This window comes from Trachurus japonicus, chromosome 7, assembly GCF_045865225.1.
Source record: "Trachurus japonicus isolate A0001 chromosome 7, Traja_1.0".
Taxonomy (NCBI): domain Eukaryota; kingdom Metazoa; phylum Chordata; class Actinopteri; order Carangiformes; family Carangidae; genus Trachurus; species Trachurus japonicus.
The window spans coordinates 19,838,690-19,967,821 of record NC_140913.1 but is presented as its reverse complement, the minus strand read 5'-3'; the positions used below and the strand labels follow the sequence as shown (position 1 = coordinate 19,967,821).

Genomic DNA, 129,132 nt, shown 5'->3' with positions numbered 1-129,132 from the left:
TAACAGGGCTTTCAGTTGTGCTGGGTCGTTTGCTGGCAGTAACAGTAGGCCTAATTTGGATCCACCGTGGTTCAGAGCGATTGATATAACAGGGAGTGTCGCCACTCTGTTACTGTATCAGTCGCTCTGCCGCGGTTGCCCTCTTCATGTCTCCGTTCCATTGATCCATTCGAAGGCAGTCGTGGACGCGCTGACGTCAGGTCCGCCGGCCAGCGCGCGAAATTCACCCCCTGAATTGCAGCGCATTTTGCAGCACAGACCCCGTTCAGGGCAATGGAGAGATACGCGGATGGGCTCGTTCTTTTTGGTTTTGAACGCTTCCTCACCCATTATTATTTAAAAAACGTAAAACGCATGGGTATTTTCCGGTATTTTCTCACAAATCCTGCCCTATGATCCTTTAATAGACATCTTCTCAGAATTGTGTACATTAGCTCACCTTTATGATTCTTATCACTGTTGACTCACATGTACTGGTACAAACTATGTACCAACTGTATTTTATACATCATGTACTATACTGCATGGCAGTGGATTTTGCACTTATATGTAAAATCACGCAGGTTTGAACTGATTTTACTGAGCTGCTACTCATCAGGGTGAATTTTTGTGGACCACAGCATCATCCCAAATCAAATGCTACGCAAGTATGCATACCCACTTTTTAAAGTATTCATAATTATCACTTTCCTACTATCAACACACTGCATACTCATACAACTTATCTGGAAAATGTAACTGGTACACAGCTGGCTTTTTTGTGGCAGACATGTATAAATGCCACTGGCAAACCACAGGTGCAGTCAATAACAATAATTTCAGGACCTCAGTGTCGGGCATCCTACTTGGACACTTAACAGAATATGCATCATTAATAATGATAGCCAGTTTTAATGTGAGTCATTCCCCCTCCATGAAAAGACAAAATTGCTGCCAGTCTATTCTGTGTCCAACTTCAGCCTGAACAGAGAAGCACTCATCCAGAATAACTGAAAACATCTGGGAAGAATAAAATGTAAAGGAGCTAAGAGAGGGCGTCTGTGATTCCACTATAATTGATACAAATCACTGAAAGTAAAAACCTTTTACTGTATAGGTAGAATTTTTAATCTTATATTTTCATGTTTAAAACACTGAGTATAATAGTAATAGCTACATCTGGCGTCGCCATTTCCGCATTTTAGACACCTCACCTCACAGTTTGTCAGTTTATCAATTAAGATATTTAGAGTGATTTTTGTTTACAGCAATGTGTGAAAGTGAGATACTGCTTTAGACCTAAGGAAAGCAAAACACAGGGATTAGGGGACAGAGAGATAATTAGTGAGTGGCTGTCACAACAGGATACTGTTCGGTGACAGCATTATTTGTTTCCTTCCGTCAGTAACCCATCATCTAATTAAAGGTGACACACTATCTTTCACATTATATCCAGTGTCTCACCATCAAGCTTCAGTGTCACTGTTTCCCCCCCGTCTCCCACTCATCTACCCATTTTTTTCATCGCCATCATTTCCTGAAATGCTCCGGGGTTTACACTGAATGTATTGTGGGAGATTTAAATAGCACATTCTTGGGAGGACATCTGTGTCTCACTGTGCCTTTTGGGTAATCATATCAGCAAGGATCTGTACAGTATGGACAGTATCAGCTGGGCAGGAGCTTGAATACAAGAGGGTCACAGTGTGCAAAAGTGAACTAGAAAACACTGAACTAGATTCATCTGCACTCTGCTGTTTTTTTGTTTTGCCTATAATTTGTTTAATTTGCATTTGGTTTGAAAGCTGCCATTCAAATCACCCAGACTGTAGATATTAATCACTCAGTCATAGCCTCAGCACTTGTTTGCGTTGGTTTCAGAGTCATTGGTGTTTCATTTTAGCCCAGGAATTTGTTTGCTTTGTCTGACTGACTTAAGTTTGTCGACTTCAGCTCCTCCGAGACATTCTGAGATGTCAAAGTAGGAAAAGAGAAACAAGCGTGAAGTATGAAATTAGTGATGGTTAAGTTCAATTATGTGCTATAATTTCTAGTGTTGTGCCCTCTGGCTCACTACAACACTGTACTGTAGCAATTCTGTCTCACTTGAGTCAGTCAAATCCATCCTTATTAGTGACACCTGTACAAGTTAAAATCTTTGCTGCAGGTAAGTTTCTGACAAAGCAGAACATCATACATGAAGGCAATTTAGTATTAACTTCTTTTTTTTTTAATTAGCCTAAGTTAATTTCAGTAAAGGAGAATAAGTGATAGGTATAAAGATCAGTAAAACAAGAAAATTCCTGATTATGTATGAGGGGAAGTTTTCCCCAAACTCATGAATAAACAACTGTAAATGGCTATGCTGCCAATAGTCTGTAAATAAACATACACATTTATAGTGCGTTCAATTCCTTTTCCATAATCAGGTTCTTGTTCGAGGACAAAAATCAATGTGAGCGTAAATTTTCCTTTCATTGAGAGGTCTCTATTCACAGCAGTTAATTAGATTCACTCCCCGCCATGGGCTGTACTGCATCAGTGCAAAAGGGCAATTTGTCTTGGCCACCTACTCTGGTATGATGGACTGCAGACCATTCTCTCATGGCTTTTGTCTTGAGTTGCCGCCGTGCCTACACAAGTGAGCTGCTGTCAGCTCAGCCCTTACTGGGGAAGCTTTGCGAGAGCAACAGCCATCACTTCAGAGCTCTTAATGACAAGAATACGAAGCTCAAGGTTCACTTTTGTGCACCTAATTGTGTGTTGTGCGACACTGTCCACTTGTATCCAGGCATTACCTGAGGGAGTGTGGCTATTATGTTTGACCCTGAGTGGGAGTTTGCTTATTGCATGTATTGCAGACAGTTGACTTAATTTCCCTGAAGAGGACCAGATATTAGTCAGAGGACTGATCTCATTTTATGTCTTCCTTAGATGCCACTGAGGTTTCCTCAGAAATACCCCAGTCAAGCAGGAAGCTGCCTGTAGTCTGGGGAGAGTGGTTGACAAATAAAAAGCAAAGAAGCCAAAGGAAGCTGAGGTAAACTCAACAGACATAGTTCAGCTGGATAAACAACAGAAGTGAAATCTTCAAGTCTAAATAAAAAGTAAGAATTTTCCTCTGAGATGATGAACATATACTGCTGTGTAATTCTGGAGTAACCTCACAAACACTGATAACAACATGCAGCATCTAAAAAAAGACGACAAGCCAAAATTAAAAGAGAAGCTCTACAGTTGGTCTCAACACAATTTTGTGACTAGTTAAGGAAATGAGATTACAGACTCTTTTGCTCCGCTGTGTCCTCTTCCTCTCCTCCCAGACTGTCTGTGGAGCCGGAACTAATTATCTCGTCACTGATGCACCTGAACCTGCCAGCTCCTGTTCGTGGAGACAGACAGGAGGGCACGCGTCTAGATTAACCTTAACTATAACACTGAGAGATATATAATCCTGCTGATGATTTACTATTCCGTGCCACTCTGCATTTATCTTTGTACCAGTTTTGGGACTTGACAATTTGCATTACGGTCACTTATGTTTATTCCCTCTGTAGCTGAAATGCAGCACGGTGTGTACACACTCAGTCAGTCGGAAGTATTGGCAGAGAAGACATGACTTTGTTCTTTCTAGTTTGTGGATGCTTTTAAAAGCTTGTTTGCTACTATTTATGTGGCCTAATATCCTGCAAATGATTCACTCCTCTTGCAGACTAGATATTGTATTTCCACTGCAGTCTTTCAAAAGAAGTTCATAGTGTCCTCCTATTCAAAATTTCAATTCCAAAAGTTCAGTTCGAACCTTGACTCATATTTTTTTTACATCAGATATTGTACTAAATGTACTGCTTCTCAATTTCTACAGTGTACTGTTCAAAAGCAAATGCCTCAGATTTCTTAATTTCTGTGCATATCCAACGCTTGAAATAGGCTACTATAGATTGTGAAATGTATTAACACATCTTTGCCATTCACTAATTTGATCCAGGTTCTTTCATATCACTCACTAAAAACACCATTACTGCATTATCAAAGCTGGGTCTGACATTGTTCTTTTGCACAGAACATGTATGATGCAGAACTCTTTAAAGAGAGAAGGAGGAGGAAAAAGAGAGGCTGAATAACACGCCGCCTCTCTCAGGTGCAGACTTCCATTTAGAGAAAAGTGCAGGTACATGTCTCCACCTCTTGAGATTCCATTTGAAGATCGCTGCCACAGTCTGCCAGAGTCTGCCACTCACATGCATGGTATTACGCTCTTAGGAATTGTGACTTATAGAAATAGGGGGGGGGGGGGGTAAACATTACAGTATGATGATGCTTCTTATTTTCTTTCTGTGTAGTTCTGAATCTAAAGTAATCAGTTTTTATAAAAACCAGGCAAAATAACATGTCTTGGTTCAAAAATGAAGATTTTTGTGATTTAGCAGACGAATATTATATAAAAATGGTGATTGTAAGCTTATCTGTTAACCACACATGTGAAGTTAACTTGGCTGCCAGCCTTTTAGATTTATTTTTCTATAAAATACAACTTTAAATCCATTTGATCCTTTTGTTATTAATTGATTGATTGACTGTTGTGTGTGTGTGCCGGTAGTATTTATCTATCTATTTTTATATTGTGTATTTGTTTTTATTGTTGTGTGCTGCTGGGACAAACTAATTTCCCTCTTTCGGGATTAATAAAGTGAATTGAATTGAATTGAATTGAATTGAATTGAATTGAATTGAATTGAATTGAATTGAATTGATTTCTTCTGTACATAAATCAAATTAGCAATTATAAAAATGTTATTTCCCCACATTTCCATGAGAAAATATGCAAATGTGTAAGACTTGTCTGCATATAGAGGATGTTTCAGCAGTATTTACCAAAGTATCCAATACCTGCAGATCCATCTTTGAGTATTGACATTTGATTTTTTTTTCTTTATGCTGTACAATCCAATTATATGGATCATTTAGCATTGTGATGTCTTTGATGAGCGTGGCAATAAAGAAAGTATAGCATAGCAACCATCTGTCCAATCTGCTCTTGGCCTTTTCTCTTCATGGCTACTCTCCTTTCGTCTTTATCGTCACAGAGCTGAACAGACAGCTCTATAATGTACTGTACGAATTCAGAACATTTTCAGCACCATACATACCAGTACTGAACGTCCTTGATCATCACTTTTCATTATTGCATCTGAAGCACTGCAGTGTTGCACAGTGTTGATGTGGAAATCATTTTGACTGCTCATGCAATGCAGAATAAACAGGTCTTTTCAATCTGTGTAGCTACTGCATTGTTTCAAGTGCACCTGACTCCCAGTCATAACAGGAGGACCATCTAGTGGCCGAGCTGTGTATTGTTACCAGATGTAGAGAGCTGCTGTCACTGTGGTTTGGAGTCACTGGAAAAATGATGGGAATGATATGAGGGCCGTCTATTACAGGAAACCAGCATTGCTATCCAGAGAGTACAATGCTGCTCTTCATCAGACGGTACAATGCAACATCTATAGTTGCCCCTCGGGCTTGATGCTGCTCACACAGGAGATTTAGCCATGTCTGAAAGCTGCCAAGTTTAACTGCGCACTTAAAAGTTACAGTGTTTATGTTTATATTATATATTATATATGGATTGTGAATTGCATTAAATGTGTGAGACGTTGTTTGTGTGTTTCAGTTTGGCCAAACTAAAGATAAACTAATGAATAAAAGAAAGCACCAGATGACGCGCTCTTTACAAAAGGCTCCTTGGCGGTGGTTGTTGGCCTCCTAATGAACTCCAGCCCCCTTTACAGAGACGTTTAGGTCCCTCTGCTCCAAGAAATAATTAGTAGCCCAAGTCATTTGACCTAGCAGTGATTTATTTGTTACACAATAGATCAATTTTAGAGGTTAACAGTAAAAAAAAAACTCCCATTCTCCTAGATCACACGCCTCTTAACGTTTATTGAAAATTTATGGGAAAACTCTGCAGTACATTAAACGTGAACATTTCACATTAAAGTGATGTTACATTCATGAGTTTGGACTTTTATTTATTTATTTATTTTTTAAATCTGAACAAGTGTTTCCTTTGTTTGAAAGGAACAAATGTGGCTCTGTCTTGGGACAAATCCTGCAGCTTCTCCATGGAGACTAAAGGACATACAGTAGAAACTTGAAGAACTTTTGCATTTTGTGACAGCTAGAGGCCCTTAAAGCAGAAGTAAGCGGAATGTTTGTGTTAATATAAGTCTTAAGTAGTTATATCTTCCGACAGCAATCACTTATATAGAGTGTTTGGTCTGAAACATGGGTCTGTCAGTCACTCTGCTCTGCTGTAAGCCGAGGAGAAAACTTTCCTTGTATCCTATAACATTTATCCAATGAGGAGAGAGAACGGCATAAAGGGGCGGTCCTCTCTGTGTGTGCAGCCAAGGGATGCACGAGCATGTGGTGACGTAGGGACAAGGACCAATAGATCCATGACAAGGGCGGGGACTGCTAACTCCATCGGCCGGATCGCTTACTTCTGCTTTAATTTACACTATTTAACACATTTTGTGTATATACAAGAGATTTACTGATTCCTTGTCATCAGACTTGGTTTCATTTTTATATGTATAGATAGATAGATAGATAGATAGATAGATAGATAGATAGATAGATAGATAGATAGATAGATAGATAGATGGATGGATGGATGGATAGATAGATAGATAGATAGATAGATAGATAGATAGATAGATAGATAGATAGATAGATAGATAGATAGATAGATAGATAGATAGATAGATAGATAGATAGATATACTTCTGACATTTTAGTGTCGGTCCACACTGATTCATAAAAACTCAGCAAACAAGTTTCATTTAATGATTTATTGACATTTACTTTTTTTCCACCATGGTTTCTCTTGATACCAATAGTATTTACCATAAAGTTTCTTTTTCATTTAAATTACATTTATAATGTTTTACTCACATACACATTTATTGTTTAATTTTCTTATTGCAATAAACAAGAGTAGCCAGAATGAGTCAGGTATTGCTACAATTCGCCATACAAACTCTTTGTCCCCTCTGACAATGAAATTCAAAAATAACTTTATTGGCAAGACAAAATTACACCATAGCCTCCATCTCTCTCTCTCTCTCTCTGCGTGAGGCTGAGGGCAGAATAAGGCTAAGGCTAGTAGCCTAAACACAGCTAACATGAAATACCTGCCCAGAAAATAGGAATCTAACATTTATTTCCCATATGTGAATAATGAGGATGAGTCAATGGAAATTACCACAGAAAGAACATATCAAGTACAATATGAACAATCTGTGGTGATGCTACTTGACTGACCAAACAGGGACATGGGTGCAGTGCTCTGATTAGGCTTTTTTTATTTTAATTTTAAATCTCCATCACTGTATTAGGCCACTTTTTAATTCCAGGTGCTTCTGTATCTCATTGGTGGGAAGTGGGGAGAGAGCGGGTCCCAACACACACTAGTATACATATGGTACAAACACCAATAGGAAAGCGAGCACAGATCCTGGAATAGTATCTCACTCACAAAATGAACTCTGCAAAGGAGGTTTCGTTCAGCAACAAAAAGAGCACAACGGTGGAAGCTGACACCAAGCCAGCTTCTTCTTTAAGTAATGGCATTTGATAATGTTCCTCAGGATTTTCACTTAAGCACATTTTGCACACACAGAAAAAATAACAATAATGCAATTCAGTAAGTCCAACTAAAAAAAAAAAAAAAAAAAAAAAGCCTGTTGAACACATCTATCTTTAATCCCTTGATACCTGGCGCTGTACCCTGTTCCCCAAGCAGAGATTACCATAGTAAAAAGGCCCTTTAATATGAAGGGTCGGTACCTAAGCCCAGCTACACCTCTGTCTCTCTCTCTGTCTCTCTCTAAATCCCTTCGAGGGCTTGAACTCCTCACGGAAGAACAGAAAAGTCTGTCAGCTGGCGTGCTCCTAGTTTTTACACACAACTCCAGACAACATGTCACAACATGTCACAATGATAACAAGTCACTCTGATAAAAATTGCTCATTGCATTGCAATATTCAGACAAAGGTAAGACATTAGAGCTCATTGCTTCTCAATGAAAGGGCACAGTGTACATCTTGTTCAGAAAAGGGTGATAGCTTCAAGCTGTCGAGCAAGATAGGTCTGCTGCTGCTTAGCCAGTTTTTGTGGCTCCCTGCTGAGTCACTCGTTCTGCCTGTGTGTGTGTCAGTCTGTTTGAATCAACACTTGTATAATCCACTATCAAATAATTCCACCGCTTTCTTCTTTTGACTTCATGGATGCATTTATTAACATTTCCTACCTACAAAAATATTTTTACTGTGTTTTCTATTTTGCTCTTTTTTTTTTACGTGTGATATAAACACAAACAGTCCAAACCAAACAAAAGAAAGTGCTCACCAGTCTTTGTAAAAGAAAAACAAATCATGGTGCATTTCATGGCTTTCAGTTGTAAGACAGGAAGTATTGATAGATGCCTTGGGCTGGACGTCTTGGCTCCCTCTCCGGGGCGGCCTCGCTGGGCTTCTGGCTCGGTTGTCACACCGGCTCAGGATCATTTCTCCAAGAATGTATTTGACTTTCATCTTCCTCCCTTTAATTTGTTCCCTTTCAGCATTATGGCTGCCAGTGTTATGATGTGCCCTCTACCACAGACTCACATGAACCTTTGGATATGGGGGAGGTGAGGAGGATAGGGCAGGATAGAAGAGGTCAACCCAATGATGCAGAAGCCTGAACCTGCAGGACCTTATTGCAAGGCTGCATGCAGAAACAACATAAACACATCAGTACACAGGGTCACACCTGAAGTCATACCTTCCTGCCTACACAGTGAATGAAAGACCAGGGTGATGTTGAGGATGTCAATAAAATTATTTTTGATGGCTCTATGTAAACAGAAGTCGTAACAAGTACATATGACCTATGACCTCTGCTGTATAGTACTTATCATTACTGTAAAATGAATCACCAAGTGTTGCCATCCACAGCGGTACAGTATGTACCAATGTGTGACTTTTGCTGGTTCTCCCATCATCTCTCCCCTTTGGTGAGGCTCGTCTCTGACTAATACGAAGGTTGGCAGATGTGCCCTGCAGTGATTTTTGTTGGTAGAGTCTATTTTAAAACACAGATTCATTGGTGCCTGTGTGTGTGTGTGTGTGTGTGTGTGTCTCTGCATGCTGCCTGGGGTCAATCCATCCACTGACCCATGCCAGCCCTCCTCTCACCTCGCCCTCTCTAGAAATGACAAGGGGAGTGCAATCCCCCACAGTCACTTCTCTGCTCTCTTGACCCACCCAACCATCAGACATGTTCAGATGCGGCTACCACCTGCCTGTCAGCCGAAGTCATGTTGTATCTAGCGAGGACCTATTGTCAGAAACTGAAGAGTTGCTGGCCTCCGGCGCAGAAGGGGACATGTACAGTACCGTGGAGGCCGCCACAGCTACATGTGACGCATACAGCAAAGACCGATGGAAGCAGCTACCCTACTGACATAACATTATTGTCTTGGTTTTTGAGGTGCATAGGATGAGAAGAACACGTTGAGCCGTGATGACAGAGGAAAACCAACCTGGCCCAGAATAATTATGTAACACTACATGTGGTTTAATGTTTCTAGAAACGTCTGCGCGTGTTTCTTCTGTAGCTATCGAGGCGGCTGTGACGGGGCCACAGCGCAAGGAAGAGGGACCAGGGAAGGTGAGAGATGTACAAGGGAGTTCAATGCATAATGAGTATCTCTCCTCTGCTCATTCCATCATTGGATCACTCAGAAGTCTTTGAAATGGAGGGAGAGTTTCAGGTAAAGGGAAGAAAGAGAGACGTATATTTCTACTCCTTTCCGCTGCTCCATTCCCTTGCTTTCCTCAGTTCAATACTTAAATGATTGGATTTTTTTCCCCCTATCGATTGCTGTTTGTTGATCATGTTTGTTTCTTCACAGTGTGCTTTTGGAGTGGCTGTTCCTTACTGGCCGAAGTCAGAGGGTGATGTGTCAGTAAGGGGAGAAGAGGATTGGCCCGTGGGTGGTGCGGATGGGCCCCGGGGCCGGTCTTAGGATGGCGTGGCTGAGAGGGGGGCCTTGCAGTAGGTGATGGTGTGGGTGCCCAGGAGCTGCTGCGCGGAGGGCCAACTGGTTTGAGGAAGCTGCAGCGGCCATTGCTGCGGCAACAGCCAAGGGGTTGGGCAACAGCCCTGCACCCAAAGCTTTGGTGAGATCCTTGGAGAAGGTCAAAGAAGACTAAAAACAGAAGGGGGCGAAGAAAGAGACACAAGACAGGAGAGGGGGGAGAGAGAGGGATGAAATTATTACTCCCAGAAGGTCAACATATGTAGGGAAAACAGATTTCCTTCTCAGACTCTTTTGATCTGTCATAATGCAGAGATTCCAGTTCAGCTGAGTTAGTATTTTCAGGACACGGCCCAAAATAGAACAACTGGCAGGCTTTTGACGGTATCAGATCAACACGCTCTAAATACACCATTCAGACGATATGTTCTTGGTTATCACTATCTATTTGCTCTGAGGAGCTCAGGTTTGCTGACTATGTCACATGAGGAGTCAGACTTAAACAGTGAAACTTTAAAAACTTTACCGTCAGATCAGCCCCCCTGTGCTTCTTGTGTCGGCTGAGGAGTGGGTTAGGCTTGCCCGCCATGCCGTCCCGGTGCCTTCGACTTGATATGTGCTGAAAGGAGAGAACATGGAAACATAACTTAGCCCTACTATCCTAAAAGGAAAAATATTATCTATATTAGACATCATGACACTGATGTACAGTTGTGGCATTGATTATATCTTATCTGGTGGGAAATCTTTTTGCTCTTACCTGTTTGAGTTGCAGTTCAGAGTTGACCCGCACATTGCAGATCTCACAGTGGAAGGTTCGTTCCTGAGTGTTGGGGTCCACTGGCCCCCCTCCCTGCTCTCCACTGGGTTTGGGGCCTAAGCGAGGATACGCCTTGATGGGGCCCAGCCCGCTCCGTGCCTCTAGAATAGTTTTGTGTTTGGTACCTGCAGGCAGAAACACACACACAAAATCAAACACACAGCAATGTCATTGACCAATATGAGATCATATTTAGACACTAACAGAGTGAAATGAGGTAATGCACTAGAGATGTATCACTATTTATAACATATACGTCATGCTGCCTCCACCTGTCTGAAGTTAAATGAAGCCATTTCTCTGCATCTCTCTGTAATGTGAAAATAAACCATATGTGCACGTGTCTTTATTTTCCATTCCATGTTAACGACACATACAGGACACGCTGCAATATAAAGTTGCAGTGCTATGTTTGTACCACTAGAGGGCTGCAGTCAGACAGCCAAGCATCTGCTGATCTGGAAGATGAACTCAAAGGTCTCTCTAGTGTTAATTGTAATAACTTTCTATGTTTGATTCAGTGGAAAAGGCTGACAAAAGGTCATGCAGCATGCACACTATTAAATTATATCCACCTCATGTGCCAATATCAATGACAGTGCTGCACCACTGGACCTTCACTTTTAAAATCAATACTTTTGACAGTAAATGTCAGAAGTTTGGAAATTCAAGGGCAGGTTATTCTGTCAAAAAGGTTTGACTGGTCTTGGGATGGGTTTTGCAGTCCAAGCATTTGCTGTGCAACAAGGTCATTACACCTGTGCTTCATACTGTTTCACTGCATACTGATGTGACAGAATAACACAGTTTTAACAAACTATCAAGACCTGTCACTGTTTTGTATAACTGTGAACACATAAAGATAACTAAACTCTGAATGAAGTTATGGTCATGTTTCTGACTGAACAGACAGTGTTTCTGTCAATAATTAACATAACTGTAGGATCAAATCACTGACTTGTTTCATTATATGAAATACTAGACACAACACAATTAATAAACATGTGACAGATGTGTTTCCTGGACATAAATCAACACACTCAATAGTCTCCACAAACCCTGCTATTAACCCAATCGTTATTCCAGCAAGAATTAAACCCTAAATATTGAGTGAATCAGAGAAAAGTATTCTGTCCAAAGAGAATTTAAATTGTAGGAATTTATACTTTCTCTATGTGCAGTTAGTATATATTCTCAATGCGGTCTGCAGAACAGCACACCAGAGAGCGTGCATGAACAGTATCTCATTAAATAATCATGTTTTGTTCATGGCTAAAATATTTTAGTTACACCACCCACCGCCTACACCCACCCCACCCCAAACTTGACCCTGTGGTTTCCTATTCCCCCCTTACTGCTAAGCCTCTCTCAGAGTAAATCACCCCACTATCATTGGCTCTGACTTTGAATTTGAGTCGCTCTCTGACATCCCTTTGAACAGCTAAGTTACAAAAGGGAGAACAATTGTCATGGTTGTGAGGCTGATGGGGAACATGGAGGTTTTGGGCTGCACTGGAGAGGAAGGGGCTGGATTGACGGATTTTCGTGGCCAGGAATGTGCTCTTGGGGTGTCTGTTTTTGCCTTTGTTCTATTTTGGTCTGACAATAGACAGCTCAGTGGATTTTTTTGTCTTTGTAAGGTTGACTCACGGTGTAAGCCAACGCACAAGGACACAAAGCATATTTGAAAACACAAAAACAGGCAATGGTTTGGCAGGAAACGGTTGAGTAATTATTAAAAACAACATTACATACACCATCCTTTCTCCTTTCTTTTTTCGTCCTTTCTGCTGTTTGGTCTGTGCCACGCACGCTGTTCATGTCTTTGTGTCTGCACGACATATGCTTTTATTTTCCGACCCTGCTAACATGCGCTGTTTTGATTTTGAGAATGAGTAAGGGTGATTGCTTCCAGATCATTTCCCTCATAGAGTTTCAACAGCTTCAACTCTTGCCCATCCTGGGATTGAACTTTGGAGCCGATTAGCTGACAGCATGCTGTGACCTGAGATCATGTTTAGAGGCTGATGTCTTGTTTTACTTCCATGTGCATTTGCATCGTTAATGTGTTTGTGAGCAGACGTAAAGCAAATTTATTGCTGTGTTGATAAAGAATTAATTAGAGGATGATAAAACATGAATTCCAAAAGCCTTCCACAAGTTAATCTGACCATAATGGCAACAGTGATTGCACTTCTATTGATTAATACTTTTTCCAGCATTAAGAGGTATTTGCTGGCTGCTCTCAGGTCTGGCTGAGCTGGCTGGGTCTAACATTACTCAAGGCAAGTGGGATAGTAACACTGTCTGCTGTGTCTCTGAAGATTTTTTTCACGTGCAGTAGATGTAGGCTATGTGTAGGGAAGAACAACTCCCAAAAGAAAGAGTGGAAATCCATCAGATAGAAACTGTCCTCAGAGGGAAACAAGGTCACAGGCAGCACTAAGTTGGGTCGGGCATAAAGGATTAAAGCAGGCAGCAAGAACCTCAGGGGTATTTGGGGCCCTGAGAAAGTGTCGTCATGTGTGAAAGCTGTCTGACTGGATGTCGACGCTGGTATTGCAGTGAGCTCACCCACATAACAACTTATTTTTCTTTTATTTTCCTACTATATCCCCGTGCAGTGGTTCCCCGCCTCAGCCATCCTCCTCTGCTATTTTTTCAGAAGACATCCTTCAGGCTAAGTGGAATGCTTTTTATACTGCGTGCTGCAAATGACAAGATACATCGTGAAATCCTTGAGTGGGGGAGAGTTTTCTTTTTAGTAATTATACCTTGCACGAGTAAAGAAACTGTGGCGGGGTGTAAGTAGGTGAGGCAGTAAAAGGCGACTTGGTTACAGAGGTTGTTATCTGCTGCTCAGTGTTTGTCTCAGTGCTTAACCTGAAACACCAGAGGGAGTTTTGCCAAATTTGTGAACCTGGACAGGTGCTTGTGCTACATTTTGCAGCAGTGTGGGTTTAGTGAACAAAGAATCCAGGCGTAGCTGAGTAAATAAAACTCAGCACAAGATCAGAGGAGAAAAACATGACAGTTAATCCCAGGTGGTTTGATTGCCGGCTAATGTCTGGAAAGTGCACAAATACAACAGCAGAAGCACCGTGGTGTACAGTATCAGAGCTGGCAGATTAACCCACCTTTGTTATGGGCCTCCAGCTGTGACAAGGAATTGACCGCCACCTTGCACAGTGAGCAGTACAGCAGCTTCTTTGCCTTGTCTTCCTCTGACTCTGGGTTGGACGGGCTGCTGGAGGCCGAGGCGCCGGCTGCTCCTGAACCTGGGGGTCCGGATCCGGGCTGCTCTGAGTTGGTGCTACCGCCACTGCCACAGCCTGGGGAGGATGAGGAAGGGGGGATCAAGGGAGGAGTTGGGGTGGGTAGGAGGGGGCACACTGAGGGCACGGGGGAGTCCATGGGTGGGGTGGGTGGAGTGGGAAGAGTGGGAAGCGGTCCGGGGGCCAGCAGGGGCCCATTTAACTGTGACAGAGGCCGTGTTTCATCTACAGGAACAAGGAGAGAAACAAAGAAAGAAACAAAATAAAAGTCAAAAACAGTATGGAGAAAAATCAAAGCACTGATTTTATAGTCAAAAGGGTTCATAACTCTAACAATAAAATGTTTTACTATTGACTTTAGTGTCTTTAAACTTTGTGGTGAAGCATAGTCCCCCTGAAAAATAAAACTATGTCAAACCACATCACTAACCACACCCAACTGCATGTGGAAGGCACAGTCTGGTCCACAGATCAGACAAACCAACACAAAGTGTCTGCAGGCGGAAGTGCTTTTTTATTTCCGATGGTATAGGTTGTAACTGGTTTTTAATTCAAGTTATACACAGAGGGGATCAGGAGGAAAATGTATGTCTCAAGTGTGTAAGGAGGTGGTCATGTGTTTGAAGTTTTCAAGCCAATCTTTTATTGAAAAGGTCTCATTTTTATTTAGAAACCTGTGAGTAATAGAAAACAGACACTTCAGCCTGCTGTGCACTTTCCACACTTTCCAACACACCTGTTGTTTTTGTTGGCTGGAGTTGAAGCAACATGGCACTTGCTTTGTCACAGGGCAATACACAGTCCAAAGAAAATACCATTAAATGAGCTCTACTCATACTCTGTGCTCACTTTCCCCTCCCTCTCTCTCTCTCTCTCTCTCCCTCTCCTTCTCTCCCTCTCTCTCTCTCTCTCTCTCTCTCTCCCTGTTTTAATCTCAACATACAGTACTGGTATGATGGTAACTTTCTCCTCATCACAGAGCATGTTTATGCATACATTTCCAAACACATGTTTCTGGTCAGTCACTCCCTTACACAATGCCTTCGGTATTCACAAAGTAATGGGTGTTGGCTGAAAAAAAAGACCCCCTAAATTTGGGTGGGGTATTCAGAAATCCCCCCCTTCCATCAACCAGGACCAGCAGGCCCCTTTTTAAAACTCCACAGGATGTAGCGCCAAAGGCAGGCAATGGAAAAGCCCCACTGGATTATGGTATTAAAGGGATAACATGGAGTATTTCTGGGAAGAAAACAAATATTGACTTTAACTGTCCAATTTCCTTTTTAAGAATCTCCACATGCTTTGTCATGTTGTCACATGACGGAGCCCATGGGGGCCATGATATTTTTATGTTTTTGTTCCACTCAGAAATTCTTTTGTGACTACGATAGTTTGTATATTGTGTAACTACAGAGTTGCTCCGGCGATTCTATTGCATCATCTCTGATGAAGATGCCATTCTGAGTGCTTTCCATTCCATTGCTTTCCAGATCGAAATTCTCTCTCTTTCCATACTGGAAGTTTCCAACTGCAGAGCTGCTGCTGGCTGCACTGCGCGTTTGTCAAACAGATGTTTAGTTAAAAAGAAAAAAAAAAAGAATATCTCTCTCCCTGACTCTCTGTGGCATTGAGGAGTCCATAAACCAGGCCGGGATCAAAGTGCTGAGTGAGGGCGAGTGCTCTTTGAAGAGCTTTGTGATCATAATGTGCCTACTTTGCCACACAGTGGAACCGAGCTGGTTGAGATGCTTGCAGAGGTTGTACCTGCAAGTGCAGCAGAGCAGAATGACAGACAAGCCGTAGCAGTTCTTTGCAGTGTTGTTGTTGTTGTTAAGGTTTGCCCACACACAGCACAAACACATGTAGCTGATTTCATCACAAATGCCAAGAAACAAACCCAGAATCCACAGCGTCTGTAACATGTGGTCTGAGTTAAAGTCAAGTGGAGGAGGGCAGAGGTGGACGGCTCAATGGTAGCGAGGGATTTTGTGATCCATGATACTGTAGTCTGGATCTCTGCCACACTGAACCGTCACTTCCAGTCACTATTTCACCTCATATTACAGTGAATGTCTCCTACACTCGTCACCCAAGGTCAGTTGGAGGTTAACCCTATAGTGTCACGTAGCCAAAGCTATTCACTGTCCGTCTCAACAACCAAAGATCACTACTCACACCGAGCAGCAAAGTGTGTGTTTTTGTCATAATTTAAAACTAAAATGTAAAGTGTAGAGTTGGCAAATTGCTGTATATTTTATTGCCCCAGAACTCCACTTTCAGAGTTATTTGATTCTTCAGGAAAAAAGGGGATATGCAAGTCTAATTAAACATTGATAAGACAGTTAACTGACCTTCGCTTCTTGCTGGCCTCAAACAGAGGAGTGCATTATTCACTGGGAGAGGTCAGCAGAGGGAGATAACTTAGTCCAGATGCTTTACACTACAGCCTGGTGTGTCTGCGTCGCCTTAATCCACTTCAGGAAATTAAAGCTATGTATACAGTAAGAAGTCCATGGGGAGAGGTTTTGTTGATAAAGCCAAGGGATTTAATACAGACCAATTCAAATTCAGAGCTAAAGAACTTCTGCTTTTCCATTGTGAATCTGATGTTCATCTTGAGTCCTGAAGTGTGAAATTTTCTCCAGTCTGCATTGCAATAGCTTCTTGAAAATATAAAATATATAGTTATTGTGTGTATATTGTAGAATTGGTGTGGAAGGCAGTATATTAATGAGTGCCTGTGTAAGCAAATGTTCCCTATTCTATGCAGTGTAAATGATCCCATAGGGTTAGAAACCAAACAACAACGAGGAAGCTTTTTGTTGTTATATAGAATGTTATTGCCGTAATCAATCTGTGTGTAGGTGCAACATTATGCAGCGATGCATACGCTTTGTTTATTTTAAGCGTTAAATGAAACCAGTGCAATTAAAACCAAGGTAAACAGATCACAGAGGTATTTTGAGATACCAGGAGGCTGACTATGTATGGGTATGCCAGTTTGTGGGCAGTGTCTGTCTGTGTGTGTGTGTGTGTGTGTGTGTGTGTGTGTGTGTGTGTGTGTGTGTGTGCAGGGGTGAGGGTTACTCAAGCTGGATGACTCCGTCTGCCACCAGTGCCGCCCCCAATGCCCGTTCTTAATGATTAACGAGCTACGAAACATAATGCTGGCCCTACAAGACCCATGCCTCATTCATAATGCAGTTGGGTGCCTTTTTCCCAGTCTGGCCTACATCCGAACTCTGAGTCTCTCTCTCCCTCCCTCCCTCCCTCCCTCACACACACCCACATGACACACACATGACACACACAGGCAATCAAATTATGTTTATCACTTACTCACGTTATTGCAACACAGGAATTTTCTGGTGAATTTTCTGAAAACTCACTTCCAAGACCAACACATGAGACATGAAGCATAAAAAGCATACAGTATACTGTAAGCTCTATGTAACTCAATAGTACAGTCTCCTCACAGCCATGTAACCCTAGCCCTCACATGAAAGTCATCTGTTTAATTGACCTTGGGTGTGTGTGCGCCTGTGTGTGTGTGTGTTTGTGTGCACTAAAGAGCGCTATAATATCAGGTGGTTTTAACAGGGCCCTTCATTAGTGTGGGAGTGTCAGACAGCAGAGGGATAGAGCAGAGGGGAAGGAGAGAGGGAAGAGGAGAGTTTCTCTCCAAGTAAACAGCTGCCTCTCTCCTGCCCACAGGCACAGCCAAACCCTCAGTTCTCTAGGCCAAATCCCCCAAAGCCAAGAGCCTCCTCTTTGGGGGTAACACCACAAACTCTTAAAGGGCTACAAAACTCATGACCTGCACTGACAGCCATAAGGCTGAAACAGAAACAGCATTCGAACCATTAGCCTTTAGCAAGGTCTTTCTGTGCACTGCTCATGGGCATCGCTGCCATCGGGGCTTCATGACCGTGTTAAACATGTTGATGAGAAATGATGTGGTGTCAAAGAGAAGGGCATCATAGCGATATTAAATGTGAATGTCTCAGAGTACGGTCATATTGCATAAAATCCAACATCAACAAACAGACCACGAACAGGAAACAACACTCAACATCAGCAAAGAAGGCTGCGCTGGGTTGTAAGGGATTTGCACTGTGGGAAATCTCCTCCTCGTCCTTCTGAATGTGTTTGCACAGGCCTACCCATATTCGTTTTTGTGTATTTATGTGCAAACCTTAGTGTATAGCCCGATGTATCTTTGTCAATTTCAGAGTAACCCGTCAGTGACCCGTGTTTGACTCCACTGCCTGAACTACAGTGTCCATTCTCCAGATGCTGCATTCCAAGTTAAGGTCATGTACAGCAGTCTGCTCCCAGAGGTCTGTTCCCCAACCATGAAGCAGTGGGACAGGATGACACTGAGGACACACATACATACAAATACACATACAAATACACATCCACATCCACATCCACATCCACATCCACATCCACAACCACATACACATACACATACATATACACATCAGTTGTCCCTTTACATTACACTGACGACAGACCTTAACTCTTGCATTGACCCTTTTTTTTCAAATTGGAGAAATTTTTGTCCACAGTTGGACGATCCACCCCCAATTAAATGGTCTCTGTTGTACAATCGGCCCCCAAAGATTGCCTAAGACTGACATGCACATACAGTACAATAACACACAAACCCACAAGTAAGCACACATGCAGGGAGAGCAGGGAGAGACAGGGTTCCAGGGTCACGAGAAAGAGGCTTGGATGGAAAAAGGCATTCTTTCACATGTTGCTACTTTCAGATCCCAATCATGGCTTCTTTTGGCTCCCCATGTTGTTGGAGTTCGCCCCGGGAAGTCTCACTAATGGCGATTGGCCTGGAACTGATCTGAGATCCCCCTTGAGGGAGGGTGAATGAGAAAAAAGACGTGGTTTTTACTATGTTGGGATCAACTAGAAAAGGATTGTGTTATTTTTATGGATAGTAAGAGTCAAAGACGGTGAAATGCTACGACCTTAGCTCTGGCATGTTGCAGCATATTGGCCTCTATTGAATCTGAGTGTCATCTTTTCATTCATCGTGTTTGCTCTATGGCCTCCCGTCAATAAGGCGGAAATGTCTGGTAAACAGTCAGCTACAGAAACCTTTGTAAATGTCACCAAAACATGACCGGTCTATTCATTGCCTCATGTTTGATCCAAGGACAGAGTGGTGACACTGAGAGAATGGAAAATTCTGGGTGGAGAAAGAAGAAGGACACATACATGCAGCATCCAGTCTAGGAATTATAGCTCGAAATAGGAAGATGAGTAACACAGACAAAGGTTAAGTAATACTAAGACAACGGGGTCAGAGCTTAAGACATACGGCTAAAGAAAGCGCGTGCAATGCCTTAATCGTGCTCAGTATACTGACCAACGAATAATGAATCTGCCAACAGTGAATCACTTTTCATATCAGTCATATCAGCTGCCATCTCTGTCCTTTCTGTGGCTCTTCCACAGTGGTGTCATCTTTATTTTTCTCAATCAGTCTCTGCACTCATTACCACCCACCCTGGACTCGGGCAACATATTCTATTTTGACTCTGTGGTTTTGCACTTCCCAGTAACTCACTCAGAAACACACACACACATGCACAAACATATGCACGCCACAGTGGGGTTCCTTGAAAAGACGCCAGGAATCTGCCATGTTGCCGTGCTCCACGCCAACTCGTCTACTCATAGCCTTAATGGATAGACACCAAGCCACTTTTGCTTTGCCCCGCTGAACAAAGCAATGATGTGGTTAGAGTGGACTAATAGGATTGTCTGTGGTACATTGATGAGGCTTCTACTTTGATCAACCTATCACTCAGAGAGCAAAACACCTGACGTCTGGCTTTCATGTTGGTTCATCTGCTCTCATCTGTGCTATTCAGCTGTTGGCCCGACAAGATCAATAAGAGATCATCCCCTGGCATCAGTTCATTGTCCCAGATTAAGACAAAAAGGGTCTGTAACATACACTGATAAAGTACATCTCCTGACAATAAACATTTTTCATTTGTTAGTGCTACAGTCTCCTTTCTACTATTTTCACCTCTGCCAGAGGACGCAAATATAATGAACTGAATGACTCCTTACTATGTGGAACGCATATTAAATTCTTGGTTAGGGTTGTACAGTAGTAGAATTTCACTTTTGGCTCTGACTTTTTAACACTGTTGGAAAAGTGAGTCAGATTCCCCTTGATTTTAGTTTAACTTTCCTATCAACCTGATTCATGTTTTCATCAAGCATATGCCCGTGCTTATGGAACTGGAGTCGCATTCAGACCAACTTGGACACACTCCTTTGAAGTTAAAGCTCTATTTAAAATCTTAATGAAATTTAATGCGTTCAGTGTCACAGAGGAAACTCGTTCCTTCAAGTGTGTCCCACTTTTTATGTAACTTCCTCAGGACTGAGTTTATTTTTAACTATCATTGAAAATGATTTTTCTTGGTAGTCTTGGCAACTGAGGGTTTTGTTCAGACACCAATCTCCCATGAAACAACCAACACTAAATTAAAATTTTTACTTTTCCGCATAAACACTACCATCAGTGCAGACTCTTTGTGATGTTTGTGGGACTGTGTTGTTGGCCGTAAGATGCTGCAGCCAAATCAGACCACACACGAAGCTTGCAAGAAAAACAATACACAGCAAAAGCCACTGTGATTAGATGTCTTTGTTATTCTTGCAAATTTTCCATTTCATTTTCCAGCAAAACGATAAGCCTCTGAACATCCTGCATGGATTGAAATGATTATTTCTACAACAAAACTCACACAAGCGCTTTCGCAGCTCGTAATTTATTTTTTTTCTTTCTGCTCTCTCACCCGCTTTGCTGGGCTCGCTGTCTGAGACAGTGCCTGATGCTCCGGGCGGAGACGGGGAGGAGGTGGGGGGCACAGTATGAGGCTTGTCCCCCTCCTGAGGACGACTCTTAGAGGTTTCGATGCCTTTGACTCTCCTGGCATGGCGGTTTCCTTTGTAATGTGCTTCTGCCTGGCTCTATGGGAGAAGACGGAAAAAATGACATGTTTGTTGTTAGTGAACACTGATGCCAACAGGTGAATAAAACATTGCACGTCGGATTAGACACCTGCGCACACATGCATGTCATTATGATGGCATGGTATTTAATATACTCTGGGGACTTGAGCCACAGACAGCGGGCAGGTTTACAGTGGCTAAATAGATGGATTACAAGCGAGGAGAACAAAGACAATGCAATGACACAGTGAAGGAGACACCTGAGACCTACATCTTTCTGCCCCACTCGTATCATCTTCTAGGCAGGTTTCTAATGAACAATACATTTTCATGTAGTATACTCAGACTGCCTGTATATCTATTTTGGGGTAATCTGTTTATCTACATTGGACATAACTACTCAGCTCTAAGTGACATACGTCCTCTGTAGTCTAAACCTTTATATTCACCCTGAGTACTTGGCTCCAGCCTTCATTACTGCAGTCCTGCTGACAGATATGCCGAGGGGAGTTGAGTTAGGGGTCATTGGGATGCCATGTTATCTGCCTGGATGACCCATAAGCCCCAAACTGACTTTACCCTGCCTCCTACATCACACAAACATTATAACAGTACATACTGTATTATCAGTGGGCATATGTGAGTTCCTACAACATAAATACTGTGATCGCCCTCAGCTGCTGGCTCGACAGGGTCAGGCTCTCACTCAGTCCTGGATTCAAATGCCTGCCTAAATATACATGCTACCAGACGGCAGAGACCCCGTCTGTAATATCTCACAGTAAAGATAAAATGTAATCCACATTTTGAGTCTGGAGGTTTTCAAAGACTGACAGTCATCACACATTCCAGACAAGAAAGAAAGAAAAAAAAACACAGGCAGAGAAATGTTACAGAAGCTACTGTGGCTAATCTCCTAAGCTAACTACTAGCTGGTGTGTATAATTCAGAGGGTAAACAGCAGCGGATGAGTTATTTGTTGGGAGACTACCAGGACATCAGGGTAGTCTCTACTCTGTGTGTGTATGTTTGTGTGTCTGCACAGAGGTATGTGAGTCGTGGCCAGCATGGTGGATGAAATGCTTTGGTTGCTATACTGAGCTGTCTCCAGTGGGCTAACTTCACAGTATGGTGACTGTGAAACAAAAACGCAGACAAATACACTGACATACACACACACACACACACACACAGTAGGTGGACAGGGGGTGGTCATGTAACCCCATTTGCCATCTGTTCACCCGTTCTTTATTTCCCCTCTATCAAGTGTAGCGCAATTAAAAACACAAACAGGCTGCTTGAGTCAGATAGCTCCCTGCTATCTCCACAAATATTCGGAGTGAGCAGATGTGTCACGCCATGTGCCGTGTCGGCCAAATAATTCTTGCATCAAGGGGCCGGTGAGGAAGATCATCATTAAATGGCTGGATTACAGTAAGGTGCCAGCGAGAGTGAGATTCAAGGTCTCCAAGAGCAGCTGACAGCTGCAATAGTTGCTGAAAGGCCTGTACAGTTTGACTGACACTTAGACATCAGGCTGATACAGGCTTCGGAGAGGGGATAGGAGAGTGGACTGTGTTGGTAAGGGAGGTGGGGGTACTGATGAGTAATGTTTGTATGAACCCAGGATGTGAGTTGGCAAGGTAAACCAGGGGCATTGGCTGCAGTGATTCCGAAGATCACATGTTTATTGTAAATCATGATGACAAACTGGGCTGTAACAGTATCCTGTCAGAGGGGTCTTAAGGAGCTGCTCCAGCAAAGCCTGCAGATCAAGGTGGAGAGAGGGGGAGGAGTTGGGTGGGTCAAGGGGTTTTTGTTTTGGAAGAGGAGTGATCTCTCAGATGAAGAAGGGAATGCGGGGAGATAGGCAGGTACTGTAGGTGCTGCATGGCAAAGCAGCCACAGAGGCTTTCTTAACCTCTCCCACCAAGCCAGAGGGATAAACTGCCAAGCTGCTAAATGTCAGTGTGAGGTCCTGGATGGAGAGAGGGGAAAGAGGATGATGGGAAGATGAAGGAGAGGTGGTTCATAGCCAGGGAACTACAAGACAAGGAAGGTGATATAAAGAGCTGGACTGAGAATGGGAATGATGTAAAAGAGACAAAAAAAAATCCCAGAGAAAAGCTGCACCACATCAGCCTGTGTTTCATTATGCAGAGGCTTCAAACTGAACAAGTGCTTTCCAGTATGAATGTGGGGAGAGCTGTGATGTTACAGCGTAGCCACAGCTGCAGCTCAAGATGAGACAGAGGGGGAGAAAAAAGGAGGAAGAAGTTAAAAGTGAGAGAAAATAGCAGATAGACTGGGACAACAATACACAAGCAGGACACAGACTGAGGGGGAGAGAAAATAGAGGGGGACAGCAGAGGAGACGCAGGAGAGAGGAGGGAAATAAGGGATGCATATCAGCCAAGTCTTGCTGCAGCAGCTGTGACGTTGGTCAATGCAGCGCGACGGAGCCTGTGATGTCACTAATGCAGCACACCACCAAGGTTATTCTGCATAAAACCACCATTTAGCACCTCACACCACCACGAGATGCAGGGACAGAGGGGGCACAACCCCGCACCCCTCCCACACACACGCACACCCACACCAGTTCTAATGCCCTTCCCATCCAAGTCTCCTCTCCCTGACTTTCCCAAGATGCACTGGGGCTGTCAGAACCAGACATTAATCCTTGCCCTTGACAAATGCATCTTATAATAAGTAGTGGCAGGCAATTTTAGGCATTTCCACACAGTAAATAATGCAGCATGAGAGGGGGAGACAGATAGAAAGAGGGGAAGAGGGTTGCTGGAAGAGAGACAGGCAGAGAAAGAGAGAGGCACAGCGGAGAAAGATCAAATGCAGCCAGTGAATGATGGCAAAATGATGCATGAAATGAGCGGTGGGTGAGTGGATTCTTTGAAGACAAACGCATTGAATATGACATTACATGGTAAGCCCCCATTGCTGTATTTGACCTTAGCAACCCAATCAACTCACAGATGGCTGATAAAGTCAGAGAAATGTCAACATCAAGGCCGGAGCCCGAACTGGGGAAATAAGGCTGAGAATGCAGCAGAGGATTATTCGCAAGTATTCTGTGCTGTGTTATTTTCATCCATGAAATATTCATCCCTATTTCACATTATGTAAAAGAGAACAGTTGCAGGACACTACAGACTAAACACAGCCTGCTGCAGGTTTGACATTGCTGACACAGTATGTTGCAGCGTGTGCTTTTTTTGAGGACACTGGCAGTGAAAGGGACAATGACATTCGAGAGGAAGTGTAGTCCTCCTGTATATCACATTCCTGAGGCTTCACATGCATGTGGATTTGTGTTTGTGTGAGTCTTTCATCTAAGCCAAGGCAAAGAGTAACCTACAGTTGAGTACGTGTCACCTATTGTTAGATTAAATTAGTCACTAGTGATACCAAACCCTTTTGAAACCTACTGTAAGGCAAGACTTTTAAATTTTCATTACCTGTTTGCATCTTAAATGCCTTTTGTTTATATGCTTCTATTGCATCCGATTGACATTACTGATTATTGTATAATTTTCTATGTTTTCCTGTTGGCCAAGTCTCTCTTTTTAAAAAAAGGAGTGGATTTCTGCTATATAAACATTATTCCTTGCCCCACTGCACATCCTTTCTTTTTTTTTTTTTTAAAGTATATTTTTTCGGCTTTTTGCCTTTATTTGATAGTGATGACAGTAGAGATAGACAGGAAATGGGGAGGCAGAGAGAGGGGGAATGACACGCAGGAAAGGTCTGCCCGACGCGGGATTCGAACCGGGGACGCCTGCGGCGAGGACTGTAGCCTCTACATGGGGCGGCCGCTCTACCCACTGCGCCACGCACCACCCCACTGCACATCCTTTCTGGTCAGAAATGCTTTCTTTTGCATTGCCAACATGCAGTATTGCTCTTACCTTTGTTTATATAAGATACTGTAAGAATATCCTGTTCTGTAAGTATCCTGACACATTAACAGTTTCTCTTGTAACCTTGCTCTTACCTTTTTTTCTTAGCTGTCATCATTACAGCATTATTTTATCATAGAGGAAAATATTTAAATTCTTTAAATTTTACAGGGATCCTTCTAACTTTATCCAACAGGACACGTCTTGACGAAAGAAGCCATTATTTGATTGCTAGCTGAGGTCTCAGAGTATTTCATTGTATAAACATCTCTGTCTAACGGTTTCCTGTGCTTGTGAAGAAATCCAGCAGACAACTGTGCAAAGACTAAGCTCAAGATTACAGCTCTGCAGTTCCCTGACCACATGGAAACCATGATTGTAGACGTGGTGAGTATATATAGCACTGGTCCACTCCTTAATGTTGTGTGTTGTGGATGGATGTACGCCCTAGACCTGAAGTCTGCACCACTGAATATGGACAATCACAGCCAAATTATACACTACACACATTTGGCGCTGAGGTTGTCATGTGTCTATCTCCAGCAAGAAGAAAAATCTGTGAGTCAGTTAGCTTCACTATACATAAAATACTTCCATATGATTTTTGTTTTCATTAATTTGTCTTCACTCATGTGTGCAAGTTGCCTGTGGGTATAACGTACCATTAACTACGCCATATGGACAAACCTATTAAAATGCTGCTAATATTAATTGACAGAATTATACAAATGTATGAAAAAACGGTACAGTTTATAATGATGTTCTTATACTGCACGATACGCTGATGCAAAATTAACTTCCCACATGTTCATGATCTCAATCGAGCTCCATCAGTGTTGATGAGCAGGGGGAAGGGGAAGGGGAGATCTCTTTGAAAAGACAGATAGAAAATCCAATCTCTCGGTCCTGGTCTCTGCAGCGGCTCGTGAGGCTTTGTGCTGCAGTGATTATAGCTTCTACTAACTCTTGAAACAAATTAAATTCCAGCAGGGTCACAACTGCCTAAACACAACACAAACAGATGCACCACATTCTCTGTCGGTAACAACGGTCTGGGAGAGAAAACAGGATAGAGACCTCCAACACATTCAAATGGAAAATATATATGATTGTGAAAGATGTTATGTGTATGATAAGCACAATTCAGCAAATTTAATGCCACATGGGAAATTGCAGCATCATGAGATATGAAGGGAGGGAAACACTATGAATGAATGAATGAATGAATGAATGAATGAATGAATGAATGAAAGAATGAATATTTTTTTATTTTCGTGTCATGCCACCACTGTGGCCCATCCCAAGGCACATTTACCAAGAACATGTGTAGGGGAGACCGGGGATGGTTGTAACACTTTTTTGTCTCAGCTCCCATAACTTGCATAGTGTTCTAGGGCTCTTAAATTTTGACACAGAGTACCTTCATTTGTCCACTACAAATAGCAGTGCCTTACACTTCTCAAAGTATATCAAAGAATTCACAATTTGATGTCAAATGCAAGGAGTGCCACTGTTACAATCTACCCCACTACCGGGGTAGGTTGTAACACAACCTGGGGTAAATTGTAACAGTGAGATTAAAAACTAAAAACTAAGACAAAACCAAAGAAACATGCATCTATGTAAGTTTATTGTGCATGTTCCAACACTAAAGCATCTTTCTATGGTTCAGTATGAACAAAAAGAACTCATCACTGATGGTTTAATGAAGAACAGTGACAGTGGTGTGGATCCTAACATTAGAAAGTTTCTAATGTTTGCGAACATCTTCTGAGATGAAAGGTGAACATGTATGAATGGAAACCTTCAGCAAGAGGTCAGAAGCAGCTAATAATTCATGTATACAGTAATTCCAGGAAAGATGGTTGACAGTTAGTGACACTTAATAAAACAACAAAGGTAAAAGGTGTTACAACCATCCCCACCCCTGTCAGTCACTGTTTGACTAGCTGTACCAGCATGGTGGTTTGCAATAAACATGAATGAAATTACTCATATTTTACCTAGGAACCTGCTCTTTCATCTTATACAAGTTACCTAATTCAAACTTCAACAGTATCGATACTAGTCAAAATTTAGACTTGGTCCAAAATATTAGTTTCTGACCTAAAAAAAATGTTTTTTGGCTGTAAAACCTACACACTTATTGACACAGCCATGCAAATTCACATGCAATGTCAGGGAGTGAGTGGGTACACATGATATTGATCACATAACTCTAATGTTATCCCTTATTGGTGAAAGTGATGATGTTACAACCATCCCCGGTCTGATTTGGTTTTCGTTACCTCTGAGTTGAAGCGGATCTGGCAGACGTTACAGGAGATGACTGGCCGCTTGGTCTTGACCAGCGGAACCCCAAAGGTGTGGTTGATCACAGCCTTCTGCACCGGGTCCATCTGAGAAAATGAGGAGACAGAGAGAAAAACGAGAGAGAAGAAAAGAAGTCTGTGAGCTATAATTCATACTCTACAACGCTCTACTCCAGAAGTCGTGGTGCTAAAAGTCGACAGGACGATCTATCACAATGATGGTGAGGAGTCACTCATTGTGTCTTGCCCTCTACCTCTGACAGTGTGGAGGAGAGAGGACGACGTCTTTCCTGCCCAAAGGACTACAACATTTCACAGGGGTGAATAAACTGCACAGACTTGAGTGTTTACAAGTCTATCCCATGTTTACTCTATGTCTGTGTTTATAGTCAGCAAACAGCAGTCAACAGTGTGTTGCTACAACCCAAACACCTGTTCCGCTCTGGACCAGGATGTAGCTTCATACTGTCCCTGTGCTAATTGTTTCAGCTCAGACGTCCATCATCTGTGTGGTGTTAAGCACCTTGTATAAATTTAACTGACTCGCTTTAGCATGTGTCGGTGGCTAAGCCTCCCACTTAAACTCTGTCCCAGACACAAAAGACCTTGCCTGTACTGATCTAAAAGGGCTTCATTCCAATTATTTATCTGGGTTTGAAGCTGAATTTATCCAGCGATCATTGTTAATTGACCTTAGCATTAGTCTGGAGTCAATGGCGGGTGCGGATTTCCATCACAGACAACTGTCTGGCACTGTGTCTGCAGATGAAGCAAGCAACATTTAGAAGATAATGTGGTACTGTATGAGTATGCAAAAGGAATGAAGAGAAATAAAAATCCTGGCCTGAAGAACAATATGGATATAAATGTGAGTGTGTGTTTTGAATTCATAAGGCAGTGAGGAATGTTCCGGAGAGTCCTCCAAGATGCAAGCCTGTTGGTTTGGAGAGGATGACAGACTTTAAATGACTCAATTTACCTCATCAGTATGTTTAATTTCACTAATCGCCAGGATTTACCTTGAGCTACACACCCTAAAGCCACAGTCTCATCTAGTATACAGACAGCTCAAGACTCTGGCCTGACTAGTGTAAAAAAAAGCTGAAATGAATATTCTCATAACTCAACCTTAAACCATTTGAATTTCTGCACAGTACTTGTTACTTGGCAACACCAAAGAAACAGGGTAAACAGTGAAAGGGGAAGAGGCCAAAGACATTTAGCTGGGTGACAGGATGGGACAGAAACACACCATCTGGAGGAGCGAATGAGTGGGAGAGGAAGATGAATTGAGACACATAGAAAAAGAGAGGGAGGGAGAAATGGTAAAGAGCCAGAAAGGGAGAGAGGGAGAGAGAGAGGCCCAGGCCGGACATCCTCACATCACACATTCTTATCTCATTTGGCTCTTTCTTCACCCTACTCCTCATTCCATGAGTCTGTTTGTTTCTCCCCCCAGAAACAGCCCAAAGTCAGCTCTGTTGCTACAGTTGCTGTGAATTCAGATGGATAGGAAGGAGGAGAGGGGATGATATTGAGCAATGATGATCGCTGCCTAAACAAATGCAAAAATAGCTTAGCGCAGCGGTGACTATGCGTTAGCAAGTTGAAACCCAACAAAATGACCACTTTAACACAAGGAGTCCAATAAAACACCAATTTATATCAGCAATCAACTTTCAGTCACATTCCTCCAACTTTTGCCAAATGTCATGGCAGCTCCATGCTGTGGATATCCGTGCTGTGACCCATTAGTTTATCCAGAACAGACTTGGTGGAGTAACTGTACTTGTGAAAAATGGGCCTTCCCCCAGCCAGTCGGGCCTGTATGGTGGGTGTGGGTCAGCAGTGATCCATCCAGTTGATTCAGCTGTTAAAAACACTGTCCAGCTGCCAACAAGCCTTTTTGGATGGCTGCTCACATGGCCTCTTACCCGAATCCTCTCCAAAACATGTCCTCATGAAATAAGATCAGACCACTATGAGGCAACTCAAGCGGGATTTTCCAAAACTAACTCACTTGCTGTGACCAATTTTCAGCATATCAGCAAGTGAAGTTCACACTGGCTGTGTTTCCTGCATGAACAGTTTATAACTGAAACAATCAATCTTGAAAATATCGTTAGACATCTCTCTCATTACATCTCTCTCTATATATACAGTATATTCACCTCAGTTGAGTGAGTTTTGGAAACTTGTCATGTCAGATGGAGCATGGAGCTGTTGAATGTGGTGAGAGCTCTGGCAGAGTTAAGTAAACCACACAGATCACTGACTTTAGCGTCACTCAGCGGTCATGTCAACAGCTCCACAGGGCCATAAGACCCAAACTCCTTAATCCCTTTTGTTACCACAGAGCCTCTTCTGTGAAGAAACCAAGCATCTTCTGGCACTGCACAATATTGCACCTAAGCTCAGCAGCATCCTCTTTTGTGGTCTGAGTTTAACATTCTTCTTCTTTATTGCTTACGTTTTGCCAAAATCTTTATTTTTCTTTCATCTTTTCTTTGTTTTGCTTCCTTTCCTCTTGTGTGTTTGATCAATTCCCTGCAACAAAATATTTGGAAGGGTTCAATTCAAGCAACGAAGAACACACTGCTCTGTGGCTCTCGCTGGGACCACTCTGGCAGTCACAGTGTAGGCTGCACTGTGCCAGATAAAAACAGCCTTTGAAGCACAAGTTCTGCAGCACTCCACTGAGTTGTGCCCAGATAAAGACACGGTTGGGTGAAAAACAAACAAAGGAAAACTATGAAAAGCTCCAAATATTTAGGTACTCACCTTCTTCTCCTCAGTGTCTGTAGAAGCTTGGAGCTGCATTGGTCCTCCTGTATGTGTGCTACTGGCCAAAGTCTGTGTGTGTGTCTCAGCATGTGCTAGACTTAGAGTGTGTGTTGCACCTTCCTCACTCATTTTGCCTCCTGCTCAGTTGTCAATGCAGAATACAAAGTAACTCGCCAAAAAAAAGGACTTCTGTCTAGTGATGCATTGCCAGCTAGGATTTCTTTGTTTTTCCTTTTCTGGCACACACTCTGCTTTGCTTCTTTGAGATGCTGCAAGAGAGTGTGTGCTGTAAGGATTTTCTCAAATCTCTCCCTTACCCTTTCTTTTTTACCCAGACATTACCTAACAAATGCCTGTCCCTTTTATTCAGCCGCCACCTCCTCTCTGCTGCTTTCTCTCACTCTGTCTCACGCTTCCCTGTAGTGCATTTCCCCCCCTCACTCAGTTTTCCAGTTTTCTCCTCCCCTTCTCGCTCACTCTCTCTCTCCCTTCTTCATGCATACTCAATCTGTCCAAATGCAGCCAGGACTGTGCGTCCCGCTCTCCTCCTGCTCGACTCACCCCCTCTTCCCCAAGTTCACACAATCTATCAAATGTCATCATCAGCCAGTGGAGCTTTTCCCCTGCCCACCAGTCCCTCCTCCTAAGCACACATGAATACACAATGGTTTCTTGCTACAGTGGTTTTAAGATGGGATGCCTTTCAGCCAGACATCATTGCACATTAAGCCCCATGAGGAAGTGGATGAAACATATTTTAAATGGTTACTATTTCTGCCTCAGTCTGAAACCTGTAGCGGCAACAGTTATGATAAAGCATCAGTCAGTCTAAGAAGATGAGTGCCAACATAAAAGTGTGATGAGGGAGGACCCGCATTGTTGAGCCGTGAGTTGTTTTAGAGGCGAGTTGAATAAAGATGAAAGGGGAAGATTCAACAGGTCTGCACAAGGCTTTGCATGATTAGACACCTTCATCGGAAATTCCTGACTTTGCAGTCCACATCAGGGCAGGCGGCTTGGCTTTGAGGTGTGCGAATGTGTGTCTGTATCATGACCAGCTGCAGCAGATAAATAATTCAGCCTCGTCACTGTCTAGAGGAACATTGGCTTAGACAAGCAGGTAGAGAACAAATCACATTAGAGGACCATTAAAGCTGTATATGGCTTTAGGAGAGGCCATTCCTCTGCTGTGGGGCTAATAACCCTCCACGTAAAGTAGAGTCTCATTAAGACTGTACAAACTCAGCACAGATCACTTATTGAGAGAGAACGGTAGAATATCTAGCTGCCAGCTCAGTGTTATTGCTGCTATTATGCAGTGTATTCGTTGAAATATTGTGCATATCCATATTTATTACAGTATGTTGGTGCGGGCAGACACCAGGAGGCACAGTAGAAATGGCATACCGAATGTGAAATAATCTTCCAGTTCATCCTCTTTTCACACGGTTATGTGAAAGCGATGAGATCCAAGCAGATTGCCATTCTCTGGCTGTTTAAACATTCCTCAGCCTAAAAGCCCAACTCCCCATAAAATATAGTCAGTGATGTAAACAGAGCTGCAACCACTTACTATCTTACTTCCTATATAAATTTGTTCAGCTACACAACAGTAAGTTAAACATAAAAACATCTCTGGGCGCGCTGAGGGCCATACCATCCTCTATATGAAAACATCAAGGTAGAGTCGTCATTAGCAGCATACAAAGTTGTATCTATTATTTTTGCGTTTTTACTCCAAAATACATGCCGGAGATAAAACAGCTGACACTGCATTTTACTTACGGCACTGCCAAGTCGAATGCTGAAATATCAGACTACGTATATCAGACTATACCAGTCCCTAATTCCTCCTCTGTTTTAAATGCAATGCAGTAAAAGCACTGAAGCCCTGTCCATGTGCATGTGCCAGTATGCAGTGAAACTATAAGGTCATAATGTCCTCCAAACCTCTCCTATGGCCCCATCTCCTGGCCACAGGGTTGTAAAACACCACACACTGTGGGCTGGCTCACAGTCATCAGCAGCAACAGTTATTAACATTCACAGCGTCCCTGTGGACATCCAGGCGTAGTTAATGTTCTGAGGAGGAAAATGGGGAGCACAGGGACGCTACACAACGAAGGAGAGAGAGATTCAGAGGGAGTGTTGCAGAGACAGCGAGACAAAATGAAGAAGAGCAAGCAAGAGTGATTTCAGGCCTGTGCTAACAGACTCAATAGTAGAAATGAGTGCTTGCATAATTTCAGTATCTCTATTAATCCATGTCTGCTGGGTGCACTGCAGTTTTAACATCAGTGAGACTGCTTCCACTTATGTCATGGCCCACGGAGGGCTATTAAAATGACTGTATCGTTAAAATGTGTTTAACAGTGTCTGGGCTCCTGTTACTATCCCTGTGGCTGCATACGTGGTCAATGCACCTGCCAGATATTTCCAATTAGTGACAGGACCTTGCTATGTTGTGCCACTGCAAACTGCAGGCAAATATACCAGGCTGCCACAAGCAGAGAATAACACTGGTGTAGATGTGGTCCAGGAATAGCGGTCCCCTCCTACGGTACATACAAAGTTCACTGATTTTACATATTGCTCAATGCTGACGAGAAATGTGTTGACATCCCTAATGGAGTCTGGGGGAGCAGGCAGCACATTATGCTGAGCTGGTAAAATGCCAAATGTCTCTACAGACTAATCTAAATTGTAAGATGTTAGTCAGGGCCCGGAGAAATGGGAAGATCCCTCTCCTTTAAAATAAATTCCACATCAAACAAACTGTGGTGTTTGAAGTGCACAGCTATGAGGATGGCCTTAGCACTCCTCTTTAATTCATAGGTCTTTGATTTAATGAATATGAGAGAGTGTGTGTACATGAAATAACATAGTCTTAGCGATGCTTCCCTTAGATAAATATATAAATTCTAATGGGTGAAGCAGAAATTCAGCAAGTATAAACTATAAAGCCCACTAATGCATTAAAATGTTTATGTTAGACATGAATCATGACCTATCATGATGACACACAGACGGAACGATGAAAACTTTAATATCCTGCAAGCTGGACAAGGTTCCCTGATTTCATGGAACCTTGACTGTCTCAAACTTTATTGCACTGGGTTAGTTAAAAAAAAAACTGCAGTGTGTATATCCTATGTGTGTAGCCTATGTTTGTGTCTGCAACTTCTGAGGGAAATAAAAACTGCAGTTCCTAATAATGCCACTTGAGGCGCTGGCTCCACAAGTGAGTCAATTCTCGAGGCCTCTTATGCTAAAATGCCCAGACATAGGAGCAGAAATAAACAGCTGATATATTTTAGTCTCCATAGATAATATCTCCATCATGACAAATAGTAGCCAACTAACCTATTAGCATTTGGCTGCTCATAATTGAGAATATAGCTGCTAGATGTGCCATCATAAGTTAGCTACCCACTTAGGGTCACATGACCTCTATAGGCCTACCATGTTTGTGGGTGTGTTTCAAACTCTGTGTTTACCGTATTTGTATTGTTTATGTAAAAATGGCGCCCTAAGGAAAACCCACTTTGACCTGCCTTCAGAAACCAGAAGATGATATGCGCGGTTAGCTAATGTCTGCAATGCATCAGCGCTCACCGTGTTGAAGTTGTGGAAGAGGCTCATGCTGTGTGGAGGCGGTGCGGTCTCCATGGGGAACTGCAGGAAGGGCTTCATGTCCAGGTGGGGCTGGAGCATCGTGGGGGTCCGGAGGAACGTCGGCACCGCCGCCCCGGCCCGGTTTATGCCTCCTGCACGCGACAAGAGACAGACTCTGGTAAGTCAACGAGACATTCATTATCTGCATAAACAGAATTAACTATTTTCTTTGTTTGTTTGGGGCAATGTGCGATAATTGTAGGCCGACTGGAAATAAATGTCTTTGGTAATATTGTTAAAGTATTTAAACTGATTTTTAAAAAAAAGAGAGAGAGAGAGGGAGAAAAAGAGAAAAATGTGTTGCTCATTTTAAATTGTTTCCTGCAGTGTCCTGCTATGTACTGGATCCAAAAAGCATAAAGGGCCATAATTGCTTTGCGAAAACAATTATTTCTCTGCAGACAGAGAAAAGCTAGTATCCCCCTCCCCTCCCCTCCCCTTTAGGGGAACACAATCTCAGAACAGTGAGGATGCAGCATTAGGGCTGGTGAGGATGCTGTGGACAGACACTGCTTTTCCTGACAAGGTGACAAGACAGAGGCGCCAGAGTGCAGTGGCAAATGCTGTGATACTGAATGGTTTTGTGGGCTTTGTAGAATTTACATCACTGAAGCTTTTCATTATACTAAAACATTCACATCAAATGAAGCAGGAATGCCAACAGAGGAGAAAAGAATGTCACAGAGGCAGCGGGGATTCCTCCACCTGCCTGCCAGTCTCCTCTCCTCTCCTCTCTTCTCCTCTCCTGGGAGACATCTGCAGCTTGATGATAATGAGTTTCATTTCAGCGTGTGTTGCTTTATGTCATCCTGACTTGTGCACCAGAGTTGGATTACTTGGTTGTGTCTAATTATAGACTGAATGAATCCTAGACTCTGACACATGCTCCCTGGCTTTGACTGTATCCCAGCTTGCTGTTGGGCTGCATAGGAAAACACAGTAACTTATGAAGAGCAGCACAAAGAGGACTCGACTCGGTACACACAAAAAACACACCTGTGCATTATGTCAATGTTTAATCCTCGTACAAAAGCACGCAAGGATGTCTTAATGATACACAGCTCCCTCTTCTCGTCTTTGCTCCCATCTGCCTTCTTTCCCCCCACTCCTTATCCCCCCTCGTCTCCTCTTTAACCTCTGTCAAGGATGATAGTGATGGGGCCCACACAGCAAAACTCAGCCTTAGCAAGCTCTTAGATTAAGCCTCTTAATATCCGCAACTGGATTTCTGTGGCTTTCAAATTCCCCCGGGACTTAAAGCTCTGCCGCTCTCCTTTTTGGGATTGCTTTAAGCTACTCTCTCGCCCTGTTACTTGCTGTTTTCTCGCTCTGCTTCCTACTGCAATTTGTTTCTACCTGCCTCCACACTTTTGCATGATAATTTTGCCATTATTTGACACCTCTGCATTTTAATCAAGCTTTATGTCAACACTGTGATCAGAGAAAACAATATGGCTGGTGGAGAGGAATGGAGGAATATGGTGTTAGGGGATGCAGTCTCCAATGTTTGGATTACACAGAGAGAGAGAGAGAGAGAGAGAGAGAGAGAGAGAGAGAGAGAGAGAGAGACTTTGTAAGACTAAGGGAAAGTGCTGTCTCAGCTGAAGCCCAGCTGCCTTCTGCTGCGCATCTGTGGGCCTTGAGGTGTAAAAGGACTGCATCATTACATCAAGTTAGGCGTGTAGTTTCCTCCAAATTAACAATCCACAAATATACACATGTATGAATGCACAAGCTAATGCTCACACACGCACACATCTATTCTTAAACCATAAGAAACAAGTTAGTGGACCTTGTGCCTTCTGGATTTCCAGCTGGTGGTTTGTTTTGGCCTCATCATTGCAGGCTGACTCGGTGCTCATAAACTCTTTTATTATCATATCAAAACATTTGTGTCTTTGTGTGTTGTTCCGAATTAGAAAGGCTTTCACACTCTATACACAGCAGTAGAAGAACAAACGGCCAGTTTCCTCAGTCAGTCTTCAGCTACGCTGCTATTTAATGTTGTTTGATGTGATGAGAGGATTTTGAGGTCCTGCTGCTGCTTTCTCCTCTACCTTCACCTCCATGACTGATGAAAGCAGCCGCTCCCCTAGGGATGCTCCACTAACAACATGACTAATACACTGCCTCTTGACGGCATTTATCATGACAGTATACTGCCTCTTGATACGTGCCTTAAATCAGAGGCTCTTTGTGCGAGCTTGTGTGCCTGTGTGTGTGTGTGTGTGTTTGCTTTCCTTGGAAAGAGTGACAACTCTCTAAGCTAAAGTTGCACAGTAGTAATGTTTGCAGCTCCCCAGTGAGTCTGCACTCGAACATGGGGCCTGTTTACTGGCTGTGGGTCAGCCAGGCTCTGGCGGACAGACAAACAGACTGTCAGACAAGAGACGGGTTGACCAGGGGAAACGACATGTCTGCAGCCGCAGGAGCAGCTGAAATCTGAGGTAGTGAGCGGAGCTGACGGTTTAGACACTTGTCCTTGAAGCAAAGACAGTCTTTGTCATCTGGGACTCAGTGTGCATATACATGTGTCTGTCTGTGCATTTTGTGCACTGTGAGTGTAGCTGCTTTATTCTCCCAGAGTATAATTACCCCCATTAATTTAAACCTCTCTATTGGGACTTTGGGGAGTGTAAATCAAAGAAACTGTTGTATGGTTGAAGAGTGTGTCTATGTGACCTGCATGCACCACATTTTGTGTGTGTGTGTATGCAGTTTGTAAATGAGTGCATATTTGTATGTAGTCCCAGCAGGTTCTGCTCTGCTCATTGACAAAATCTTGCTTTAGAGCCAGCGCTAATAAAACGATGAGCTTTTAGTGTTTCTTGCAGTTTGCACAGAAGACAACCGCATGACATAAAAAACACAGCATTTTGTGAGCTACTGTGCACACACAGCTGAATACTGAACTGCTTTTTTTCAATGTAATGGCTATTTACATTTTTCTGAGATGTAGACTGTTTGCTGAACAAAACAAGCATTTTGGTGATATAACCTTTTGCTTCAGGAAATTATGACATACAGGCATTTTATGAACTACCGAATTGCTGATGAACAGATGAATAAAAACAATTATGGACAGAAATCATCAACGCTCAATAATGAAAATAGCTGTAAGCTGTGGCCCGAAGTGAAGTGAAATATTATTATTGAATATATAAATAAGTGAGGACAAAACTGTGTTTTCACTGCGTGTATTGCCACATTTCCTCCCTCTGTTCTCCCAGCTGGCTCTTGGAGACTGATTTGGCTGAGCGTCTGTGTGAGACAGTGACAGACAGGCCAGTCTGCAAGAGCTGAGAGGAGTCAGACAGTGATTTAGATGTTGTTAAACCCTTTGACATGCCAGGAATCTCACCAGGCTCGCAGGGCCCATAATCAGACCTCTTAAATGGCCTGCTTGGCTGGACACCTCCAGAGGACTTGGTGTTGCAGCTTGTGTATGCTCCAAGTGCGCCAGAGCTTTTATAGTTCCATCTTTGTGAGAACCGTTGTGAGATTTGGATCTTGAGTGTATGGGTTTTTTCTGGTTTTTTTTTCAAAGCTCCATATTTTACCCATTTCCTGTGTTTTTTATTTGAGGCATTGCTACCTGTATCCACAAAAAGATAAATTTTTGGTTTTAAGAACCAAAAAGCATCTCTTCTCTCAGGCTCTACAGCAATTTCATTTTAAATCACATCTTTTCCGATGTTTCCTACTGCTTTTTTATTTTTGATTCAAGAAAACACAAAAAACTTGTAGAAATGATAACACTGACAGTCGCTCTTGTAATGAATTACAAGCATTGCTGACCTTGTTTTTCTGCTAGCAGCTGTTGTGCAATTTGTGCAGTTTAATTCTATATCTTAACGCTACAACTGTCTGCACTGTTCCTCGTTCATAGTATTTTTTGTGACTAATCAACTGCGGAGTAGACAATCTGCTTCCTGTTTACACCAGCTTGTGCATGCTTAGTGTATATGACTGGTTGTGTGTGTGTGTTAATTTTGAGCGCTGAGCTGAAACAGTTGTCTGAATGGAGGTGGTTGGATATAGCCCCAGGCCTCTCTCTGGATCTCTAGTAATAACAGGTTTTTGAGGCGTTTTCTGGCTGTTGAAATTAAAAATATTAGCAGATACACTCCTCCTGCAAGGTTGCATTGTGGGTATGGGTGGATGGGGCTTGGCTCAGAGCAGTGACTGCTTTGTTGTGACGTCACAAACTTACAGAAGTCCTAACATCATGTTTTAAGGCAGCGTCTCTAAAAATGGTCTGTGCGTATCTGTTTAACTGAGCACTTTGGTACTTTCACCGTATTACTACAGAACATAGACCTGGTTTATAATTTTAAAAAAAAGACATGGAAATCTTTAAAAAAAAGGAACCTTTAAGTTTCGATTACAGTCAGAGCGAGAGTTTGGGTTATGTGGGTAGTTGAAATCGTCAGGACAAGTATTCAAATGTATGTGTATGAGCACCCACACTTAGAAAAACCCAGTGCAAAACCCCGTGTTCACACTACTGTTGCATACACACAGATAACAGAAAGAAAGAAAGGACAGAACAGGCTATCTGCAGGTGGAGGCAGGGGGGGAATAGAAGATGAAAACTGGTGCAGTACAGTATAAACAGAGTGTACGGGGGGAAGAAGAAGGAGGCTTAAAAAAAAGAGAGAGCAGAGCAGGCAGCAGAGAGATCAAACGAGGGGGTGACTGATTTCCCTATTTGGAATAATTCGCCAGCCTGCATGACCCTGATAAATCTGCTGTTGGCCACATCACCACCTCCACTGGAAATACACATCATCAATGCTCCCCAATCCTGTTTCTCCATGGGACAGTTTAATTCCCAAACTTGTGTCCCTGTATGTGCATTTGAAAAAGAGGAGACAAAATAACAAACAAAGAAAGTGCAAATAACAGATGGTGGGTCATAGCATTTTCGTATTGTTACTGCTTCTGTTTTGTGTGTTTCCTTTTTCACGCAATAACTGTGATATGATAGTGAAAAAAACAGCTCAGAAAATATTCCAAAAGTGATCAGTCTGTTGAATATAGGAAAAAGTGATGGTTAAAGATTCACAAATTGATTTCACAAATTGATTTTTCACATGAAAATCTGCACCTCCATTACTAAATTATAATGTTATGATCATGCGAGTTAATGTTCATGCCAGTGAATGTCTGGTATAAACAGAATATAATAGAGGAAGAATTTTTATAAAATCCCCATCGGGTGTTTTCCTTGCTTATGCTGCAAGACAAAAAGCTGTTTCTCGAATCTAGGCTAAGAGAATCTTTTCATGTCTTGAGATTATCTAACCGGCTGTGTAGGTTGTGCCACACTGTGTTCAGCCTTCTTTCCCATGGGCGTTGGATGCATTCAGGAGAGAACAATGAGAGCGGGGTAGTTGGCACAAGACACGCTGGACAGGCACAGATGTGCCAGGGTTGTTGGCAGCAGATGCAGGGAGAAGGAGGTGGTAGCAGTCAGACTGCCAATCTGCTTTTTCTGCAGGGCCATGAAGTGGGCACCTGTGCTCCACATGGCCCATACAGTACATACACCGTGTATAGTCAGTGCTGTCAATATAGTTGATGTTGGAACACAGCCAACAGCAACACAGACAAGATTCAATACGTTTAATAATACTGCACCTGACGGGGATTGATGATAATGAAACAACAACTAAGGAATATTTTTTGGCATATCAAAGTTATGTGCCTTGGCTTTAGTGATTAAGTGTGCAGTGATCATAATTCACTTTATGGGCATGGGGTGCGTGCGCAGTGCATTGAGATTCCCGGCAAACTGCTGGCACTAAAGCCTGAAAAAACCTGCCCTCGGCTTGTGTATACATTACTGAGAGAATTCTGAATCAGTCAGATGATTTAAAGAGACCCGGAGCTGCACTGGGAGCTTCCTCAACATAACCCTTAACATAGTTTCTCATCAAACCTCCCTTTACGCTCTCTCTCTCAAAACAGAGTGCAGCAGACTTGTACTGTAGGAACACCATTAGCAGCTCCTCAGACCAGTCTGACAGCTCAGAGGATGGTAGCTGTCTGCACACTGACGAACACATGGAAGAGATACAGACTCGGATTGCCAGACTATTTCATAACCACCGAGGAGAGAATTCTCATGACCTAAAATGACTGGCTTGTTATTATGACTACGGCATTTGTGATCAGGGGAAAAAAAAGCTTTGTTTTTTTTTATACACCCCTGCAGGTTTACTGCTTCATATAGGCTGTAGTGTAAGATAGATGGATGGACATCTGTCCGTCTCTCTCCATTTCTCTTTCCGACTCGTTCTCATCTCTCTTGCAATTCCTTTCTTGCCTCCCTCATGATCAGCTCAGTGTGTATTCTGCGCTGCACACAGCTGTGCCCGGGAATACAGGAATAGCCAATTCATTTCAGCAATGGAGGCAGTGTGATAGAGAGCAGCAGGCACAGGGTACAAGAGGGAGAGTGAGAGAATGAAAATTTGGTCCTGCTCCATTCAGTATTCCCTTCCAGTCTCAGGCCCAGCGGGACACTGTGCCTCCCTCTCACCTGACCACCAGCGCAATCAACAAGATCACAGGCCTGGCCAAAAGCCCTGCCGGACTGTACAATGAAAATACCCACACACACACACACACACACACACACACACATTCAAGTTGAAAGATACACACACACCCATAACAGATCAATGCATTAATACATGAACACACAGTGTTCCAAAAGACTGAATTCACTTTTTCTCTAGGACACACATAAACTTCAGTGCACTCATTTTTTTTAACATATAGAGGATTATCCTATATGCTCATTAAAGGCAACATTCCTCTGACTCACATGTCTCACTGGCTTTACACCTTCATCCATCATAAACCCTTTGACTGTTTGAAGTTTACCACCAACCACTCACTCATGTGCACATGCTTCTTCATATTTGTTTAAAGCACAAGAAGCCTGATGCCTCACCTGTCACCTTCAGATCCTGCACAGAGTGCTATGAAGGGTCATAAGTCGTGCGTGTGTGTGTGTGTGTGTGTGTGTGTGTGTGTGTGTGTGTGTGTGTGTGTGTGTGTGTGTGTGTGTGTGTGTGTGCCTGATGGCTGTATCCTGAGCTGCTTACCTGCCTCTGCTCATAAGACAGCTGTGGCAGCAGCATCCCTTCCTGCAGATAGCTGCCTCAGCCTCTGTGAGGAGTGAATTAAGGTCTCACAGCATCTGACTCACAGGTGATGCATTTCATCTGAGAAAGCAACAAGGCTCACATTGCGCCGCCCGGGAGTCACACGGTGAGGTTTTTCCACCACCATCATGTAAAACCTAGCTGTACAGGTTTGACTCAAAGCGACCACAAGAGTGTGCTGCTGAGCCCCTCTGTAAACTTCGACACAGCCACTTCAACTTTTTTACTTTAGTGCCTGAAAAAATGATTTTGAGGTCTAAAAACTGCACGCTCCTACCAAAGTTTATCTTCCTCATCTTTTCTAATCATAGAATGCAAATTCCTAGTTTCCTATGAAGGTTAATACATGCACAGAAGGTAGGTGGATGGAGATAAAGATCTGTTTGATTTCCTGCCTGGAACTGCTGGTGTTATGCTACGCTTTAATGGGAGGATTACGCAGGGAGAAAACTGGGAAAGCTGAAAGTTGTGCGACTGCCACAAACGCCAGTTGGCCTCCCTGTCTACATTGGTGTTGCGTGTAAGGTATGCGCATATGTGTCCATGTGTTGTCTTGTGCACTTGTGTGTATGGGTGTAAAAGGGGTTGTGAGAGCTCGGTTACTGTGATATGATACAGTGGTTGCAGCTCAAGACTTTAGCACAGTGCTAAGTATTAGTCAGAACATGTCTCAGTCCTTAATCCAAATATACGCACTGCAGTGAGACTCATAAACACACACAGAGACGCACACACCTACACAAGTACCCACAGAACTGCAAACAACCCAGAACAGTGCAGTGCCAGTAGTGGAATATGGTGGGTTATCTTAATAGCTTATAAATGAATGCTACCTTTGTTTCTGAATTGTTTTGTCAGCATCTGTGCAGCGTAACTGAACCGGCAACATGCTTGTGTACATTTTTTCTCTGCGTCAGTAGGAGGGTGTTAAGCTTCCCTCTCTAATTGTAGGTCATTTATGTTTTATCCAACCTACCAATTTGGAAAACAGTAATTTAGCTAATTTCATTGTACTGTAAGGTATGAGGAAAGTACAGCCCGTGGCATGCATGGTATTGGCTCTGTAGCTGGAATTGTTTTCAAAAATACAGAAGCAGCAGCAACATTAAGGTCACACACTAAGTTAAAACAGCTTTGATTAAAGCTTCCAAACCCACAAGTCTCATATGCATAGTTTACATTTTTATGTTGAAGGACAAATGGGTGTGAGTTCGTCATTCCGCTCACTAACACACATGCACACAGCAGAAAGTCGATATGTTGCCCTTTGCAATCTGATCACAGAACTTAATTCCTCAGCTCCATTTCAAGTACAGCTTCTATTTGAAAATATTAGCACCTGTAACAGATTTACCTCAGGCTTTGGCCCTTGGAAAACACACACATACACCACACTGGTATACACACTACATACAGAAATACTTTATATAAAGCAGGGTCAATCTTTAGTCTCTCCCAAAGGGAATATTGTGCGTAATGATAGAGTGGAAGGGGTGGTAATGACACCCTACAGAGATAATATGACAGTGGCAGGCCCCAAAAAGCCCCCCTCAAAAATCCTACCTTGATCTCTCCTAAGTAGCTGAATCAAGGCTGGGAGGATTTAATTGCCAGTCTGTCTCTTTGGTAGACACAGAGGAGCTGACTGGGGATTCCAGAAGAGACGGAGGGAAGAAAGATGGGAGCTAAGGGAGGAGGCATGATGCAAAAAATAATGCCGTGGAATGAGGGTGAAGAAGTCTGCCTCTGATACCACCGCCTACCTTGCCTGTCAACTGTCAGCTCCACAATACAAGGTATACACACACGCACCAGTGCCAATGCACGTGCTTGAGCCGCAGAAGCAGATGCACACCCGTTTAATCCTTCAGATAAATCTCCTGCTGGCTTCTCGTCTAACAGCAGCTGAACTTTTTTGAGACTGTTGGATTTTGTTACTTGTAGAGTGAGGGATTTTTGTGCCGGTACAACACATAAACACAGAGACTCGCACGCTCGTGCACCGGCAAACGCACGCATGCACACAGATCTAGTGGACTGATCTGTGCAGAGTAGACAGCGACCTTCCTGATTCATACTGTAGATATGCTGGAGCTCTTCAATCAGCCCTGCAAAGCCAAATCCTTTGACTGTAATTTTCCTTTTCTTTTTATGCTGGATCTGTATTATCTATCCCTCTAAGGGCAGTAAAGGAGGACCAGTAAAATGATACAGCTCTATTCCCTCCCACATGACTGATATCCTGTGTTTCCCTGGGTCCACCTTAAATCAATGACAGGACTGATAATGATGATACTTTGGCAGAGTGGCCATATGCTGGTCTTCCTGTTGCAACTTGTACCATCCCATTCAGAATGGGATTAATAGACTTGGAGTCTCATTACATTCCAGTGTGATCTCTATCTCTATAGCACCTTACATGATGAAAGCATAGCATACAATTAAGTTTGAACCTTAGCGCAGACACATAATCATTTTTCACTGCAGCCTGTCTGTGTGTGTGTATGTGTGCGTGTGGTGACGGAGAGTGTTTGTGCTGTTTTGAGGTCAGTAATGACAGACAAATAGCTGTCAGGGCTAATGGGAGAGGACAGCCAGGGATGATGGGAACACAGACAGAACAGTGCAGCGCAGCTCAATGCAGGCCGACTTTGGAGAGAAGGCATACAGCGCTGCTACAGTGTTCACACAGAGAGAGGGTCACAACGAGTGCATAAAACAAACACAAATATGTGCAAACACACACCCCTGCGTGGCTACCCTTGTCAGGGCATGGGCTTACATTCATTCCCTAACTTCAACCCTTAGCACTCATACTGACTCACGTAGCTAACCTTAGTTCAAATATAAAGAAAGAGTTTTGAAGAAGTACTCAATATACTAAATGCTCAAAATTCAAAAATCTATCTTTTGAATATTGAATTCTCACTGTCGGTATACTTGCTACCTCAGCTAGCTTGAGAGAGTATGTAACTTTCTTTTTCACAGCCAGTGGCAGCTGTAGAAAATGTAAATGTTGCTGTGACTCACTGTTTGAATATATTATATTGTAAGTGGTGTGAGTTGAAGCTGACATTATCAGCTGCCATCCTAAACAAGTGACAGTGTTTTACAGCCACATGTTATGAGTCATGTTTTTGGTGGAAGGTTATATATACAGTAAATATATCTGCATATTTCCATTGGTGCAGTGAGATGAAAATTATACTTCTCTTTTGATAAGTAAAAAAGTCAAAAAAAAAAGTCTGTACAGTTCCCATACTACACACAGATGGTTTTGGTCAACTTTAGCTGTTATGTAAAGCCCAGCAGGTTCATGATCACACCTTAATGGGGAATAAACTGACTCACTCTATCATCCAGCAGCTACAAAGACAAAAGGCTTCAGAGCAAATTCCATATTCCTCCTTTCCAACACCTCTGCCCTCTCCTTTTAAATCCCCTGCCGTCTCGTCCTTTCTCAGGTTTCTATCTTTTTTTATGTATTTTTCCTTTGTAATGAATGCTCCTCCCTTGGCTCATGGCCAGCCAGGTTTGTAAGACGATCACAGAGTTGAGCGGAGATGTGTCGGAGTGTCGCTGGCTGAGGGCAATGTCTTAGTCAGTGATGGATGGACTGTTGGAATGCAATGGAGGAGGAACCGAAGCGGCGCTTTGTTGTGTCTGTTGAAAGACGGTGATCCACTGCAGTGGAGGGTGGGGGGGGGGGGGATTAGACTCATGGCACTGGTAGAAAGTAAAGAGAAAATGCTTCACATCAGTGCGCTGCAACAGGAAGAGACAGATAAGGAGATGGAGAGAGAAAAACCAGAAAATGAGGGGGAGATGGGAAAAAAAGAGGACAAGGTGACATTCTTCGTCTGAAGGCAGTACAGCGGAACATGCACCCCGTCCGCCTCCCCCCCCCCTCTCCACCTGTCCTCTGGTGTCCGTTGTTTTCCTCTCTGCAGCCTGTTCAGATCCACTCCTACTTCGCCCCCCCTCACACACACACACAAACACACACATACACACACACCACCACCTCCCCTCCACCCACCCGCATTTCTCTCCCATCTCCTCCCCTGATTCCCTTGTTCAAGGCAGCGGTCACACACCCAGTTGGAACAATAGTCAGTGACTTTATTCCCATGCACCTCCCAGAAACCTGTGCCCTCAGGTGTGGAATTCTATCACTCAGCCACAAACAGGTGGATCAACCAAAATACAGTTTGAAGGGGAGCAACAAAGACAGCAGATTCCTGTCTGAGATTAGACCACCAAGCCCCAAGGGCTGAAGAGGAAAGGAGGAGGGTTGGTGAAGGGTGTTTGTTAAAAAAAAATAAACCAGTGCTGTTTAAGAACACCAACCTTAATATACTCCTGTTAGGTGTTTGCAAGTCCATTTCATTTCCCCCCCCCATTCCCCAGGGAGGGTAAAGGGCAATATGCTATCAGCCTAATAGAGTGGGGGAGGAGACTTTATGGATGACGGCCACTGCTTTCATTGTAGACTGGCGGTGTACTGTGTATGAATATGGAGTACCCTAACAAACGAGTATGTCCTCTAACATGGTGTTCATCCTAGGGCAGTCCAACCACGGCCCAATCTCTTTAAGTGCTGGGAGGGATGGGGGGTCTCGTGTGTAATGTCACTTGTCATTGCTGCAACCACAATGACACTTTTGTTTAAATCAGCAACCATCACCTCCCCCTGTAACGTTTCGCAGGCAGCTGGGGAGGTGTGCAGAGTCAGGGGCAAGCCACCAAGCATTTTTAAAGGTTAAAACATCAACTGAAATTTAAAATGCCGGGCTGAAATTGGACGGCAGCAAAGTTTAATTTAGCCTCTGCGAGTGAAACGCACACATAAAATCCCCCGAGGATGCTAATTCCCCTGGCATAGCTCATTATATGAAAGAGGGAAACCTCCTTGAACCAGACCTGAGCTCGTTTGTCAAGGTAGAGAGCAGTGTTTTCCCTCTGTGGTCTTATACATAGAAGCTAAATCGAGAGCAAACTTTACGCTTTTTCATACCACCTCCCACACCAGCTGAGGCATATTCAGCATATTTTTTCCAGGATAGCAGGTGATGCATTATTCAGCAATCTCTGGTTGATCTTGGCTGTAATAAATCGCTGGTCTATAGACATGTGGACATAAACTCGTGCACAAACTCGCTTTCTCCGGTGCTGATGCACGATGAATAAAGAGGAACTGTGCATCTATGAATCACATCTCCGCGGAGAGATCTTAAACAAAGCCCATCATGGATGAAAGGAGCGCTGGGCTTTTGAAAAGCTTTCCAAAGCAGCATGGTAATGAGAGTAATGAGGATATCAGACGCTTAACGTGGTGCAATATGCTTGTTAAATGTGACAGCTGAATTACATCAGAGGTTCACCCCTGTTAATCAAAACACTGCAAAAACATGCACGCAACACTGGAAATATTCTACCCCGTGCCCCGACATCGCCTTTGTTCATACTGGCATTTAAGGACACCTTACTGTAGGCACTGTCACAAATGTTCAGGCTCTTAACTCTCAACAGGTGTAGCGGGGACACCTGGTGATGCAGGGTCAGGACTGGAGGGTCATAGGATCACAAAGAGGGTTAGAGAATTTCTACATGGAGTTTGAATGACATCTGTGTGCCACAGGCCACAGATCTAAGATCCTGATATATTTTTCTTATAGTCCTACTTTATCAAAGTGACTACATCACTGCAGTGTTTTTTTAAAATCTGATTTTAAACTTTAACATACAATGGTTTGGAAAATGCTCTTTATTTGCTCTCTGGCAGAGAGTTACATAAGAGGATTGGTACCACTTTCATATCTTATGTTGTATGTCTGTTAAACATAAGGCTCACCTCCTCCTCCACTTCCTCACTTGCACCCACCTGCCCATGCCACCATTTGGTGGCTCGGTGCGTCTGGAGAACGGTGGGGGGAGGGAGGAGGATGGGTGGAAAAGAGATATGATGGTCCAAGAGTGCTTTCGGAGAGAGCAGAGCAGAAGACAAGTTCAACACGGCAGCTTAGGTACTGCTTGCCTGTGCAGCCAGGGCCTCATTGTTATTATGATTTATTTTTTAATGAGCAGCGCTGCTCTCCCCTCTGCCATACAAAGGCCTGATTGAATCTGGCGTTCCATTAGCATGTTAAAGAGGCCCAGCTTCATCTGTGAGCCGTTGACTGACAGTGGATATCATCTCTGTAATTGCTCTGTATACTGGAGCCAGAGCTAGCAGAGAGAGAGAGAGAGACTGTGGAGGAAGGGGAGTTGAAGAAAGATGGGGAGGGAGGGATTAGGATTTAAGATGGGGGGGTTGCAGGAAAGAGGGGGAGAACCGATGAGAGGAGCTGGTGGATCAAGCTACATCTCTATCTCGATTTGGTACGGTTGGGACCTCATGCAGGGAGCTGGGAATAGTCTGTTTGAATAAGTTTTTTTTTTTTAAAGCTACATTCACAGCCCGTGACTCTTATCAAAACACAAAACAGTGGCAGCGTTTCATAACGGATGCCCCGCATGTTCGAACTGTTACACAAGTAAATTATGTTGCACAGATTTTTGCATCTATTGATGTTCAGCTCTAAGCTAAGTACATACTGTATCAGATTATGTTGTACGTATGCACCGCTGGCATGACATGAACTGTGAGGACACGGCACAGCTCCTGACACCTTTTATGTGACGGTGCGTGTTGACTCTTCTTATTTTTGTCTGCTCTGCACCACATCTCACCCCATGTCCTCTGCTCTCTCCCTCCCTCTGTATACACAATGTTTTTGCTTGCTCCCTGTGTCTCCCTCTGTTTTTGTACTCACGCTATTCTCTCCAACTCTTTCACATCTACTTCCTCATCCCCTGCATCACTGAGCACCTCCCCTCCACCTCATTCTACGCCTCCTCCTTCTCCTCATCCATCCTTCTCTGTTCCCTTTCTCTCCCTCTCTCTCTTTCTCTTTCTCTCTCCCTTTCTCTGCAGTAAATGGTAATTGAACAAACAGTGTGGTTGGAGAAGAGCTGCAGAAAAGATGGTGATCCTAACTCCACATGCCATGCATCCAAAATTAGTCCCCCCCCCCCGACACTCTCTTCTTTCCTCCTCTCTCCTCTGCTCTGCTGTGACAGTGTGACATACATGCAGTCCCACAGCATCATCAGCCTTGTGTATTAATATTGGAGGACAGCCCAATGGCACCACTGTGAGCGAGAGTGCATGTGCATGGAGGTGTGTGTGTGTGTGTGTGTGTGTGTGTGTGTGTGTGTCAGAGAGAGAGAGCGACTCTCAGATGTGCAGCGCCAGCACATTTCCAGTCGTAAGGAGACCAAGTGACAGTGAAAGATGTCAAACACACAGTAGTACTCATATTCCAAATATGCACAACATTGCAAAAAGGGAACTCTCAATAGTGTCAACACGCCACTTGTAATTTTGGCTCATTGTGTTAAATTTGCTACTGTTTGTCCCATCATGAGGATGTGATGGGTGCATGACCTGCCTAGAACATACAGTAGCTGCTTTGGATTAAGGTATTTTTTTCATTATTTGGCATCAAGATTCATTTGATTGAAGTGAAACGTTGTGCTGCTGAAAGGAATATTTTGGACTACATCAGAAATGACAAACCACAAAGCGCTTTATGTCACAGTCTGTTTTGAAAAGACAGATTTACTAATGACATAATTAATGTGCTAGGTTAATGCGTTCAGGTTTTACTGTCAAACGGAGCAGCTTAATTCTTCAACTGCAGGAGGCCATAGCCTCTGAACTTCATTTAGTTTATGGATGTGCTTTATTTAAACAAAAACAGATTAACCAACCCCCCCGTTCTCAAGTATATTTTATGCAATGTTGCTGACTTGCGACTTGCTCGCCAGTCTCTGGTATGAATATGTTTAATGGTGTTAATTTGGGTTCTCTGACACGCATTTAAAAACGAGCTTTGTTCATTTTTGTCTTCGTTAGAGTAAAAATGGCTCGCTTTCATGGGCAGATCCCATCGGACATGCTTCATAAAAGTAAATATGGATTTCAGAGTTTAACTTGGCTCTTAGAAATATAGAAGCAAAGTTAAAATACATTTAAAATAGTAAGGAGGAACAGGAGTTTTTTCAAAGTCTTCATTTAATCAGATGTATTCATGATGCCAACTGTTTGACCTCAGAGACTTCTCATTGTGGCAGAGCCAAATTTTGAACCTCATGTGAAAATATATATTTTTTGTGTGTTATACTTAGATTTTATGCATTTGTACTTGCTCTGTTTTGCTATATTTTGCACTCTGTGTTTTTGCATTTGTGTGTTTTATCTGGGGCTAAATGTATGTCATTGTGTGACAAACATAAAACCAGTTAACCCTTTTCTATTATATTCCATTAATCATTTGGCTTTGGTCACAAAAACTGATCCAGAGCAGGATTTGTCCCACTCACAGAACACAGAAAGACCCAGCAACATCTTCCATCATCAGGTGTAAAAGCCAGGTAGCATTACACACTATCCTGAGCACACTGTCACTTCAAATGAAACACCGGATTAAACTAAGTCCGTTAAATTCATTCAATTTAAGTATCTTCAGGTTATCCTCACCCCACCACCACCACCACACATCTGTCCTTTCTACTTTCCCACCTTCACACATCCATCACTCATTATCATGGAAATTAAAAAACAGGGTCTTGACTGTGCCAAAAGTGAACACAGTGTACCCTGCAAATATACAAACACACACATTCTCGCAGTCCTACACGCGCGCATGCACAACACAGTCCTCCTCTCTACCCCGCAGGCAGTCCTTGCTCTGCTAGCACACCATGAAATCTCTAACACTCACAACACATTTACATGACATTACCGCTGAAGTGCTATAAAATTGGTGCCTGAATAGCAACTGCTGAGATGCATTGTTTGTGTGGTGTATATACGTATGTGTGTGCGTGTGTGTGTTGGTCTCTGTGATAGCAAAGGACCACAGGAGCTTCAGTGCCCATTTACATTGGGCTGATTGTCAAAAACATCATTTTACCAATGGTCTGTAAAATGGGGAATATTAGTCCGTGCCTGTGTGTGGAGGAATTCCACATTTGAGCTGAGACCATATTCGAGTCTGTTGTTTGGTTGTAATGATCTCCTGTGGTCTCCTGTGTGCTGCTCTGGGATTAGTATGGTAATCATGGAGCATGTTGACACACACTGTTAGTCAGATTGATGTGTTTGTTTGAGTGGTGTGGGGCTACACAGCTTTACACACTGACTGACTGCATTAGCCACTTGCTACTAATCTGAGACTTAATGGCTTTCCCCAACAATGTTGTTCCCGTGCACAATGTTTTATTCAAATGCTTGCTGGGTCCGATCGTAAAGTGTTGAGATCTATCACTGTTACTTTCCTTTAGACAAACACTCTGTCCAAATCAGTGTAGCCATGTCTGAGGAGGTAGTTTATCACCAGCAATTATCCCCCAAGTAATACCCTTTCTTGCCCGTCTTGGTCTAAGCAAATGGGACAAGTCAGAGTTTTCAGATTCAATGAATATTGATGCAACCCCTTAGGCCAATGCTGACATATGTATACGTCTGTGCCCATGTTTGTGAGTGTGTCCAAAGAAGAGGGCAAAAATGCTCAGACTGGTTTGTATCTGCAACAATACAAACAGCCAGAGGAAACAGACTACTGCCTTCAATGTCCATCTGGCTCCCCCTTTTATTTTGCCAACTTGCAGCTATCCTGAAAATGTGCTCTCATAGAATGGCATTTTTATATCAAAAGCTGCAACTGTAGTTTCCTGGAGCGACTCTAGATTCGACCACAGCATCGCCGTCAAAGATTTGCTCAAACTGCAGCAACTTGAAGCATCTCCACTCAATGGCAGTGACGAAGTATGCGTACATACAGATAGCATTCTTGTATGTATGCTACCGTGCATAGCATGTGTGCGTGAGGCCACTCTCACTGTGATGGAAAGCCTATGTGATGCAGACAGTGTGGGTTTGTGTGCTAACTGCTGCTCTGCGGCTGCTAAGAAGACAGACAGTCTCGACGCTATAGTGACAATGACAACAAACCGTTATGTTGCCTTTCCTGCCTCTGACCTGTGAGTTGCACACACATTCCACGCCAAACCCCCCCCCACCTCTTCTTCCCCCCCTCCGCCTCCTTGCTATCAGAGTCTCAGACTGCGGCAGCATAGGGCAGTGAGACGGAAAATACAGTGATTGTTTCTGACGAAAATAGAGGGAGAGCAGGCGAAAGAGAGAGTCAAAGGATGACAGGGCAAGGGGAGAAGCGAATTGAAGAAAGGCACGCAGAGAGAGAGAGAGAGAGAGGGAGAGAGAGCCGGAGCGGGAGACAGAGCATTAGAGCCGACCATTTTTAAGGTCACTTCTGTGGCTATACAGGTTCAACAGAGACTTGTGGAGAGTAACAGCTCCACTGAGAACACCTGATTTTGTGTATATTTGAGAGGGTGAGTAAGAAAAAGAAAAGGAGGGTTTGGAGAGAAGGTGAGAGAGGGGAGGTGCAGGCGGTTTGGGGGAGAGAGAGCCGGGCTGTACCATAAAGACTCTCACCTTGTTCTGCACCATGCACACACAGCACCCCAGCTGTCATCCAGCCTCGCTCTCTTTCTCCATCAGGGCCGGTGGGGACATGCATCATTCATGAGCAGGGACTTATTTGGCTGTGTCATCTCCTCATATAACTGTCAATAACTTTTTCTGGCTCCTGCTTCACCTTTATTCAGGTAGCAGGATGCACCGGATGCACACAGGGAAATGCCGAATGATGAATTTCATTTCTCTAAGACACAGCGTAGATCTGCAGCAGGCGGCTTCATGGAGTGCACCGTGACAAATTTCTTTCAAACAGCAATTTGGCTCGAGATTGATGATCCATAGAACACACAAAATAGTAGATATAGATGGTTGGATGGATGAAAAAGAAGTCACTTCCAACCTAATTGAAATGATAATACATTTAAAAACGAATCCACTATATATAGTATTAAATGGATGTGGGTTTTCTTTTTTTATCTTTATGACATTAAAAAAAGCCTTTTGGAAAATAACACTTTAATATTCATCATCACTTTTACATGAAGAAAAGAGCAACCACACATAGCGAGTGTAATATGAAAAGGTAATTATCTAAGAACGGCCATGTCCTGCCCCCAGCACCCTCTTCGCCAGGCCTGTCCTCTTCCCTGAGTCCCTGCGTCGCAGCCTGCTGCGAGGCCGCCTGCTGTGAAGGTCACCCTCCCTGCAGCTATGGATTACATGGGCACGCACAGTCAGGCAGAATACGATACCGCCCTTGAGGGGAGGTCTGAGGCTCAGACTGGCAGCGATGAACCCTCTGGAGCTTCTGGTCTGGGACCCTGTAGAACAATAATGTAGCTACCTCCGGTCAAATGCAGGAACAGGACGACATGCAAAGATGGATCCAAAAATAACTTAATCGTCTCTTCATTCGGTGCAGTGCCAAACAGACACACTAAAGATTTCTCCTCTACACATTTCTCAGGTGGTTTTGTTTAAATATCTGAATGTGGTGGAAAAAAATAAAGGTTCTATAGAAGTCCAAAAATGAACACACATTTATGAAGCAGAACTTCCTTTTTGTTTTCCTGTGGACCACCCTACAAGTACTTATCCTTTTCAAATTCAAAGAGGTCAGAGGTAACGCTCAGTGTGTCCATGGCTGCTGTATGTACTCCCCACCAAAGAAGTGTGTGAAAAGGAACCCTAAGGTATCAGAGCAGCGCTGACTGATGAGTCACAACACTCCTAGTAGGCATGAGCGCTAATCTAATCCTGTGGTCTTCATCAGGCGATATCAAAGAGCCATCAAAAGAGCATTCATCGCTCTGTTTTCTAGCCTGAATTCAAAGAAGGGGGATGACGCCTTTTATCCTGTAAAATGGTGCAATGAGGGTCAGTTCTCCCTTTAAGTGGGACAGGAGCCATTAGACAATGGCTCTCTCTGGAGTCATGCCACTGTTTAGAGGTCGCAAGAGACAAAAAAAATATTTATATATATATACTGTATATGCACACACACAGAGACACACTTGGCAGATCGCGTTGTCCTTTGCTGGCTCGGCTCTCCCTGCTGTGACCTTAATTTGTTCTGTCTTGAGAATGAGTGCCCACCGGGCAGCTGATGCACCTCAAGGGAACAAAGTGACAGGATGTGTGAGCATTATGTGGGTTTGAGCATATGTGAGAGAAAGACGGAGATAGGATGAGATCTAAAGAGGAGGGTGAAGACTGAGAAAAACAAAACAAAAAGGCCACAAAGAGCGAGCATAATGTAAAGGTGTGCATGTGGTTGCGAGCGTTAGAGTCTCAGGTGAACCAGAGAGAGACCAGAGAGAGAGGCTGGAAGCCGTGGATGCAGGGCCACCAATAAAAGCAAAAGAACACAAGCTGTCTCCCTGCCGGCTAATCCTCTAATGAAGATTTGTGGCAGCGGCTGGCTGGTGATTATTGGCCCAGCACAGAGACAAAAACCATCTTCGGTGCTACTGTAAATACAATCTCTCACATTTACACAAGCTATCACAGGCGCAAATGAGAAAATTTAGGATGGAGGCAGGAGCGCTGCTGTTACAATGTATATGGGCTGGATACTGCTGCGCTCAGACATGCTGTCAAACCCCTGATGCTAAATTAATAAGGAATCCCATTACAAGCCCGAACATTAACCAACATTATTCAGATGTGAAGAATGCAATGTGAAGTCGCTTATGTTTATGCTGTTACTCCTGTCTCATCGGGCCAATTGCACCGATCCTGACTATGCTAATTTTATGGAAATGCTTGTTTCCATCCTTCCTCCCTGGCTCCCATTTGTTACATTTCATCAGTGCTCTCTTGAACCACGTTAACAGCCACTGTCTGGGTTTCAGTGTTAGCTGAGAGCTGCGTCGAGCATATAAGCAGGAGTTCATCCATCCATGTATCCTGTAACAGTCACTGCTACCGCATTAGGAGAAACTGACAGTGGGTGATTCGAGCTTTCACTCCAGGCTACCATCTCCACACTTCAGTCAAACACCAGCCTTAATACACCACAAACACACAAAAATCACTCTGATAAATGTATTCCTCTTTAGAAAACCAGGAGTTTAAAAATACAGCATGTGGCAAACAACAGCCACAAGATAAACAGACACAGTAACACACTGTAAATGGATGACCTCACATACCACATTACCCCTCTGTCCCTTACAGCCTTCTAATCCACACCTCTGGCACCTCACCCTTCTGATCCTAGCTTCCTCCTCCCCCCACTTCCCCTAGGCAAGGGCAGGGAGCTGTGGTGCAGGTCCTGGCAGAGCCCCTTCTCCTCCCACCTGCTCTCTCCCTCTCTCTTTCTCTCTCTCTCTCTCTAGGGGTAGGGCCGCTTGTTCAAGGGAGAACTTTTGTGGAGACAGGTGTGCATACCAGACGCCATGCTAAGCTGTGCGCCACGCGGATCCCGTATCTACCTGCGAGCAAAGCTTCCCCGGCTCTCGTCCAACACTGAGCTCAACATTTCTTTTGGCTGAAGCTACTGTAGCTGTCAATGGGCGAGACGTCTCAAGAGGGCAGGTCCTGACCAGAAACCTCCTGCCACCCTTTATTACCAGGCTGTTGTGCATCCCATCATCCATTATACAAACCATTAAAACACATTGGAACAGATTTAGTTGGCAGGGGGAAGGCGTCAAGGGTGGAGATTTAGGCTATTTCGGGCTGTTCATGTAACATTAAGGATTAAAAGCTAGCTCAAGGCTACTTGGAAGCAAAAGCTAGTACTATTCATTCAGCGCGTGTGCCTGGCTAACCCTTTTGGTAGCGAAGGCAGAGCTGTGTGAGGAGATGTCATTGTGGCTATAAGCAAAGTTCAGACAGGGCTGTAGGATGACATACCCAACAACAGTGTCTCAGATGCACAGCCCACGTTTCGTCTCTGAATGAGTCAGATGATACAGAGACTACAGCTTAATGCATGCATGTTGGGAGGAAGCATCTATTTCTCCCCCTCGGCCAGCTTTAACTGCAAAATTGTCACCCACCCCCCGCCCACTCACATCTTGCTGTTTGCTCATTTCCTCTCTGCCTTTATCCCCTCAATGCTCTCTTAAGTCACTCTCCTCCTACACTATTCACTCACTCCATTCCACTCTCCCAATCCTTCGGTTGCTTCATCAACTTCCTCACCCACCTCCCCTCCTCTTCCTCTTCCCCTTCAGCTTCTTCCTCCCTAGACCATGCTCCTATGAATTGACCTTGCTGCATCTCAAGGAGAATTGATTTCTCTTTGGGTCTTTGTGTGAAACCCTATCTCAACAGCACTCAGAGGAATTTCCTCTTCCCCCCCAGAGCTTTATGGAGGTAATTCTCTTTCATGAGGACACTTTTCACTCCATTTTATCCGTCTGCCTTTCTTTCTCTCTTTCTCTTTCCCCTCCTCTTCTACCCGTCTTCTCTTCTGAGCACACAGAAATAGAGCAGACATGATTAATGCAACATCTATCGCCGCCAACGTTAGCTTTACTCAACCTTTTTATGCTTGACTGCTGTTTGGGAAATTGTTATTCATGCAGCTTCTAACGCTGTTCCTGAATTATCACATTAATTGATCAATAAAACGGTTTGACTTTTTACATTTGACAAGCCCCAGTGGTAAAAAGAAAACACAAGGACTGCATCAGACATTAATTCAACATAGATTTTCATAAATTTGAATAAAGGGCAGATAACATTTTGCTGCTTCCATCACTACAGCAGCCGACTGCTGTATCTGATTTTTTAAAATGTAAAATATGACTTATGTTGACCTTTTAAATGTGTATGCAAGCAGGAAATCTTTGAAGCTGTTCCCATATATTTACAGTGCACATGAACTTACTGTATCCGACAGGAACAGTACTAAACCCCTTTATGTTGGTTTACATTTTTGGTCTCTGGTTTGTATTTAGTAGACAGTTTTCATTTTCAGAATAGTAATGCTAGTGGTAATAATAATCTGAACTTAGTTGGGAGAACTCAGTTAACAGAATGCAGTAAATTAAAAACAAGCTCAAAATACAGTGTGCCAGTGTGTTTATTTTGCGGTGCCGCAAAATAAACCAAAAACATAAAATAAAAGTGAAAACTAATTCAATGGTATAAGATTAAAGAATTAATATTTAATCTGACATTTGCTGTGCAGTCCCAACTCTGTCAAACTGCTTTTCTCTTATAACAAAAAGAGGAAAAGAAGATTGTGTACACATAGGGAAAATGCAAAGGAGCCAGAGTTTTGGTATCTAGTTTTTATATGGGCAAATGTTTTGACAGGTAATCCAAAAACCTTGGGGGCAGAAGTACGCACCTGTGCTATATCATGCAAATATTAATTGTAAATATAATGTAATTCAGCATTATTGCATCATTGCAGCTTCCGAATACAAATGAAGAACATTCACAAAACTTCAACATCAATCACAACAAAGCATAACTAACAATCAAAAGATCAATAAGTTGTATCAGAATTACAGACGAGATACTGTATAGTGAGTGACAATAGTGCAAAGGCATTAGGGAAATAGACAACAGTATGTATTTGCCACGATAAAGGCAACAGTGGGAGTTTTCACCCCAGAGAGCTGCAGTATGAAGAATCATCTGCACATCTTTCCACTTTGTGATCAGAGTGTCTGTTGAAGCTTGCAGAGCATTTCCCAGGCTTCAACTCCCAGGTGTCTTGTAGCCCCAGGATTCCCAGCGAGTAGTCAGCCAGACTGCCTTGGTGAATGCACTAATGTGACACCATAATCACACACAGGTGCATTTTTGTGCTTCAAAGAGCAGCAGCACGAGCTGTTGGTGGTGGCAGGTGCCGGCACTGGTGTGTGTGTGTGTGTGTGTGTGTGCAGGCTTTACATTTTATTCAAGTTTATGCATGTACATAAAACCTGCGTAATGTTTACATACTGTGTGTGTTCCACGTAAAAAAAGACCTCATCACTCTGATTCACAGAATGAAACCATGCGTAGTCCTGTGCCGTTGTGGCCTTTTCTTTTAATGAATGGTCATTGACAGAGGGCACTGCAGTGAGGCCAATGAAGCAGTGGGAGTCAGAGGAATAGACACCTCCACCTCCCTCTGCTCTGCAGTGCTACACACTGATAGGACACACACACACACACGCACGCACTCACAGACACAATGGGTTGCCTTCCCACCAGTCCAATAGCAGGCCTATTCATTAGAGTCTTTTACAGACAATATTGACAACCTGCTGACACGGAGTCACTCCAGCATAAACAAATGGAGCAATAGAGAAGAGAAGAGAGGGCAGGAAGGCAGGGAAGAGACCTGTTATAGTGGCTTTTTGACCGAGGAGTCTTCTTCACAAACCAGGAGTGAGCCAGACGCGGAGAAAGAGAGGAGAAAATAATCACAGCTGCCACTCCTGCTACTTCTACACAGTCACTTACATAAAGCTCAATCATCTCACACACACAAAATACAGTGCCACATTAATCTTGCATCCTTGGTCACTCCCATGACGTGTGGCCTATTCTAATTATGATTATGGGAATAAGTTCCTCAATGAGCGCCGTGCCACGTGGAGGAGGTAGTTATTGAGAGGTGAACTGGGTCAACTGTGGTGGACTATCTCATCACACAGCAGTATTTAACAGCTATACCCTCACTTGTCAGAAAATATATTCCCACTGTTAGGAAATGGGATATTCTGCAGCATGCAACAGCAGGGTGGAATTAGAGCATCCTAGTTGATGAGGGAGAAAAAAGCAGCTGAATACTGAATTTAGCAGCAGGTCTACAAAGGAATTTCAAGAGATGTATCACTCCAAGGTGCTAGTCACTTATGAAAGTTTATAACTTGTTATTTCCGAACCATCAGTAAGTAGCCATGCATAGTTTGTCAGCATGTTTCACTGCAGATTTCTCAAGTTTCAGCTGCAATAAGGTGTTCCAATTGCGGCTATGCAAAGAACCCTAAAGGGACTAACTGTGCTATGCATACCAACTATCTGGCTCATTAAAGAGTTATAATTACTGTGTCACTTTGACATAAACAAAGAGAGCAGAGCAGTCATGGAGAAAATGGAGAGGGAAAAAAACTGCTGATCTGCTCAAAGACATATTCTCAGGTGTCTCTTTGAGCTGACCTCTGGAACCAGGTGAGTGTGTGCAGGCAGTCAGAGGAAGGTGGGGGTTGGGGGCTTGGGTGGGGGCGTGAATGGAATGAGCAATAGCTATGCAGACAGGTCAACAGAGAGACAGATTTTATTAAGACAGATGAGGCCGGAGTGGGCACGCAAACACAAAGACAAAGAGACAGATAGACTACATGGCCCTGAGCTCAGGGGGTCAGCTCTGACTCAAACAGACAAGACAGATGAGACATGAAATAACGTCCAAACATGAAGCGGCTGTGACTGAAGCCCCCCAAAAAACACTGAGATGAGGCTAACTGGAACGTTTGTCAGACAGTCATCACTGCAGCATGTTTGGTGACAGTGAGAGGACGTTGCAGACATTTCTTATCTAAAAGCAGATTTCATACCAGGAGCTCCCTCCAGGCACCAGCGAGCTGGAAGCGTAGGAGGTTTTTTATTTTACACAACATGGCGGCTGATCACAATGACACCAAAGCCAACCGTGAGGCTCTCCATCAACAGGAGTCCAGTGATCATGTTCTCTATTAGCTTTGCCATTGTTCTCCCGCCACGTCGCTCTGTTCTCCGTCCAGATGTCACGCTTCGAATTTTCATACACAAATACACACAGTATCAGCATCAGCAGCAGCCCCCATACCCCTAACTTGGTGCAGAGCCCATGTCAGGCAGAGCTAAGCTGGCTGCCCGCGGCTTTGTATAGAGCACTCTGTACAGCACAACCGCACATCCATTGCCATTATCAGCATCAGGACTGTCATCACTATCACAGCGGCCAAAGACCTCTGCCAGGGCCACGGATTGACTACGTAGCTAGTTATCATGGATTTGTGAATACAATATCAAGGACAGAGCAGCACTGGTAAAGGTTGTTTGCTCAAGGTCACGCAGCACAAAGGATAGGAACAGCCTAATAGCCATACGGACAAAGCTAGTGATGCATTCGGTTTACACGGGCATTACGCACACCGTTCATATTTCACATTGAAATTTTAAAAAAAAAGAAGATTTATAACGCCGCTGGTCAGAGATATGTTATCGCAACCTTGCAGATTTATATCAGTCGGTTGAATCAGGAAATTTTCTGATTGGAGGTCCAGATCAGTCCGCACCAAAATTGTAAAGGTCATTACAATGACATTACCCTTTTCTGAGGAAGAAACCAGAAATGTCAAATCACTCAGCAGCCACATCATCATGCAAATGGAGCAGAATGTTAGGCACTGGAAAATCTCAATGTTCAGACAGAAATAATGGAAGATACTTATCTGACTGACAACTTAAGGAGAGGAGGAGACTGTGTCAGCTTTTTTTTTTTTTTACCCTGTGAAGGGAGATATTTTTTTTACAGACCATTAGACGTGATGAAAAACATACAGATTTAGCTACAACGTATTAACACTGTTTAAACGCCTCTGCATCTGGTCTAAGTATCTGTCACACATGCCGACACGAGTCTGTTTTCCTACAAAAAGGCAGCAAAACATGGCACAGCATAAGTCAAATTCCATGTTTTATTACCATGTTATTATACTGCATCATCGTGCCAAACAAAAAAATGAAACACTAATAATACTGCTACTATTGCACTGTGAGTTTAGCCTACCCACTGTTTGTTACCGTGGTAATAGTGTGGTTGTGTTGTTGAGGGATTACACTTCTGTTAACATGTCCTAACCAAATATAATTTACGGTAAGAGCTACCACCTGCAACCTGATCAAGACAGTGCATGCCCTGCTGCTAAATGAGACTGAAGTTCACTTCTGACCAGATGCAATAACTGGAAATGTAGACCACACAAACGCAAAGTGACACAAAGCTCAATATAGACCAAACAAAGGAAAAAACTTGGGAGAGTAAGAAAGTTCCCCATTGGAAAGTCACTCTATAGCATGAACTTCAATAACTTGCTCAGAGCCCGTAGCTCACGGGAATACATTTTCTTCAAGGCACACTTGCACTTCAAACTCGCACACCTCAGACTACATGACTCCCTATAATCATTAGAGATGTCTGCTTGAAAAACATGCCTGCCGGGAGAGCAGAGGAGCAGAGCTGCGCCTGAATCAGCCCAGGCATGCGTTAAAACAAAGTGGCCTCTCTGGCAGAGCACATAGCAACACATACACACTTACAACAAATGCACGCACAACATCCACACAGTCTCACAGACAACACCGTGCACTTTCACAAGCTGGCACGCACTGCGTTACACACACACACACACACACATGCACACAAATAAACACACATGTTCTTCCTATCATATATACAGCAGTCACATTCAGAATGAGTGATATCACTGGACCTCAGAGGCATGCTCCCATCCTCTGTATGAATGTACAAGCTGACTATGTGGAGCACAGAGACCACACAGAATCCCCTCTCTCAGACATGGCCAATATGAGACCAGAATACTAAAGAAGAAAGAGCTGGCTGACTCAGAACAGATCAACACTGTAAAATAACTAAAGGCTGTACTGTGCTTCAAGCAAAGGGCTGAATCTTGGTATGTTTTGCTTCATAATCTGCCACTAGTATGATGATCTGTTTGCTCAGCAATGATTAAGACGGTTATGCAGAACGGTCACATTGAAATTAGTGTCACAAATCCGTAAGAAATTCCTACTGTATGCACTTGATTAATGTGCATTTCATTGGTGATCAGCGGTTGGTATGACCCCGTATTTGTCAACCTCACCTCTACTGGCAGGATGCGAGAACGGCTGGTCACGTGACCAAACAGCCCATAATGACACAGTCCAGCCAAGAAACACTTTGACCTTCCCTGTCATCACTCACACCTGCCATATTAATGGCACACTATTATTGTAATTACACGCACTGACCATGATTTAAGGGTTCATCCCCAAGCAGAGCTCAGCAGTGACAGATGTCTGTGTGGAATGGAAACCAAGCAGAGCTCACTATTAATGAAGAGCTGCTGGTGGCCAAGTTTAAGTAGGGATTAGTGATCCAACAACATGACTGACCTCTCCAAAAAAAAAAAAAAAAAAAAAAATCCCATGCACCAAAAAGCGACAACTCACCCAAAATCATGCTGTGTGTTGCCTTTGGTATCCCTGGGTTGACAAGTGATCACTCACTGCCCCTTGTCTCTCCTGCTTTTGCCAAGGGACAATGGCTCCAAAAATCTCTTTCAGAGTTCCTCTCCACTCTCCAGAAAGAGGCAACTCAGAGAGGCAGCGCTAGATGTGAGGAGAGACTGCTGCTGTTGCTGTTGCTGTTGCTGCTGCTGCTGCACATGTCGTCCCTTGCGCCTGCCCTCTCCAGGTGAAAATCTGTGTGTGTGTGTGTGTGTAAGAGAGAGAGAGAGCGAGATAGCTGGTGTGTGTATGTGTGTGGAGGAGGGGGTCCGGCGTTTCTGCAGTTGTGGCTCAGGTAAGCCTGAGGACAGTACGGAGGGGGTTAGAAACAGAGGGTAGAGAGAGAGAGAGAGAGAAGAGGGGAGTCAGAGAGAGGAGGGGGAGCCTAAAGTGTGACAGCCAATCACAGGGGGAGGCTACAGAGCCAAGAGCTTCTTCTCCACAGCAGCCAGGAGGAATTGCAGTGGTCTTCAACAAACAGCTGACAAGCAGTTTCTTCTCAACTGTATCATTTCACAAGGAGCTTCAGAGGGAAGAGTCCTCAACGCACTGTAAAGTCGGCTCCTGCTTTGGTCTGTCTGTGTAAAACACACACTCCCTTTTCCACTCTAGCTTTCTCTCCTCTCTCTGCTCCTTGTTTTTGGGGTTGGGAATAACCTAAAGGCACCTTACATGCCTCCGCTCTGATTGGTGGTAGCCTCAACCAATGGGAACAGCGGCAGACATTTGTCATCATGCAGAGTGGAAGTCATGAAGGAGAGACAGAGCTTGACTGAAAATGCCATCTCCCCCTACCACTGCTTCTCCCTCTCGTTTCCCACATTCTCCTCACCCGTCTCCCCCCCCACCCCCCATGCAGACAGCCTAATTGTCAGATTTGTTTATTGCGTTTGTTGTCTATCGCTCCTCCCCCTCTCTGGTCTTTGACTCCATGTGTATGTGGACTTGTTAAAGGATTAACCTTTTATCTGTGTGGCTCTGTCTCTCTTTACCCTTTCGCTCCCTCCATCTCTTAACCTGCCCAGGCAAGGTTACACATTTTATCAACCTCTGTCTTTTTAAAAAGGGATGGAATTTAGACTCAGAGTGGGGTGGGTAATGCGGGGGGGGGGTGGTGGCAAGCAAAAAGGAGAGATGAAATAGAAAGCGACAGAGCGGAGGAAGCAGAAGAAGGAGGGGCAGAGATTAAACTAAATACAAACTGACAGAGGGATGAAGAGACATGGAGTGACAAGAAGAGACGACCGGGAGGATGGAATACAGAGACAAAGACAGACAGACAGTTGGACACAGAAGAAGGGCTGCAGAGAATTAAACTGCGGACCATGGCAATGCAGTCACTAATTGAAAAGGAGCTTCACAGCCAGCCTCTTAATGGTCCACTTCCTTCACACCAAGAAGCCACTCAAACGTCTGCTGTCATGTCCGAGGACCACTCTCTGCGCCTGTCTCTCTCTCCAGTTTCCCCTGTAAAAAGGAATCAGAGGAAAGCTAGGGAAGAGAGACCTTTTAAAAATCACACCGCCACAATGTTATTGAGAAGCTCAGCACTTAAGAGAAGGCTTAACAAAGCTGTCAAAAAATTAATCCCCTTGGGCAGGCATGCTTGCAAACACACAGATACAAACACGTGAGCCTGGGGCAACAGAAAATGCTGCCTGATGTTCATAGTGCCTCTTCTTCTCCTGTTCTCTCTTCCGCTGTCTTGTCTATCTCTACCCCCTCCACCCTTCTCACGCTCTCAGGCTGAGGCTGTGAGTCACAGGGTGTTGGAGTGAATACTAAGGAGGCTGGCTGACACCTCCAATACCTCTCTGCACAGCAGCTCCATTGCACACATTTAATCTATTGTATGTAAACACTGGCAGACTTAGGGGCCACAAACACCCACAGAAATTCTCACAGATAGTACGTTTCCAAAAAAAAAAAAAAGAAAATCCACTGACTCAAAGCTGCTGGTATTATCGAGCATATGGCAGCTCTTAGCTAAGGTGCACAAAAATCATCCTGCTTTCACAACCGCCACTGAGATCAAACACCCAGTCACTAGCTTATCATACATACTGAATAATGAACTTAGAAAGTGGCATATGGGGGCCAAACATCTTACAGTTTAGAAAAAGACAGATTAGAAAAGGAATTTGACCCAGCGAGTTAGAGGATCAAACCCAAATCATGTCTGCAGGAAATGGACTGAGTGCTGGGAATATTACTTTTTAAAAATGAGACACCAAAGTTATCACCGACACAGCTGTGCATGTCAGTCCTTCCATGAGCATCTGTGCGTGTGTTTGTGTGTCAGCAAAAGACCTGAGATAGGGTTTCCTCATTAGTTGTGTTGTTATCAATAATTCAGACCCGGCCCTTGTTGGCGTTCAATGGGCCGAGTGCTAATGTGCTGTCAGGCCAACGGGGGCCCAGGGCCCAGCGCCACTTTAATGGATGTCATGATGAGAGGGTGAAATCGGAGCAGGGAGATCCTGTATCATCCATAGGAAAGAAGACGGAGGGAGGACAGGGCAGAGGAGAGGAGAGGAGGTGGGGGGCAGGGGTGAGGGCCACCAAGGGGGAGGACAGATGGCATTTTTGGACAGGTATGGGAGCAGAGGAGTGATGGAGAGAATCAGAATGAAGAAAAAGTGAAGATGGAAGGAAATAGGGTTATTTGGTCCCTTTGTTTGCTACTGGCTACAAATCAATCATCCTGAAGATGATGAGCTGACCCCTATCACCTCTTGATGGGACGGCATCATGGGACATGTGCTAAGTGGCCACCAGGGGAAGAGTTTAAGTGAATAATGAACTGACATTATTTAATTTTCCACCATTTAGATTGTTAGAGGTAATCCATTTACACATGCCTTTACAAAAGAACATACAAGTGACGTTTTATTTTAGTTTTTAAATCATTTCCTGGGAAACTTTGCAACAAATGCAAATTATATTACCAGTTTAAGGGAAATTGGATCAGCCCTATTGAAATTCTTAATTTATTATTATTCATCTAGCATGTTGAATTCAGATATGTTGCAACTTTCTGTGCAGACCAAAAGATGATTTATATTATTATCACAATTGTTGATAATTGTATTTAAATTGCCATGTTTTTCAGTATTCTATTCCTATTTCACCTCTCCTTACTCCTTTAGTTTTCTCCTGATTGTTAGGCACTCCAATGGAAAATAAACCAATCTGAAAGGAATAACTCTATATTAATTTAAAAAAAAAACAACAACACAAGTAAACTATCTCAGAAATTGAAAACACACACTTTACAAACCAAAATAAAAACAGCAGGCTGACAATCAACCAGGAAGGTTTGAACAGATGCAGAAGTGCCTCACATAATATTGTCTATCATAACATTTGATGCAGCCTTTTACTTCGTGAGATTGAGTTTTCTTTAATTTTGCTTACGATGAAGATGTTGTGTTTTATAAAATCTGTTTTCTCTGTTATATTGTTTTTCATTTCATGCTGCCATATACGCTGATAGAGATGCTGAATAAGATTTAACCAACTTATACTCTTTCTATGTGTATGAACAGAATGCATCAGCCACCTTTATGTCTATGCAGACACACAGACTTGATTTTATTACTTCTCAGAACATTGTTTTGACACTTGACCTTGACCTCTAGGATCCTAAATCCAACCCTTTCAAGTTTTTGTCAGGAGTACACAGTATAAAGCCGTGAGAATTACAGTAATATACATCACTGCCGAGTCTTGACATTGATTGCTGGTTAACCTATGCTGCCCTCTACTGGTGTAAACCTGTCAACATGAGATTCATTTCCTATAACCAGACACTGGAGTCTGTCAAAGTATTTGAGCCATTAGCAACCCTGTTACTGGATAGGAAGCTCCATGATGAAAAATGACCCCATGTAAACTGAGAAGGTAGTATGTTCCCAGAACCATGTCAACACACAGGGGTAAATAAGGGAACCAACCACAGACATGAGGCACAGCTGGTATAGTATTGATGGCCTGTCAGACTGAATCAGAAACACCTTACTCAAGCATAAAGCTGTCCGCAGTCTACAACAAACTTGACACAGCAGCTGATGCCAGTGTTGTGCTGGAAATGTTTTCAGTAGCAGAATGGTGAATTAGGCAAAGTGCGCAGAGCCTGAGTGCAGCAGGTCAGATGCAAAGGAAATGACTGCTGAGCATGAAGGACTTATAGGGGCTTGGCCAGCTGCTGTGTGCAGCAACACTGTGTGAGATATATATCAAACTCGAGGAAGAGAACACATCAGACCCCACCAATCATACATTGCTACAACCCGCCTTTCTCATTCTTTCCTGCTGGGGAAACGCACAGTAAATCTACACTCACTGAAATCTGCCAGATAGACTCTTACTCACCTCCTTACAACAGCTTGAATGAAGTGTTATATTTTTCTTTTCTTTTTTTTTTTTTTTACCATTATAGCTTTTTGAGGATCATAAATTCTGGTCATATTTCATGGGCTTCGGCCTGCAGGCACTTTGTAACTTTCCAGAAATGTTAGTTTGCCCTTTTACTTACACTCTGCCTGCATGATCTGCACCTAGGTCATATATCATGCCTTGGGTGTCTCTTGGCACTGTGGTGGTGAATTTAGAGACTGCCTATGAAGGTCAAAGGTGAGGGGGCAGTCAAGTGCCAGGCAGCATACTTGTACTTCCCCTCATAATGTAGCAAAATATTTACTATTATGAAATCTGAGGCAACTTTAAAGAAAAGAAATCATTAGTCTATACATAATATACAATGAGGCTACCATGGCTCACTGAGCATGACACATAACAAGTCCGCTCAGTATGAACAAAAGGACCTCTGCATTCCCCTTGAACTGGCCTGAGCCTGCAAGTCTGACAGTTCAGCATATCAGTTTGCAGCTGTGAGGGATAATCATCCCACCAAGTTTAGACTATTGATCAGATGTGGATATGTGCAGGAAATGTGGCCAGCTGTACAATATGTTTCCTGTGCATTTTTACCCCAGGACTTCCTTTCAAACGAAGTGGGATTTTTGTTGCTAAAAACAAGTTGTTAGTAAAAGTACTGTGAGAAATATGAAAACAGAGATAGGTTTCCTATAAAATACCCAAGATGCAGTATGAGAAAAGCAGAAACATAAGCCTGGTCCCTAAAACAACATTATTTTCCTCCCACTTCAGAAGAAGATCTAACTCAAATGGTTCTTCAGGCCGAGCTATCAAAATGACATTTGAGTACGTGTCGTAAATAATGACAAGAGATAATTTTGTTGCTTTACTGCTCATCTTGATTTCAACAAATTTTTCCCTCTTACTTTTTATCGTTTCAGTATTTCTTACTTATGTTATGAGCAGCCAATTGTTTTATTTCATGTTATGTTTATGATGGAAGGAGATGCATGGAGAGGGACTGTGTGTGTTTTTGTGAGAAATCACAGATGTGTGTACACAGGTGGGTGTGTGTGCCTGTCCTGTGAATCCACATCTGCCTACAGAAATGGAGAATGTTGATGTTGACTGTCACAATCTCACACCCCCCTGACATTTTTACACCAGCAGCGGAGGACAGGGCGTCCTTCTTTCCAAACCACATTCATATCACACATTTACTCTAGATCTGCATGCAGCTCATACATGTTTAAACATTGCTACAATCGTTTCTGTCGTGCTGCTCTTTCCAGACTAAATCCTTCAGGCTGGCACATTCCTACTTGCAATTATGTAATGATGCTTATTTTATAACATGGCAGTTTGAAGTAATTATCTTCTCCATAGATCACAGTCTCACAGTCTGTTTCTAAATATCAGACATTCCTCAGCTGAGAGTGAAGTGGCACAGAAAAAAATAAAACAAATCACATCACTGCTGCTACACAATTCAGTCTTCTGCATGTCCTCATTTCACTGTAAGTTACAGTGTCTCATTTTTATCTTGTTCTATTCTAACACTGACTACTGATGCCACTAACATGTATAAGTCACACACTGTATGCAAGTACACGAGATAAGATCAGTATTGCCTAAATGTACATGTTTCATCGGGGATGTGAGGGCAGGAGAAGACAGGTGGAGCTGTCAGGATGGTTGTCAGCTCCACAGACGCATGTAAGTATTTGAGCCGAGAGTAAAGATCAATCACTTACATGCACATACACATATTTGTCAGATCAGTCACTGAATGATGTTATGCGTGTGCTATCTCAGAGAAAACTCGCAGAGTAATCGCCATGTGTTTCTTGTACCACATAGACAGTTTCAGGTCACTTTTTAATGAAAGCAGACAGTGTGATTGGTTATCGGTAGGTTTGATTTACCTGTGCTCCACATTGATTGCTCCTCTTGTCCTGCTGTTGTTCTTGCTGAGTGAGTCCAGTCTCCAAACCAATACAGGCACACTAAGAAATAACAATTTCTTCTGAACTCACTCCCAGCATCAAACTATCCAGGCCAGAAAAAAATATCTGAATGATCCTCAACTGTTCTCATTAAGTCGAAAACATTCCAAGAGCTGCGTAGCTACATAGTCTTACACTCAGAAAAGCTATGCACAGGACAGGTGGAAATTGAGAACACAAACACACTGCTTCTGTCACCTCCCCTTCATCCTATCTCCTCCCTCCCGCCCTCCCTCCTTAACACTCTCAGCCCTGTGTGAAAACAAAGCTGGGGCAGGAGATTCCAGCAGCTAATCGTGGCAAACCTTAATAAGTGAGGACAGTTGTGTCAGAGGAAGGAGAGAGCAGCGAGTTGAGGGCTCTAGCAGCGAGGCTAGGAAGGGAGGAAAGGGAGTCAAATGTCAGTGAAGGCATGGAAGTATAAGTGAGGTACCGTAACTGAGAGAAGAGACGCATGAACCAATGAAACGATGATTTGTGGTGCAGCACATGGCGCGAATTCTCTGACAGATTTGAGCCGTCTCTCATAAAAGACTATCAAGGAGTGAGAAACAGCTAATTGTTAGACCTCTGTAAATAACTGGTATGATCCTGTGTTACAGATGCTCACGAATGCATACTACATTTCCACTGTACAACATGTGAGAATGAAGGACGGCAAACGAGTAAACCTCACACCTACAGTGCAGCAATGTCGAGAGAAACCGTGAAAGTTAAGAAAAATTGTGCATATTTTTGAATGTATGGAAGCACGCTGAGTGATACAGTAACACACACATGTAGAAACTCAGACATAGATGTTATTCTGCAGTATTTGTCCTAAGCAGCCACCCACTGTGCAGGCCCACTCTGAGTACATCTGAGGATGTACAGTGGATGTCAAGTTCTCTCCAGGGCCTGCAGCCCTTACACAGTACCACGACCTCTGACAGGGCTGCCAGCTATTACTGTCAGCGCACGGACTATAACAATCATAAATTCTCCTCAGCCTTAAAAGCAGCCACTCTGTGTGTCAACTCTCCCATCGAGACCCAGCAGGAAGGTAAGGTTAGAAAAGGACAGCAGTTTACAGCTGTAAGCACATTCTAGCACCAGAAGGCCTGGGGGTAGTGTTACAGGGGCACACTGCAGACCAGTGCCTCAGTCTCTCACAGTAATAAACACGGCAGTAAAGTTTTCACCACAAGCCATTGTCTGTGTTTACTGTAGTATTTACTCAGACATCTCAGTGATTTCAATTCTGACAAGTTGTTATGTTTCCACAAGAAAACCTGATTATATTTGTGGCTCAGTAGTCACATATTCAACTACTTTTCTGAGTGAAAAACATGATATGGGACCTTTTTAATATTAGTTGTGTCCTTGACAACAAGAAAGGCGTCATTACCGACTTGAACTCTTTACTTTTATAATCCATTGGATAATGAGACGAGAGGTGAGGGAAATCAGCAAACAGCATCCCTAAATTTCTCTTACTGTAATTGCCAATAGAAGGAGTCAACTTCCCCAATTTTGTCTGGTGTTACAAAATTACACCTGGCAGATGGTGTCGCTGTTAGATGGATAGATTTTATTCCATATTTGAACTGAAACAATATAGCCCAGATTTATAGTTTAAGAAATGTACAATTTTTTTTAGAAGACCATTTGTCAGTTCACAGTTTACTGTGCCATAAATGACAGGTTCACAAAGCCTGTCCTCTAACACTGTCATGCTCATATGTATACTGAAAGATTTCATGATGGCTGTAATTGTTTCTTTTGCCCATATCAAAATCCACAGACCTGGAGCAAATATTTTCCCAAAGTTGGTCTCCAGCAAATAGCAGGCTCCAGCAAGCTGAGTTAATCAAATATTTATTTTCTAAAAGTTCATCTTTCAAGTACAAAATGTTACTGTCCCATGACTGCCACTCAGTCAAGAAGCACTGAGGAGGCAATTTGGCACTAAAAAGAATAAATATTTAAATAAAAATTTGAACAAGAATCATAAAAGCTACAAGGACATTAAATTAAACATGAGTCTGAGGACTGGCGGCAGTGTCCTTTGATTTAAAGAAATCATTTGATATTTTTTCCCCTTTTTATTGCATAGTGACGAGACAGACAGGAAGCAGTAAGATAGAGAGGAAATATGACATTCAACACAGATCCCAGGTGGGAATCGAAATGTGCGCATGATGAGGAGAGCACACAAGCATCTTGGCAAGAGGTCCTATTTACCTCGTACTGGCCAAGCTGTCCCAGTTGGAGTGATGGCCTCACATTTCTACCCCACTAAATACCTGGCTGCCACAAAAGCACACACATTCACAGAACATGCAAATTGCCGAACCCAACCTCATACTAATGCCTTTGTTGAATAGAGACAGAGATCATTTCCTCTATGTAAAGATGAAGAAAGGTTACTAAGATGTTGACTTGAATCACACAGAATGCATTAGTATCAGATAGGCCTATTGCATACTGTAGTAGCCTGTAGAAACCTTGCTGCTTGTGTTTTGTCTGATAAGATTGATACATTTATTTATTGAGAAATGACCCAGAAAAACTATTTCATCATTTAATTCTATATGGCGACAGCTGTTGGTAGTGACCTCATAGCCCCACCCACCTTGGACCTGATCAGCCAGAAATGAAAACACCTGTGGGGGAGTGCAGGGCCGAGGTATATCATCCAAATCAACCGTGACAACCTGAAGAGCTCTATGTTGTGGGTTGAGTCTGTGTTTGCTGCACATATGGCCAGCATAGATGTTATAAGAACCAGGTTTCTCTCATATGACAAAATGTATAGGCACCTTTTGCGTGTGAGAAGCTTTGCTGACTGGCCATTTAAAGAGGAATGCAGCTGCACACCTGAGAAGGTAGGAGAGGCACGATTTAATTAAGAGAAGTTGACAGCAGGGCAAGCACTAACTGGGACTAGGCCTACAGAAAGTCAGTTTAGGCTCAAGCCTAGTTAATTTCAAAGATCTGATCTTTATTGCCTTTGTCATCTTAAGCTTAAGTTAGGGCAGAAAATCTATTAATTTACTTTATGTGTTTGCAGATGGCCAGCGCCGGGTTTGTCCACTGCGGCACTGACAATGAGCCTGATGTTGCCTGTTGTTTCTTCTGTCTGATTGAGCTTGAGGGTTGGGAACCCGATGATGATCCTTGGTAAGAAAAGTTTGTCAGGTTACACAGACCCTCACTTTTTATTTTTATTTTGTCATTGTCATATTAGTCAGTAGTGTAGAAGCAGAGTGACATGCAGTAGCTTCAAATCTGAAATTATTTTCTATCCATTACTCCATTAGACCTGTTACCCACAGCCGTTATAGGGCAATTGTGTATCACCAATGATTGAAATCGCCATGAAAAGTAAAAAAGTGAAATGGTAACTATTTTTTTCTGCCAAGGACTGAACACAAAAAACGCTCTCCTAACTGTGAGTTCCTTAAGACGAAGAAAGACTTCACTGAGCTGACCGTGGCTGAATACTGTTACATGGAAAAGGAGAGGATAAAGATCTACATTGTAAGTGTCCACAGTACAGTCCGTAAATTATGGCCCATGACATGTGACTTAAGCACTAGATATTTTGTTCTATGTTGTGCTTTTTTTCATTTAAATTTTTCCAGAGAAAGGTTTGTAACAAAAAGATGGCAGATCTGCAGGAGAAGATAGACTGCACACTTCAGAGACTTCATTCTCAGGTGGACTCCTTACAACTGAAATTTTAATCTTGTTGCCACACTCATCTCGAAGGCATCACAAGAGCCTGCAAACTTGACTGGATACTTGACACAATGGCAGTTTAAAATAATCAATAAAGTGTTTGATGTGTATTGCACTCTGGTTGTAGTATTGTCTTTAACCACAAGATGGTGCTTTTGTACTAAAACTACAGGGTTCCTATGTCACAGAAGCTCTAGTTTTAGTGAGTTCCCCATCTTATACCCAGAAACTTGACAAAGGCAATCTGCCATGAAAAGCTCACATTCATCAGGATTACAATGTGTGTTATATTCCCTCTTTACAACCAAATACTTACCATTTTCCTGAACGTGCCACCATCTCTACCACCCCTTTTCAAAACTTGACCCTGGACAGATGGCCTGAAGCCCCTCCCTTTCAATACCAACTGTTGCCCCAGTAACATCTGTTACATATAGGGAGATGGGAGAGGGCTCACCAGGACACTGGCCTTGCCCTATGAGAGGAGGCTTGAGGATTTCAGGAAATGCTGAAGGATGCTGCAGCTGACAATAGAAAGTGTAGAAAAAAGGTGCTCCTGCAGTAAACACTACTGGAGCGCTCCATCTTAGTGATGCTTCACTGCTCTCATGAACAGCAAAGGTCTAACATTAAAATGATAAGTTGATGGAAACACTTGAAATATACATGTCATTTACGTAACGAAAACAGGACGTACTGTAGGGCTCGGTTAGTGACGCTTTCCCCGGTGTCTGATGGGAGGGTTGGTTAGATGGAGGGCAGGATTAAAAGATGCCATCCCTTCTCCAACCTTCCACTGTTCTGGATTAATGTCTAATGTAACACTCTGGCCACTGAGCCCAGATCAGCTGCTTAATTCTCTTTTATCCGCCCGCTGTAGAGCAAATTGAAGAGAGGAATATATTGAGCCAAAAAAGTCAAATACCCACAGGTGATGTAACGTTTCAAATGAAACTGCTGTGCTTCAATTTTTCGGGGCTTCCTTTTACTATACTCTTAAATCAATGCTATAGTGAAATATTCCCCATTTCACTGGAACGGTTCAGAGTATTCATTTAATATATCTATATGTAGTGATTAGAAGAACATCAAATACATGAACCAGATTTTTTTTTTTAAATATCTTTTATACATTGTGTTGTGGTATTTGCACACATTCACAGATCATATGGGGCATGTTTACAGTAATTGCTAATGTATCTTTAATCAGGGCTTATACCACATATCATGCCAATCCACTTACATATGTGTGCTCCAGAAAATGAACAAAGAGAATGGCGTGACTTCTGTCTCCGTGTGGCACAGATGTGATAAACGCACATATCTGTGGGAACGGTGCAAAGCTGTTGATTTGATTGGCTCAACAACTGAGGTGGGGGGCTTCCCTTCATGTGTTTCCCCCACCATCCTGGTGTCTTTTGCAATTATATAGGCTAAGTATGACCCCATCAAATTGTATTAAATGAGTCATTAAGATAATAGGAGTCTATTTTTCACCTTTTCGCATGTTTTTTTTCTCTTTCTTTTCTGGTATAATTAATATACAAACTGGTTTGCACTAGTGGCCCCTGCTGCAGTTTTCTAATTAATGAGTTTCTGCTAAACAAACTGTAAACAGTGAATGTAACAGATGGACAAACGGACAGATGTTACTAACAGAAAGTTTACAACCTGAGCTTTCCATCAGGCCCCATCTGTTGCTCCTGTGCTTGGTACCTCCCTCTTACCCTCCTCCAATGCTCCTCCACTCTCCTCAGCAGCATCTATCACCGAACCCTCTCCCCTGATGCTTCCGTGCACTGCCCTGAATGACATCAGTATTTACCCTTTCGCCTGACCCGTTTTAACCCCTAATAAACAAAGGCTAAATGAAATGCATATTATCACTTCACTTATAGGCTTTAAACATCTCACATCCCTCACACTGTAATTCTTTTTTTTCTTTTTTGATTTTTTTCTTTAGACGTGCTGGCTAAAATTACCAACCAACGCAGAATAAAATATTACAAGGTCTGACATGTGCACAGATCAGATGATGGAGACTGCACAGAGGTCCTGCACCAAAGTCACGTGAATGTGAATCATGCTGAATTTACAGATTACGGGAGCAAAGTGAGACTCTTCCTTGCATTTTAATTAGTAAGAAACTAAAATCCCCTTTCAGTCTTTCTTGTCCCTCCTCCACCTCTAATATTCTCCCATGTCTTTGGCAGTGGGGCATGCTGGCTGCTTGCTCTCTCAGAGACCACGGCCCTCCTACCTTTGCTGTTTTTCTTTTTTTTTGTGTGTGTGCCCTCTTCCAAAGGGACCTCCATCTGTCCCTACACTCAGCCTATAGTGGTGTCCCAAAGCCCAGCAACTTCCACAATGCAGTGGGCGTGCAGAAGGGGGGCCAGAGTAAACATGACAGCATCCAGATCCCATTAGAAGCTCTTTAACTCCTGCAGCCTAATACTCTCAGAGAACTCTGGGAGGAGAAGGCCAGCCCCTTATCCTCACACACAATGTCACTTTTTACACCCACTCCCATAGGTAATGACTGTGAGCTGCCCCTCTACTCCCCTACTATTTTTTCCCTTTTCTCTTACCACAGTAGATCTAGCTGTTATTTTGTATAATTTTTATTCTATTCCATTTTTTTTTCTCATAATACTGACATGATTATTTGAATGCACTTTATTTTAAATTACCAAATCTTCACAGGGTTTGCAGTGGTGTTTTATGAAAAGATGTTGAGAGAGAGAATGATTGAATATTTGTCACATTGAATTGGAATTAACTGTTCTCTTTTCTCATTGCACTGCAGAGTTGATTCTGATGTGATATTGCAGTAAACAGACGAAGCATTGATAAAACATAACGTTTTATTTACTTCAATTTAATTGGTTTCACCATATTGACCGTGACCGACTGAATCCTCATCTTTGTACTTCTCTGCCCTCCTCCTGTCCCTACATCTTCTCATGATGCCAACTTTGCCATTTTTCATTGTTTTCATCGGCCTTGCCCACGTTTCATTCTCCATCAATCTTGGTCTTTCTTCTACCAGCTGCTGCTCTAAGTCTGGGGCGTCTCTGTCTCGGGGTGCTCCACCTCTCAACCTGGGCGCTCATGTCCCCATGCTCCCCACACAGAGGCGTCAGTGTGTGTGCGTGTGTGTCTGTGTGCATGTGTGTGCATGCGCACTGTGGCGCAAGAGGAGGATCACTGTGTTCACCCCAGCTTAAAGGCAGAGGGATTACCGGCACACAGACACTGATTAAAGCCTTCCAGCCTCCTATGGCCCCATTAATACAATCTTAATCACAATGCTTTATCCCTCCATCTCGCTCCTATGGATCAGGACCTTTTCATTTTAGTGGGAGCCACTCTTGTTTGGCCAGTGGATTAAGTGGGCTGCACACAGAAACTAAAATATAAGCACAAGGGAGCCAGAGGGTGAAAGAGAGAGTTAGCTTTATGGTATTTAAAAAATATATTTTTGGTCAGATTTAGTCTCTTGTTTTCAGTTTTCTGTGATGCCAGCTTCCACTTAAGTGAATTCACCTCATAGTTGTAGTGACGGCTCATTTTTGATGTATTTATTAGAATGTATATAAAGATAAAATAAAAACAAAGAGCACAGAAGTTTAGAAAACAGCACTTGGAGTGCAGCTACATTTATTCTCTGTGGGCTGATATCTGACATGACCTCACTCTCTCAGGGGACTGAGCTACAGGTCGTGCTCTGCTGGCTGCTGCCTCGGCCAAGATGGCATTACAGAGCATGTGTTCCCCTCCATTACACAGACCCTTATCTTAGATAAGAACCACTTGATACACTCACATCTGTGTTTGCTAGAAAATACTTTAAGGTCAAGATTTTTGTAGTTCATTTTGAAGTGTTTTTACTATTAATGTTCAGCATCTCAAAGTTTCTCACATGCTTTGATAAAATATAAATCTACTTCAAAATATTAAATCCTAAAAACCCATAAGAGAAGAAAAGCTTGTGTCTTTTATCTCTCTAACTATTCCTTGTAACTACCAACAAACTATCTCTTCATTACCATTCCCCAATCTCCTGAGACTGTGTCCTGCATCTCTGTGTTTTGTAATCTTGTATCCAAAGTTAATTTACGTGGATTATTTCTATATCCACCCACTCATGTATTTGGACTCAGAAGGATAATCCACATACCCTGCCCCCCGCCGTTTTTGCCGTAACAAAACAGCAAAGACACAAAGAGGGTGTGCGCCAGCTAACTCTGCCAGTACTTTCTCACAGGCCAAATGTCTGCCTGTGTGTAAAGCTATGTGTCACTCTTATGCCAAGGCTGACACACAAGAGCAAAGAGGACAAACTTGTGAATGAGGAGCAAGGACCTCAGTCACCTCTCCTGCCCTTCCCTTCTTTTTCCTCTTCTTCTTTTCCCTCCAGCACGTCGCTGATTTCCCTTTCCCTCTCTCTCATCCCTCTCTCTCATGCTCTCACTCTCTTCTCTCTCTTGCTCCGCAAATTGGCCCAGCTGTCCGTCAGCCCCCCCGCAGTTCCCCCAGCTGCCTGCCCTCCCCGAACGAGAAACCCCACAACAATACAGGTCACAGGTCAAGAGAAAGAACAGGCTGCGCTCACAATGGACCAGTGGCGCCCAGTATAACAATCGCTCCCTTTTTCTCCTCCAGCCTCTTCCACACTGTTGCCAGAACTGGAAAAGGCAAACCTTTGGAGAGGTAGCTGAAGGAGGGGGGGTCGGGGGGGTAAAGTCCTCTCGGACAGCAGCCTCCCAGGCATCTTCCCCTCTTCACAGTTGCCTAAACGACCGTAGTGATGCACCGGCGCTTGCTCTCACCACTCCATCTTTGCACTCTGCCACCCTATTCTTTGTTTATGTCAAGAGCCATCATGTGCTTTCAACACAGTCATTAAAGTCAAATCTGAGACTTTTGTCATTAGTTGAGTGATATAAATGTGTTAGGAGCCTCGCTAGTTGGACCTCATCTAAAAAAAAAAAAAAAAAAAGGTATCATATTAATCTACATTTTATTGCATCTGAGATGAAAATTTAGATCCAAAATTCTTTGGCATGTATTTTTCAGTTGCATTTTAGAAATCATACTTTTAAAAGGCATCTGGTCCGTTGATATATTAACCATATCCATATTCATATGCTGTGTCTCTCAGTAGAAATGTGGTGCTTTTGTCTCATTGAGTTAATGTGAATGAATTCTTAGAAAATGTGTTCTTGCCCTACAGTGTTTTGGCATGAGCTAGATGGGAAAATGGGGCATGTGGGAGAGAAAGCAAATGATAGGGACTCAGTCTAAAAGCCTCTGTGACACATTCACCTGTTCCCCAGAGCTGTTTTCCCATGGCCCACAACAGCCTCCTGCCTGACCTGATAGAAACCCCGGAGCAAAGGCTCTGAATGACTCGCTCATACACACAACTCACACGTCCTGCAACAGATATATACGTTGCTATACGTGCTCCTTTATTTTGGCAACTTCAGTTTTATACATTGTGGTTCTGTTTGATGTCAGTGTGTCTGTGTTTCCTATTGTGAAATGAAAGAGAGACACAAATTAAAGATTTGTCTTCTTTTGTCAGGGATTGCATTTTCATCTTTTTTGACGATGATGTACCCTCGTACCAAAGAACTACTTCATATTCCTGGATCTATTGTTTGAAAGCTGAATATCGTCACTGCTATGATACAAGTGAATAGTAAAACAGCTGAAATTAAGTGTGTGAGAAGTGAGGGATTGTGATGTTTGAGTTTTCATTGATTAACCTATTTAAATTATGGAAATTTGAATTTTATTGTGAAATTAGAGAAAATGATCAAAATGACTGATTGCACATGTAGAAGCAGGAATACTTCCATCTGTGCCTCTTGTTAGCCTCACGACAAGTACAAATGCAAAGTCAATTGGAATTTTTCATTTTAAAAACTTCACTGTATATTTAATCTTAAAATGATATCCACATTAAATAAGTGCAGGTGCTTCATTTCAGTGAACTCAGTTATATTGTGAGGCATAATTAATCTGAAGTTCAAGTATCGGGAAACAGTTTAACAGAAGAAAACACAAGGAAAACATTGTTATGGAAATAGCATATAATATAAGAATATTTATTCAATTAAGTGCGAAACAGAAAAATATTTACAAGAGTACATCATGACAAAAATGTGACACCAAATGAACAAGTACCTGAAAGACCTCAAATAAATAATTTAAATACAGTACAGCTGCCAGTGATGACAAACCAAGAAGACAGTGAAACAAAAACTGTGCTGAGAAAAATATAAAAAGGACAGGACCTTATCAAAATAAATATTAAATACAGATATAAATAAATGCATTGATTTTCATATGGTGTGGGGGACATTGGCTGTATGCCTCAGTGCACTATTTAGGCTGGAAGACAATTAGATTTTTTTTTTTTTCATGGAGAACTAAGAAAATTTTTATGTTTTTGTTCAAACCCGACATTTGAAACATCTGTGTGCATCAGGGCCTGATTTGGTAAATTAGTTCTTAGTTCCACTCTGTAACAACTGAGGGGGCAATTTATTCAGAAATAATTAGAATGCAAATACCAACATATAATTATAACAAAAAAAAAAGAATAAATAAAATATTAAAAGTTATGGGTGCGTGTTTGTATCAGGTAGATTGAGTTGAGGTGACAAGTCTCTCTCTCTCTCTCTCTCTCTCTCTCTCTCTCTCTCTCTCTCTCTCTCTCTCTCTCTCTCTCTCTCTCTCTCTCCCAGAGAACTAGACAACATAAATGCAAACCATGTTTTCTGTACAGTCATTACCTTGGCCATTGTTTTTACAGCAGTTTATTGAGGAGCAGTGCCCCTCCCCTGGCTTGTTTGATAGCAGTCAGTCACAGGTCCTGGCGGTTCCTCGCGGCCACATTTCAGATGCTACTCATCTGAGAGGTGATCAAGTGAGAGGGAGTGAAGGAGTCAAAGGCCACATCCAGGGGCAGCTCATAACGTGAAGCCTGAAAGAGTGGGTGGCCCTGAGGCCCACCTGGTAGACCACCTGCTACGGAAGTGGGGTAATGGTGTGACGAGAGGTAGTGGGCATGGTGGCCAGGGTGGGGCGTGTAGTTCCTCTCTGACTCGTGGGGAGAAGGCTCCTGCTTCAGGGCAAAGTTGCCACTGATGCTCAGGGGAGGGGTGAGGGGCCCATCGTACGGTGGGGTGCCAGTGCTGCATTCGTTAGGGGAGGGGTTGTCATACACAGGCCCCTTGAATCCCTTCATGTGGAGGAGGTGGGATGCCTCCAGGGAGCCATAGGGGGGGCTGGGAAGGCCTGGGGATGGGTAGCTGAGGGGATGTCCAGCCTGACCCCCCACACCACCCACTCCCGGGCCTCCACACTTGTCCTCCAGCTTGTTGAGCATCATCGGACTCGGTCCCAGCTGCAGGCATCCAGCCACGAGGTTACTGGTGGGTTGAGACAAACCTTTGCACAGCATTTCCACAAAGCCATGGCTCTCTGGGGACTGGCCACTCTCAAGCACCTCCGACAGGGCCCAGATGTAGTTGCGGGCCAGCCGCAGAGTTTCAATTTTTGACAGTTTCTGTGTCTTGGAATAGCAGGGCATAACTCTGCGCAGATTATCCAGGGCATCGTTCAACCCGTGCATACGAGAACGTTCCCTGGCATTGGCTTTGACCCGCCTGGCCCGAAACCTCTCCTGTCTAGCTTTGGTCATCTTCTTCTTCTTAGGCCCTCTCCTTTTGGGAGCATTTTCTCCATTTGGTCCAAGCTCCTCTTCATCTTCCTCTTCCTCTTCCTCCTCCATATCTTCACTGCCAATTTCTGTGAAGGGGTGCATCAGGCCATGGCGCCCCCTCATCTCTGGGCTTTCGTCTCCATCCTGAGAGCTACCGTCCTCCTCCAGCCAGCCGAGGGAACTCACCAGCTCGCTCACGTCCCCACTCTTCCCAAATGGTTTGGTCATCATTTTGATCTGTAGAAACAGCACAAAAATGTCCAATCACTCAATAGCCTATTACCGTACTATTTTTTTAATATCTGTAAATGTGTGATGTCAGTGCTCAAAGATAATATGTTGTATTGTAATTAATTGAGGACAGGAACTGGATGAGGTGCCTGTAATGACTGGAAACTTATGAGCATGAAATACAGAATGAGGGCTGACATTTCAGCACTGCAGTGTGGGCAGGTCATTGCTCTCACTCAAGAGCTGATACCTCTGTCCAACAATAAACCCTGCAGCTGGCTATTTAAACTGTATTATACTGTGTTATTCTCATATAAAGAAGAAGATTTCTGTTTTTATATGAAGGTTTCTGAATGCCCCCCCCTGCTGTTATGCTGTCGTTTCAGAGACGCTGTCAATCTGGGACACGACGGGATTTACTCAGAATATAAAGCTCAAAGATTAAATAAGCAATGTACAAATCAACAAACACGTGGACGAGCCAGCCACATAGTGTTATAACGTCATTTTTTGTTTGTATTGTTTTTTGTTCTACATTTTGCAAGAACAAATACATACATAGCCTACAGAGATAATATATTGTTAATATATTGTTTTTAAGGGAAACTGAGACTTAAGACTGGTGATTTTCTGTTTTGAAAAACTGTCCTAATTAATTATTGTGCACTAATGCGTAAAGTGGGACACTTTAGCCGACAACAGCAGTTTGAATTCAGAACTTAAGGAGCACAAGTGATGATGCATAAGAACACTGCAAATCTAAGACTTTTATTACAGTAAAAACTAAAGCAAATATAAATCAGCTCAGGTTATTTATTACATAAATGCAACAAATTCCCATTTTTGGATAATTAATAGAATAATCTCTATTTTAGACAGCCAATATTTCTTTATTTTAAACGCATACCTAAAAATGAACACTAGTGCGCAAGTAAACTCACCTGTTTGGATTCAGCACTTGCTCAACAGAAAACCCTTCTTCAAAAACACCAGCAGCTGAGTGATAAATCCAGAGATGCTGCGTTTCTCTCTTCGCGAATCTGACAGTGTCCTTAACTCTTCTCCTCCCTCAGATAGCCATGAGTGCGCAAGGAACTTTCATCTCCAAATGGCAAGACCCGGCTGAGTTTTTGGGCTTTAGCCTGGTAAGCCCCTCCCCCTGGCGCCCCACCCACCACCAATTCATCCAAACGCGCGTGGCGGTCTCGTGGCCAGAAGTTTTACCCAAATAGCCTGAGTGATGTGCAAAACAGGGGGCGCGCACCAGTATGCATATTAGGAGGTCCGGCACGGTGATGGATGAGTGAGCGCAGAAAATGCGCGCACACAGAAAAACAACAGTTTAGATGGTTTTGTCAAATTATGTTGAGATCAGAACATGTAAGATGTTCCAGCTTCAGTACAGATCCACGTTTTCACAAGTTTTCATTGCCATGAACCGCCTCTTACAATAATTTCCAGTGCTTCTGCTCTATTAAGGCCTATATAAAACTATGTGAATGCCTGAAAGCGGAGTGCCCAATATCCCTATTTTGTAAACTAAAAAAATAAAAAATAAACATGATTCATCATAATTCACTTAATTTCCCATCTGAGGCATCACAGATCCGTCTAAATCTGGTGTATACGGAGGCTCCAACACTTCTAGGACAGACAAGTAAAACAAGAAATCCAGTTTGATGTCGTGTGTTAACTATCTTAATCGATTGTCCATCTCTTCATTAGTCGGTTGGATTAGAAATGTTCCACTTAATTAAACACAGAGTAGGCCTGGTCTTCGCTGCGTAAAGAGACGCTCTTCCGAGTGTGCGTATTTAAGTGATTTTGACAGCTTGGTGTGCAGAGAGCAGGTGTGCGTTGTTCTGCCGCCATTCAATTGTTTTCTTTCATATTATGGCTCCGGGGACTATCTGATTATTTGAATGACTGGTGCGACGATGAAGAGACAGGTAGCCTACATTTTAAAAACCGAGAAGTGTAAAAGTTATATCCGCAGACACAGACATTTGTTACATGACTATATTTATTTTATTTATACTGTAAATTATATGTTACTGTGTATTTGTGTCTTGTTTTATTATCCTGAATTTCAGTTAGGCCTAGTTTAACATGAGAAGGGTTAATCGGTTCCCTGACACGGACTAGTTGACTTTTCAACTCAGTAGAACCTATCCAAGCCTTTAAAGCCTATATGGCCTCCATTGTTTATGCACTAATCGCGTCTCAATATTGAGCATTTTCTCAATTTTGACTACAAATGCCACGGCATAATAAACGGCCGCCAGTCCTCGTGCGTGGCGAGCCGCAGCGCAGTGGGGGTCTATTGTCATCACTGGCCATTGACAGCCGGAGTCTCGCGAGTCGCACGTGCCCCCGCATTGATCCCATTGTGCGCGCGATTGCGCACAGCTGTGCCCGAGACGGAGAAGTTTGCCAACCGCACCGAGCTCTCCGTGTTTCTGAGGATAACGTATCTGAAGAAATAAGAAGTGGTCACGTGGCGAATCGGCAACATCGCATAAAACAGCCACTTATTCAACGATTTATTGAACAGACCCTAACAGATGGCTGGATATAGGAAGCGTTGGGGGGGAGGGGGTGGGGGCATCTGTTGCTTGGATGCTCACGCGTCACTCGCTCTCCCAAGATGATGTCTCGTGCTGAAACAGCGTTTATCCACTGCGCTAACGGCCCTAATCGCTACTGGTCAGTGCACAGTGCACTGGCCATAAAGGCAGGGGGACAGAGAGGAGGAGCCCTGTGTGTGTGTGTGTGTGTGTGTGTGTGTGTGTGTGTGTGTGTGTGTGTGTGTGTGTGTGTGTGTGTGTGTGTTTTGCTCTATGTGAACCAGACATTACATGTGTAGAGCAACAACTCTAGACTAATGTGACGTGCCCAAAGCTCCCCAGGTACATGCACCCCTACGCCCTCAAACACACACACTATACTCCTCTGTCCCATGAGTGTGTGCATGGCCTCCACCACACCTGCAGCCTACATAGGGAATTGGAGCCACGCAGTCTCCCACAATCCCCTTTGGTTTCCCAAATGACTGAGTGACAAACGGAAAGGGAATTGCCCTGCTCCCATTTAAGCTGTAACATAGATAGCCAACCTTCTGGAAGAGGTCATGGTGAGCACATCTGATCCGAACCAACTTTTGATGAGTTTGCATAGATTTTAATGTTGACCATATTACTTTTTGCACAAAGCATATTATTCACCCACTGATATTACTTCTTAAGAAATTTGAAGTGAACGTGGGAAAAGATTTAGAGGAAGAGTTTCAGAGTATACATTTGATTTTAGTGCCTGTAGTGCAGAATGGCTAAGAATAAAAGTATGTTCATCTTATGAGCTGATTTGTCCAAAAAGTACCAGTCTTACATTAGCTATTTAAGTGCTGTTGTCTCTAGTAATGGGGGTAACCCCCTTCATTACAAAAAACACTGCCACAAGTGAGTTGTCTCTCGCTCTTGTCCCCTGGGACTCAGAGTGGAATGGGAGGGATTTGTGCGCTGTGCTGACAGATGGGTCCTTGTTCCTGTCTTTTTCTTCATCTCTATCTCCCTCTCCCTCTTTCGCTAAAACACAGACACACTCACACACACCAAGGCTGCACGAATACAATAGGAATTAAAGCTCTACACACATGCTCCCTGGTCTACTCCTGAAAGCTGAGCCCCTTGTAGTGATCATAAAAGATGGAGAGCGTGGATTTGTGTGAAGGTTTGGCATGCACAGAGGTGGGGGTGATGTGGCACAGGGTGGTGAGGTTACAGAGGTGAAATTGTTTTGTTGTCAAACAAAGATAAAATAAAATTTAAAAAAGTCTGATTGTCAACCAGTTTTACTTGTATAAAAGTTTTATGTCGTGATTTTGAGATGAAGAGAAGTTTCAATAACTATTTCCTGTGGACATGCACTTTATCTGACTGCAATACAGTAATTGTGTGTGTGTGTGTGTGTGTGTGTGTGTGTGTGTGTGTGTGTGTGTGTGTGTGTGCGCGCGCGCGCGCGTGTGTGTGCGTGTGTGTGTGTTAAGAAGTCCCATGGCTCAGTTCTCTCTATTTGCTGCTCACTGAAGCTGAATATGGTTACGCAGCCGACTTTCCTGAGGGAGAGAATGAGAGGCCTACTGACTCTGCTGCACACTGGGGAGCATCAGTGGTCTGACACACACTCAAACACACGAAGAGAGAGAGAGTTGTGAATAATGGACTTTTAACCCCAGTTAAAACCGCTTTATGAAATCTGAGAAAAGATGAGTGTGAGTGTTTTTCCCCAAGTCAAAATCAATGGAACCACCTGCACCACGCAGGTTTACAACTGCATGTTTTCACATAGTGCCAACTGCAGCCCACTCACTGTACTCGTATCTGTGCACATGAATGAAAGCTGTAGACTCAAAGATGAATTAATGCTCCACAAATTAGTGGACAGCTATCTTTATTGTGTAAAAATATAATCTCATGTTTGACATCTAGCACTTTTTTTTTTTAGACAATATCGATCATATCAATATAACGAAGTATAATGCGGACAACTTCCTCGATCATAAAGTAAATTTGATAAGATCTACAGCAGCATTTCATCCAGGCGATATGAGCAGATTGTTTGCAGCTTATTTCTCTTCCTTTGGGCTAATGGATTTGGAACACATTCCAATCGGGAAGAAATGTAGCTACAGAATGGGAATCAGGCCTGAGGGCAATTCTCACTAAGTGGGGAGAGAGCCATTAAACAAAGGTGCCTGTGGTTTCATATTCAGGATACTTTACAACCTCCGTCCCAGGACATCAACAGTGTTTTTGGGTGAGCTGTTAGAGGGGGCAAAAGAGGGGGAGGAGGATCCATCTGCCATGCTGCCGGTCCACAGGGAGACGGGCATATCCCAGGGGTGTTTTGGAGAGAGAGGGGCTGAAAGGATTACACCCAACCACTAATCAACGACGGTAATCTGTGGGCCCCCATACAAAATCCCCTCCGATCCAAACAACAATTTGGGACACAAGATAAAACCTCAGAGTACAGGGACATCTTACTGCTTTGGAACAACCTGACAAATACAAAGGCAAATACAGGTGATTTTTAATTGGAAGTATCAACTGTAGGTGTGATTGGCAAACAGCCATATCTGTGTGATCAGGTGCAAGTGTCCCACAAGTGGCCTCGTCTGACTCCTCGTGTGACCATTATGCAAATGCAGCAACTTGACAAGCCTGCAACATAAATTACCTAACGTATAAAGGCACTTTTCTAATCAAGTTTAACTGCAGAGTGTTTTTTCTTAGATTGCATTTTTGTGAATGTGATCCATAATAAGAACATATAGGTCAATTTCTAAATTAAGAATTATTCAGGGGGGCGTTTCCTGTATGCTTTTGTAATTGGACACTTGTTTTCTTTTTTTCTTTTGACAGGAACTGAAGATAGTTTTTTTTTTTTTGCTACAACAAGGTGAGCCCTGGAGAGCAGTCCTTCTTGAACCTTGTCACATCAGGAACCTTCACAAGGTAAAGCTGCTGAGGTGTAGACAGGTCTGTCCATCCATTGGAAGAATGGCCAGGAATCAAGTAGCCACTAGTTTCATGGTCACTTGTGGTTTTGATGTCTGGGTCCTAGGTGGGGTTTGGATCTGGTATTGATGGGTTTAAAGCTCCACAGGACCATAGGAAAAGCTGCCTAATGATGGTACCAGTCCTCCAGGGCAAATGGGAACTGGAGCATCCTGGCCTGCATCTCCTCTACCTCCTGCAGTATGCCCATTGGCTAGGCAGCCTCTAAGCTCCCTATCCCCATAGCCTCATTGTTTAGTGGGCCCGGCACTGTCAATATTAAGCCTGGCTAATGTGATCTAGAGGCAGCTGGAGCAGCCCGATTATTACCATGACACAGCCGACTGAGGGGTGTAATATCATTAAAAATAAATCAGGTGGTTTGGAGATTTGGTGTGTGAGGGGGAGGTGTGGTGGTGCGGCTGGATTTGAATGACATTAGGTGGGAGAACTGCCATAATTTCATTAGTCAGTTGGGGCACCTCCGAGGATCTGTTGAAACATTTCCTTTAAGTTGGTGTAATTGAATTTGCTTTCACAACGCTGCACACAAAATTAAAGATTGGGGAAATGATGATGGAATTTTTTCCAATTAAGTGGCCAATAATTTTGATTTCAGACATGGTAAGAACTATACAGACACCTGGCTGTTATAATAGGATAATATTTCAATTTCCTAATTATGGCATAGCCTACTCTAGATTATTTATGTGAAAGCAGACACATAGGATATGCCTGTTGTTAATATTAGCCTCTTGTGGTGGATTATTGTTGCAAATGATGAGGAAAACGTGAGGCACTGTTAATCTTCTTAAACTGTTTGACACTGAGCTGTCTGCTCGGCAGACTCATCAGCAATCAGCTGGCTGGTGAATAGGCTGTGAGTTGACAATCTATCAACTGTTACAAATACATAAAATAAAGAAAACAAATGAAAAGAAAAAAAATACTTTAAAAAAAAAGTATAAAGCTATTAATTAGCTACTTTTTCTTGTTATTTTGATAACAAAAACAACTTTGTTGACGGGTCTTTTTTCCTCTTATTTTGCATCTTCGATCTGCTATTAAAGCGTCAGAAGTGCCGTTGGTCTCGCAGCGAGGGTCCTATGTCGCTATTGTTTTTACTCTCCAGCCACATAAACGGTGATTTCAAGGCCCATTGAGCGCGCGACGGGTTGTGTCCAAAATGCGCTGACGAGTGGAGAGCATTGATTATTGGAGGGGCTGGTAGAGTGACGCCAGAAGATGTAAATCTATGGTCTGATCTGACCAGTGACGTCAAAATCAATCTAAACCCAAAATTTGCCACACTATGTCACTTTATACATTCATTTTGTATCTTTGTATTTTCCTTTCTTTTAAAAAAACAAACAAAAAAAAACAAACTATTTATACTGTATGATGTATTATATGGACCTGCTGCAGCTTTATTCAGATAGATAGATAGATAGATAGATAGATAGATAGATAGATAGATAGATAGATAGATAGATAGATAGATGCTTTTTGTGATGTGCCAGACCTGCTATTCAGTTATTCTCACTGAGTCCAACTAGTGCGGACTAGTGAGACTTGTTGCGTACGAACTGATGAAGCCCCTTGGATAAGAGGCGAAACGTCTTCCCAGACAAATACAAGTCCAGTTGCCTACGATTCAATTTGCCCAGAAAAAAAATCTCACAGAGTGCTCCCAAGTCTTTATGGGGCTTCTTGTTGTGCAATACTGACATCTAGTGATAGCCATCAGGACTACTCTCTGCCTTCTTGGAATTATGCTTTACCATGTTTTTATGAACCCAATAGAATAGGCTGTAACACAAAATATAGAAATGAAAGAAACAAATGAATAAGATTGAACAAGTCTTGAACACAAAATGTGAAAATCATTATAATTAAGTAGAAGGCTATATAAATAATGCAACTGGAAGCTTCATTATTCATGATAGTTGTAATTCTTAACTAAAGATCACTCTAAACGTAAAAAAAAAGAAAAGAAAAGAAAACAGTAAGCAAAACAATAAGCAAATTAGCTAAATCACAGTAAAAAAACAAAAATGTTACTTTACACAGCAGCCATATGAACAAACAATACTGCAGGTCACTCATAGCTCTCGTCTGCTCTTCAGGCAACATTATTGTGTATGAATCATTGACATTCAAACTTCAACCTTCACAGAGTCTAAATGGCTCACATCATGGTCAGCTGTTTCACACCTTTGTGCTCTCTGCTCCTCTGTTTTTGGGCATCAAGCATCATACAGTAGGAGGTGAGTGGGTTGCACAATAAAAAGCACATTTTTTCCATTCAAATAGAGAAACCTGAATGATGGATTATTACACACACAATACAACACAATATGTGTTGATCAATGTCAGTTAGGCTATCATCTGTGTGGTAGGCTTGACACAGATAAACTCTTCTTGTTGCTGCCTCACTCCTACACACACACACAAATTTCTGACCCAAATATAAAAGCATGTGCTCGGAGTCATACAGCTGAGCCTGGTTCTGTCTATTTATATCCCCCTCTTCATTCTACAATCAAGCTTTTATCTCCACTCCTCCTCCGCTTTACTTCACCAATTCCCTCACATGCTATTCCATACATCCACCTCTGCCTCATCCACCTGCCAGTCCCTGAGCACCATCAGCATCATCAACCTGCCCCCACCTCAAACCCCCATCCTTGCGTCTCCACAGGATACACACAACTGACACACTCTACTTCATAGCTCGGTATCTCCTCTCAGCAGACACACCGGCAGCGGGTGCAGAGATTTGAGTCTAAGTTTAGTTGTCAGGAGCATTAGGAATGGCTCATAAAAGGGAACCCTCCATTAAGAAGTCTCCTTCAGAAGTGGCCCAACCCAGACTGGGTCCACCTTTCCCCTGCCTGCCTGCGGCTCCTGCGGCACCAAAAGTGGCTCCAGAGCAGAAGCCAAGGATGCTCCGTCCGTCTGACTCACCATTTGACCCAAGTACTTTAGAGGTGAGTGGGCTTACTGTAGGATCATTTTGTGTCAAAGCTAATGTGGAGCATTCATAAATTAGAGCTTTTTCTTTTTCTTTTCTTTTTTTTTTTTTAAATAAATGAGATGCACAATAGTGGCCTTATCAAATAACAGTGTTACTAAAACATGATTATAGCTTTGGACAGACTCAACTGTGTGAAGAAATGGGGACAAGGCTGTCAGTCATTCAGTGACCTCCTTAGGGGGAGGGAGAGGTTGTTTCTTGCTACAGTTTGTGCTATTTCTTCCATCAAGCAGGCAATTTAATCAAATTAGTAACTTTCCTACTGTGGGCTACAATCGCATAACTATTACAAGAAAGAAAAATCTAAGTGGGTGTCCACCTAGATCTTTTTTGATGATGATGACACACTTGTGAACATTAGAAATGATGGCATTACATTTGTGTGAAGTAGTCTGATGGTCCAGGCTCTCTGCTGTAGCTTACTGAGAGTAATTTTTCACAATATTAGTTTATCCTGTGTTTTTCCCTCTGTCAGAAAAAATCTATACCTTTGTCCAGATGAGAGCTTGTTAGATGGCTTACACAAAGAACCTGACCACTATAAGAACACATGTATTGGTTATAGACATTTTAAACAGCAGATATTCTTGACTTGTCATTGAAGAGGAAAGCACCGTAATGACCATATCTTCTATTACTCATAGTTACTCTTCCAATAAGCCATAACAGTGTCATAATGAAGTGACATGCACAACACCCTGGCAGTGAAGTCGAAGCAGCAAATGTAATTCAGCCTATTACCATCATTGTATTGAATATCTCAAGTGACAGATCCTTGCTGTGATAATAAATACAACAAATCAGGCATCAGGTAATCAGGCATGAGAAACTGTGTCATTTTGGCAAGCAGCAAATTCTGGGGTTTCAAAACTCTGCATTGTCCATTTTTGTACAGTATGTCATCACAACTGTGTAGATGCAGAGTCTGTGAAGAGTTATACTTTTAGTTTTCAGTTGCACATCACCCTGCCTGTATTTGACAAACAGCCTATAGGAATAACCCTGATAAACGATGACAAAATTGATATACTGTATACAGTATATTAAATAGAAATATTAACTATATAGGACTCTAGAAAACCAAGGAGGTTACATAAATAAGTCCAGACCATTGTAGTGTTCAGGCTGTCAGACATGCAATATCTATATTGATAAATATTTTTTATTCAAACTAGAAACTCTACATCTCAAACTACTGATGCCCACATTAGTCTTTGTATTTTTGTGCTTTGTTAGCTTTATTTGTGCTGAAGCTTTGCTGCCATCCTCATACTTTCAGTGTTACACTGTATACATACTGCATGACTTTATGGTGCAAGACTGTCCCATTTCGCCTGCGAGGATATGTGGGCCACATTAAGACACCCGCTTACTGCTCACAGTGGGACGGCAGACATGACAGCAGGACAGAGCTCCTGCTGGGCAAAGACAGCACTATAGCAGGCTGTGAAGAGATGTGGCATCAGTCCATGATCTCACTGGCCTAAAGTAATCCATCATTCCTGCATGGCCAGACACTTAATGCAAAGCAGAGATAAGTCATTCACTGGCTGCAATCACGGATTAATTTCTTCAAGTGGGGTCAAAATTGCCAAAGTCAAATACACACCACAAAGACCTTAAAAATGTCTAAATCAGGCTTTTTGACTTGCTGATAAGCTGATTAAATATGTATCTCATACATTTTAGAATAAGACACTCTGCTGACATAACTTATGTCTGACATGGGTTTCAACAAAAAGTTTGATAACAGAATGTAGAAATTCATAAAATTACATCTATTCTGTCAATTTAAAAAAAATAAAATACGATCCATAGATGACCTTGGATCTCAGGCTATACATATTCAGATTTTTAAATGACACATAATTGCAGTTTAAACTTTAGTCCCATGTACAGTATATAATTGTGTGCACATTGACAGATTTGTGTGCATTTTATTTTTAACAGATTTCAGTAGCTATATTTAAAAAATATGAATGCAAGTTATTGACATTCACAAGCAGGCTCCATGTTTACAAATTCTTGGTCATGCATACAGACGTTTGCGAATAACTATATTGCTATCCATTGTTAGATTTTTCACATCATTCTGCACAACTAAGTTTCAAACATACAAATATCATTCCCTCTGCCTCGATTTGGACTGATAGGATATACGGTTGGGCAAAGGATAGGCTATGGAACTATAGAACTATATAATTCATTTGCAATGAACATGTTAATGAGATAGACTCCAAGAGTAAAAAGTGTTAGACTGGATGTACTGCCTATGGTTCAGTACATCCAGTAAAACTGCCATTCAAGAAGTTGGAGGTGATGTAAGCTCAAGCTTAAAGAGTGATGCAGCTCCTTGGTCCACTCTGCAGGTGGAGGTCAATGAAATCCCACCTGCATATCCTACAACACTATATCAGTTAGGCTACTGATGAACTACTGGAAACATTATGAAGGCCATTCTGAAGTTCCACATGCAACAACTAAGGCAGGGTTAGGGTTAGGCTAAGCCTACTTCTAATTTGTTTGGAGAAAGAAGCAGTAAAAAGGTTTCTACAAAGCAGTTAGAAACTAAGACATGATAGCAGCCTAACACCACCTTGACTGTTTCCCTCAGTGTCATTTGATAGACTGGGGGGGGGGGGGGGAAATACAGGTAGCCTAAATATTTTGGAAGTAGGCTATGCATCATTCATTAAATCAAACATCTACTCAGTGGCTATGGACAAAGGGATCACAAACACAGTCATAATGATAGCATGTAGTGGATGGATGACCTCCAGATGTATGTCATTATAGCCTACTTTGCAGTAGCCTAAGTGAGATATGGATAATGAGAAACAATCAGATTTGAAATATTTTTGATAGATAACACAGAAAGATAGACAGAAGACCTAAAAGAAAAAGGAGTGACTCATAGCACCTTTATGCAGTAGGAAGGCATGCAATATAGTAAAACCAACTTTGAAATGAGCTAAGTCCTTTGAAATAGGGAAACCCGGCTTGGAGGGGAAGGGCTGCGTCAACAAGAATCATTGCAATGTTTTTATTGTTTTAATGTTTAAAACTAATACTCTGGCGCCCACTCCATCATAGATAGTGGGTGGCGGCAGTCCATCTTTACGCTGTTTGTTACCCTCATGACACAGGAACAGACAAGAAGAAGACGACGGCCTATGAAAAGGGCGTTACAGTAGTTTTTCCTCACCCAAGTTGGGCATAGACCCGCCCCTCAACCGGCCTCTGATTGGCTTACCGTGATACATTGACCAATCATCACACGTCATGCCCAAACCTTAGCCGAGTACTAGCCAATCAGAGGCACGGTAGTGGGGATGAACTTCGCTTACGTCAGGTGGGAGAAACTAAAGAATAAAAAGGCCTATTAAGGCTTCAGGTTTCCTCACCCTTCCTTCCCCTGCTGCTGTGAAGCAGAGCCGTCACATTCTTCGAGCTGACGACGCAGCGGACACACCTCAACCATCACAGCCATGGTGGGTTTTTTTGTTACCCTCAGACGTTAACTATCTTTCTTCATTTTTGTCGTTTTTATGTGTGTAATGGGCTTCGGGTGTCGTTGGGAGGAAACGGTTCAGCTCTTCTGCAGAGCCGTTGGGTTGAGTGTGAAATATGTGAACAACAGGCTCGCTTGGTCGTTAGCGGAAGTGCAACTTTAGGGAAGCTAACGTTAGCTTGAACGGTAACGTTAGACTACCAGGCTGACCTTAATAATCGCACGACGAGCGTATTAATGTCGCTTAAGTGTACATTAATCATCACTGTATGTGCTATGGTTTGGGGGACATCTGGGTCGGGGAAGTCCAACTAACGTTACCTGGGGGAAAAAATGTGTCTAGTAGCATTTGAAGGTAACCCGAGCTAGCTCTGCTCTGCAGCATTCAAAGGGAACAATTTTCATGTTAGCCTAATTTCTCTTTGAACAGTCTGACTTCTCAGAAGACCAAATCATGGGTGAGTTTTGAATTTTTGTCTTGTCATTTCATTTCAAATCTCGCTTGTTTTTTTGCATGAGCTCATTCTTGCTTGGTTCAGATGATACTTTGCCCTGTATCTCTCTCCACTATCATCCTGCTCAATACACGCCTGTCAGTGCAGTTTGTGGTTAGGCGAGGCTTTCCTTCTTTATTTCCGTACTGTTTCATCACTTTCCACTTGCAACTGCTTGTCCTTTTCCAGATTGAATTTAACCTGGAACAGATTCATGGTAAGTCGGTGAGAAGGGACCTCCTAGTACTAAAACTGTTGCTTATCTCGGCAGTGTTTAGGGTGTGATCTGCATGTTGGGTTTGGGTAAAACAACTTTGGTTTAAATGTGATTGAGAGCTATTTTGCACTGTTGTTTTGGTACGTCAAAATTAGTCATTTTTGCATATAACGTTAGCAGCTTTTGACCATGTGTTGCAGTGTTATGTTTGTGATCAGTCATGCCTTTAAAAGTACTTTTTTGGCCAAACCTCATTATCTGTTGCCATAAGTCTTGTTTAGATAGATTGTAGTCCTGGCTGGTTGTCGGTTTGTCTTAAACTTTGCCTGCTATCTTTCAACCAGCTCATCTCCACAAGTGTGCCCTTTTTTGGTGCTGTATACAGTGGTGGATAGTTTTTGTCCTGGGGCTGGTTTGTTTAATCACCATTGACATAATAGGCTATACTCTCACTCTCCTCCTACTTTCCTCCACTCCTCTAATACCAAATATGGTGCTGGGAAAAGTCCTCACATGCCAGAAGGGAAGAGGCGCATTCCTCAGAACAGGAAAAACTTCACAACAGTGCCTAAGCTTTTTTTTTTTGGCAAAGGCCTGCCCCAAAACATTAGACGCAGCCAGCCAACAGGATATTGTTATGTAACGCCATGTCTCCCTGATTGTTAGATCTCAGCCAAGCTTCTCTTTTTTGGTTGTTGAGCTTAACTAATGCCTGTTGTCGGATCAAAGCTAAATTAATCAGCTTCGCGTATCAATCAACAACAGAACTTCATTGTCCTTTCAACTGATAAAGCCTTGATAGCGCCAATGCTCAGGTACATCAGCCTCATTGACTTTTCTGCAGTGCTGTAAAATGTTGTGAAGTGAATCTGAAACGGATTTAAAGCTTTAAAAAGAAAATGTTTAAGCCTGGTGCTGTAGGACCTTTCTGCCATGTAGGCTTGTGCTGAAGTTGGTAGATAGTAGATAAATGCATTACTGACACATCAATCTTTTGTTTGCTCCCATCAATAAGAACTTTGAATACTGGAAGAGTAAGAGTTTAAAATACAAGAATTAACTGTGTTTTTCGTATCATGTCCAGTTATGGCTCACTTCAGTGAAGCCCTTTTCCTGACATACCATAGCCATATCTCTTTCATTGTCGTGCTTTTTAATTTAGTCCATATAAACACATTTAGTCACACAACAACATCTTTCCTTGTAATGTAGCCTATTAAATTTGTTTGGAAGTGTTTGCATGTTACTCTTACAGAAAAGATCACAGAGCATGTAGTGTTGAACTGTCTGTCACCTTTTCTTCTTTTTTTTGTAGTGAAAAACATCTGCCTGACCAGATTACTAATATGAGTATTGCTGAATTGAGGAAGTTAGATGGATGTTTGCAATGTCAATGAACAGAGTGTTTTTGGTGATCACACCACACTCTGCTGTAAAGATGGAAATGGAGTTGATGCATTGATGAGATATTGGTTAATATATGCATTACTTTTTCAGCAAAGCATAACCGTGTCATGTAACCTTAATAGAGACATAGCAGCACAGGAAACCTACGCAGAGATGTTAGTACAGTGCTATGCCCTTGCCCTTCTTCTACTTTTTAAAAGTTAGTCTAACTATTAAAAAAAACAGGTCACTAATGAGCTTAATCACTTTTCACAGTCTGTGCTTTCTCTAGTCTGCTTGTTTTCATTTTCTTCTGGTTGTCTGGCTTTTCACCTTCCTCCATTTTTACTTGGTATCGCTATCATTCCCCCTGTACACGTTTGCTTATCTCATGTTTGCATATTCATTTCCCTACTCTAATTAGCTGTGCGTCTCTGTATCCTGCAGAGTTTAAGGAGGCATTCCTGCTGTTTGACAAGACAGGAGATGGGAAGATTAGCTTCAGCCAGTGCGGGGATGTCATGCGAGCCCTGGGACAGAACCCTGTCAACGCTGAGGTGCTCAAGGTCCTGGGCAACCCCAAGGCCGAGGGTGAGTGCAAAAGAAAAAACTAGCTTGGAGTTGTGTATACATGTAAATCATTGAAATGTTATTGTGGTATAAAGCAGCCTAGAGGTTCATAGACTTAGAATTGTCTCAATTATTCTTGTCTTCTTGCAGAGATGAACAGCAAGATGCTAGACTTCGAGCAGTTCCTGCCCATGTTCCAGGCCATTGCTAAGAATAAAGATCAGGGCTCCATGGAGGATTTTGTGGAGGGACTGCGTGTCTTTGACAAGGAGGGCAATGGCACAGTAATGGGAGCAGAGCTACGTCACGTCCTCACCACGCTAGGCAAGTTCCATTTTTATTTACATACCCATAAATAGATAGAAGGCGATATTTATGTCAGGGAAAATAGTGAAGTCCTCCGAATGGAAAGCTCAGTGCACATCTGTTTCAATGTAAATGGGTCATGCATTTACATTAAAAACCATCTAGTGTGTACATTTATTATTGTAATACTATTCTACTCATTTTCATTTTCTGTAGTATTTTTCTCACAAGTTTGATATCACATAAAAGTGTTTTTCAGTTGCTAATGTCCAAGGAATAATTTCTCTTTCTCCATTTTCAGGGGAGAAAATGACAGAGGAAGAAGTGGAGACACTCTTGGCGGGACATGAAGATGCAAACGGTTGCATTAATTACGAAGGTGAGAACTAAAGAAGGTAACGGTAACATCATCACACACCATCAGCGTAATTATATCCGGTATACTACCTCCTAATTACGCTGATGGTGTGTGAAGCCGCCTTTGCTTTACATTTGCAAGCTTTTTTTTTTAAATGTAAAAACAAAATCTCGGTTACGTGTTGCGCTGTGTGCTTTGTTGACCTGCAAATATTGTGTAAGAGAGGCACTAGTTTGTCTAAATACAAATACTCAGTTTTCAGTAGATTAGAGGAGGTTGTCATGACGTTTGATTTAGTCTCATGATAAGGTGGGTGTCTGTTCGTGTTAGCAGCTAATGTCTAATACATGTTCTTAACACTTATGGCTAATTGCCTCCTCTAAATGTCAGATGCTGACAGTGTGTTAACTGTTCTTCCTCCACAGCATTTGTCCGCCACATCATGTCAGGCTGAGGGCCGGTACGGGCATTGGGTATACCATGAGATGGCACCTCCAGGCTTTCCTGCTTTATAAAAAAAAACTTGTTAAATAATCCACCCCCTTCAGGCCACCCTAACACTAATCAACTGTAGATTTCCCACTTAATATCGGCAAACAGGAGTAACATCCTGTTGCAAAGTAGATTTTGACCTGTAGTTGCCTGTCGGGAAAGCCTGGTGGTCCCTCTCGTTAGTCCTGAGGCTTTGACCCATGTGTAGCCTCCTGCTGTTCTGTCTCTCTCTCTCCTGCAGCCCTTTGTCTTGGCCCCTGGCTGCAGCATGCCCCTCTGCATGTGTCTGAGACTCCCCTCAGTTTAGAAGGGGATACGGTGGACACACAGGGAAGAGACTGGTCTCATTCAGGGAAAGCCTGGTGGCCACAAGCTATTTGAGCTGATTGGTGTGGTGGACATGAGACTGCACTTCTAATCTCATTTGCATGTCACCGGTGTTATTAAAATGGGCCTTTCCCTCTTTTGGGTTTTAGAGGTGCTGCTCTTTTCTTAGACGCTGAATTGGATGTATCAGTTTGTTACACTGCAGATATGTTTTTCAAATATAGCCACCAGCTTTGGGAGAGTGGACCAGTCCCTTTTTTCTACTAACCAGAGAATTGCAAGGAGTTGCTCTTGTGCTGATTGTTTTCTCCTCTGTACTGATGGAAGCTGAATTTGTAGCTGGCCATTCTGACTGGACTGTAGCTCCCTTGATCTTCTCCCCTTTTCTATGCTTCTCATGTAGAGGAAAGCATACAGCGGAGATGGCTTCTCTAACCAGCTCTTCTTGGATCATAGACATGGCCTAATTTTCTGGCTGAATTGGAGATAGAGATGATTACCTCACCTCTTTCTCTTAGTTCCCAGTTCAACCCTTCTTTCCTCTGGGTCAGCAGAACATGGGGACCTGCCTTCAAATGCAGCATCTCCCACCCAGTCTCACCAGACTTTGATGAGGAAGGGAGCCCTGGCTCAACATGCTGCAGTTGGAGTAGGTCTCTGATAGGATTTAGACGACGAAACTCATATTTGTCTCTTTCTCATGTTTACAGAACTGGTCAGGATGGTGATGAGCGGGTGAAGACGAAGAGTATCCCCCTGTTTTTCCTTTTTTTTACCCTGTCATGTGTACCTTCTTTGCAGTTAGCTTCAACATCCCCCCTCCAAGTCATTCCCATGGATTAGTTTTCCACATTTAATTTAAGAAGTGCCTTTACATTCCCTACTTAAGACCACAATTGATACTGGGCAAGTCTGCCAATTATGTTGCTACATTGAAATAAATGTTTTTCCTGAAAACCCATCTTGATTCTTTTGAGTGGATTTATTTGATTCAATAGCATAACGCAAGACTGTCTTTTTGCTGTGCATTGATGTGTGCAGTTTTTCGATTGGACACAAGAGGGCAATGTTGTTTTTAGAATATGCTTGTGTTAAAATGGCCATTTGTCAAAATAGTGTGAAATACAAGAGGGGTCTCTAGCTGTTTGTGCTTTCATGAGCCAAATGAAAAATTTAAAGCAAACTGAGTCAGCTGAGCTGCTGTAGTCACTTTACATTATTTTTGTTCTCATAATTATCTAGTTTCTCCTGTAAGTTGCAAGTCTTTAGGGACTTTGATAATGAGAATTTAAGCCAAAAACAAAGACTTAAGTTTTATAACTTTTATAATTACTGTCTGGACATAATTTGACAACAAAACAGGAGGTTATGTAGAGGGCTATTTGATGACTTCCTGACCTTTTTCTTAATTTTCCTCAAGCAGCCACAACTATATCCTTTCGTTAGGCGCATTAGCTATGAGTGTGGAGCTTATGTGTGCAGACTAAGGTTGAGAAGGGTGTCATAGTCCAGTACTGAATAGGTTGTCTGCTAATTACTCAGTGTGTGCGCGTGTATATGTGTGTGGTCGATGGAAGTCAAAGCTATTGATTATTTTAATCCTCCTATTTGTGAGTCTGTGATCCTCATGGCTCTGCATTCGACAGGGGAATCGCTAATGGGCCTCAGCGCAGCCTGTCTCAGACCTCTCCCCGTCCAATTAACTTTCAACTGGAATCTGCCAGGAGAGAGAGCCGGGGGCTGGGCCCAGGCATGGCACGGCTACATCCCACTTTATCAGCTCAGGAACAACAGATTCACCAAATCCTTTAAGTCTAGAATGCCATCGGCTCTCTGCTCTAATTAGATGTTTTCCTTTTCGCCAATAACGTAAGAGGTGTTCAAGATGCATTCACTTTCACATGAAGATGATGGCTTTCTATGCCTGATTTAGGATTTTTTTTTTAATTTCCCCTTGAAAACAATGGAAAGGCAATATTCAAGCAGTTTTATACCATACAATGTTACCATTCTTGAAGGCATATTTTGGTATGTTTGGGTTGTGCACCTTTGATAATATATAATGTAATGAAACCCACAGTTACAATGTACATAGTGCTTATCTTAGTCTTTCTATGCCAGGTGTAACACTGATCATTCACAAACCTAAACCTGTTAATATCACACAAATGTTTCCTTGAAACAGAAAGCTGTCCCCTCCATGTAATGGTGAACAAATTAAATAGTAAACACAGTCATCAGTTGCTTTTACCTTTCGTTGTAAATGATTAAAGAAACACCATGCCAGATGAGTTTGATTATTTTAGACAAAAGACCTAAGACATTTAATTAGTCTATAGAAAATTAATCTGCAGCCAGTTTGATCATTTGAAAAATTCACTCTTGTTTCATGTAATGTCACACTGCATATCTCAGGGTTTTGGACAAAAAACCAGATGATTTAAACATGACGTCTGGGGAATTTTGATGTTAAACTTTTTTCCGACATTTAATAGAACATTTTATTCTGTATGCATTGCTATAGGAATATCAATAGATTGAGATATATTGACGAACATATTAGAAATTCTTTACAAATTCCCTGCATGCATTTCTTGTAACTGATGCTTTCCAACAAATAATCTTGGTTCAAAACCTTAATAAACAATAGCAAGCCTTATTGAACACTGAACCCAGTTTGTTTCCACAATTGATTGCTATATTGTTACATTTAAAATGTATACATTGGCTGGATTTTGTGGATCCTGGGTGTATTATAAGCTGAGATCAATATACCGTATTAATACTCGTGTCTGTGGCAGTGTCTTAAGACATATTGGAAATCCATCTTGTAGCAGGCAGTGGTTGTGGTCGGCCACTGTTGCTTCGATCTCAGTTGTAAGTTCACGAAGCCATGTCGTATATCCAATTCTCCACAGTCAGTCCAAGTGGTCACTCACAATAAAACTGTGCAAGGCTCTGTGTGTGTTTATGACTGTTGAAAGCACATGCCTTTATTCAGGCTTGACTTCCACCATGCCAAAACAACATGTAAAAACACAGACAAGATTGGTATAGATATTTTAATAGCAATATTATCTACTCAACCTATTCAACAAATCCAGATAGCCCATCCCAAGATTACTGTACATACACATGATGCTACTTAAACAGGATCTCTCAAAAATAAAGTACTAAATAGGTATGGCAGTGTAATTACAGCAACATCTCTGTAGTGTATTGTACAACATGTAGGTAAAACACTGCATCTCACTTTTTCACCATCTCCATATCTCATATTTTCTATATCCAGTCATACCTACTGACATACCCACACATACACACAATGTTGTAAATAATGCACTTGGCAATTAAAACTTTATGACACCCAAGTGCCATCCATGAAATATGTCTTGATTTGTTAACTTGTAATATTAATATGTTGGATGTGACATTCTGTCTCATGATGGGAACAAAGGAAGGTCAAACATCTGTGTTTATTCAGATTGCCTTATTTTAATGACTACTCTCTCAATGCATCACAATGGGGATTCAATTCATTTCAACTGGTGTAATTCCCTTCAAAGCACAGGGGAAAGAAAATATATTTTATAAAGATGAGTTGCAAAATATAGGCAGGCCTTTCGATCAGAGGTCATTAAAATGGAGAGCAGAGGTGTAGAAATAAAATACGGCTTGGTTAAAGACTGAAATACACAAAAGGTGCATTTGTCAGCTTTGTCATTTTAATTAATGTCACCTTTAACACCGTTATTGCATTAAAAACAATCACACTGATGGTGTTTGTTATATTCTAGTTGTCACAATGTCAGTTTATATGGAACACATTATAATATTTTAGATATTTCAGAGCCACAACGTGCAATTCTTATGTGCACTTATACTGTACATAATCTGAAATTCATGTTTGCACACAATGGGCGCCAATAAATGCAAATTGCTCATGATGACTGGCTCAATATCACATAATTCAACTTAATTCCATTTATCTCTGATTTTCACTCGAGCCACACTGCTGCTGTGTATGTGTGTGTATTAATTTGCATACATACATGTCTGTGTATGTGCAAACATGTCTTTGTGCATGTTGGTGTTTTCCTATCGACTCCTCTCTCCCTCTTGTTGAGTTAGGATCAGAATCAGTCTGGGTAGACGAGGAAGCCGGAGAAGGTGCTGTACTTGTTTGTGTTCCCTCCGTGGACCTTCCCTCCGTCCAGCTGCACATACACCTCATCGCCCACGTCCAAATGCAGGATCACACTGTTGGAGGCGTAGTCGTAATTCTGATCAGCGTCCTGAGCGAGGGCGCTGGCTCTTACCTGTCACCCACAGAGGACGTACGCATTGACAATTAGAGCATGGACGAAACTGAACAAACACTTGCAAATGTCACCGCCACTTACTCAGCGGCTCTTTTAAACTAAAACCAACAATCTCACTCTTTTTCTTTGTGTTTTTTTTTTCAGGCTGGATCATGATTAATTATTAACAGCTCTAAATTGAAACACTTATTGGTATGACTCTACACATTCCTGGTGGATAAGCAGATGAATGGGACTATGACCTGTGACCCCAATGGTGGACTGAAAACACAGCCACTCTGCCTCTTATTGATCAGCTATGACTGGGGCTCAGGGTAAAGGACCAGGGGATGGAGATCTGATTGGGTTGTGGAGATAAGCGCACTCACTGGGGACAACAGGTTGTCTATGGGGAAACTAGCTAAGCTGCGAAAGCACATCACTATCTACACCAACTATTGACCTGTTGCTTATGGTCCTGGGCCAGCTCAATATGCATGATATTGAGTGGCTATGCCTGAGCCAGAGAGTTTCACATTTGCATGCTGTATGTGAGTTTGGTCTTATTGACCCAGCAGCAGTGGATCTTTACTTGTTTGTTAACACATTTAATTGGGTTTACTCATTGTGGACATTTAAATACGCATGCCTAGATTGAGTTATAGTCATAAAGGAAACAGCATTCATCCATTTATTTCTTTTGTCCATCTGACTCTATATCTTCAAAAGAAACTAACCAAGCATAATATTTGAAACTGTTATGTACATGTAAGGGAGTTAATAGCATATTGGCCTATATATAGATATTAAATACAATTTAATTTCAATTTTATGTATAGTGTGATTAAATGTGTCACAAATAGTAAATTACTATTACTAAAGTAATGTTTTTTTTTTGTTTGTTTGTTTTTTTTTCCATGTCAAGTGCTGTAAGTTTTAGTTAAACAAATCTAAAAAGGACAATCACACTTACAGCACTCCTAAAAACCTCTTTTGTAGGATGTATCAATAATTCTGGTGTAGCAGCTCCAATCATCAGACATATGTCAGCCATCAGTGGCCTTGTGTCTGGCTCGGTGTCCATCTGCGGAGGGAGCACTCAATCTATGTCAGCAGCCAGACAAGCCACGCACATCTTCATGACAGCCACAGAATATGATCTGCAACTCAACTACCATCATGTCATCCCCATCACTGGGGCCCCATTCTCCCCAACGACCACGCATCAATTTGAAAACAGTCAATCGCTGAGCAACAGAGCCTGAATTACTGTAACAAAAAAATATGTTCTTTTCCCCCTACACCCATACATTTTCGGTCCCGTCTGAGCATATTGTTCACCATCTATCAGCCGTGGAGTTGTGCTCTATTACCTGGACACTATCAGTAGGTCTCCTTAAATGAGATTCAGGTCATGGATGCTGCATCCAGCATAGAGCATGCTGGTGATCACTGGTTAAATATGTCCCTGTCCACTCTAAACCAGATTGATTAAGGGGGCAGAGAAGTCAATCTCCTGGGGCTTCACAGCTCAGCAACCCCACAGTAAAACCAACCACAGCAACTGTTTAACAACTACAATAGTCTTGTTTCATTAGATTTCAGATTCTCCACTCCACAGGGGTGTTCTTATGTTTAGATAACCCGAGGCACTTAGGTCTAAACCATTATATTTCTTACTGCAGACCTGTTGTAATTTACACCTGTTCCTCAGTCTGCAAGTACATGAAAGGGAGAGTCTGAAATGTGGAAACGTGAAAGGCATGCCTACACAGACAACCAGAAACCTTTTATCTTTATTTCTGGTATTAATTTATATGGTGTAAACTACTGTAATATGATCCACTCAGATTAGAGCTTAGATCAGATCATAAATATGAGTTTTCCTTTGTTTCCGCTCCGGCTGTGTCTGTGTCTACAACGTGAATTTCTCTCCAGGGACCAAAAGCATCTCATTACATCTATAAGGAAGCTGAACAACAATTGTTAACTGTCGGTTTCATGTAAACATCATGTCCTGAATATGATCAAAACCACTATGAGACACCAGTCTGTTTGGTGAGCCTAATGATCTACTAACTGAAAATATGTCCCCTAGAAATTATATTTATATACAGACAATTTACTATGGCAAATATCTTTTAGAAAAACATGTTGTTTATGAGTGAAGTTAAATGACGATGAATGAAACTGAAACATCTAGAATTTATTTGGCTCTGAAAAGATCAGAGCCCTGAGGGTCCCAGTGTAAATATGGCCTAGAGCACAAAAATGAAAAACAGTCTTCTGTTTTGACACGGTACAGTATATATTAGATCTCCCTGTAGTTTATAAAGTTGACTGATAAACAAGCTAAATAAATTATTTTCCCCTGACATGATGTCAGTGGTGAGATAGAAAATTACTCTTGTGGAATTTGACATCCTGTACTTTGTCTTTTTGTATTATGCAAAGAAAACAATCTTTGTATTGTCCCTAGTCCGTATAGGTGAATGATGCCTAAATACAATGCAACTTTTTACCAATAGGCCTACATATGTGTTAATATTAGCATTCATAAAATGTTCACTTAGCATCTAGAAAAATAATTAAATCGGAACAACACTAATTAGTTATTTAGAAAAAAAAAAGAAAGAAAGAATCTATAAACCTTGGGGACACTTGTGTGAGCCTTGGTCTAACTAAACACTTAACATAGTTTACCCTTTCTTAGGCCTCATAAGACCATCTCTCAAATAACGCCAACAATCTATTGTCATCTGTAAAGGTTATATTGTTGTTCTTCTTGACATGTGTAGTGACAGCCAATATCACATTTGCATCTTTGGCTGCTTCTGACAGTGAAGCTGTTGTTGTGACTTCCTATTGACACCAGGCATATGTCATCCTGCTCATTATTTTGGCCAAACAGTGTAACGGAGGGAGAAGTACGAAGATCTTTCCCTCCCTTAGGCCTTCTCAGATTCTCATGACTTCATGCATCGGAGTGTAGTTGTATTCTGTACAACAAAATAATATTCATTACTCAGTGTTGGGATCATTCTGCCAATATATGATATATGAATTGATGCTTCAGCTGACGTTCCTATGTGTGAAGGAATAATGCAAGCCATCCATTAATGTAGACACCAGACAGAGAGGCATGAGAGAGCCATGGTGGGATTAGGGCGGGAAGCCGACAGAGGAGATGGATACGGCTGGAGGACACAGACTGATCCGTGTGAACCAGGCAGCACGCTGTGCTGATCCTGGAGCTGGAAGGGTTGTGAGCCGTGAGGCAGGGGCCCCCAGGGCTTGCCTGTGGCTGTCTCTGTCTCCGCCTAGCCCTTTCATTATAGGGCCTCCAGTAAACACGCCTGGGAGCAGAGGGGGCCACGGGCAAGGGGGAAGGAGTGGGGAGGTGTGGGGGGTGATGGTGGTGGTGTGGGGAGCAGCTGCAGTTTCATTTTTTATACAAGTGAAGCCGCACTGCAGACGACAGACAAGGATAGACAAAAAGAAAGAATGGGGTGGGGGAAAAAAACAAAAAAAGGAGAGGGGCAGAGAGTTGACAAAATGGAAGGGGGGGTCTGAAGTAACAGACTGATCAAGCAAGGCTATTTTGTGAGGCCAGGGAGATGTAGGGGTATATGAAGTCTTGTTTTTATCTGTGGTGCCGTGCTCCACTGGTAATAAAACTGACAGGATTCATTCACTGTGATATACTGACCTCTTAGAGCGGAGACAATAGAAAAGTAGCTGTTAAACTTACCTAAGGGACTCCAGTACATGGCAGGCGGGTTGGGGACTGTTGGGGGGGTGGAGGCCAGTTTGCGGAAATAGAATATTTATTGAGTAGGTTTTCCCTCTCCTCTGGGAGCCCAGGGATTACATGGCGACAAGCCGTAGCAGAGCCATACCTTAGACTGCTATTACCTGCCATTCAGTATTATAGCCTGTGGTCTGTAGCACAACTAAATCTTAATTAGTGTGTTTCATGTTGTTTCATCAGAGCTACATTTTTTAAGGACAAAACAAAACAAACCTTTGACTTGTATTCATAGAACAAATTCTTCTCTACATCTGACTCTCTTGTGCCTTTCACTCTGAGGTAATTATATTTCATCTGGAGCATATCTGCAATGGGGGAAGTTAATGCAGGTACTGGTCATTACAGTGAGTGATGACATTTTAACGCTACTGTGAAATAACTTGACCTTTAATTGAGCTATTAAAAGAGTCTATGATAGGTTTAAAAAAAAAAAAAAAGCTGAACCAGTATCTATTTGTCTGTGTTGAACATTGTGTTAAAAATATTTAAAATAGATATACAGTCCAGTGATCCACTATGGGAATATAAATGAGTTAGGTGAACAGCTCACCAGTTAATGAGGGGAAAGGGAGAAGTTGTGTTGAGAAGATACAGATGACGTTGTACCACCCTTCACAGCATAAAGCATCCCAACATTAGCATAGACTGTCCTAATAACATTTGCGACTAAGCTGGAATATTAAGTGGCATAAAAGCCATCTATCCCTGACGGTGAATTACGAATAGAGTGATTAAACACATTTATAACAGTGGTGGCACCAATAGGAAGGGCATCCATGACTATTTATTTGGAGCAAGGCTAAGCAAATATTGAATCATTAACTGTCACGAGGATATAATGTGCATCCATCATCATCTCAGACTGGGGTATAAAATTTGGCATTGTTGTGTGCCTTGTGTTTCCAAACCGCACAAACAATGCACCGCTGGGGTTGATCAGCTGAGCAAGAAAAGGGCGGAAAGATGTCGAGCTAACATTCACATCACACATTGGAATTGTACCTCAAGTCAATTACCATCGCATTACACACATGGAAGCAGCTGAAGTGTGACCCCCTTCAATCACAAATCCCCTGACTCTGAAGCCCTGTCATGCTGCAATGATTTGTGAAAGTTAGATTGAGGTGCGAGCAGGTAGGCTTTACAGAGTGGGGATTTAGAGAAGGTAATAGCTATTGGATCTATAGGAATCCCATGGAAGCCCTGCACATCCCAACACATCCTCCTGAGATCCTGGCATCGAATTATACCACACTCATGTCACATGTTGCAAGTCACAGCCCAACCGCCAATGCAGTGTGTCAGTTTAAACATTGCTATCAATTATAAAGATGGTATATATCAGATATCTTAAGAATAAGTCTATTGGTATATTGTGTCAATTATTTTTACAGCTTTCTCTGTCTCTAACATGCACCTGCACCTGCTGGATCGCTGCATAAATAGTTTGTAAACTAGTTTTCTCTCTTTCTCTGGCTGGCCTTGATCACTTGTCAAGTCCAGACATCTTGAGTGGGTGTCCATTGGTCATCGTGCCTGATCTCATCCTGGCCTTCACCACCAGCCTCCCAGATGCCTCGTCTACCAGCCCACTGTCTCCACACCTCCATTAAGTCATCTATCTTCCTCCGCTCCACCCCTGATCTTCCCATCAACTCACTTGTCTTGTTTTGCTCTCCCTTTCACTGTCTCCAAGCGGACGTCTCAGCATGTCCGTGTCATGTCGAGTCTCTTGTGTTTCATTCATTCTCACTGAATCTGTCCTAGCCCTCAATCTGTTGGATCGACTGCCTAACAAACACAGGGTTACAAATAACCTTATCCGTTGAGGTGTTTAAGTTACAACACAATCACAAAGGGAAAGTGGCACATTTGCGGATACTGCAAACCTTTTTTTTTTGTCAGACCCAGTGGCCTGACAAAATCTCTAATAAAACACATGCACCTATACATCAATGGCAAAGCAGAATCCTACAGTCAAGAATGCAAACTCTCAGACATAGTGCCCATTAAGTAAACCCTAGTAGCCACTGACTGGCCTCAGGCAGAGTACTCGCCTGCCTCTGGACTTCAATAACTCCAAACATGATCAGGCATTCTGCAGCAATTCATTTACACTCCATTTTCATCTACCAGCAGCTCTGCTCGGATAGATCCCTGTTAGGTGAGAGCTCTATTTAACACAACTGTTTAAGGAGGCCACCTGACGGGGTGTCGGATGGACCTCGGTGAGGTTAAATAATTGAGTTGAGTGAAAAGATAATTAATGGAGAATCAATGAACAAGCTGGGGAGGGGTTAGGAGAGGAAAGTATAGCGAGTGTTCAGGGGATCTAATCTAAGATGTATAAATTATTTATCAGTCTAGGATGACTGTAGGAATGACAATATAGGACATTAGGCAGGCAGACTTAAACACATACTCACCTTTGTGGTCTCATGCATATAATCAAATGGTGGAAAATTATGAATGATTTTAAACATGCAGTTTTACATCCGACCAAATTAGGTCTAAATGAGCAAATCTAAAACAGCTTCCTTCAAACCAAATAGAACGTATGAGCCCACATTGGTCTGTGTGATAGTTGTTCGCACTTTACCTGTCAAGAAAGTGAGGTCTGAGTAGAGTATTTACATGTTCGGTCCTTGATGAATTCATGGATGTGAAACCACAACTTGAAGAATGTTTCCTGAATTTGGACTCCTCTGATGAAATCCTTGTGATTTATCCCACCTCTCCTCTCCTCTTCCCCCATCAGCCCCTCTGTCTTTAATTAGTGTCTGGGGAATGAGGGAGTGGATGAGTGGACTGTCAATTTTACATTCATTATTTATTTAGCTGAGGTGTAAACTGACTGGTCCACGTACTGACAGACATTTCTCCTGTGCTCTTTTGCACTTCTGTTTAGGCAATAATCAAGCTCTGTGTATGATAGTTACTAATTAGACTGTTGGTTTTGGCGGCGGCTGCATTCTGCCACTTGTCATTTAGCCACAGTACATGCGGGAATGCAAATATCTGTAGCTGCAATTTCAGACTGTATAGCATGAATTCCCCTTAATGAGGATAAAGATTGCTGTTTCATTCTTTGGCTGTCATGTTGCCACCTGCCAAGTGGAATGTGCTCAGAATCTGAAGAGCTCAATGTTACAGAGGTGAATGTGAGTCAATGGTAACACAGGATGGTCAACGGTGAAAAAAATCTTTCATGATCGTGCGGGCGCATACATACCGACATATGTGTACACACACACTCATGCATGAACGGAAACACACACACACACAGGTGCACAGTTTTACTAACCTGTCCGTTCTTCTTCAGGTCTGCCCACATGCTGGTGCCGTCACCACCTCTCATTAGAACATGGTAGGTGAAGAAGTAGATGCCTGGTAGGGGGCAGGTGAACTTGCCCGTGGTGGGCTCATAGTAGTTGCCTATATTTGTCACCACATCATCAAATTTCAGTATTTCATTTCCTTCATGCTGCTTGCGTAGCCCTGCGTAAAAGGCAATTTTGGGAGAGTAGAGTGAGGGTGAATAACCACCAGGACCTGGACCTGGGGGCCCCGGTGGTCCTGGTTTGCCTGGCTCTCCTCGGGGTCCAGGTTCTCCTTGTGGGCCAGGGATCCCCGGGGGCCCACGAAGCCCAGACTTGATCTTTTTCCCAGAGTAGTCCTGGGGAGGTGGAGACACAGCAGAGAGCTCCTGCCCTGGCTCAGAGGTGTAAGGGTCACATACCATCCGGCACCCTCCAAGCCTTTCATAGTGGACCCCTGTGTTCGCCCCTTTGGTTGTGTGGACCAGCAGGGGAATGGCCACCAACAGTATTAGAACCATCGCCACACCTACAGCAGCACCAATGACACGTTTCCTGCGGCTGAGCCGCGATGCGGCCAGTGTGAGGAAGTCCTCTTCCCCTTTGGCTGGAATAGTGCCGGCCAGGATGAAGCCTCTCAGAGAACCAGTTTGATATGAAAAGGTGAAGAAGGATGCAGAGAGGAGTGGGCGATAAGCACTATATCACTGGGGCAGGTGACAACGCAAAATGGCAGACAGTCAGGAAGAAAACAACCAGATGAGAGGAACCTAGAGAAATGATAAAGATGTCTAGAGGACTACACGATAGATTTAAAAACCTTATGTGGTTAAAAAAAATAGAAAAAGAAAAATTATATACCGCAATGTTTAGGTACATGAACACAAAAATCGAAATGATTGTGATCACCCACCACAAAAAAGCATACTATATAATGAAGTCAGTTTCACCTTTTTTGACCTCTCCTGTCTTCCTCCAGTTTAATTCAATTTGCAGCATCAAACTGAAGCCATGACTGGTACTGAGAGCGTTTGTTGTGAAAGTGAAGCTTATCAGAATGCGCTGAAATGAGAGTGGCTGCCAAATTCAGCTCATTGAGAAGGTAATGTTTGTTGAATAAAGAGATAATTGTTTGTTTCAAAGGAAAATCTTCTCAGGGGCCCCCCCACAAAGCACAGGATCTCACTTCACACGGAGGTCTCACTTAATGCCATGACTGTAAGTGACAAAAGTTCATCAGAGACCTTTTCTGGGCACAGTCATCTTATGACCCCCACTTTTATCTTATTTCCACCGTCCACATTAAAAGGAAATCAGTGACACTCTGGTCAGTCTGGGTGTGCTTTTGATAGATTCCTCTTCTGGCTATATTTGGATCTGAAAATAATAACAAAGAGAGCAAATACACTCAATAATTGATTTGTCATTGTGAAATACATAAATTACCCACAATATAACAACATGAAAGAATCATTAAATTAAATTAAATTAAGAACAACACATAACCTATGTGATACAACGGTTTTAATTGAAGATTTTCATTATGCTTTTTTATAAATGAGCAAAAAATTATTTTTTCATTTTCTTTACATGTAGGAAAAATATTGACTTATTAGCCCACGTCATGAAGATGTTTCAGGTTACATTTTTAACAGAAAATGATTTAAGAAAAAAAAACTCACCCTCTGTTTTTTGTAATCCAAAGACATTCCTGGATGATACAATTCATACATCAGTCCAGTCCGCGTCCCATCAGAAACCACTGAAAGACTTTGGACCGCTGGAGTGCCAAATGGAAAAGCTGGGGAGCCGACGGGCGCGCGGGAGATGCCAGGAAAGTGATGAGAATTTCTTAATCAGCGCTTAATCCCCTCTTTCCTTTCCAGGTAGAAATTGGAGTAGAAATGCGCAAACTTTAGAGGAAAGGAAGCTCAGAAAAAAAACACCTGCTGTAGAAACACTTTGCTGACGCCAGTTCCAAATGAGGGACGCACGGCAAAATCTGACGCTCATATCCAGTGTCTGTCCACTGTATAGCCTATCGCAGTGTTTGCTCCATGGGCAGTCCCAGTCGACACCTGTTAGATCTCTCTCTCTCTCTCTCTTTCCCTCTCTCGCTCTCGCTCTCGCTCTCGCTCTCTCTCTCTCGCACCAGCATCATTAGTTTGCTCCTGTATTTATGAATATTGAATTGTGTGAGGGCTATAATATCAGCAGAAAATGTTCATTTGGCTTTTTAAAATAAAATGTTTTCCTTTTTTGCGATGGTCAAATGGTAAATTAATTTCACTGTCACATGAAGATGGGAATGCACTGATGCTCCCGACCTGTATCTTGTTAGCCTGACATTCAGTAGTTGTTAGAGGCAAACATGTTTGATAAAGTGCTACAAAATGAAGGCAGATGTTTTCATCTTCTGTGTGCTATGGAAGGGAGGACAGGAGGGTGACTAAGTAAAAGCAGCCTCGGCATGATGTGTGAGGAATGGAGAGGAGACACTAAATGTTCCCTAGACCATTGTCTGTGTGTGTGACTCGCATCCCACAGCTCTAAAGCCTCATTAGTGAGACACCCTGCCCCACACATTGTGCTGGTCTTTTTCCTTTAGCTCAAACCTTACACACAAACACACATGCACACGTGTACTGCAGACATATGCAGGTATACATAGACAAAGAGTTTTTACACCATTAGTTGGTGGAAGAATATTATGTTTTATATTCTTCTAAGAAACATAGCTGTTGAAGTGACAGTAAGGAAACAACGTGAAGGTTAAAATACGTTTTCCAGCAGGTCACGTTCACATCTCATTTCAGGAACATCTTGGGCAGATTTTTTAGCTCATATCATAATTTCCTTGGAGTCTTGTGTCACCTGTCTGACAGGGACAACCACAGATCTGTGAGTTTAAAGTTTAATGGCTGGAGCAGTGGTAGCAAGGGGAATAAGTCTACATACAGTATTGATGACTCCCTTTTCATCAACCGCCACCTCCTCGACCTCCTCCCCCCTCTGATGTGATGACCACTGTCTGGCAATAGAGGGATCATTCCACGTGATCTCACCAGACATGGAGAGGTGGATAATCACTGAGTCTTAGGGTGGTTTTCCAAGGATGGGTTGGATTTAGCTGGGAAATTGAAGTGGGGGGTGTGTGTGGAAGGTTTGGGCAGTGATGGCCTGTGATATTTCCATTGGGAAATGTTGTTAGATGAGCAGCGTGGGGACAAGTTAAATGCTGTGTCAGTCCCAGTTTGCGGGTCAGTCAGTCTGGCCCACTAGAACAGTGCTCAGAGGTCCTGAGTATCACGGGCCAGATAATCATTGCCAACAGTCAGAGGCAATATGCTCAGGATTGGATTTTTAAAGCCTGTTAAAATATTACTGAGGTGATTAATATTGAAATATGCGCATGTCTTTCAGCTGTCTGTCTCCCTCTCTCCCTATTCTCTTCTTGATTTGTTCCCCTTAGTATTCAGACTCACCTGAAATTTCACCATTATGCATTATGTTGATGAAATGTGATTTTTTACATTCAGTGTAATTGCTTTATCATTTGCCTGACGTCACACAGTCTCCACGATGACCAGCAGAAAAAAGAAAGAAGAGGCCATAGGAGAATCAGAACTGGGCTGTTTGAGTTATTAGTTTGTTTAATAATTAATTTCATATATTGTTTCACACTGGGAATACATCTCTGTCTTTTGTGCACACGCCTGCATAATTTGAGCTCTCCTCTGTTCTGTGTAAACAAGTAAGAAAGGGGCAGGAACTTATTTATGGCCGCGTTACTCATGTTGTATTTCTTTTCTGCTATGGATGCCTTGTCTGCATGCTTTCTTAAAGACATGAGCCTACTAATTCTTCAGCTCAGCCATTCACAGAGAGATTTAAATAACTCTGTACATTTAATGTTTTTTTTTAATTTATGAACGTCTCGAAACAAACCAAAGTCTTTCTTGCAAGCAGGGAGACAGTGGGTGGAACTATCTCAGCTACCTCCGGCAGTGATATATGTAAGAGATGTGCGTGAGATACTGTGGGTTAGTTTGAGGTGGCAGCACCATCACACACTCCAGACCAGCGCAGGGATTGTGGCCAACACAAACCTAACATTAGGTCTGACCAGGGGGGGGGGGGCAGCGATGACATGTGGTCCCCAAGAGGCACGTATAGCTGCCGGAGGGCCGTCACTCCCAGAGGATCCACTGCTCATGTCTTCCACTGTTAACACTGACAGGAATCCAGCTATTGAGATCCCATTCTTTGCTATGCAGATTGCTGTCCTGTAAATCAATTTAGAGGTCATTAGGGATATAAAGAGGTGATTTGGGGGAGGTCTAAGTCCTAAAAGAACTGTACAGTTGTGAGGAGACCACACCTACATTGATGCAGTTACACTCGTGTGTAGATGAAGAGTAACATATGCTGTGTGTTTGCTTTGACCCTTGAAAATAAGGTTGTTGTGGAATATATTACAGAGTAAAAAAACATTTTTACCAAGATAAGTCAAAGATAAATATGAGGTTTGTTTTTTCGGGCTCACCAGTCCATACATCACATTGTTCTTGCACTCGGATATGAAAGACTTTATTTTCTCCCTGACTTACCTGAGCATGTGTGTTTACTGTACAGTAAGTGCACATTTGTAAGCAGAGTGCATGGGTGTGGATATGTCTACATCCTGGTGCTGTGCTGTTTCATTAGGTTCTGATTATGGGGCCTGATGCAGAGTGACAGTGTGCAGATTGAGTTGCACAGCCACTCTAATTCTCTCTATTAATAACAACCCTGCGCACTGCCATCCTGAACCACATTTATTAATCACAATTTGTCATCTGTCCAATGCTCCACCCTCTCCTTCTCCCTTTCTCTTGCCCTCCCTCTTCTTTGGCTGTGTTCTCCTCCTCCTCCTCCTTCTCCTCCTCCTCCCTCCCAGCAGGGCCAGTTACCGCCTGCACCTCCCCACCCCCATCTCTTCCTCCTTTCCCTCGCCCTAGCCCCGTTCGCCTTCAGCTCAGAGACATGGTCCAGCATACAGAGGGATGTTCTGACTCTGCTCCCTCACTCACACACTGCTGTTCACTCACTTTAACCACACTCTAGAAGTCTGATTAATCAAAATCTCTCCGCCTTTAATTGGCCAAATAACAGTTAACAACTTGGGTTGTGTGCACTGTTCTTCTAACAATCTACTCAAGATGATGTGAAATTATAATTTGAAAAAAAAAATTATTTGCAAATATTTGTGATGCTCTTCGTTGGCCTTACAACACACACCAACCTTGCACAGTAATGCATCATTATAAAGTTGTTCAACCATTCGCTGAGGTAGCAGCGGTGGCCTTTTGGAACACATTGATTCTTTTTAGCATCAATCCCAGCAATCTGGAATTTATGTTTATACAAAATGGTGGCGTTTAATCAATATGTATGCTGGTATATGTGCACTGTATTATTACATTATTGGTAAGAAAATATTCCCATAACTAAAATCACATTTCTGCTCATGCCTCAGTCAAATGGCCCTTGACCCCACTCAGAAAGATGATTTATGAGTCAGCTAGTCCCCGAGGTCCTGCTCTGCCACTCCAGTCCTCAAGCTGCTTTCATGCTCATTATATTGACACATTTAGGATATTCATTTACCCTGCACTGCAATTTTATCACACCAGAGAACTTTTTCTCCTAGTTTGTCTCTCCGGCCGTTACAACCATCTAGTGTGAATTTGATTGTTATCTGCTGAGCACATCGGAAACACAATGCCTCCACAGCTGTGTGTTGGGGTTTTGTGGCAGCAGTGTTCTTCTAATTACAACCCCCTCCACCAACGCTCCCTCTCCTCAGTGCTTACCCACCGCAACCCACAGCCCTCTCACACAGAGCCAGGGTCCCTCTACTGTTTTCTTTGAGCAAAATGGGTGTTTGGGGGAAACAGAGGCGATTTTCATGTGCAAATGTCAGTCAGTCCGCTCCCAGCAATCACAGGCCCGTCTTCTCCAGAGATCAGGGCTTGAGACACAGCCTGAATAATTTAGCAGCTCTGTGCCACCGTGCTTTAGGGTCGCAACCTTCTAAAGTGATGACAGAAAGACGTTGGCTGACTTCCCCTCCCATTCACTCCCATTACCACTTATTTACCGGTCCTGATTCCAGGCAGACAAAGCACGAAGACCACGCTGGGGAGGAGAAATCATCAATGCTGTATAAACTGTGTCATAAAGCAGAGCACAACCAAACAGTGACATTTTCACAGCATCCCCAAGTCAGTGGCAAATCCCCCCTCTGTGCAACACTGTGAAATAAACACACGTCGCACACATGATCATCCAAGCCAGCAGTCACTAACAAAAGAGATGATGGGCACACACACAGAGAAAAGGTCGAGAAGTGACACACAACAGGGACAGGTGTCAGGGCGAAAACCAAACCGATGTATGAAAGGTGTGGATTAAGACTCAGATTCTGGTGGGGGTGAAAAAAAATGTACATCTTCTATTTCAGGGGAAAAGAGGTCCCAGTGAATTTCAAGGTATGACAAGGAGAAGCAGAGAGACGCAGAGGACAGAGTGAAAGAAATTGATCTGTCCTTCCGTACAGACACACTACATTTCTATCATTCAGAGGGACAGCGTTTGGTCTGACAAGGGTGGTCATCACTCGTCTGCAGCGGGGCTCTGACAGCATGACGAGGATGAATGGACTGTCCAGCTATCCCAACCAAGACACACGATGTTGGAGAAATTAAACATTAATCCACCTCATAATTTCTTTCAGTTATGATCAAGTCCTCCTTATCTCCTGCTCAATTATCCAATTTTCACACCTTTTTGACCACCTTGCATGTACTCAAGAGATTATATTTAATTTAAGTAACCCCCTTATATGTGACACATTTAATGCTGCAGAATTCATATTCATTTTACTGACAATCCGTGCTCTTTATAAAATTTCGTGTATGGAAACCCAAGACACAGAAGTAAATAAGTCACCATAGCTCACATTATATGATGATATTATTGGAATGCGAGCAAACAGCATTGTATTGTGTATTAGTGATGCAGTGGGATGTTCCCATGGAGATGTCAATTGTGATAGCCTATTAGTCCAGCCGGTGAGATGCAGGATCGCTAAGACACACAGGGAGGAATGAACAGCACGTCCTGCTTTTCTCTCCACCCCTCCCTGTAACCTGTTGTCATGCACCACAGCAATACAGTTGGTCAAGACAAACCTGGTCTGGTTACACTGTATTTATGGGGAGCTTTAAGCGTCAGTGGGCATGTGGTTTGACCTCATGTCATGGGAAATGTGCGACAAGGACAGGCAGAGGGGAAGGGAGGACATGAGAAATGCCTCTGAATTATTGAGAGTGATTATTTGGTGACTTATGGTTGGTGGCTGTCAGGGAACGGCATGATAAACTGCGCCAAGTGAGAATTACACTTTCTCATTTCTCTGTTGTCTATTTATCTGTCTTTCTCTGCCTGACCACCTCTTCTCTACCCTACATTCAAGCCTTTACCCTCTCTGTCCTTGGACCTCTAAGTTCTCAGACTGACGTTTTGGGACTGCATACCGTCAAAAGTGGAGCACTGATAACTCAAGAAACTTACCTGTGTGGTTTTGTTGTGCTGTATTTCAGCCAAGCAGCGACATGACACTGTGTAGAGTTTAATAGTTGGTCAGTCCGCCTGAGTGATATCTACTCTGAAATTCATAGTACACTACATCCATCATCAGAGGATTGATCCTACTGACTTTTCCTATAGCCGCAGCTTGTTTTCACATCCTAACTTACACTGTGAAATATCTTGGTACCACAAGATATACGAGTCATGATTTTCAAACAACCTATCCTACTGACGTTGATGATCCCTTCACTATGTTTCTACCATAACATTTTGGTTGATGCTTGATGTTTTTGAGTAAAACGTCAGTTTAAGTATTGAACAGATTGCCATTAAATTTAGTACAAAACCAATTGATTGAATTTTGTCGAGTACTTGAGTTTATGATCAAATCAAACCAACTTATATCAGCGTCAATATACTTGCAAATTTGGCATGCGTATATAACAATGGACATGGTAGCCTAAACATTGTCCTACACATAAAAGTCTGCATGATTGCATTGTCATGCACAGCTGCTAGTAGCCTATGACTATATACCTTTATCCTTTCACTTTTGGTATTTGACTATTGAAATTAAATTTCCTTTATATCACCATCATAACAAGGAAAGCACAAATCCAGACTAATGTTCCCTGACAACATTGTTCAGACCATGTACAATAGAGTAACAAGCAAGCAAGGTATAAGATGTTTAGGTTAGAGATTAAATAATCAAATGGAGATGTGGAGATATGTTTATATGACAGATGAAGGGAGAGTATTCCTTTCAGTGCAAAGCGGAAAGGTCACCCACCTTCAGTGGGAGATGGCCAGAGAAAGGAGCACTAAATGGCTCGCTGTGGCCAGCACGTATGTAGCCCTGGCCTTGAGGTAGGGGAGAGTGGGCCCATAAACTGGCCCCAAGGTTTTCATCTAACTACAAACAGTGTGCAGCAGCCGGTGAAAGATCTGCAAGAGGAAGGCAACCAGGGTGATTTGGTGAAGATGAAAATGAGGCAGCAGCATCGTGCAGAGTAGCAGGAGGGCGTTATAACGGAAATGATTAAAGCTCGATCATGGAGCTGGGTTGAATCCCGAGACTGATGCAGAGCTCATTGTTGGTGGAGTTCACTTAACAAATAGATAAACTGGGGGATGATGAGAGGACAGGGACGAACTTGACTGTGGTTGAACCCAATAAAGCTAAGAACTCATCTCTCAATGAATAACAATTCTCACTAGACCATGAGGTTTGGGGTTCTTCAAGAGTTTTCTCAGCATATGCTATCCTCTTGCCTCTCCTTGAGTGGCTTTGTTTTCTTTTTATTGTGCATTTACCAGGAGACCCATTTCCCCATTTCTAATTGACATTCCCTGTTGCATAATGTTTCTAACTTACTGATCAGGTATCAGAGATGGAGTTCTTGTGTAAATGCAGTCTGAATAATTCATACAGGCCTGTCAGAGAGAGAGAGAGAAGGGGCATTTTAGAAATCAGCTCACTAGGCCCCTGACCATGAATAATTGATCTGAACTGATTAAAGTTTGCCGTGATTACCCCTCACCTCCCCAACAGATAAAACGCCACACCTGTGTTTGCTGTCTCTTTACTCACTTTCCTTCTTTTTTTTTACCTCCTCCCTTTCACTCTAGCCACGTGGCCATGCGTTGTGCGCTGGAATGTAAGACACTTCAGTATTGTTACTGTCTCATATTGTCAGTTGAATTTCTAATTACAAGCTTCACATCTTCACATGAATTTAGGTATGCTGAAGCAGAATGCAGCCACTGTGTTTGTATTCAGGAAACAGTGCTGTGCTACTGTTCTCGTCTCCCTGATGAAAAATACAATTAATCTATGTTTTAACTGCAAGTTTAAATATTAGACCTTCATTAGCAGCTGTTGAAGCGCTGAAAAACACATTCACCCCTCAGGCAGTGGATCATCAGTTAGCCTTAGACTCAAACACAAAATTGCAACAAGCATACGGTCTAGTACACGAACACCGAAATATACCGGGCTCCCAGCAGAGCTACCTTGATCAACTTGTCTCTGCACATCTCCACATCAGATAACACACATGCGCACAGACTCGTAGCAGGCTCATTCTGCATTGGGACTGCTTCTCACTTTTCTTAACCTTCAAAGTCCAACTAAGGATGGCACTTTGATCTGTGTTCCAGAGCCACAGAAAGAAATGCGTGACAAAGAGCGACTTGAAGGAGGAGAGAGGCAGGGAGCAGGAGGGAGCGTGGAAGAGTGACAGCTAATGACAATAGCTACAAGCTGTGACCTTTAGAGGGATCACACAAGCATGACGAACCAGGCTCAAGGTGACAGAGAAAGCGGCTACTTTGAAAGAGGATGTTAAGGACAACAAAGCTTTCTGCGCCTGTGGTTTGGCAGTCATGGTGCAGCAGTGGTACAGGAGATTATAGCAGGTGATCAATGACACTGTAGGTTTTGTTCGAGAGAATTGTATGTAAATGCAGTTTAGATAGATCAGTCAGACAGGACAACTGTGTGGGAACAGCAACACATTTTTAACCTTCATTTATCCCGGAAACGTCAGCTGTGTGTATGCTGCTTTACTACAGGTAATAAAGGCATTTGCTCACATACACTCACAAAACCTTTTTCTGATGTGCCACAGAGCTACACGTGAATATGTGCTTAGCTTAAATGTACCATGTCAGTATAGTCACAGAAATTTCGTCTGGGGATCTGGGGATTTCAACCGTGAATTCTGTTTCACAACGACTGTATAATTGATTTTGCATGTTAAGCGCACAAGCTGCAAATTGTATGACCTTTTTCTGAACATTTAAACAGATTTCATTTTTCTCAAGCAGCTATTGTTTTCTCTAAATATCATTATTATATGAGAATATCAATGTGGTGAAGCTTGAGATTTGCATGAGATAGGAAATCAATCAGTGTTAACTTTCCGTGTGGAGATACATCCACAGTCTTGAAGGCACCTCTGACGGTTTAGGCTTTGTGCTAAATGCAAACATTAGCATGCTGATATTCTCACAATGACGTTAAAATGCTGATGCATTGCATAACTTAGGTTCATGATTAGGTTTATGATTGTTTACCCTTTTTGCTTAGCATATTAGCATGCTAACATTTTTGGGGTATTTCATCGTGGACCACCAAACGATCCTGGTTATAATGAAACGTCATGGGACAACTAAAATTCTCCTTAAGGGCATGTGTTCAATTCAGCATTTCATTCAATAGTGGTTACATACTGTAGCCTAACCCTAAGAGCTCAACATACATGATAAAACACAAACAAATTCAGCAAGCATCATCAATATGACTCATTTGACAATGATCACAGTACGATACTTCTCTGACCTTGACTTTCCTGTCAATACTGCAATGAAAAATGCAATAAAAATGACCTAAAAAGCGATGAACCTGCCATGGATGCACTTTTTGTTCAATGCTTTCTGAAGTCTCAAAGCGCTGAACAACAAGTGCATTCCAGTCAGGTTATCACTTTTTAGTGTCCCCTGGAAACACTTGGCCTATGTTGTGAGTAGGACTGTTGACAAAGTTTCAATGTAATGTCTGTGTAACCGATTGTCTTATGATCATTTGCAATACTCGTGTAGTCAAACTGATGAAGATGATTTATCTATTTGCATTCTTAAAACCCATTTTCCATTAAAATTAGCAGGTGTATATGGTTTTATAAATGCAGGTAAAGCTGCAAATAAAAACCAATTGACCCCTTATCCACTGCCAGTCAGGTTTGCCTTCATGTTTAGCCTTTAAACACACCACTGCAAGGAGCGACGTCACCACATGCACTTACAGAGCACAAACATAGACTCAGGGGAGAAAGACTGAGCTGCCAGCCACCACAAACATTGGTTAAACATATCTGTCACATTTCACCCTTGGGTCATGGCTCCTGAAAATGTATCTGATCCTCCCTGTGAAGTGATTGTGTGTTCAAAAACTGAAACTGCACTCACTCCTTCATCCTTGAGTGCAGTGTAGCCCTGGTTTTTCTGATTTAATAGCATCTGGGCAGGTGAGAAATCCATCTGTTTGTGCTCTGAGAAGGAAAAGTAGCAAAAATTAACAGGTTCACCCAGATGTTTAATTCACACCAAAGCCATGTCTACTGCAGAGTCATTTGAAGTGGTTGTGCCCCTTTTCCACTGCCACCAAAAGGTGTTAGCCAGGTCTTAGTGGGATTTTTGATCAGTGGAAAAGGGAGTGTCTAGCCCTCTCTTTTGCTACAAAAAACTTTTCGAGACTTTTTGAAACACTGCTGACCTTATTTTCATTTGAAAACTCTGGGGCCATAGTGTGGACAGACAAAAACAGAGATTTTTGGAAATGATGACAAAGACACCCAAGTTGTTCTCTGAGTGGGTCCTATCTGCCTCGGCTACAAGTTCTGAAAGCATCTTGTATAATAAATTACCATGTTGTCTTTGCTAGCAGCTGTTGAAATACAGTGAAATCCTGCATTAAATACTGCAGTCTTCTGTATTTTTTGCAACTAATCAATTGCAGAGTAGACAATCTACTTCCTGTTTATACTCTGAACATGATTGCTCATACATGTATGTATTTTCCGGTGTGTTAGTTTGGATGGAGAGTGTTCTCAAATGAAAACACAGCCTAGTAGTGTGGCCTCAGTACCAATGTAGTTTTTTTTTCCAACCTACCTGATGGTGGTACAAGTGAAAACCTCAGAGGATCATCAAAGTCAGTATAATTCATTCACATGAGATTATGAATGTCTGACTGATAGTTGTTAAAATGTTACCTGTGGTTCAAAGCGGGGGATCAACCAACTGAAAGGGAATTTGGGAGCTGCTGCTAAAGTGTCGGGAAATGATAGGTGGTCCTCCATCATTACCTGCCAAGGAGTTCCTGGTTTTTCCTGTACCTCTTGAAAATACTGTAATGTATGGACATTATTGTAAAAAAAAAAAAAAAAAAAAACATTGTAGTGTAGAAATATGAGTCTGGACAACTGTGGCTCCAAAGTAATGGTGGATTTTATGGAAGAAAAGATTGTCGTTTGACCTTGGCAAAGGTACGTGCTCTACTGAGAATCATTTTAATTTCTAAAGTGAGAAAAACACACACAATGAGAAGTAGATTAGTGTGATGTTCCTTAAAATTTTTACACCTCAAACTCTTCTCCTGGATAGCAAGCTTTATCACCTGATGTTGCCTTCATTGGGGGTAACACTGCTGTTTATATCAGAAGTACTTTCAAGTTTGAGGTTTGTGCAAGTTGATTTTTTATACAGAACTGAATTCAATGGAAAATAGGTAAAATGGGAAATCCATGTGATAATGGTCAACATGGATCAAACATATACAAAAAACACAGTCGTCCATTTTGTATCCAAGTCACAGAGGACTTACATCAGGACTGTCAAGTAAAAACAGAGAATTAATAGTGCAGCCTCCATCAAGAAGACATTGTAACCGCACTAGTTGTTCCATCACATCAGTACTACCAGGTCTATGTCTGAGAATAAGTGGTCCACAGGCAGACCTGATATACAGGTTTCAAGGCGAGAGGGAAGAGGAAAAGGAGGTGTACCGGGAAGACGTGTCCGGTTCAAGTCCCTGGTGGAGGTTTTCAAGTGACTGGGCGCTCTGTCTGTCCTGTCAGCCCTGAGCAAACACCCCATCCTAAAAAGGAAGACGGGGGGAAAAAACCCTCCCAGATAGCATCACACACGGCTGGCCAGGGCCTCACTAGCAGTCCACTTGTCTGCTTTCCCTCCGCAGAGCCTTCACAAGAGATGGGAGGAATACTAAGAGAGCAGGCATAGATTTTCTGCTGGAGGGGGTGGTGGAGGACGAGAGAGAAGGCTGTTGGAGGGTGGTGGGGTTGACTGCCCGCATCAAACTCCCTTCCTTTTCTCTCACCCCTCTCCCTTTCTCCTCCTTTCCTTCTCATCTGCCTGGCTCTGGAGGGACCCTCTGTTTGTCAGCCAGGCAGTGGAGCGTCTCCCTCTAACCCCACCCCCTCCTGGTTCTCTATCTTCTCCACTTTCTTTCTCTCTCTCTCTCTCCCTTGTTCTCTCTCTTGCTCTGTTTCTCTTGCCTTTTTACAATCCCTGTTTCTTGCTTTCCTTAAGTCTGTTAAACAACCTCTTCAGTCCTCCTTTAAGAGTGAGCCTATTGATAAAGTCAATACCAACCACAGACAGAGTGACATATGATAGATGGGGATAAACAGGGCGGAGTAGCTGTGTTGCGCCTATCTAAGCAGGAGAGGAGATGGTGGAAATAAACTGGTGCACATAAGATCTTCTAATACGTTTTAGAAAGAAAGAAAGAAAGAAAGAAAGAAAGAAAGAAAGAAAGAAAGAAAGAAAGAAAGAAAGAAAGAAAGAAAGAAAGAAAGAAAGAAAGAAAGAAATAGGAGAGATCATGAGCCAATACAATAAAGGAAAAAAAAATTCCACCAATGCTGTTCTGCCCTGTGGCTTGGCCATACTGTATATTAAACTCTCTCAAAGGAGGAACCTTTGCAACTATATCTGACAATAAAACGTTATTTAAAGAATTTTGTTCCAGTGGGAGCAGTGTGAAATCTGATAAACTGACTCAAAAGATGTCACTAGAGGTGAATAAGTTATTTTACCAGGCCTCTGTAGACGGCTCTCCATCTGTGCTTGAGCTTGCTTTAACCCCTACTTGTCTTATTCCCCAAAATCTTTGACAAAACTATCAACAGTTATTTCAAGGGTTTTCTTATTTATGTCCAGTTGTATATTGCCATGAACACAGTGTTTTGTTTTGTTTTGTTTTGTTGTTGTTGTTGTTGTTGTTGTTTTTTGATAAATATATGTGAGGTTATATATATGAGACACCTCTCATCATCTCCAAGAAGTGGTTGGAACTTCATTTTGGTGCTCGCAGTATTGAAAAAGAAATCAACACCGGTATTGTTCAAGGACTATTTCTAATTCCAAAGAAAATTGTGCAGAGTAGGGGGAAAGCTATTTTGAAATCTCTTGTTTTCATAATTTGGGAAAAACAACCCCATTAACAATACCCTGGCCTCTCCTCTCCCAATCTGAATTTATCAACCTTCATTTCCTCCCTGGTGTTACCTCTTTTTGCATCCTTACATCTCTACCACTCTTTCCCCACTGCCTGCCTCCTTTACTCCTCTATCTGTTTCCTGTGCTTCTTTTTCAGGCCCAGTCAAGGCCAAACTCACTCCATGCATGCTTCAAGATTAGAGGGAGGATGTGGGGCTTTATTGATTTTTGAAGCTGTGGGATGACAAGTTTGGTCTCAGATCCCCCTGTTTACATCTGATTCACTGCAAGCCACTTGTGGCCACAGAGGAAAGGAGGAAATAGGGGAATAACCACTAACGTCTAAAGATTATGCTTTACTGTTATTCTGCCTTGTTGCATGTACAGGCATTTATACTCCATGTCTTAAGTACTGTTGTTGAGGATTGTGTTTGTAAAAGTGCCAGAGGCAGTCCATTGTGGCACACCACTGAGCTGCCAGGTCAGATTCCCACAAATGCCGAAACAGTGGAAGGTGAGTCACAGTGGCGTTAGGAGGAGGAGGAGGAGGAGGAGGAGGAGGAGGAGGAGGAGGAGGAGGAGGAGGAGGAGGAGAAGGTCCCAGCGGACGAAATCTATCATGCCTGCAGATGTGGCCTGCAGCTGGGGCAGGTGGATCACAAGCTGCCACAACAAGGGAATGGCTGGAGATAAGGTGATGACTCAACCCCATACTATTAAATGAAAATCCATCCACCACAGACAGGAGAAACAATGTGGTCGAGGTCCCTCTCCAAACATTTAAACTCTGTGTGACTTTTGACATCTTAGCTTCTTACACCTCATCCTTTGAGGCAACTGACACAAGGAAGTGTCGTGATTTCCACATGGGTCCATTTTGGTGAGACACACATAAAAAACATGCATCTGTTTCTCCCTGTAGCCAGCTGTGTAGGATTATTATCTCCATGGGTTCTGTGCGCCGTTGGATATCTATATATTTCAGTCTTTAACTTGGTGTTTGTGTCACTGAGATGTGGGCATTAATAGCTGACAGTCTATTGACTGGCCTGCCAAGTCTTGTTAGACCAACTGGCAGCTTTTCCAAGACCAAAGCCTACATCACATCCTTTTATACCAACAACAAACTTCCTTCCTCCCCTGCAGCTATTTATCTACCTCTCAATTCATGTCACCTTTCATTTCTCGCTATTGTTTTCAGCTGTCTTCTTACCTGACCCCTGGTCTCTCTTGAAAGATGCATGTGGATTTCTGGCAGCTTGTTGGTTTATTTATTTATTTTTCCCCCCACCAACATGCCACGATTCTATGATTGGCCCATGAAGCTCTCTTTGAAGCTTCCCTGCATCCCTTAAACATCTTGGCCAACATCAAAGCTCACACATTACAGGGGGGGCAGAGTTCAACTGGAAGCCACAGCGATTCGAGCATCATCTCTCCTTCTCCATTTCCCCCCTCTTCTTCAGGGGTCCTGTTTCTGCGCAGCACTGCTGAAGGAGAAATCGAGCGAGCAGGAAGGGAAAAGGAGGCAGCGTCTCTTCCTGCGTTTGTGTCCATCATGTGTCATGGCCGCTCTTGGCTTTCATGTTCTGTCTGGCTGAGTCTCTCCTGCTCCAGCAGTCTCTGTTTCCTCACTGAAAATCTGTGTCCCTCAGAGGCAGGAGACGCTCTCTCCTCTGCATCCATTTCAGCTCAGCTCAGCGTAGCTGGGCTCTGCTTTCACCTTGCTGACACCAGCTCCTCAGCAGACACCTCTCCCCTACATGGGCTCAGGTGGCTGACAGGCAGCTGTCTGTACGGATAAAGCAGGAGAGGACACACACTGTACTCTGAGTCACCATCGCTACCTACTTTTCTAACACCTTTGCTATTGCCACCTTTTTGATTTAGACACTTGTCCTGGAAGCAGCTCATGCTACCTCCAAAAAGGAAACCTTAAAGAGACATCAGGTGATGTTTTTCTTTCTTTTTACAGAGATTTGGCTTAAGTTTACACAGGAGTTATTTCATGCATTTTGTAGTTTCACTCCTTTTTTTTCCACTTTTTTTTTATTCCACACCTCACATTGCTGCTTTTTGTTTTTATAGTGTAATTTTACTTGCTGCATCTCAAGTGTGGCTAATTGTTGAGCCTAATATAGTGGATTTTTACTTAAACGCACAAGTAGCCTGTGTTTGATTACCACGAGAAAGGAAAATTCAGTCGCAGGGGCCCAAAACAAGCCAGTGGTTGATGAAGACAAATGTGCAAACACATGTTGGCAGAATTGCTTTTTGGTTGAGCGTGATCGGCTACGCTCAGGAGGGCGGAACCAGGAGTTGTGATTTATAGTTTTGTGCTGTCCCTGGACCACCACTGTCTGCTGCCTCCCACTACTGTAATTACCACGTGTGTCTATTAGAATAGTCCTGCTGCCCACAATGCAGGAGAGGAGAGGAGAGGAGAGGAGAGGAGAGGAGAGGAGAGGAGAGGAGAGGAGAGGAGAGGAGAGGAGAGGAGAGGAGAGGAGAGCAGAGCAGAGCAGAGCAGTGTTATCACTTCACAGAGATAGTCTTGTTATTCAAACAGTGTTCTCTACAAAAGCATGATACAGAGGAGGAGTGGAGAGCAAAAAGACACTGCAGATGATGAGATAAAGGTCAAAAAGAACCACACTGAAAGGTTGAGGGGTGTATTGAAAGTGGAAGAATAAGGACTGTAACAGGTATCTTCCTACTGCGGGTCATATATGACTTTATTTGAGGGGTACAAACCACATGATATTTTGGCTACAGCGAGCAATACTCAATAAACAAACATTTCCACTAAAAGCTGCTCAGCCTCTTAGTATTCTGTAAGGCTACAGAGCGGCTCTTAATTAGATTTGGTTAATATTATAAACAAAATCAGGATTGGTGTAATGTGCTTTTCACGTGGCTTCAACTGCAGATTTAACAACATATTCAATCTTGTTTTATGCTACATGTCCTCCTACATTGTTTCTCCAGCTCTCTCAAGTATTCAGACGTCTGCTGGTCAAGATTCAGTTTGCTTTGCCTTGGGCCTTATAGCATCTCCTAGTGGGCAAACTGCCCACTCTTCTCAGTCTCATGAAAATGAATGCTTTGAATAATGTGATTCAGTCAATACCTTCAAGTACCTTGACAAATAAGAGAACTTGACATCTTCTGAGCTTGTTTATAAGGCGTATTTCTCTGCAGTGTTTCCATTATGGATAATTTTCCCTGCTGTTTTATAGTCACTGTGCGTACACAGTCCACACATTTGTATCTGTCTGCACAGATTACAGTTTTGGTAATAAACATTTTACATTTTCTTTTAGATGAATAATTCTTTACTACATTTACCTAAAAAGGGGGCGAATCACCTTTTTTTCTTTTCCATGAGAGCTCTGAACCTGTAATGAGACCTGGCACTGAGATCTGGTCAGTGTCATTTATGCTGTAATTGGCCTAAGGGTGTAAAGGGCAGCCATGCATCAGAGAAGACAGAGAACTAAGTGGCTTACAATGACAGGGCTGAGAGAATGAAATAAAGTGAGAAGACTCGTACAAACTGAGGAGAGTTCATGAGCACTTATGACACATGATGCGGTGCTACAAAAAGAAATATGGTGATTATTACACAATGCATGCTTATTGCTTCAGTTTAATGGATATAAGTTAATTTTAATGTCGTATATGTACCATCATACGTTCTGTAAAGACACAGTATATTTCTCTTAGTTCCCCTTTTTTTTCTTTTCTTTTTTTTTTTTACTTAATAATGGCACTTAGACTTTTAAAAAAGTACCAGCAATCAGCATACGGTAAATATATTTTAAATTTTTTTTCACCAAGACTACAATGTCTGAAAGCATAATCTCAATTTGAACCTACAGTCTTTGGTCCTAACAGTAATTTCTACATTTAATTTAAATTTTATTTCACAATAATCAAAAAAATGTTACAGAGAAACCAATTTATTTTGAGCCAATTTTTCAGTCTTGTGGGCAAACAAGGGAGCACATATAGCAGAATCTAAACAAATGGTTTCCAAATACAAAAGCATAATCCTTCCCCTGGTTTTGGCAAACATGGTACCACATAAAAAGTAAATCTCTAGTGCCAGTATCATAGTATATACCATTATATTTCACATTGAATCACACCCTGTTTTCTATATAAATTGTGAATAATATCTGGCCACGGTCTTTGCTTGTGTTCCACATGAGTAGGTTCTTTCACGTGTCTGCCATCATTCATATTCATTCATTTATTCCACTGTTTACTCATACAAGCTGCCAAACATATTTCCACTCTTTTTCTTATATTCTATATGGTTGAAAGAAATATACCCATAACCACCAATACTACATTACAGTAAAACCATCCACAGAGGTTGTACATCTGAAAAGCTACAGTAATACCCCACATCTCCATATTACATAGAGAGTAAACAAGTTGTTAGCAGTTGTTTTAAATGGTTGAATCAGGGGGTCACATGAATGATTGGGGTTACACAGAAGATGAGGTTGTGCTGTTCACACTGATATCATAGCTCATTAGAGAAATAACCATGGTTTCAATTGATCTCTGTGACCACAAGCTCGGGAGGTTCAGGGTGAATTTGTGAGCCATTGATTTCTATGGCTTATTAAAGGTATGAGTATCTTACTATACAGAGAGATGTGAAAGCAAGATTACCAGGAAATAGAGTTATTGATTGGGTCAAGAAGTTCAAATTCCACCTGAGAGACAGGATTTGACAGTGTTGACTGAAAAATACAGAAAGATATTCCAGTGAGTCATGGATTCCTTGGTCAGGACATTATTGTTATTTATCACAATCATAAATATGACTTCTAATAGTAGTAATGCTAAATACTATAGTATTATTTCAGATAGATGTCACAAGCAGCTGAACATGTTGGCATCAACCTTCAACAAATCTTCCTCTTGTTTAACACCATTTCTCCTGTATGCTTTTCTTCAGATTACATTTTTAATTTATTAACAGATTAAATAGATAGATAGATAGATAGATAGATAGATAGATAGATAGATAGATAGATAGATAGATAGATAGATAGATAGATAGATAGATAGATAGATAGATAGATAGATAGATAGAGGTTAAATCATATACTTAAAAGGAAATAAAGAAAATGAAAAATGTTCAGTGTGACAGGCTTTTTATGGGCCTTCCAATAGCTACTTGATAGTCCCCTGTTGACACCCCTCCTCAACTACACAGCCATATGCAACACCTAATATTTTATTAAATGAAAAATAAATAAATAAATAAATAAATAAGTGCCATTTTTAATTCTGAAAAGTATTGGACCGTGTACAAGAGCCAGTGAATACTCAAATACATGAGTGAAAGTACATGCCGTAGTTGCATTCACATGTTTGTCCGGTAGGGGTCAGTGTCGCTGCACGATTCATCCTTCCTGGCGTGACGACACCCGGAAGAAGGAAGCGTCAAATAATTTGGACGATGTACCTGTGCCATAGGTTCCTGGTCCTGTACACACAGTTAGCTGGTGTGTAGCTAAACCCTGGATGCACAAGAAAAACAGAAACCCAGCTGCTGTTATCAGGTAAGTTAGCAGGATAACAGTAAATATAGTTATTCTTGACCAAAAGCTCTGCTCTGGCGTTTACGCAGCGTGAAGTTAATCGTTTCGCTAATGTCGTCATGGATGCTAACCAGACTGTGTTGTGTTTTTGATACAGATCTGCCTTTTTAATCCTCCACGCGCCGTGCAAATCGACCTGCGTGTGAGAAAATGTCGTTTGGTCGGGAAGGATCCTGGACCTGCGTCGTGGCCGCAGTGGTGACGGTGTTTCTGCTGGATGCTGCTGTTTTTGTACAGGCGAAGGTAACAAAAAACAAAAACAACAACAACAAAAAAACGGATGCATCTGTTTGACAGGGTCTTTAAAACATACATTTCAGTTTCCTTCAAAATGCTAAAAAGCCTTAAAAGCCTACACAGGTGTGAGATATTATTGCCTCAAGCAGTGACGTAGCCTGTAAAATAAGAGTTAGGGTGGCCTGTTTTTCTGTTATCACAAGAATTATTCCTACACTTCCAGGCTGAAATTCACATGTGGAACTCGATTGAATGTGCTGGGTGTTTTTAATTATTGCTTTGTTGATCACGATTAACAGAAATGACAGTTACACACTATTGGCAGAAATATCTCTCCTTGTGGCATTAAAGAGATCTGTAAAAATCTAAAATTTAACTTTGTGAGCTCATCAGAATTTCTGGGGTTTGATCAATAAGTTTCTTTCCCCTTTAGTGCAAAAACTGTTTCCACATTTCTCAGGCAAGACCTGTCTGTCTGTCTGTCTGTCTGTCTGTCTGTCTGTCTCACTCAAAAATGGTAGACACTTGAGGTATCATGTGCAGTTGGCTAAGTTGTTGGCCACATGGGCTCAATTTTCTTGCAGAGCTTTGAGGATGTTCGTTGCAAGTGCATCTGCCCTCCGTACAGAAACATCACTGGCCACATATATAACCGGAACGTCTCCCAGAAGGATTGGTAAGAGAAACCCTCTCCTTCTACCATGCACAGTGTTTTTGCCCCATAAAACAACAAAATTTACAGTTTTCTAAAATCCTTTAAATTCATTTTATCACACGTCAATCTGCAGTCAGTACAACAACATAACAACAAAGGAAAACTTTAAAATTAAAAGATTTTTGCAATCTTAGTCTGTCTTTTTTTCCCCTTTTTCATAAAATAATAAAACTGCAAAGACACTACTCACTGCAGGTTTGTGTTTTACAGTAACTGCCTTCATGTAGTGGAGCCCATGCCGGTGCCTGGACATGATGTTGAGGCGTACTGCCTGTTGTGTGAGTGCAAGTATGAGGAACGAAGCAGCAACACCATCAAGGTACTATCTATCTATCTATCTATCTATCTATCTATCTATCTATCTATCTATCTATCTATCTATCTATCTAATCTGTTAATAAAATAAAAATGTAATCTGGAGAAAAGCATACAGGAGAAATGGTGTTAAACAAGAGGAAGATTTGTTGACATGACATCTTAACATTACGTAAGTACTAAGCAGTAAATGTTTTCGACCTTTCTATCCCAGGTAACCATCATTATCTACCTGGCTGTCGTGGGTGCGCTGCTGCTCTACATGCTGTTTCTGCTACTGGTTGATCCTCTTATCCGCAAACATGACCCCTACACCCAGCCACTGCACAATGAGGAGGACTCTGAGGTAACGTATAATACATATACTATGTGCAAACACATACACAGCAGTCACATGTATTTCATTCCAGTTGAATGTGAAGTCGCTGATTTAATGAAACTGTTGTTTCTTGTTTGCGTGTGTGTTCAGGAGATGCGTCCTCAGGTGGACCCCAGCCAAGCAA

General features: G+C 42.6%; 6 protein-coding genes across 11 annotated transcripts in view; 3 read left to right on the top strand and 3 right to left on the bottom strand.

The window, feature by feature from the left end:
• Nucleotides 1-8,308: 8,308 nt before the first annotated feature.
• On the bottom strand, nt 8,309-67,868 carry znf385a (zinc finger protein 385A). 4 transcript variants are annotated; one of them, XM_085781961.1, is made up of 8 exons: nt 67,620-67,868; nt 33,796-33,947; nt 27,373-27,483; nt 21,011-21,185; nt 14,028-14,390; nt 10,831-11,015; nt 10,597-10,689; nt 8,309-10,241 (listed from the first exon to the last, which is right to left on the bottom strand). In XM_085781961.1, the coding sequence occupies exons 1-8, from the start codon at nt 67,630-67,632 to the stop codon at nt 9,996-9,998; spliced, it is 1,338 nt and encodes a 445-aa protein (XP_085638087.1). In that variant the 5' UTR covers nt 67,633-67,868; the 3' UTR covers nt 8,309-9,995. The 4 variants fall into 4 exon arrangements, with proteins under 4 accessions (XP_085638087.1, XP_085638088.1, XP_085638089.1 ...); XM_085781962.1 differs by lacking the exon at nt 67,620-67,868 and adding an exon at nt 61,258-61,922; XM_085781963.1 differs by lacking the exon at nt 67,620-67,868 and adding an exon at nt 42,597-42,618.
• A 2,535-nt stretch (nt 67,869-70,403) lies between these two features.
• On the top strand, nt 70,404-71,538 carry birc5b (baculoviral IAP repeat containing 5b). The gene is made up of 4 exons (XM_085783115.1): nt 70,404-70,567; nt 70,753-70,862; nt 71,105-71,222; nt 71,327-71,538. The coding sequence occupies exons 1-4, from the start codon at nt 70,409-70,411 to the stop codon at nt 71,426-71,428; spliced, it is 489 nt and encodes a 162-aa protein (XP_085639241.1). The 5' UTR covers nt 70,404-70,408; the 3' UTR covers nt 71,429-71,538.
• A 5,968-nt stretch (nt 71,539-77,506) lies between these two features.
• neurod4 (neuronal differentiation 4) lies at nt 77,507-80,497 on the bottom strand. The gene is made up of 2 exons (XM_085781960.1): nt 80,334-80,497; nt 77,507-79,398 (listed from the first exon to the last, which is right to left on the bottom strand). The coding sequence occupies exon 2, from the start codon at nt 79,390-79,392 to the stop codon at nt 78,334-78,336; it is 1,059 nt and encodes a 352-aa protein (XP_085638086.1). The 5' UTR covers nt 79,393-79,398; nt 80,334-80,497; the 3' UTR covers nt 77,507-78,333.
• A 7,251-nt stretch (nt 80,498-87,748) lies between these two features.
• Nucleotides 87,749-96,609, top strand: LOC146984623 (myosin light polypeptide 6). 3 transcript variants are annotated; one of them, XM_085781957.1, is made up of 7 exons: nt 87,749-87,940; nt 92,182-92,209; nt 94,043-94,186; nt 94,316-94,489; nt 94,773-94,850; nt 95,255-95,289; nt 96,359-96,609. In XM_085781957.1, the coding sequence occupies exons 1-6, from the start codon at nt 87,764-87,766 to the stop codon at nt 95,281-95,283; spliced, it is 630 nt and encodes a 209-aa protein (XP_085638083.1). In that variant the 5' UTR covers nt 87,749-87,763; the 3' UTR covers nt 95,284-95,289; nt 96,359-96,609. The 3 variants fall into 3 exon arrangements, with proteins under 3 accessions (XP_085638083.1, XP_085638085.1, XP_085638084.1); XM_085781959.1 differs by having other exon boundaries at nt 95,255-95,302; XM_085781958.1 differs by lacking the exon at nt 95,255-95,289.
• A 3,080-nt stretch (nt 96,610-99,689) lies between these two features.
• On the bottom strand, nt 99,690-107,740 carry c1ql4a (complement component 1, q subcomponent-like 4). Its single transcript, XM_085781955.1, has 2 exons — nt 107,065-107,740; nt 99,690-99,967 (listed from the first exon to the last, which is right to left on the bottom strand). The coding sequence occupies exons 1-2, from the start codon at nt 107,596-107,598 to the stop codon at nt 99,788-99,790; spliced, it is 714 nt and encodes a 237-aa protein (XP_085638081.1). The 5' UTR covers nt 107,599-107,740; the 3' UTR covers nt 99,690-99,787.
• A 19,456-nt stretch (nt 107,741-127,196) lies between these two features.
• Nucleotides 127,197-129,132, top strand: part of tmem9 (transmembrane protein 9) — a 3,289-nt gene continuing 1,353 nt past the window's right edge. The window contains exons 1-6 of the mRNA XM_085781928.1: nt 127,197-127,323; nt 127,460-127,605; nt 128,184-128,275; nt 128,525-128,633; nt 128,844-128,975; nt 129,099-129,132. The exon at nt 129,099-129,132 is cut by the window's right edge and continues 1,353 nt beyond it. Coding sequence (XP_085638054.1) covers nt 127,513-127,605; nt 128,184-128,275; nt 128,525-128,633; nt 128,844-128,975; nt 129,099-129,132 — 460 coding nt within the window. The 5' untranslated portion in view covers nt 127,197-127,323; nt 127,460-127,512. The remainder of the gene's footprint in view (nt 127,324-127,459; nt 127,606-128,183; nt 128,276-128,524; nt 128,634-128,843; nt 128,976-129,098) is intronic.

Coding starts and splice junctions, on each gene's coding strand:
- birc5b (XM_085783115.1), top strand. CDS start 70,409: ATGTTGTGGGTTGAGTCTGTGTTTGCTGCACATATGGCCAGCATAGAT. Junction 70,568..70,752: donor GCAGCTGCACACCTGAGAAG/GTAGGAGAGGCA, acceptor ATGTGTTTGCAG/ATGGCCAGCGCCGGGTTTGT. Junction 71,223..71,326: donor AGAGGATAAAGATCTACATT/GTAAGTGTCCAC, acceptor AAATTTTTCCAG/AGAAAGGTTTGTAACAAAAA.
- znf385a (XM_085781961.1), bottom strand. Junction 11,016..14,027: donor GCTGGAGGCCCATAACAAAG/GTGGGTTAATCT, acceptor TTCTGCCTGCAG/GTACCAAACACAAAACTATT. Junction 10,690..10,830: donor CTGAACTGCAACTCAAACAG/GTAAGAGCAAAA, acceptor CTCTCCTTTCAG/CACATATCAAGTCGAAGGCA.
- neurod4 (XM_085781960.1), bottom strand. CDS start 79,392: ATGATGACCAAACCATTTGGGAAGAGTGGGGACGTGAGCGAGCTGGTG.
- c1ql4a (XM_085781955.1), bottom strand. CDS start 107,598: ATGGTTCTAATACTGTTGGTGGCCATTCCCCTGCTGGTCCACACAACC. Junction 99,968..107,064: donor ACCTGAAGAAGAACGGACAG/GTTAGTAAAACT, acceptor TGTGGGTGACAG/GTAAGAGCCAGCGCCCTCGC.
- LOC146984623 (XM_085781958.1), top strand. CDS start 87,764: ATGGCTCATAAAAGGGAACCCTCCATTAAGAAGTCTCCTTCAGAAGTG. Junction 94,490..94,772: donor TCACGTCCTCACCACGCTAG/GCAAGTTCCATT, acceptor CTCCATTTTCAG/GGGAGAAAATGACAGAGGAA. Junction 94,851..96,358: donor CGGTTGCATTAATTACGAAG/GTGAGAACTAAA, acceptor TCATGTTTACAG/AACTGGTCAGGATGGTGATG.